Raw genomic sequence first — 144,179 nt, 5'->3', positions numbered from 1 at the left:
ACGTCGAAGACGAAGTACATGATAGGAAGAGGTTCAAGAGAAGACAATGTGAGCCACCCACCGCGAGTTTGCATTGGTGGTGACGAAATCGAGGTGGTAGAAGAATTTGTGTACTTGGGCTCACTGGTGACTGCCGAAAATGACACCAGCAGAGAAATTCGGAGACGCATAGTGGCTGGAAATCGTATGTACTTTGGACTCCGCAAGACGCTCCGATCGAATAGAGTTCGCCGCCGTACCAAACTGACAATCTACAAAACGCTAATTAGACCGGTAGTCCTCTACGGACACGAGACCTGGACGATGCTCGTGGAGGACCAACGCGCACTTGGAGTTTTCGAAAGGAAAGTGCTGCGTACCATCTATGGTGGGGTGCAGATGGCGGACGGTACGTGGAAGAGGCGAATGAACCACGAATTGCATCAGCTGTTGGGAGAACCATCCATCGTTCACACCGCGAAAATCGGACGACTGCGATGGGCCGGGCACGTAGCCAGAATGTCGGACAGTAACCCGGTGAAAATGGTTCTCGACAACGATCCGACGGGCACAAGAAGGCGAGGTGCGCAGCGGGCAAGGTGGATCGATCAGGTGGAAGATGACTTGCGGACCCTCCGTAGACTGCGTGGTTGGCGACGTGTAGCCATGGACCGAGCCGAATGGAGAAGACTCTTATATACCGCACAGGCCACTTCGGCCTTAGTCTGAATAAATAATAATAATTGTTTACACACGCAAGATCATCCATTTTTCTATGTGTTGAGTGTTCATTTACTGTTATTTTACGAAGGAGAACAAAAGAAAACCTACGATGATTGAAATGAATGATTCATCTCAGCCATGATTTTTTAGGAGCTGAGCTGGATGCGTTTCAACTCACGAGTGATTTGAATCGTCTATGAGTTTTGAGATTTTGAGTTTTTCCCAACACAGCTTGAAAAGAGGCTTCCGGGCCTCTTGAAAGGAGGCTTCCGGGCCTCTTGAAAGGAGGCTTCCGGGCCTCTTGAAAGGAGGCTTCCGGGCCTCTTGAAAGGAGGCTTCCGGGCCTCTTGAAAGGAGGCTTCCGGGTCTCTTGAAAGGAGGCTTCCGGGCTTCTTGAAAGGAGGCTTCCAGGCCTCTTGAAAGAAGGCTTCCGGGCCTCTTGAAAGGAGGCTTCCAGGCCTCTTGAAAGGAGGCTTCCGGGCCTCTTGAAAGGAGGCTTCCAGGCCTCTTTAAAGGAGGCTTCCGGGCCTCTTCAAAGGAGGCTTCCGGGCCTCTTGAAAGGAGGCTTCCGGGCCTCTTTAAAAAAGGAGGCTTCCGGGCCTCTTTAAAAAAGGAGGCTTCCGGGCCTCTCTAAAAAAGGAGGCTTCCGGGCCTCTTTAAAAAAGGAGGCTTCCGGGCCTCTCTAAAAAAGGAGGCTTCCGAGCCTCTCTAAAAAGGAGGATTTCTGGCCTCTTTATAAGAGGAGGCTTTCGGGCCTCTTAAAAAAGGAGGCTTTCGGGCCTCTTAAAAAAGGAGACTTCCGAACCTCACGAAAGGAGACTTGCGGGCATCAAAGCCTTCATGCCTCTCAAATGGTGGCTTCAGAACCTTGATCTTTTGTTCGCAGCCCTCCATACATTGCTGGTTGTGAAGGGCAGGATTCAATTGGCTTTAATTTACTGATCGTCATACATATTATGTACAAGACAAAGTTTGGAAATAAAAAAAATCCATTTGTCAAAACTTCATAAATAATTTTGAATAATAATTGTAATACACTCGCCATTACGCACTTTTGTTCGAGGGGCCAGCGAAGGTACCCCCAGGGGTACATGTACCCCAGGTTGAGAACCGCTGCTCTATTTCATTTTTTAATGGCTGAGAGGTTTTTCCATGTTTAGACAAGGGCTGCCCCAGTGTGCGACTGTTACACCCGGCTCTCCGCATGACACCTTCTGGCGCAATATTGAACTACAGGCACGAAAGTCCATCACCCCCGGCGCGATTCGAACGAACTGGAGTGTTCCGCCCTGGCGCGATTCGAATGAACCGGAGTGTTCGCCCGAAATCTTCATACAGTTTTGCACACCATCCATCGATTTCTTTGATCAGTCTGGTAACCTTCTCAGGTTCCTGTTCTCGTCCATAGTTTTCCGGAAGGAAAGCTGTTCTCATCCATAATCTTCTATAGTGTCGTATAGTGTGGTACCTCGAATTCACGGCTTTTTTGAAGAATTTGCCGTACAGTAAAGATCTGGTCCGTTGTCGAGCGGCCGTCAACGAAGCCGGCTTGATAACTTCCCACGAACTCATTCACTATTGCTGACAGACGACGGAAGACGATCTGGGATATCTTTGTAGGCGGATTAATGATGGTGATCGTTCGAAAGTTTGCACATTCCAGCTTCTTAACTTTTTTTGTAGATGGGGTACTACATGACTCCTTTCGTTCTCTCCTCCGATACTTGTTTAGTTAGTTCAGGCAAGTGGCCAACTTTTTCGGCTTCATCTTGATGAACTCTGCTCCGATACCATCCTACTTTATTGGTATTTAGCTGTTGGATGGCATCCTTAACTTCCCTCAAGGTGGGGGCTGGTTGGCTTCCATCGTCCACTGAACTGATGTAGTCATCTCCTCCGCTGTCTTGACTTTCACTACCTGCATTTACAGCGCCATTCAAGTGTTCTTCGTAGTGCTGTTTCAACCTTTTGATCACCACGCGTTCGTCCGTCAAATAGACCTGTGCGCCGCCGCACCATGCCGCCACCGCCGCCGCACCATGCCGCCACCGCCGCCGTATGATAAATTATCACGCCGCCAAGTATTTTTTAACCACGCCGATGGTTATTAAAGGGCTATTGAAGCAGTAGGGTTTCGTATATTTTTACAAAAGTCTTATCACACATTTGAGCCACGTTTATGTGACATTTATCTACTTCCAATTCACAAACTACTTCTTCTTCTTTTCTTCTTCTTTGGCATTACATGTCCCATCAGGGCATTGCCGCTTCGCAGCATAGTGGTCGTTAAGCTCTTCCACAATTATAATTGAAATTTCAGAAGAGTTCTCGAAGTAATTTATGAAAAGTTTTTGTATATGTGATATTACACGCAAACCAAAAATTGGTGCTAAAAATGCAAGGGTCCCGTTAATGCAAACTCTGCATACGATTAATGCCGAAATTGTAATAAACAAACTGATAAGAATTTGCATTGACTTTTCTTTATATAATTTTGACCACCACAATCAAACATATGTGTTTCCAGTTACTCTACACTGCCTTCAACGTGACACACATTACATCAACCAGTTATCAGAGAAGTAAATCAGATTCTACAAAATCCTTTTGAGTCCGTGTTATTGTCGTAGACTAAATAGCGGCAGTATCTCTCTAGTAATTGTATGAGTTTACCGATGCATACATAGTACTACAATGGAAGCGGTTCAATAGTGTTGTATATTGTAACCTGCTATCATTGCACCATCTTCACTTCGCTTGCACTCGCATCGCTCGAATCACGCGCATTCAAGCATTTTTTCACTGATCGTTTTCTGGAATTTTACTTGTCCTAATCGCAATTTAATCGGAACAGAAAAAAAGTTCGGTCTAATGGCATTCCTATGTGAATTTCTGGAGAAGCTTCTAGTGGAGTTCATGTTGGAGCATCTGAATGGTTTCCCGGAGCAATTTCTGGACGAAATTTCGGAGGAATTTCGGGATGAACTTTCGGACAAATTTTAAACAAACTTCCCGAGGAATTTTTGGAGGTACTTTCAGGGGAATCCATGACAAAAGGTCGAAAGGGTCAAAAGGTCGAAACAACAAAACGTCGAAAGGGACAAAAAGGTCATTAGAGTAGAGTGGGGCAACAGTACGCACTTAGTTTTCAATCGACCATGGGGACCTTATGAAACAAGCTTCTGCATATCAAATCAATGTCGACGATTCGTATACTCTTCCTTTATGTTACCCAGTGGAAAAAATAATGGATATAATTTAATTCGATTCAGCAGAACCCTTATTGCAAGACACATAAAAAACGCACTCTTGGGGTAAGGTGGGGTAAGAGTGCGCATTGGGTGGGGTAAGAGTACGCACTTTTCCAATCATGTGTTTTAAGTATTTATTAACACAAAAATGATCTAATAACATTTAATTTATGTTTACTGAAAGTATATTTTGGAATTTTTAAAGATTACGTAACTCTGAAAGAGGGAAGGGTCCTAGAAATGTGAACTTTCATGCGATGTGTTTTTTAAATACCAAAAAACTATGGAGGTAAAAATATATCAGATTTCGCGTGGCGTAAACAAAGGAATTTCCTTAAAGAAAGTCCACTAATTACGTAACGCAAAATTTTGCCATTTCATCATTTCACCCTCCCGCCTATTTTACAATTTTTGTATGAATCCTCTAAAAAATGCGTTGCGTAATTTATTGATGTGTATTTTAATGAAATGAAATAATCATTTGGATGAAATTGTGTTTTCAAAATATGTTTAGATGTAAAACAATACCTAATAAAATTTCATAATTTCGTTTCAGCGTTTTGTTCGCTGAGTCGCTTCTAACACCAAAAGGTTTCAGCTTATCCTTACTTAGAAGGAGAATTTAATTAATAATTTTCGATTTCTATCCCTTTTTTCATTGTTGTGGATCTTTTCGCTTCGGAAGTAGTCTTATTTCGGACGAAGACACGAGTTTGGCATCAGAACTTGAAGATTCATATGCGTACTCTTGCCCCATACGTTCCTGCGTACTTTTACCCCACAGCCCCAATATTTATACAGTTAATGGTTTTGACCTCTTGGAAAACCAACCCAATTGATGTTCTGCACCATAAAGTACTCTATACAATAGGTTATCGAAATGGTATAGTGTTCACCTGATTGAACGTAGGGTAAAACGACCTATTATGGAGGGGTTAAGCACCGTGTCAAAACAAAATTCTTTACAAAAATTCTTCAAAAATTACCTGTTGGTCGATTTCCACACTGTAGTAGTTGAATAGGATGCTCGTTAACTATAGTTTCGTAAATATTACGTCAATTGTGCTGAACTTATGTTGTTTTGTTTCTAACACCTTAAAATCAAACTACCGCAACAATAGGACGCAGTTGCCTATCGTTGCGATATTTGTTGAAGGTCAGTCCTATTGTTGCGGTATTGCATGTAATTCTTATGGAGAGCGATACCGCAACAATAGGACCTTAGCACTACCGCAATAATAGGCTCAAAGGATTCAAATTTTTAACGAAAAATGTTGATTTTTCATCATTTTGAACGGAATTTTGTCAAACAAAATCTGTTCTAGTTGTCAATCCGAAAAGTTTTAGCGTACCCACAATTGTTTTCAATGGTATTATATCCAGAATGGACTATTTTAATACTACCGCAACATTAGGGCATACGACAACGATAGGACGTTTTACCCTATATATGGTAATGGAATACTAGTTGCGGCAACACAATTATTTTTAGCGAAACGACCAAAAAATTATCTTACTTCATATCTCTCTTGTTGTTTATTCAAATCGTTCACAATTACACATGATAATAGTTGGCCAGAATACCTGTCAAACTGATGCAGTGCTGCTAGTTCATCTGTTTTTATAACTTCAAAAAATCTAAAACGTACTCTTACCCCACGCGCACTCTTGCCCCACTCTACTCTACGTAAAGGTTGATAATAAGCTAGGTACATTCCCCAGAAAATTGATAAAACAATGACAAATATTATCTCGTATCTTGCAAATACTAATTGCTTTTAAAAGTAACTACAAATTCTGGAAAGAGTTTCGAAGGCGAATTACTATGGAAAAATATTATCAGATGTTAAAGAATGAGCAATTTTCAAAGAAGGAGTAATTACTATGGAACAATATTTTTAATCATGGACTGAATCCATAGCAAAATGAAAATAATCGTATATGAACTGATTCGATGGGAAATAATGATTTATGCTTTTGCGTTACTCATCAAAATTATGAACATATAGATTGAATGTAGTTGAATAAAATTGGTATTGTGTTAGATCAATTCTATTCGTTCAAGTTTAGATGTGTTAGATCAATTCTATTCGTTCTGTTCCCTTCGATATTTTGTTCTTATCGACTTTTTGTCCCTTTCGAACTTTTGTCATTTTTGGCCATTTGTCCCTTCGACGTTTTGTCTTTCGACCTTTTGTCCCTTCTACCTTTTGTATTTCGACCTTTTGTCCCTAACCCTTCGGAGGAACTCCTGAAGAAACCTCCAGAGCAATTCGTGGAGAAACTTCCGAAGGGATTTCTGGAGGAATTCCCAGAGGAACTTTCGGATAAATTTTAGAGAAACTTCCAAATGAATTTGTGGATAAAATTTAAAAGGAATTTCTGGATAATCAAAATAAAATCGTTTGTATTTCAATAACCATGAACTCTCAATATGATACAGCTGTAACCAATAAAAACAAAATAAAAAGTTATGTGCCGATACTTCGACAGTGGTACCATTCCCAGAACAGACTAAAAAATTAATGAAATCATTTTGCCAAAGATATACCGTAAACCTTTGTGTTTTCCCTATGGTAGACGGTGCAGCTACCTGGAACTGAGATGAATTGTGAAATGGTTGTTTCGAAGAGGTATGCTCAATTGCAATATGTTTTCTACTGCAGAAGTAGCCGTTTCTAAAATTTAGTTTTGATTGAAATATTGGAAGTTTTGAGATACCATTCGGAACTGTCAATATTCGGGTGTGCTGAAATTCATAGAATTTAGTTAAACTAAATAAATTGAAGTCTAGCCATCAAACAGTTATCTGTTAATTAACCCTCAAAAGGCCGGGACGACAGTCAACTCCTTCAAAGTGCTCGTTCTCGGTAAATCGTTGACCAAATTTCATGACCCCTGACTTTTCTCAAAGGGGATTAGTAGCGTTTTCTTTTGACATAGGTGCCGCCCCGCTAGACCCCTCCCCGCGTTCATGAGTATCGAAAATGTCTGTGTTTTTTCCTTATTTTTTGCTATGATAGCCAAATTTCTTCAGTAATCAAGAGCAATAATGTTCTGGCGCCATAAAAAAAAGTAGATACATGAAATATATCAAGTAGAAGTGATTTTGAGCATTTCCAAGTTATCTGATTACTGTAATTACCGATATTGAAAGCCATATCCCTGATATAAGATTGATGGTCATATTTCTTAAAATCTGATCAGGAAATAAACCAGACAGGAGGGAAAAATATTACAAAAAACTGTAGACATATGTGTTATCAATTTTATGTATTGAAGATACTATTTTGGAACATTCCAGTTCATCCAAAATATCCGTGAGTTCAGGTCTTGAATTCTACCATAGAAGCGAAAGATAATGTGCACATAAAAATACTCAGAGTACATCCTACTCAGTTCAAAGATATCAAATAACTCATGGAAAATTTTTCTACGTGTCCCAGAATGTCATTCTAGAATGCGCGAAATGTTCTGAAGTTCAGCTCGTAAGACCTACGCTACAACGGCCTCGGAAATGTTTTCGGCAGCTATCAAAAACCTTCCCAACAGATCCTTGGATACCTGCCAAGAAACATTATATCAATCTTTCTGCATTTCAATACACTCAAAGCCATCCAAAACGTTCTTGAGTTCAGGTCGTCAGATCTACAATCAAGTAGAAGCGCAATGCTTGTTTCAAATCAAGCTCAGGTCATCCTGCCCAGTTCAAAGAAATCAAATGACTTATGGGAAATTTTGCTGCGTGCCTCATAATGACATTCTAGAATGCGCGAAATGTTCTGAAGTTCAGCTCGTAAGACCTACGCAACAACGGCCTCGGAAATGTTTTAGGCAGATATCGAAACCTTTCCCAACAGCTCCTACCAAGCAATGTTATACCGATCTTTTAGCACTTCAGTACACAGCAGGTCATCCAAAACGTTCTTGAGTTCAGGTCGTCAGATCTATAATCATGTAGAAGCGAAATGGTTGGTTCAAATCAAGCCTAAGTCATCCGGCACAGTTCAAAGAAATCAAATGACTTATTGGAAATTTTGCTGCGTGCCTCATAATGACATTCTAGAATGCGCGAAATGTTCTGAAGTTCTGCTCGTAAGACCTACGCTACAACGGCCTCGAAAATGTTTTAGGTAGCTATCAAACACCTTCCCAACAGATCCTTGGATACCTGCCAAGAAACGTTATACCGATCTTTCTGCATTTCAATACACTCAAAGCCATCTAAAACGCTCTTGAGTTCAGGTCGTTATACCTGCACACTCAGTTTTTATTTCTGCAGCTCGGAAAAATTCGCCGTGCGCCAGAAAAATAAAAAAACTCATATTCCGGCAAAAATGATGTTTGTTAGCTGATTTCTGGCAAATTATTTGCTGATTTTCAGCAATTTTGACAGATATCTCGGCAAAAAACATGTTTGCTGGGGCACGGCTGTGCGAATCTCTGTAAAAATTGACCATTTTGCTGAGATCCCTGTGAAAAATATTAAGTGTGTACATTACAACGGCCTCGAAAATGTTTTCGGCAGCTATCAAAACCTTTCCCAACAGATCCTTGGATACCTGCCAAGAAACGTTATACCGATCTTTCTGCACTTCAGTACAATGCAGGTCATCCAAAACGTTCTTGAGTTCAGGTCGTCAGATCTACAATCAAGTAGAAGCGCAATGCTTGTTTCAAATCAAGCTCAGGTCATCCTGCCCAGTTCAAAGAGATCAAATGAGTTATGGGAAATTTTGCTGCGTGCCCCAGAATGTCATTCTAGAATGCGCAAAATGTTCTGAAGTTCTGCTCGTAAGTCCTACGCAACAACGGCCTGGGAAATGTTTTCGGCAGCTATCAAAACCTTCCCAACAGCTTTCTGGATACCTGCCAAGAAACGTTATACCGATACTTCTGCATTTCAGAACACTGCAGGTCATCCAAAACGTTCTTGAGTTCAGGTCGTCAGATCTACAATCAAGTAAAAGCGCAATGCTTATTTCAACTCAAGCTCAGGTCATCCTGCCCAGTTCAAAGAAATCAAATGACTTATTGGAAATTTTGCTGCGTACCCCGTAATGTTATTCTAGAATGCGCAAAATGTTCTGAAGTTCAGCTCGTAAGACCTACGCTACAACGGCCTCGTAAATGTTTTCGGCAGCTATCAAAAACCTTCCCAACAGCTTTCTGGATACCTGCCAAGAAACGTTATACCGATACTTCTGCATTTCAGAACACTGCAGGTCATCCAAAACGTTCTTGAGTTCAGGTCGTCAGATCTACATTCAAGTAAAAGCGTAATGGTTGTTTCAAATCAAGCTCAAGTCATCCGGCACAGTTCAAAGAAATCAAATGACTTATTGGAAATTATGCTGCGTGCCTCATAATGACATTCTAGAATGCGCGAAATGTTCTGAAGTTCTGCTCGTAAGTCCTACGCAACAACGGCCTAGGAAATGTTTTCGGCAGCTATAAAACCTTCCCAACAGCTCCTTGCATACCTGCCAAGAAACGTTATACCGATCTTTCTGCATTTCAATATACTGGAGGCCATCCTAAACGTTCTTGAGTTCAGGTCATCAGATCTACAATCAAGTAGAAGCGCAATGCTTGTTTCAAATCAAGCTCAGGTCGTCTTGCTCAGTTTGAAGAAACCAAATGACTTATTGAAAATGTGCCTACCTGCTCCATAATTACATTCTAAAATGCGCGAAATGTTCTGAAGTTCAGCTCTTTAGACCTACGCAACAACGGCCTCCAAAATGTTTTCCACAGCTATCGAAACCCTTCGCAACAGATCGTTGGATACCTGCCAAGAAATGTTATACTGATCTTTCTGCATTTCAATACACTGAAGGCAATATAAAACGTTCTTGAGTTCAGATCGTCAGATCTACAATCAAATAAAAGTGCAATGCTTGTTTCCAATTCATCTCAGGTCGTCCTGCTCAGTTCAAAGAAATCAAATGAATTATTAGAAATTCTCCTGCGTACCATTCTGCTGCGTATCAAAACCAGGCATTGCAATTTATCCCATCATTCGATTTTCTGAGCAAAGATACTGATGATATGCTGGGATATCGATCTTAGTTATCTATCTGCTCAGTAAACAAAGTGCAATGTTCGCCATGGAGAAAAGTTTTTTCACTGTTTTTGTTGTAGCAACGCCCTCGCAACGTGAACAAACCCCGAACCGCACTGTCTATCAGGATCATCATCAAATGCTCAAATGATAATATCTTTTCAGAGTGCTCTTTGATTAGGGATAATATCTTTGCACAAGCAAAGATGACATCCTGTGCTCAGATGATATTGCAATGCCTGATCAAAACCATTCCCAACAGATCTTTGGATACCTGCCAAGAAATGTTATACCGATCTTTCTGCATTTCAATACACTCAAGGTCATCCAAAACGTTCTTGAGTCCAGGTCGTAAGATCTACAATCAAGTAGAGGCGCAATGCATGTTTCAAATCAAGCTCAGGTCGTCCTGCTCAGTTCAAAGAAATCAAATGAATTATTGGAAATTATTCTACCATTACCATTCTTCTGCATATAAAAGCCTTTCCCAACAGATCGTTGGATACCTGCCAAGAAATGTTATACCGATTTTTCTGCATTTCAATACACTGAAGACCATCAAAAACGTTCTTGAGTTCAGGTCGTTATGGAGCACGCAGAAACATTTCCAATAAGTCATTTGATTTCTTTAAACTGTGCAGGATGACCTGAGCTTGATTTGATGACCTGAACTCAAAAACGTTTTGGATGGCCTCCAGTATATTTAAATGCAAAAAGATCGGTATAACGTTTTATGGCAGGTATCCAAGGATCTGTTGGGAAAGGTTTTGATAGTTGCCGAAAACATTTTCGAGGCCGTTGTAGCGTAGGTCTTATGAGCTAAATTTCAGAACGTTTCAAGCATTCTAGAATGTCACTATGGGGCACGCAAACAATATTTCAATTAGTAATTTGATTTCTTTGAACTGTGCCGGATGAGCTTGATTTGAAACAACCATTGCACTTCTACTTGATTGTAGATCTGACGACCTGAACTCAAGAACGTTTTGGATGACCTGCAGTGTACTGAAGTGCAGAAAGATCGGTATAACATTTCTTGGCAGGTATTCCAGGATCCGTTGGGGAGGGTTTTAATAGCTGCCGCAAACATTTTCGAGACCGGTGTAGCGGAGGGCTTTCGAGCTGAACTTCAAAACATTTCGCGCATTCTAGAATGTCACTATGGGACACGCAGAAAAATTTTCCATGAGTTATTTGATATCTTTGAACTGAGTAGGATGTACTCTGAGTATTTTTATGTGCACATTATCTTTCGCTTCTATGGTAGAATTCAAGACCTGAACTCACGGATATTTTGGATGAACTGGAATGTTCCAAAATAGTATCTTCAATACATAAAATTGATTACACATATGTCTTCAGTTTTTTGTGATATTTTTCCCTTCTGTCTGGTTTATTTCGTGATCAGATTTTAAGACATATGACCATCAATCTTAGATCAGGGATATGGCTTTCAATATCGGTAATTACAGTAATCAGATAACTTGGAAACGTTCAAAATCACTTCTACTTGATATATTTCATGTATCTACTTTTTTTATGACGCCAGAACTTTATTGCACTTGATTACTGAAGAAATTTGGCCATCATAGCAAAAAATAAGGAAAAAACACAGACATTTTCGATACTCATGAACGCGGGGAGGGGTCTAGCGGGGCGGCACCTATGTCAAAAGAAAGCGCTACTAATCCCCTTTGAGAAAAGCTCGGGGTCATGAAATTCGGTCAAAGCTTTACTAAGAACGAGCACTTTGTAGGAGGTGACTGTCGTCCCGGCCTTTTAAGGGTTAATATGTTGAAATAACTACAAAGCAATTTCCCTTATGTTTTGTATTTGGGATGAAGTGCGAAAGCGCATCCGATCGTCCTTCCTCTAGCGTGCAGAACGATCGCACGATCATCGACATATTTTGTTCTGCTTTATGTGAGTGGTATAATTAAATTGCGTGTTAAAATAATGTGCGCCCGATCGTGTTTTTAAGGACGCAGATGTATCGCGCGACCATCGAAATATTTTTTTCTGCTTTGTGTGGTCGGTAATGTTAAGTATTTAGTGCCCATTCGATTGTGTATTTGTTCCATCTCGGTTATACTACACGCAACACCCGGCAAACCGTTTATCAAAATCAAACCTACAAGTGATTCCGGCTTCGAAGCGAGACAACAGCTGCTGTAACATCCAGTTTTCCTCTATAGTAATCAAAATATGTTCATATTACAGCTGAATAAGGAAGAGGAGGACGAAGAAAGAATCAAGGAAGAAGAAGGAAAAGGAAGAAGAAAGGAAGGAGGAAGGAAGAAGAAAGAAGCAAAATGGAAGAAGGGAAAAGGAAGGAGGAAGAAGGATGGAGGGAGGATGAAGAAGGAAGGAGGAAGAAAGAAGGAAGAAGGAAGAAAGAAGAAGGAAGAAGGAAGAAGGAAGAAGGAAGAAGGAAGAAGGAAGAAGGAAGAAGGAAGAAGGGAGAAGGAAGAAGGAAGAAGGATGAAGGAAGAAGGGAGAAGGCATTCGGGCAAATGGTCTGACACCGGTCGACCTAATAATATTTTTTGGTAATATCTAGGAAGGAAATGGTTCACCCGGTACATGCAGAAGGACATTTAAACGTAGCTGTAATATTCAATTGGTGGGGTTTTGGTCATCGTAAAATTTTATATTTTCGGTTTGTTGATTGTTATCACCGAAATAAAATCAACAAACCGAAAATATATACTGTAATGTGAAGTTTTGGAGCTGACGAGATCGTCATTCCGCCGAATGTTATTCTGCCGGCTCAGAGGATCCGTCCAGAAACCCTTAATCAGTTCCCTTTTATGTTGTAAGTGAGGAAAATATTCTATCTTTTCCTTCTCAAGAAGAAAGTCAAATTCCCGATCATCTACTTTATCGACGGACACCCGTCGCATGCAGCACAGGAAGTAGCAGATGTGTGTTTGGATCTTGGATTCGTTTCAGTAGCACTTTATCTGAACACGGCATAGATAACTCAACCAGCGGACGTTGCAATATTCAAGCCATTAAAAAGCGCGTGGAAATCAGCTGTCATTAATTCGCGAATGGATAATGGAGGAGACATATTGTCGTTGCAGCATTTTCCTTCTGTACATCAGAGAGTTAAGGAGTTAGGAATTAGACAGCCCAGTATCATCAATGGTTTTTACGTGTGTGGATTGTATCCCTTTGGTCCAAAAAACGTTGACTTCACAAAATGTATGGCACAGCCTGCAAATGACACTACTGTAGGTGAACTACCATGCGATACCACAAACTTAGGTTGAACAATAACGGTGCCAAATGATCAGTTGACAGCTATCAAGCTATCAAGTTTACGTGTTAATTCCGATCGGTACGATTGAGGAAGGTTTAGACGACATAGGTCGTCTATCAAGCATAAGAGCTTACCAAGGATTAACTAAATAAGAATAAATTGATTAATTATTTTATTTTAGAGCGTCTTAGGGGAAATGCTACAAGGTTAAAAGACTATTATTCTTCCATTTACTTTCACTATCCACTTTTATGTATCAACAAGCAGATACGTATTTCGTTTCCTACTTGGAAACTTCTTCAGTGTTTGTTATCGACTGAAGAAAAACATTGCTCATTAACTTTAAATATGGTATGTAGGTAGAACTGTAGGTAAAAATTAGGGCGACATTTGGACCGATTCGTCGTCGTCCCGTGGGTAGTAATCTAAACAGCCAGGTATATCCGTTTCCTTGATCTTTGTTAAGTAAGTTTATTTGTTTTTGTTTGTAAATTTCTAAGCTTTCCGCTACGTCAAGTTTCCAAGGATTTTGTATTTGTCTGAGAAGTGATATGTTGTCTTTGGTTAATTGATGATCTTCGTTAAATATATGTTCGGCTACTTTAGATTTGAAATGATAATGTATACCTTTTTCAGTGTCTTTGTTTGCTTTAGTTACTTCTGCCAAATGTTCTTTGAACCTCGTGTCTAGTGTTCGTTTTGTCTGTCCTATGTAGATTTTGTCACAGTGTGGGCATGATATTTTATAAACTCCAGATTTTCCTAATGCGTCAACGGGATCTTTTGTGCTTCCAAGTAGTGTCTTCAGTTGGTTGTTCCTGCTACTGAAAACTAATTCGATACCAATTTTTCTAAATTTAGAGCGTAATGGTCTGGTTATATTATGGTCAAAATTAACATAGACATATCTCCACCATCGCTCAGGATGTAGATGATATCTTCAGCATCATTAGGAAAGACGCACTTCCATCAATCCTAGAAGCCATTAATAGTGCACATAGGGATATCAAGTTCACTTGTGAACAAGAGAAAGACGGAAAATTGCCCTTTTTGGATGTTTTAATAGTTAGAGAATCAAACCAAATGAATTTTGAAATTTACAGAAAACCCACACACACACAAAGAGTTATACCCAACACTTCAAACCATTCACACCAACACAAAGCAGCCGCATTCCAACACATGATACATAGACTCGAGACTTTTCCACTTAGCGTCACAGGGAAACAGAAAGAATTAAATTACATTTTTGAAACAGCTAGACTGAACTGATACGCAACTAGAACTATTCAAGCTATTATAGACAAACATAGAAAAACCCAGTACAGAAAATCATTAACTACATTATCACCAATAACAAATGAATTACGACGAGTATCCGTTAATTTTGACCATAATATAACCAGACCATTACGCTCTAAATTTAGAAAAATTGGTATCGAATTAGTTTTCAGTAGCAGGAACAACCAACTGAAGACACTACTTGGAAGCACAAAAGATCCCGTTGACGCATTAGGAAAATCTGGAGTTTATAAAATATCATGCCCACACTGTGACAAAATCTACATAGGACAGACAAAACGAACACTAGACACGAGGTTCAAAGAACATTTGGCAGAAGTAACTAAAGCAAACAAAGACACTGAAAAAGGTATACATTATCATTTCAAATCTAAAGTAGCCGAACATATATTTAACGAAGATCATCAATTAACCAAAGACAACATATCACTTCTCAGACAAATACAAAATCCTTGGAAACTTGACGTAGCGGAAAGCTTAGAAATTTACAAACAAAAACAAATAAACTTACTTAACAAAGATCAAGGAAACGGATATACCTGGCTGTTTAGATTACTACCCACGGGACGACACACCATATTTAAAGTTAATGAGCAATGTTTTTCTTCAGTCGATAACAAACACTGAAGAAGTTTCCAAGTAGGAAACGAAATACGTATCTGCTTGTTGATACATAAAAAAGTTAATAGTGGAAGTAAATGGAAGAATAATAGTCTTTTAAGAATAAATTATTCATTCTCTGCACGAGAAACTGCTGGCATCACAACTGCCACTCTACATGTAGGTGGCATGAGTGAAACATATATTATTGTTTCTGATGGTCAGCCTGTGCCGAATCCTGAAGTATCCACTATTCAAGATTATTGGCGACGAAGTCAGTGAAAATGAGTTACGTGGGGTAGCAGCATCTGTACTGGCGAAAAGTAATATCATTCAGAGCAAAGATAAAAGGAGGGCCGATGGTATCGCCGAATTTCTACATAACTACACCAACATCAAACGAAGTAAGCAACATCGAAGTTATGCTCGGCAGTTTTCCCGATTCTGACGGCAGTAGAACGTCTAAACGAAATTCGTCGATTGGAGTTGGAAAAAGAAAATGCCTTGCAGGATAAGAAGGAGACAGCTGAGCAAAGAAAAAGAAATGAGGAGCTTGCTGAAGCAATGAAAGCAAAAAAGTCTGCAGAGATGGAGGAAATGAAGAAGTGGACATCGGAGCTCCGCGAACAGAAGCGTCTGGAAGGATTGCACAGAAAAAACGAAAGAGAACTTAACAGGAAACTTGAGCAGATGAAATCGGATGAAGTTAAGGAAGATAAATTCGAACTTCTACAAGCGCTGAAGCTTTCTGAGCATCAAATTTAAGTAGCGTACTGCCTTCTTCAGAATTCTTATTACATTACATCTTGTTATTCTATATAAACATGAATTGTTGATTGAAATGTTGCTTTTTGCCTTTCTCGTACAACAAGGTGTAACGAAAAGGCTATATATTCACTTCCAAGACGATTTTGTGATAGAAGGTCCGGAGACCCATAGTGTTATATACCAATCGACTCAGCTCGACGAATTGAGATGATGTCTGTCTGTTTGTATGTGTGTGCGTGTGTGTATGTATGTGAGCAAAATAAAACTCACTCATATTTTAGGCACCTATCTTGATCCGATTTGTTTGCAATCAGTTGCATTCGACGGGGAATCCTGTTCCATTGTTTCCTAAAAAAAATTCCAGATCGGACTACGGGATCGAAAGTTATGGCCAAAACACGATTTTTATACAAAAAACACACTAAGAAATTCTCACTCAATTTTTTTTAGTATATCTAATGTACGAGATAGGCTAGGCTAGGTGATAAATATTTAGTCGGTACGACCAGAGGTCGAACACGATGTTCCTGTAGATTGGACAAGTGATTTGATCATCATAGTTCAATACAATATACTTGCGAAAAGTTGAACGGGTTGAAGACTTGTAATTATATTATGTTCAACGTGTTCCACCTTTTTTTTTACTCAAACTATTTAAATAGAGGTTTTTAAAACGTAAGTGACTTGCTCAGTTTACAAAGAAATGACAATTTGATTCTCAATTTAATTTCATTGAATTGTACAATCCAGCCACAAACTAAAACAGATAGAAAATAAATCTTTTATAACCTGTTGTCAGTTGGATGGATACATGCCTTGAATTAGAAGGTTATTTGAATTTTGAATAGAATTTCAATGAATGCATGCATGAAAAATAAAGCAAATTTGAGCATAAGATTCTTGTGATGTAAGCAATCTAGAAAATTCTTGGAAGCGAAAGCGTGAAGGTTAAAGTTGGAGTAGTTACATTTGCTTCACAACAATAAACAAAAGTCCTGAGATAAAATGATAGTGTTATTTCGAAAATGAGCAACGCGTTCTCATTTGTAAAAGATAATAGCCTTACAGCGAGACACAGCCCAAACGACATGAGTAGTCTACTTGTACAATTTCAGCTTCATTTGCTTGCTTTAATTTCCCTTTCTCAGCAAAACACATTTCGTATTTCATAGATCCTTCGACACCGACGATGTTGGAGTCTAGTTCTCAGCCGATGCTGAGACTGGGAAGCATCCCCCGTGCGTCGCGTTTGGGGTGTGAGTGCATGGTAAAAGACCGTCGTGTATGTCCAGATGGAAAATCTCTTGTACCATATATTATCTGGCACGAGTAGACATTCACCGGGTTCGTAATTGCACGGTCTGAATTGGTGGAAGGGGAGCGTCAATGGTAGAAGCATGTAGCTCTGTTTCCTTTGGTGATACCACGCCGAACACGGCTCTCATACCCCAGCTCCGGTGAAAAGTGCGGCTCCTACTGGGTTTCTCCTGGTGTGGCTAAATCTCGCAACGAAAGGAAATGCTGTGTAGCGGCTGGCGGCGACGATCAGCATGGTACTGTAGGAAATTCCAAGCCACACCACCCACCCCTATTCAGCGTTTAGTGACACTGTTGTGTTTGAACTCATTCGCTCTGCATTGGTACGACCCCATCATGCCGTGCGTGGACGGTCCGACTAAAAGGGTGGTTTTAACATATAAACACATTTATATATCAAATTGTTATCGTACGCATATACTGCGAGCCACTGTTCACGTAATCGCACCGACCGCTGCCACAATAGGCAATACTTGAACATTTAAATTTAGAACTGTGTTTAACATTGATGGACCAGAATTTTTAAAGTAATGAAAAAACACCACGTATAGTATAGCTGTTCCCAATTTCATCTCACTGAACACAAATTCAGCTCATCACAAAAGAAAGAAATACAGCATTAATCTGATCACTTCAATTTGCTAACACTCAAGAACAAGAAGCAAAAGAAAATACTTAGTTTATGATGGGATGAATATAGGAGCTATGAGATAAAGTGCGGAAGCAGTAGTGACGCTATACTTCTTTTATAGCCCACTGTGCATGGCTAGAAGGTTTGAAAGGAGAGAATAAGATTTGCAATTTGAAAACTCAATTTTATCTTATATTCGGTTAGGGTTGTAAGGATGAGTTCTGTAATGTATTGTTAAAAGTTTTTACAACAATCTTGGTTTTCACGAACGATTCAATTGATTCGACCACGAAATTGATAGAAGCCTACCCGTCTACAAATAGCCCAATAATATCAAATCTTGATTATTATTAAGCAATTCTTGCATTTCAGAAGTGAAGCAGCCTAGGGCTGCAAGCCTCTTTTATAATGAATATATAAAAATTCGAGCAGCAAGCGAGATGGGCAGACCAGGTGCAAAACGACTTGGCGAGCGTGGGGCGTATTCGAGGATGAAGAGATGCGGCCTCGAACCATGTATTGTGGCGTCAAATTGTTGATTCAGTGTTATCTGTTTAGATGTAGACTAAATAAATAAATATAAAAATTTTTGCATTCCATTATGAATATGTACTGCATAAAGTAATTTAATGATAATTTTTATAATTGAGATGATGCATGCCTTTGAAATAACTACAACACAAAATTTCGTGATTCATAAGCAAAAGGTATTGAATCTCACAGCTGCCCTAATCAATATCTATCTGCACTATCAGCGCGTTCGCCCTCTAAATTCTAATCAGATAACCAATGTGGAATATTAACTTGACGGAATATAAAACATGGAAAAGGGTCATGCTAAACGAATCCTGTTTTACGTGTGCGCTCTTTCCACGTGCTCTCAAGCAATGAACAAGTAGAATAGCACTGGAAGTTTACACATGAGCATAGCCTGTCCGTGCACGGTGGGCCCGTTTTACAAGATCAACAACTATGTCTTGTACACGACGTCCACGAACGGCTTTACGTTATGTAGATATTAGATTTGAATTTTCATCGTTCCACATATTATTCTTCAGCAGCGTTGGTTTGCTGGCCTGGCCATCCAAACCGCCCAACCACCCACACCGACCAGCACCTACCCACATTACCCGCTCTTCTGGTTTCCGCTTTTAGCCTGCATCATCTTACTGCGAATCCTTGTGCGGTCTTATTTGCTGCGCTCGTGTTTTCTGATGATGGTCTTCGGTTAATGTGCGTCCGTGTTTGAGCTTGTATGCGTACTTACGTGGTGGTTTTAGGGGTTAGATGACTACGCTTTCCTTTTATTAAACATTTTCAAAGCATACATGTTTTATTACTTCATGCTTCGCTACCACCTACGCTGTGCACCCGCATTTTTCAGCCGGTTTTTCCACTACTGCTCCATAGTAATTGCCTGATGACCACACGATTACAGTTGAGAATTGTTTCAACATTGGAAATGGAGAAACGAAATTCGTAAAGTCTGTTTAATTTGTCTTCAACATTTTTGCTTGATGTAAATTTAGCTGAGTCAGTCACAATCCTAATATGAAAACGTCGACCATTTCCGAAGTAGTCGAAACTAAGAATAAAATTTTGAAGAATATTGCATATACAGATTTTAGGAAAGTTCATCATCTTCTGACCAATTCTAGTATTTGATATAATTACTTTTTTGTGTACCTTATGACACAGATATACCTTCATGGATAAAAGGTTTAATCTTTTACTATTGAAGGTATATCTGTCTTACATTCTTAAGAATTCATATAAATATGAAACAGTTATTCTTGTAGCACGCGCTTTCGTTAAGGACAATCACGACAGAGTGTAAAAATGGCTTCACAATAGCCATCCTAGCCCCTCGCTTTTTTGACGGCACAAACGTAATCAAATGAGCGTTATGCACAGACGAAGGACACTTCACCGATCGATGGAAGCGGCAAGTGATGTATTGGAATGCAAAACTCCAAACCACTATAAAAGTAATATATCTGCACCCAACCAGCGACTGTTAGATTATCTTACACTTCTGTACAGGAACCCACCAAAACCTGTAAAATAACTGGACATGTGCGAAATTGTTAGACTCTTATACAAAAACCCAGGTTAATCCACCTAGCGGTGATGATGCCTTTGTCGCTCATTATTAAATGAATCGAGAAAAGTACTTCAGAGAGGTCAAAATTGCACAAATAATGCAATAAATATTTAAAACCATCCCCGTGGCTAGGCATTAATATCGTAATCTAAACAGACTGTAATAATCATAATTGAATCATTTGTTTGAGAAACTGCATATATACATTTTACATGAACAAATTGGCACCGTATTTTTCGATTTCTTCGATACAGATCAATAGTTTTTGACAAAACTCGAAATTCCAGTGCGAAAACTGTAAGCAGTACTCTATAATTGCTCTTCAAAGGGCGTGCAGTTTCTCAATCAAACGGTTCAATTACTTTCATCTCTTTTAAGAAAACCAAGAATGTTTAAACGTATGTAGAAAGCATTTTTGACAAACTACATCCTATTTAAATTATTATTTGGGTCTGCTTTACCATCATCGGATAATAGTAAAAGAGTAGAAAATTGGATTACCTGATAACTTTTCCTCAAAACCACAAATGCTCATTATTGATGAAATTTATTCGTTTAACGATAATTCAAACTACAGACAAAATTAGCTCAAATCCTATTCACAATTGCGTATAAGAAGCTAGTGGTAGATAGAAGTGGATTTCGCTGGAAACTAACTTTGATTTTTTTCTGATTAAAGAAGAACTCGTCATCTTCTAACCCACACACTAATTTGTTGCTAGAAAGTCGACTATGAATCGCTCATACCGATGTATGTACAATACAATAATATTTAAAGGCTCCACGGAATTCGAATAGAACAAGAGTTATGACTAATATCAATAAAAAAAATCAAGATAAATAAACGCTCACTTTTATAAACATTGAAATTGCTCCGCCTCGCTTTAATGGAAGGTTTCAGTGTCAAAGGAGCGTGACTTGAGAAAACCTTCAATCTGTATTTGTATTGATATTCTATTGCGACTTCAATAGTTACGAATTCACATTTTCTAATATTCATGGAAACATACGTGACAGCAGAATAGAACTGCCATCGACAACGCGGCTTTGCCTACTCAGATCTCTATCTAATCGTGCTCAAAAAATGAGTTAGTTTATAATATTTAATATTCTGGCTGAAGCCTTGTATGGTCATTTACAATACAAAACAATGGGAGAGTTTCGTAAAATGCAACAAGGATAAATGCTCGTAAAATGAGAGAGTTTTTGGAACGGATTTTGCATATAAAAATAGTAGTTTGTGCAACAAGTTGCAAAAAGATGATTTTTTCAGCACGAGTTGTAGGTTGTTTTTTGCAATGATGAAAAGTGAGCTTTAATATGATAAAACTGTACCAAAACAACGAACATGATCATTCTTGCCAATAAATTATGTTGCTGTAGAGAACAATCAGATTCCATGTTATCGTGCCACATTCTATAGCTCGACAAACCATGAAGCGACTTGCCATTAGAAAATTTACTATTTCATTTATTCCGCGATGCAGAGAACACATTATTTGAACACTTACTCAAGCTATAACTCAAATGTAGTCATGTAACTTCTGTTCTGATGTTGGTTTTATAGAACCCAAATGATTGTTATAATGGTTTTTATGCCACTCATTTGAGTTGCATAATGGTCATTAAAGCACCCATTTCATTGGTATGGAAAAGTAGTTTTCGAAATCATAGTGAATGACACGCTCTTTGCCTGCTGTAGGCAGTACATCTCTACGGACCAGCATGGATTTTTTCCCAAGAGATCTGTTAGGGCACAGACCACAATTGCTAGAATTACCTTAAATGAATATTGTTAGTTGCATTTAAACACTCACTCTCAATTCTAGCTTTCGGCTTCACCAAAGCGGAGAAGAGTATTGCAAGACACAAAACACTACTGACTAGTTTCGGAGTCTAGGGTAAATTCAGTACGAATAAAGCCATCCACTGTGTACGTCGTATTCTATATCGCTTCAATAAAGAATCGAGTATAAACGGTCTAGTATACCACGTTTAGATCAAGTACGGCGCGTTTTCATTTCGGTGGTCAAACCGCATCTAAAAGACACAGTGAAGCAACAAGATCGTTCGCAACAAACTTGGCTGAGTTCACATCAACTTGTATTGAAGCTCTTGACGCTAGAAGGCAAGTGGATGCTGTATACTTAAATTTCAAGGCTGCTTTCGACCGAGTGGATCATCGAATTCTACTTACTAAACTTGAGAAGCTGGGCGTTTCCACTGCATGCGTTGATTGGTTCAGATCATACCTGACGGATAGAACATTGCGTGTGAAGGTCGGATCATCTCTTTCGGATCCTTTCGTTACTTTATCTGGAGTACCACAAGGCAGTAATCTTGGACCACTATTGTTCTCGATATTCGTCAACGACGTGACACAGGTGTTACCGCCTGGAGTAAGGGTTTTGTATGCTGATGATGCAAAGATCTACATTGTTGTTAATAGCCTTGATGACTGCTTTCAACTACAAATGCTTCTAACCTGTTTTTAGGAGTGGTGTATGCGAAACTGCCTGTCACTCAGTATCCACAAATGCCAAACAATAACGTTCAGCAGAAAACGAAAACCTATTATTTTCAATTACACGCTGTCTGGAATAGTTCTTGAGCGTGTGCAGCGTATCAGAGATTTGATGACACACTTACTTTCCGGTTCCATTACGATAACGTAATTTGAAAGGCAAACCGGCCACTGGGCTTTATAATGAAAATTGCCAAAGGATTTCGTGACCCATACTGCCTGCGATCGCTCTACTGTGCCCTTGTAAGGTCAATACTGAAGTTTGCTGTCATTGTCTGGTGCCCTTATCAGACCACTTGGATCTCGAGGATTAAATCTGTGCAAAAGAAGTTCGTGCGTTTTGCCTTGCGCAATCTTCCTTGGCGTGATGGTCAACATCTCACTCCTTATGAAAACCACTGTCGGCTACTTGGGCTGGATACTTTAGATGTTAGACGCCGTGTGGCACAGGCTATGTTCGTAGCGAAAATCCTCAATGGTGCTGTCGACTCTCCAGCAATGCTCAACAAGATAAATGTTTATGCTCCTATGCGCCCGCAGAGGGGAAGAAATTTCGTCTCGAAACAGTCGTTATGGTCAGCATGATCCGGTTCGATATACAGGGGATGACCAAAATAACTGGGATAGGCAAATTTTGGGCATAATTAGATGTGTTGTAACTATGTCAATTATTATCCGATTTGGACAATTCAGGGATGCCTGAACTAGAAATTTAATGTAGTTTCACCATATGTTCATGGAACCGACAGGAGGTTTGCGCAGGCCCAATAAGCCGCCTTTAAAAACAACTATTACGAACGATATAGAAGATAATACGACTCGATTCAATCGGCAACGACCTAGGCGACGAATAAAGGATCACGATTGGAAGCTTGGAACATGGAACTGCAAGTCGCTAGGCTTCGCAGGTTGCGACAGGATAATCTACGATGAATTACATCCCCGCAACTTTGATGTCGTAGCGCTGCAGGAAATCTGCTGGACAGGACAGAAAGTGTGGAAAAGCGGGCATCGAGCGGCTACCTTCTACCAAAGCTGTGGCACCACCAACGAGCTGGGAACCGGCTTCATAGTGCTGCGCAAGATGCGCCAACGCGTGATTGGCTGGCAGCCAATCAACGCAAGGATATGCAAGCTGAGGATAAAAGGCCGTTTCTTCAACTATAGCATCATCAACGTGCACTGCCCACACGAAGGGAGATCCGACGACGAGAAAGAAGCGTTCTATGCGCAGCTGGAGCAGACATACGATGGATGCCCACTGCGTGACGTCAAAATCGTCATCGGTGACATGAACGCTCAGGCAGGAAGGGAGGAAATGTATAGACCGGTCATCGGACCGGATAGTCTGCATACCGTATCGAACGACAACGGCCAACGATGCATAAACTTTGCAGCCTCCCGCGGAATGGTAGTCCGAAGCACTTTCTTCCCCCGCAAAAATATCCACAAGGCCACATGGAAATCACCTAATCAAGTAACAGAAAACCAAATCGACCACGTTCTAATCGACAGTAAATTCTTCTCCGACATCACGAACGTACGCACTTACCGCAGTGCGAATATTGAATTCGATCACTACCTCGTTGCAGTATGCCTGCGCTCAAAACTCTCGACGGTGATCAACACGCGTCGGAGTCGTCCGCCGCGGCTAAACATTGGGCGGTTACAAGACGGTAGGCTAGCCCAAGACTACGCGCAGCAGCTGGAAATGGCACTCCCAACGGAAGAGCAGCTAGGCGCAGCATCTCTTGAAGATGGCTGGAGAGATATTCGATCCGCCATTGGAAGCACCGTAACCGCTGCACTAGGCACGGTGGTTCCGGATCAGAGAATTGACTGGTATGACGGCGAATGTGAGCAGTTAGTTGAGGAGAAGAATGCAGCATGGGCGAGATTGCTGCAACACCGCACGAGGGCGAACGAGGCACGATATAAACGGGCGCGGAACAGATAAAACTCGATTTTCCGGAGGAAAAAGCGCCAGCAGGAAGATCGAGACCGTGAAGAGACGGAGGAACTGTACCGCGCTAATAACGCACGAAAGTTCTATGAGAAGTTGAACCGTTCACGTAAGGGCCACGTGCCACAACCCGATATGTGTAAGGACACTTTCTTAAGGAACCTTCTTACAAACGAGCGTGAGGTGATCCAAAGGTGGCGGCAGCACTACGAAGAGCACCTGAATGGCGATATGGCAGACAACGGTAGCAGTATGGTAATGAACCTAGGAGCACGCGCGCAGGACATGCAACTTCCGGCTCCATATCTCCAGGAAATCCAGGAGGAGATCGGCCGGCTGAAAACAGCAAAGCCCCTGGAGTTGACCAACTACCAGAAGAGCTGTTTAAACACGGTGGTGAGGCACTAGAGCGCTGCACTGGGTAATTACCAAGGTTTGGGAGGATGAGGTTCTGCCGCAGGAAGTCAATGGAAGGTGTCGTGTGTCCCATCTACAAAAAGGGCGATAAGCTGGATTGTAGCAACTACCGCGCAATCACATTGCTGAACGCCGCCTACAAAGTACTCTCCCAAATTTTATGCCGCCGACTAACACCAATTGCAAGAGAGTTCGTGGGGTAGTACCAGACGGTATTTATGGGTGAACGCTCTACCACAGACCAGGTGTTCGCCATACGTCAGGTATTGCAGAAATGCCGCGAATACAACGTGCCCACACATCATCTATTTATCGACTTCAAAGCCGCATATGGTACAATCGATCGGGACCAGCTATGGCAGCTAATGCACGAAAACGGATTTCCGGATAAACTGATACGGTTGATCAAGGCGACGATGGATCGGGTGATGTGCGTAGTACGAGTTTCAGGGGCATTCTCGAGTCCCTTCGAAACGCGTAGAGGGTTACGGCAAGGTGATGGTCTCTCGTGTCTGCTATTCAACATCGCTTTGGAGGGAGTAATACGAAGGGCAGGGATTGACACGAGTGGTACGATTTTCACGAAGTCCGTCCAGTTATTTGGTTTCGCCGACGACATTGATATCATGGCACGCAACTTTGTGAGGATGGAGGAAGCCTACATCAGACTGAAAAGCGAAGCTAAACGGATTGGATTAGTCATCAATACGTCGAAGACGAAGTACATGATAGGAAGAGGCTCAAGAGAGGTCAATGTAAGCCACCCACAACGAGTTTCTATCGGTGGTGACGAAATCGAGGTGGTTGAAGAATTCGTGTACTTGGGCTCACTGGTGACCGCCGATAACGATACCAGCAGAGAAATTCGGAGGCGCATAGTGGGTGGAAATCGTACGTACTTTGGACTCCGTAAGACGCTCCGATCGAATAGAGTTCGCCGCCGTACCAAACTGACTATCTACAAAACGCTTATAAGACCGGTAGTTCTCTACGGGCACGAGACCTGGACGATGCTCGTGGAGGACCAACGCGCACTGGGATTTTTTGAAAGGAAAGTGTTACGTACTATCTATGGTGTGGTGCAGATGGCGGATGGTACGTGAAGGAGGCGAATGAACCACGAGTTGCATCAGCTGTTGGGAGAACCATCCATCGTTCACACCGCGAAAATCGGAAGACTGCGGTGGGCGGGGCACGTAGCCAGAATGTCGAACAGTAATCCGGTGAAAATGGTTCTCGACAACGATCCGACGGGAACAAGAAGGCGAGGTGCACAGCGGGCAAGGTGGATCGATCAGGTGGAGGACGATTTGCGGACCCTCCGCAGACTGCGTGGTTGGCGAAGTGCAGCCATGGACCGAGCTGAATGGAGAAAACTTTTATGTGCAGCACAGGCCACTCCGGCCTGATCTGAGTCTGATAATAAATAAATAAATCATGGAACCGACCATGGTCATTGGATACCGGAGATATTCCGGGTTTTTTGAAGGTAGGTTCAGAACCGTAAATTTTGGTGGGTATTATGATAAGTTGTAGGTAAAAACAGAATAATATTAGTAATCACAAATAAAGTAGGGCTCTTTCTGATTGGAACCATATGTTGAAATTCAAAATCGGACCAGAATCAAGTGAGATATGGCCATTTGTTTAGAATCCGTGCCTTTCGGGAGTTTTAAAAGGGACCAGGCCACAAATTCATTTGAATCAAGCTTTTTGACCGATCTTCCATTACGATTACATTCCAGAAGTCTTCGGTCACGTCAAGAATGAAAAACTGACCAAAAAGACGGATTCTGAAGTCGCTATAGTGCCCCCGAGCAACCCGTAGAGGGGACATTTCAGTTTTGGCACCAAAACTAGCCATTCGACGGTTCGTTTTTCATGGTTTTCTATCAGGAAGCGAGGTATGAGTATAAAATGGACCATTGACGGCTTTGACGGAAGCGGCAAAAGCTTGTAGTGCTGCTTAAGCCCAGTCACCCATCCATCTATGTATCAGCCTGAAGAAACACATGCACATAGATTTCGACCTCGAAACACTAATCAGACACACTCCACTCCGAAGAAACTGTTTTTATAATTCGTATATCCTTCCATGGTGGAACGCCGAGCTTCGACACCGACTTGACATTCTTCGGAAAGTTCACCGACACTTTTTTGACATTGTTCTGATGAAAACAATTATTTCAAGAAAGTTTTGTTTTCTTGAGAAAGCTCGTCCATAACGCGAATAAATTCAATATCTCCGTTCGGTATCGGCGGATTGCGTTGAAATTTTGACAAAAATCGTAGAACTTTCTGGGGAATCATGCAAAGGTGGTTAAGTTCACTGCACGAAGCTGCAAGACCTCGTTTTACCCTAATACCCCTTATTTGATATGCTTTCCGGAAGACCTTGGCATTTTGGGTAATAGTTATAAAATAATAGAACGTGGGGTAAAATAAGCAATATTTTAGCTTCTTCTGTCGTGCGAGGGACAAAAATAACTCCACTCGACTCTCTGGAAAATTCTAGATCAGACTAGTAATGCGTAGTTATTTGTCAGCAATTTGAAGAATATGAGAGCATGGGGTAAAATCAGCAAGATCTCAAATCCAACATCGTGCAGTAGACGGAGCTCACATAACACGATTGTTGGCAAAATTTGAGGTCAAATATGCTGTCGAATGTTTGTAACTCCGAACTTGACGAATTGCATACCAAATAAGAGGCATTGGGGTAAAACAAGGTCTTGCAACCTCGTGCAGTGAACTTAACCACCTTTGCACGATTCCCCAGAAAGTTCTACGATTTGTGTCAAAATTTCAGCACAATCTGCTGATACCGAACCGAGACATTGAATTTATTCGCGTTATGGACATTTTTTTCCCATTGTGCAGTGGTGATGATGCCTTTCTTGATTCAATATGTTGAATTCGAATTAGTATTGTAAATGCAGTACCGTAATCCAAGGAACATTGATCATTTTTTTATTGTTTTGTAAATATTTCCTCCGTAAGAGAAATCATGGCTTTTTTAAATTTTTTATAACGAGAACTGCTGCATGTAGAACGTATAAGCGAAGACCACATTATCAAGTGGTCTTCGGCATTAGGCTATTGTTCTTGATTATTTGATAATTTTCAACTTGTTTTAAAAATCAGTTTTATGATTTCTTAGTTTGGGGTAGCTTTGTTTCAAACGTTTCGATCATTCATCTATTAAAAAATGTATTTTAAAAGCGTCTCTCTAAGCGAGTTGATGTAGATGAAACAATAAAAGAACTAACTAAACTAATATACGTCGTTTGGTCGAAAGGATAATTTGACCGAAAGGGTAATTTTGCCCAAAGGGTTATTATATCGAAAGGGTCGTTTGTCTGGAAGGGACATTTGACGGCAAGTGTCGTTTGGCGGCAAGGGTCGTTTGGCCGAAAGGGTCATTTGGCAGAATAGGTCATTTGAAAAGTGAGAAATTTTCCATTTTTCTCTTCTCACTGAAAAAAGTGAGAAGCGCGAAATGAGTTGTGAGACGTAGCACTTCTCACTCCTTATTTACCACTTCTCGCTGTAAAAAGAAAATGAGAATTGAGACATCTCTCTTCTTAATCCTAATTTCTCACTTTTCAAATCACTTATTCGGCCAAATGTCTTATTCGGCCAAATGACCCTTTCGACCTAATGACCGTTTCAGCCAAATGACCGTTTCGGTCAAACGACCCTTAGCCATGTGACCCTTTCGGCCAAATGACGCTTTAAGCCTAATGACCCTTTCGGCCAAATGACCCTTTAAGCCTAATGACTCTTTCGGCCAAATGACCCTTTCGGCTAAACGACCATATCGGCCAAACGACCAAATGACTGTTCGGCCAATTGGTATATTGGACCAAACAACTTTCGGCCAAATGGCTTTCGGCCGAATGGGGTTCGTCCAAACCACCCTTCCCCATTTTTTTTGTAATGACGTAAAACGGGCTTTTATATGATAAATCTGTACCAAAATTGTACAGTCCAATTCACTTTTCACAATTCACAGTCTTCTTCTTCTTCTTATTGGCATTACATCCCCACACTGGGACAGAGCCGCGTTGCAGCTTAGTGTTCATTAAGCACTTCTACAGTTATTAACTGCGAGGTTTCTAAGCCAGGTTACCATTTTTGCATTTGTATATCATGAGGCTAACACGATGATGCTTTTATGCCCAGGGAAGTCGAGACAATTTCCAATCCGAAAATTGCCTAGACCGGCACCGGGAATCGAACCCAGCCACCCTCAGCATGGTCTTGCTTTGTGGCCGCGCATCTTACCGCACGGCTAAGGAGGGCCCCTTCACATGGTCATTTTTGCCAATAAATCATGTTGCTGCTGAGAATAATCCGTTTCCATGTTATCGTGCCACATTGCATAGCTCAACAAACCATGAAGCGATAGATGAACTTGCTTTTGGAAAACTTTGATGCCATGTCCATCTAACTATTTCATTCATTAGCGACGCAGAGAATACACTATCTGAACACTTGCTCAAGCTAAATCAGCAAAATGTCGTCATGTAATGACTATTCTGATGTTGGTTTTTCATAATTGGATTACGATTGGATTACGAACCAAAATTGATGACATCTTCACGGCTGCTATGGTTTCGGAATACGATGTTTTGGTTCTCATTGAAACTTGGCTCGATGACCGAATACATTCCGCACAACTATTTGGTAATCAATTCAATGTATTTCGGAATGATCGCAATCCTTTAAATAGTACGAAGACACGTAGAGGTGGCATTTTAATTGCAGTATCGAAGCGGCTAGATTGTTGCTTGGACACCGCTGTTATTAGCACATCAGTTGAGCAACTTTGGGTGAGGATTACAGTATCCAATCGTAGGATTAGTATCGGTGCAATGTATCTTCTCCAGATCGTAAACATGACACGGTATACATCGACAATCACATCAATTCGATCGGTGCAGTATTTTCCCGATTGAACAATAACGACTTGGCCCTCCTGTATGGTGACTATAATCAAGCTGGACTGGTTTGGAATGTCGCTAATAACGAGCTTCCATCGATTGACTATTTGCGATCCCATATGCCGATACAATGTTGTACTCTGTTCGACGGCTTCGATCTACATCGTCTGGCGCAAATCAATGCGGTGTTGAACCGAAACTCCCGACTACTCGACTTAGTTTTGGTGAACGATGTTGCACTTCCTAACTGTAGAGTATCCGAAGCTCCTGAGCCTTTAATAAGACTTGATGCTGATCACCCGGCTTTGGAAACACTGTTTGATATTTCCATCCCTATTCAGTTCGTAAACATAGAAGATCCTGTGGCGTTTGATTTTAATAGGGTGGATCTCGTTTCTATGAAGCACGCACTTACGCAGATCGACTGGCGACTTGTTGATACGTTTGAAAGCATTGACGATGCGGTTGAATTCTTCACCCTTACTCTAAGTCGACCTGCCCCTAAGCCTGCATGGGGCAATGCGCGGCTTCGCTATTTAAAACGTTTAAGAGCTAAATCACTTCGGAAATACAGCCAATCCAGGAATGTTTTCACCAAGCGATCCTTCGTTCTAGCAAGCAATAATTATCGTATCTACAACCGTTACCTATACAAACGTTACACCAGGCGTATGCAGCTAAAACTCCGTCGTCATCCTAAGTCATTCTGGTCATTCGTGAAGTCAAAAAAGAATGAGGGAGGCCTTCCTGCTGATATTTATCTGGGAAACAGACGCGCTCGATCTGTCGTTGACAAATGTAACCTTTTGGCGGATCGCTTCCAGCAAGTTTTCAACGACACTAGTGCCTCAATTTCTCAAGTGGAGGCGGCACTCATTGATACACCCAACGATGTAGTCAATTTCAACAGCTTCGTTGTAAGCCTGGATATGGTTGAATTGGCTATCAATAAGCTAAAATATTCCAACACTGGAGGCCCTGATGGTATCCCACCGTGTATTCTGAAGAAATGTTCTGCCGAGTTAATCTTGCCGCTGTCTAAGCTCTTCAACCTCTCCCTGCGTCAAAGTACATTTCCTGAGCGCTGGAAATTTTCTTTCATGTTCCCTGTGTTCAAAAAGGCGACAAGCAAGACGCGGAAAACTACAGAGGGATCACATCTCTGTGTGCATGCGCAAAAATTTTCGAAATAATTGTGAATGACGCACTGTTTGCTGCCTGTAAATCGTATATATCACCTGATCAGCATGGATTCTACCCTAAAAGGTCGATCTCAACTAATCTCGTTTCATTTGTATCGTTGTTCCTGCGTAATATGGAGCTAGGAGCCCAAGTGGATACAGTTTATACAGATATGAAAGCTGCTTTCGATCGAGTTGATCACGATATATTGCTTGCGAAACTGATAAAGCTAGGCGTCTCTCCAGATTTAGTACATTGGTTCGGCTCGTATCTGAAAAACCGCAAACTTTGTGTAAACATTGGATCGACACAATCCGAACATTTCACATGCTGTTCGGGAGTACCACAGGGTAGCAATTTAGGGCCGTTGTTGTTCTCAATTTTCTTGAACGACGTTGGATTCGTCCTTCCTTCTGGATGCAGGGTATTCTATGCCGACGATGTCAAGATATTTGCTGTTATCCGACACCATGCCGATTGCCTGCAGCTACAGCAGTTCATCAACGATTTCAGCGAATGGTGCAGTAGAAACTTCCTTACGCTGAGTTTCCAAAAATGCAACTTGATTAGTTACCACCGAAAGCAAAACCCAATTCATTTCGATTACACAATTAACGATTTAACACTGCAGCGTGTTGATACAGCACGGGATCTTGGTATTATGCTAGATTCAGCTCTTACATTCAAAACGCATTATTCGGATGTTGTTACTAGAGCTAATAGACAATTGGGATTCATCTTTAAGATCGCCGATGAATTTCGGGATTCTTTTTGCCTGAAAGCACTGTATTGCTCACTAGTTCGATCGATTATCGAATTTGGATCAGTTATTTGGTGCCCGTATCAGAGAGTTTGGATATCTAGACTGGAAGCCGTGCAAAAGAAGTTTGTTCGCTACGCCCTACGTCATCTTCCTTGGAACGACGCTGTTTACCTGCCGCCCTATGAACACCGATGTCAGCTACTGGGATTAGACACTCTGGAGCATAAAAGATCGAGAAGCTGTTTTTGTCGCGAAAATTCTTGTAGGTGAAATCGATTCTCCTTAAATGCTTGCTGCTCTTCAAATGTATGCACCAGAACGATCACTACGAACCAGAAACATCCTTTACCTTCCACAACGTGTTGCAAATTATGGACTGCACGATTCTGTTCGGTACATGTCATTACGCTTCAATGAGTACTACAGTGCCTTCGACTTCAACTCCACGCCCAACGCCTTCCGACTACGGCTGGTGCGTATGTTACGCAACGGAATCAGTACTGGACGATGAATCTAAAGATGCATTTATTTTAACACTAAGACCATTCTTATTTTTATTTTGTATTTGTAGTTTTAATCTGTTATGTATATGTCGAACCAGCTTTTGTAATGTTTGTTAAAAGATATGGGGTTTTTATGCCTCTTTCAGTACAGCACATCGCTATCTCAAATAGGCTTTTCCCTATCCCTATTTCATTAAGACATTTTTTGTCAGATGAAATAAAATAAAATAAAATAAAATAAAATAAAATAAAATAATTGCACCCAAAGGAGTGCTCTAATGAATTTTATGCAACTCATTTCATTGGTATGGAAAAGTAGGCCATTTTGTCACTCAAAGATGTACTGTGAACCAGGTACATATTATGATTTACGCAAATTAGAATAAGAGCTAAATAATAGTCCTAACTAACTTGGTATGAATCTTAATCTTAATATTGAAATCTTACATTTATTTATCTAAAAATTAAAGCAGTCGGTCTCTGTTCATATATATTTCAATGTTATTCTCCTCAAAACATCGGTTTACATCTGAAATTGAATGTGTATTGGCCTCTACCAAAATGTTAGCAGATAGCTTTCCAAAAAAAATTCTCGATATAATAGATAAATAATATCATATCAAGAAAATTGAGTCGTTCGAACCTTTTTGTTCTTTGTTACTTTTTACCTTTCTACATAATTGCAAACCGTTAGGAGAAATATGCCAAATCAATATACTTAATTATGTATTGATCCACATTCCTTACATTTTGTACTTGCTGAAAACAAGATGTCTTAGCTCACTTTTGAAAGTATCTGTTCGAAGAAGAGCAATCAGTAGATTCACCAAAAATCCAAACTAATTCTAATACGTTTGATCACGCCACACTTAACACAGCTACAAAATAATGGAAAGTGAGATATAAAAAGCATTCGACTGTACAAAACAGCATCGAATGGAAATTTGATGCGAAACATAATTACAACCCACCTTCATCCCTCTAAATTAGACCAGTAGAGTGAGCATTTTTTGTTGCGGGGTAGAAGAAGAACGGCGAAAATAAAAAAAAATAGATCGATAGCAATGGCCGAAAGCCATTCAAATGAAGTGAAAGTAAATCACCAGACGACACAGCTGAATTGATTGAGAAAAGGGTTGAAATTCAAATGGATTTTATATGTTTTTCGATTTTCTTTTAATTCTACTGTGGAAAGTTCCCTTGTTTCGAAGAAGAAGAAAAAGTAATTGTTGGTAGGAATTCCGCCCGATGAATTCGATAGTTGCATACAATGTGATGAATCTAATGGGATAGGTACTGTGATGTAAACTTATCCTTAGCGACGTAACAGTCAAAAGTTGGGGTCAAGAAATAACGTAATGGTATGGCAGAAAGGCGACTGCGATAAGTGTGATGGTTCATACACCATTCCCAGATGCTTGATGCAAAAAATGTGACATAGGCGAAACGGCATCAGTTTTGGCGTTACGTAAATAGGCCGTTGCAAATATTATTTAAAAAGTAGAGCTAGTGCTCCTACAGAGGTGAAGGGGGAGGAAAAACTATATATCAAGGGCCCCATATGCCTGTCACTGGCGAACAAAGCTCGTGTACTCTGCATCAAAGCTTGGAACCAGTGTTAGGGCGCAATCGTTAATGCGATCATTTTTATATTCGGTTAGTTACTGGAAATAAATTCTTTTTCGAGTCCCTGTAATCAAGCAGGTACTTCAAGCATACCACATCGTTATATTGCTGCATTAGGTCATTAATGATTTTTTCAAAATTATTCTGAAGATCCGAGGCAGAGAGATATATTTCTTCTAAAACTGTTTGTATGGACCTTAATGGGTCTTGACAAATTTATTATATTTGTAAGTTCAATTTAGCTTTATTTATCTACATACCTACCTCAGTTTATTTATTTTTCTTCTGCTAGACTGCTCAGATTCGTTGGTAAAAATTAATGTGATAATTACTAATTGATAATTAGTAATTGTATTGTTGATATCTCTTTCAAAAGTCTAACAAAATTATTTAACTAATTTTTAATCGATATAATCATTTCGATTTGTTATCAATGACCTGCAAATAACTGTGAATCGAATTTCAAAGCGAAATCATTCGTACTCATTCCCAAATTTAATATCCTTTAGCCGTATCGTTTCACATGTGCAAATCTTATTTCCCGCCAGTAGAGGTAACAACCATACGCGTACCAATATAGTGACAGGCATTTGCGTACCGCCTTGGCTGCTCCGGATATTTAGTTAGCATCTTTTCATCACTCCCCATAACCTGTCGGAAATTCCATCAATATCCTGGTTCGTGTGGAAAGTGAAACGAATGGATCCTCTGATCAAATTCTCTTATATTGATTATTTCCCTAAATGGGTAAGTTAAGATGGGTTGAACTGGATGAAATGTGTTTGAAATAGAAACCTCGAGTTCTTGTATTACATTATATATTTCTTGTATATCAACGAGAGATCATTAAGTGTTTTATTACATACTAGTTTATTTGTGGACCCAGTAACGCCCGCGCCAAGTGTTTTTTTGTTTTTCAATGAACGGTTCATGTGTTATTCAACGTCTGTTGTCTGTGATTTTTTTCATCAAATGCTGTGTCTGGTTGTCACTGGTTTTGTTTTCTGCATCTGATAGTAAAAAAGAATTTAAGTGTCAAATTTTTTTTTGTGAGAATTTCCCCGCGTGCTGCGTCTGGTTGGCTAGTCACCGGACAGACAAACAGGGCTATTATACATATATAGTAGTATAGTATATAACCAGAGTCGTAGTTTGATTATCCAGCGCCCTTCTATTGAACGAAATAAGCAAAATTTATGTTTGGAAACCAGGAAATTCACTAAAGTCGGTAGAGATCAGTGTTGGGAAGCACTTAAAATCTCAAAACCAGGGAATCAATACTCGTGTAACGTCTAACAATATAGGTACCCTTTGTCGTCAACAGAGTTTGTTACTGGGGGCAGCAGGGACTTTGTCCAAGGGCTTGACGACCCCTCCCTATGGCCACTGCGAGTTAGACCGGGACCATCGTCCCTAACCCCTAATCCCAAGGCGTCAAGCGACCCGTGCCGAGGGGATGCATGGCCAGGGGGGGTGAAATAATAAGCTAGGCCTTTAACGGAGCCTGTGGGGTACCTGGGCACCCTCCAAAGTAATTGTCCCTTACCGCGTCATGCTGGGCTCTGGCGTGGTGGACCTCTTTTCCCGAGCAACTCGTGGGACCAAAATAGAAAACCAAGTCAATTCTTCAATTAGTGGTAGTAGTGTAGGCGACAACCCCTTCGCAAGAGGTGGGTTGTTCAGGTCTCCGCCTAGGAGGCCAGAGGCAATAGTCGGCAGCTCAGTGCGCAGCGCCAGCGTGGGTCACTCAACCTTCCTCTCGGCTAGAAAAACGCCGGTAGGGGTTATTGACGGCCCATGGCTTGTGAAGGCGATGAACCGCAAACGCGATGGGCTTTCGGCCTTCGAGGTGGCGACGGAACAGCTGGACGCCATCATCGACTTTGCGTCATCGAAGCATAATATCAGCAAGGACCTCAAGAGGAGCTTGCAGAAACTTCGAAAGTCGATGCTGGACGCCAAGCTGGAGAGGGCCGTCGGGACGGCCAAGTGTAAACCCGTGAAATCGGTGGAGTCGAGGTCTACCCAGACTGAGGCCCAAGGATTCGCGGACTCGGGCAAGGTCGAATCGACCGAAGGCGTGCCAGCGAAGACGGTGGTGCCAAAGTCTACCCAGACTGAGGCTCAAGTATTTGCGGGTACATCGGGGGTGACTGCTCCAACGGAGCAGACACAAAAACGGGGGAGACAGTCTCCAGGGGATGAGCTCCCTGAGGGCCGCTCCAAAACGCGGAGGGTTACTACCCCGAACAAGGGTAGTGGGGCTGGGAAGCTGAACCCCGGTCAGGTACCTCCAAAACCGGGGGAGGAAGGACCTGGAAAGGTCCGTCCACTCAGGAAAGACGGTGATAAGGGGTTACGGCAGGCTGAAAGTTCTCAGCCGCACCAGACCAGGGAAAAAGAGGGGGGTGACGCCTCCTGGACCCTGGTCAAGAACAAGAGGAAACCGAAGACGTCAAGGGCCGAAAAGAAGGCCCAGGCGAATGAGGGTAGCAAGAAGTCTAGGGTAGGCGCCAATCGCTCCAGGCAGGGGCGATGCCCTAGTCATCACGGCGGACGAGGCTAAGTACTCGGATGTTTTGAAGGCGATGAGGAGTGACGTCAAGCTCGGTGAACTCGGCGCCGACGTACGTCGAATAAGACGTACCCGGATGGGCGAGATGATACTCGAGCTGAAGCGGGGCGTCTCGCAAAAGGGCGCCGCCTACAAGAAGTTGGCGGAGGAGGTCCTAGGCGAGACGGTCAAGGTGAGGGCACTCACGACGGAGGTGAATCTAAGGGTTAAAGACCTGGACGAGATCACTGAAGTCGAAGAGCTCGTCATGGCACTGCGGCGACTGTGTGAAGTGGAGACGACCACCGCAGCCGTTCGGCTACGGAAAGGTCCGGCAGGGACGCAGGTAGCATTGGTTCGGCTATCTGCAGCGGACGCCTCCAAGGTAGTCAAGTTAGGGAGCGTCAAGGTGGGATGGTCGGTATGCCCTGTGCGCATATATGAGCAACCCGAAGTTTGCTTCAAGTGCCTGGAACCGGGGCACAAGCAATGGGACTGCAAAGGCCCTGACAGAAGCAATCTCTGCCGACGCTGCGGATTGGAGGGACATAAGGCACAATGCTGCACGAACCCTCCCAATTGTTTGATTTGTTCCAGCAAAGCTGTGAACAGCAAGCACCCCATGGGGGGTTCGATGTGCCCGGCGTTTAAGCGTGCTGCAAAATCAAAGTGCAGGTAACGCAGCTGTCTTGCTCGGCCTCGCCCGAGTGTTTGGTGTGCGCAGGTTTAGAGGAAACGGCGGAACACGTGTTGTTCGTGTGCTCACGTTTTCGCGCAATGCGTGACCACATGTTTGCCACATGTGGTCTGGACACTACCCCGGACAACCTAGTTCGGAGGATGTGTAGTTTGCTGTAGTCGGATGAAGTTGGCTGGAACGCCGTTCTATCGGCTATCGCCCAAATCGTCTCGGAGCTACACAGAAGATGGCGCGTGGACTCAAGGATGGCTAGTTCAGGCGCAAATAAGAGGTGGTCCAAGGGATCGGAGTCGGCTTCATGGGTCATACCGGTGGTCATGCTCTGTGGTCGAACTCGATCCTTTTATCGAACAAGTGGCCGCGCGAAGAACAACATGGTATCGTCGCTTTCGCGGCGTCGGTCAACCGGGCGGGTTCCGAGCCCGAGGACGGAAAGGGGTCCTCGTCAAGGCTGGGGCAGGCGTAGGCCTCGCGTTGGCAAGTCCCTCTGTGTGCTGGCGAATAGGCCCTATCGCAGAAAGGTCAATTTGGGGTGCACGCGGCATCATCATTCTTGATACCAGTCGTGCAGAGGGAAGCAGGCGCGAAGTCGACCCTTCCCACCTTCCGAGGACATAGGGCGTGGTAAGGCCACCTGGAAAGCCGGCAACGCGCTGGCACGATACCATGGTGTTCTTCTAGAAAAGCGAGTTACGATGTTCGGTGCTGCAGGGACACGCAGCTAACCTCGAGGGTGCGTTGTGCACTGCCCCCCCTTTGAAGCATTACTTTCTGGTTGTACCGAAGGGACTATGGGCTTGGCGGCAATGGAAACGGTTTAGCGGGTCGGGAATGTGTCCCTGCCTCCCTCGGTGATCCCTAACCCCGCACTTCCTGGTCAACCCAGGATGTCTGTTGAGCAGATTCCCCCTCCATTGTTTAGGAAGAAAAAAAAAAGAGTTTGTTACTGACAAAAGCTAACAGGCATTTCCTCGGGAGGGGGTTTAGTCGGTATTACCAGTACGGCCGAGTCCGACACTCCAGTACACTTCCGTGTGGTAGTTTGGCAACTACAATGCACGTGTGCTGGGTTAGTGTGTAAATGCATTCTCCCTTGTAAAAAAGGCATTTCCTCGTCTTGCCATATTTTCGACATAATATGGTGCAGAACTTCATAAAGCTGCTCACTGCCATGTTTGAGAAGTTCAGCCGGGAGCTGGTCCTTCCTCGCAGCCTTATTGTTTTTCAGCTCCTTAACAGTTTTCTCAACCTCATCTAGTGTAGGCGACTTCACAGCTTGGCCATCTTCGCTAATATTTATTCTGCTCACCGATGTACCGTCACTTCCACTATTCAACAAAGTCTCGAAGTGTTGCTTGCACCTGGCAGCCACTTCGGTTTTATCTTTAAGCAAATTCCCTTTTTGGTCGTTGCACATGACGGGAGATAGCGCTGTCTTTCTCTGCCATTGACAGACTCATAGAACCTCCGCATATCGTTCTGCTCCATTTTTTTCCTGCGCCTCGCTAACCACTTGTTCTTCATATTCTTTCTTCTTCCTGCGGTGGATTCGTTTTCCGTCTGCTCTTGCTTCATTGTACCGATCTTTATTCGATCGGGTACCCGACACCAACATTCGGCTTCTGGCAACATTCTTCTCGTCTGTCACTCTCTGACACTCCACATCGAACCAACCCGTCCTGGGTCGCCCCTGTGCAATGCCTACCACTTCTCGTGCTGTTGTGCTCACCGCTCCATGGATCGACTACCATAGATCGTTGATGTTGTCGCTAATGTTGATTGCACTTATCCGTTCGTCGAGCTTCTGGCGGTACTAATTTGATACTCCTTCCGTCGACAATCGCTGGAAATTGTAAGGCATTGTTTGCTGTGATCTTTCGTTCGACACAGATGACAACCGCAATCGAATTTTACTGTCAATGAGGTAGTGATCAGGGTCAATGTTCGGACCTCTGAATGTCCGCACATCGATGACATCCGAGAAATGGCGCCCATCCACCAGAACATGGTCTATATGGTTGCAAGTTTCACCATTTGGGTGTCTCCAGGTGTGGTTTCGGATATTCTTTCGTGCAAAGTACCTACTGATGGCCATCCATCTGGCAGCAGCGAAATTTACTAGCCGTAGGCCGTTATCATTGGTAGCGCAGTGAAAGCTCTTCCTACCAATTATGGGACGGAAAAAGTCCTCTCTACCGACCTAAGCGTTAGCGTCTAGGACAGTGGTGCTCAGCACTTTGGGCATGTTTTCCCTCAATTTGCTTGTCACACAGTAAAAATTAACTTTGACCATACAAATTAGCACTTAGTCGAAAGCTATCAAATATATCTATCTGCAGAGGGTAATAAAACTGATTTTGGTACGAAACGATCAAAGCAAAACAAAAGTGCGGCCCGCGGGCCGCAGTGTAATTTTACTTTGATCAAGTCGTACGGAGTGATTTCAACACCAATATTCGTTTTAATACCTTCAGCTGATAGATATACTTGAAAGCTTTCGCCCAAGTACTAACTTTATAGAAGAAGAATTTTTTTCATTGTGTGACAAGCAAATCAGTGGGGAAAACGCCCAAAATGCTGAGCACCACTGGTCTAGGATAACAATTTTCACATCGTGCTTTGGGCACTCTTCATAGGCTTTATCAAGACATTCATAAAACGTGTCCTTCACGTCGTAGGATTTATCGTTTGTCGGTGCGTAAACGTTGATTAGGCTGTAATTGAAGAATTTGCCCCGTATCCTCAACGCACAGATTCGTTCGCTAATGGGTTTCCACCACATCACTCGCTTCATCTGCTTGCCCATCACTACGAAACCAACTCCATGCTCTGCTTTTCCGCCGCCGCTGTGATAGATGAATGCAGTGTTGGTCGTGAGGTCCACGGCTCGGAATTCACGTTCTCCGGATCTAGGCCATCGGACTTCTTGAATAGCGGCCACGTTCACTCCAACCTCTGCAGTTCACGAGCCAGAAGGCTCACGTTGTTTGAGCCGCACCTCCTGGTAAACAGAGGCTCAAGCGTATCTTCTCACTCTAGCTAATGTCAGAAGGACAACAGTGCCCAGGCTGCACTACCAGCAAATAATCATATCCCACTTGATTCTGGTCCGATTTCAAATTTCAACATATGGTTCCGATCAGAAAGAGCCCTATCCCAGTTATTTTGGACATCTGTGTAGGGGAAAAGGGTTTTTAATGGGCACCCTTTTATATTTTGCCCATAACGAAGCTAGGCAAACAACCTAACTACTAGCGATAAAATTAGCTTGAATTCGTCAATTTGAAAAAAATTGTACTTCGGTTGAGGGCAGCTTTGACAGTCTAGCTAAACATGGAGAAAAATACATAAAACCGCCCAGATTTAAAGAATAGGAATAATTTATTTGTTTTACCCGAATTACCCGCCAAATGTTGAACGGCTAATTTTTTTCGCCTATTGTTAAACGCACTTGCATTTCGTATGGGCGTTTAACAATAGGCGAACAAATGAGCTGTTCAACATTTGGCGATTTCCCCTACTAGGTAAAAGACGAATCCAAGTAAAAATAAGAAAAAGAAACACGATGATGTTAGCTTCGGCAGATCCCACAACACAGCATAGGAAGATAGTTTTGAAATGCTGATAATAAATTGTAAACAAATTGTAATTAAAATCTGATTGATGTACGATACGGAAAAAGTTCTGAACTCATCTATGCATATTGTTTGCATATTTTCCAAAATATGCAAACAATGTTTTGCATATTTTCCAAAAATGTGTCCTTCATATTACATTTATCATCAATCAGATTTTCATTTCATTTTGTCGGCAGCATGCGATCATTACTGTTAACCACATTGCTTACTAATTCAGCAGTATAATATGCAACCAGGTCCTCATATCCAAAGTATAGTTTTGCAGTCTTACTTACTGTACAGGAAAGGCAAGAAGCAATACATGAGAAAGGCTCAACAGAACCAAGGAGACATGAATCGTACCTTCGGAGGATCTTCCGAGTAAAACATCTTGTCACAGCACAATAAGTAACCACCGAGGTAACAAAAAAAATTTGAGCACGGATAAATTTGCTCGACCAGCGCTAACAAGTAGTAAATTTGATTTCGGTCATCGACGGTGTAATCAAATAAAACACGAGGGAACCTTTTTGGTCAACCCCGCTGACTCCATCACATCCTGCACATGGGAGCTCGACCCCGTCTGTCTGTGGGGCAAGGCCGGGCCTTTTCCTTTCTCTGTTCTTTATGGGAACTAAACCTACCTTCATCACACTTCGTAATCAGCCACTTTGAGGTGTTGGATGCGTAAGGACCTTTTCATTGAGGAAAAGAAACGGTGAAATCTCCGGTTAAATTTAATTTAACCTTTAATGAACCTAACCATAAGTGAGTAAATTAGTCGAGAACTTTCGCAGCAGTTTTTTTTTTGCCCTCTCGAATGCTGAATAGACCAATCAGCGATTTGAACAAATAGAGGGAATAGCGGATCTGGAAAATGGCTGAGCAATTTTTAACACTGTTTATTGCCTGGGAAAAACTTTCTAAGAATATCAGATCTTCTTGAGCTAAAATAGTAGAATTGAAATGGCGTCTTGCAGTGTTTCTCAAATGCAATCTAAAATCCACTGTTTGATATGATTCTTAAAATGTAAAACATTTTATACTTATCTAACCATATCGACGAGTTGAGCAAAACTCCAGCATTGATTGCGTGCATGCAACATTCTCCCGTTTTCTAAAGCTACACATCTTTCAATCAGATGTACTCAGCATCAAATTCCATTGGGATTATTTTTTGGTTTAGCATTGTTTTTTAGTTTGGTAATCGGCTCATGCTGTCACAATTTATCTTGACATATAAATAAATCTGTATTCTAACTAAACATTCGATAATTGGAATCGCTTTTCAACTGCGCGGCGTTGATTTTGTCCAAATAGAGTTTTTTTGTGTAGAATCGGGTCGTATATTTGAACAGTACGTATACTGCTGCAAAAACCTATTCGTGATGGACTTGAGCTCAGTTCTTGTATTAAAAACTCTTAAATTAATTATGAATTAACAATAAACGCCACAGGGTCAATTTTAATTTTATCCAACTTTTCTCTCTTCCTTCCATTCCATAAGTCCACAATTCTGTAATGTATATTCATGAAGCGAACAAGTCGGAGTGCAAGATGAAAAAGCACCACTTTGCATTTTTTCCCGTGACTTCCATCTTGAGCAAAGTGAAAATTAATAACATACCCACGCTTCCACTTTCATCCTGTAAACAAAACTAGAGATGTAAATTAGCTTAAAAATTAGTCCATCCCTCTGCTGGCCAACGAAAGCCATTCTTCACATCAGGCAAGTACCTTTCCTCCCCGTACCATCCATCCATACGGTCAACCGCTCTGGTCTTTGGGGTGGGCTGGCTGAGAGTTTGAGCCGTTTCCATCAGGCACCTCTTTCCGCTTGACGTCTCATAAATACAGAATGAGGTGAGGCGTATGCAGAAATTGAAACAAAAAGTCCTTAAACATCAAGCCAATGTAAACAGAAATGTGCTTTCCGTAGGTATCCGTAAATAATGGATAAAGCACTTTTTAATGCAAGAGTAATTAACGGCAAACATTTCACAAGGACGCGCGGAAACCGGCAGAGTCAGCTTTTATCCCCGTGCAAGGAATCACCTTCTTGAGAACTTGGGTGATGTAATTATTGTACTCATTGAATATAATATTACCAATTTAATTTTTAAAAAAATCCCTCTAATAAAAATTGGAAAAATACTCCAAACCGTTGTGGGGAACACTGATCAAATCATTTTCGATAAATTAAAAAAACATTCGTATTGTGTAAGCATGTACCAGCATGTACTAGTCAAATATTGTGTACGAGGCTATTGTACTACTGTCTATAGTTCTCAAACGAAGCTAGAGAGCAAAACAACAAGAAGTCTTCTAACAAGGCAAGCCAGTGCACTATTGGCTAATGTCATGTTTTTTAAGTAAACTAATATAAAGGTTCCCCCAAAAACACGCGATGCGACGATTCTGTCGCCGTTGGTATGGAAGTGTAAACATTGGTATGGAAGTGTAAACATTGGTTGGTATGGAAGTGAGAACATTGCCTGCTGCAGCGACCCAACGATAGAATCGCGGCGATGAACTCGCTTAGGTCTGGGGGAGCCTTAACTCGGCAACGGAAAAAGATGCAGACGATATTCTTAAAGAAAAACGCGCATCTAGAAAAACCTTAAAAGTGACATTCGTGAATAATCAAAAATGAAATGAGCAGATCAAAAATATCGGTTTTTGCGGGACACACTAGTTTTAGTAAGAGAAATTGTTTGTTTGTATAACAAAGCTGTTTTAAATAAGCTGCACTACAAACATCCCGCGAATTTTTTTTTCAATATTTAATAAGATGGGCCACTCTTTTTTTCGATAACTCTATAACAAGGGCCCAAGTATCCGGAACCACTTTGTAAAACTTTTTTTTTTCTTAAAAGTATAGTTTTGACAGAAAAATACATCTGTTCTCGTACATCTTGCAATAGGGTGATAATAATGAAACGAATAAAAAGTGTTAAATCTGAAGTTTTTTTCGAATGTCACCTTCTGAAGACCTTTGGGGATTTTCAAGACGCGTATTTTTCAATAATAATATCATTTGTTTCTTTTACCGTTGCCGAGATATATATTTACTTGAAAAAATATGGCATTAGCCAAACTTGTAAAACTCAAGATAAAAAAATAAAATATCTATACTTTTTTGAAATAATAAAGAATCTGTTTTGCTCTTCCAAATGCTGGGTAAACATATTTTCTTTGGTTTGCCCCAATCGGAGATACCAACTTTTGAAAAATAAGTTGATGTTGATGAACGCCTTCAAATCTTTAGAGTTTCGTTCACTTTGCTCTTTCCTTTTGGTCGCTTCCTGTTCACGGACTCCTTGGGGAGGACCTTTAAATTCTCTCCCTCGCATACTTTTTAAAATAAAAATTATTCAAATTTAAGTCCAAATATCACAAAAAGTGCTATAAACTTCATTTAACTGTCTAAGCATTGCAGACACGGAATCTTTGTAGCGTTCTTCATAGTGTCCTTGTACATGCTTTCAAACACCACCATTTCTCGCAAGTCCCTTTCCTTATTCATTAACTTTCTCAGATCGGGTTTCACCATTTTGATCTCTACCACACTGCTGACATTTCACAAACAGAGCCCACAAAATGATAGGTTCCGGAGTATTAAAGCTCGCCAACAACATTAAGGTAAACTCTACTAAGCGAACGAATTCAACTCTCAAACGCAAAAATCCAACAATAGATCTTTCATCGATTCGGCAATTTTAGCGAATGCAAATGGTCAGTGTAAGAATAAGATTTTGCGTTCTTTTAGCTTGTAGTGAGCATACACATATAGGAAATGGGCTTGCTACAATCGAGCCTGGATCAGCTCTGTCTTTACTACTAGAGCATTTGGACAATCTGGATCCCTTGTGAAGATCCGAAAGTTTTAAGAAATCTTGTAAGGTTGTGGCAGTGAGACTTCAATTATAGTGTAATTTTAAGTTGGTTTGTTCGCGGAATGAAACTCGTGTAAACGGATTGGCACTTGTCAGACTCCAGACTGAATCCAGACTCAACGATACCTACTTATTTACAAATGTTCCTTCCTGTGATATTTGTGGAGACACACGGTCTCTAAATAGCAAAAATGTCTATTAATATTCCTTCCTATTCCTAACTGACGGTAAGGACGTGGCCGGTGCCGTTATTGATCGTTGTATTTATTGGTTTACTGAAACTTGCACAATGATAATGATTTACTAATCCCAGTCAGCCGTTCAGTTTAAGCTAATTTTATTTTTATTTATTATCAGACTAAGGCCGGAGTGGCCTGTGCTGCACATAAAGTCTTCTCCATTCAGCTCGGTCCATGGCTGCACTTCGCCAACCACGCAGTCTGCGGAGGGTCCGCAAATCGTCCTCCACCTGATCGATCCACCTTGCCCGCTGTGCACCTCGCCTTCTTGTTCCCGTAGGATCATTGTCGAGAACCATTTTCACCGGATTACTGTCCGACATTCTGGCTACGTGCCCAGCCCACCGCAGTCTTCCGATTTTCGCGGTGTGAACGATGGATGGTTCTCCGAACAGCTGATGCAACTCGTGCTTCATTCGCCTTCTCCACGTACCGTCTGCCATCTGCACCCCACCATAGATGGTACGCAAAACTTTCCTTTCGAAAACTCCCAGTACGCGTAGGTCCTCCACGAGCATCGTCCAGGTCTCGTGTCCGTAGAGAACTACCGGCCTTATAAGCGTTTTGTAGATAGTCAGTTTGGTACTGCGACGAACTCTATTCGATCGGAGCGTCTTGCGGAGTCCAAAGTAAGTACGATTTCCAGCCACTATGCGTCTCCGAATTTCTCTGCTGGTATCGTTATCGGCGGTCACCAGTGAGCCCAAGTATACGAATTCTTCAACCCCCTCGATTTCGTCACCACCGATAGAAACTCGTAGTGGGTGGCTTACATTGACCTCTCTTGAGCCTCTTCCTATCATGTACTTCGTCTTCGACGTGTTGATGACTAGTCCAATCCGATTAGCTTCGCTTTTCAGTCTGATGTAGGCTTCCTCCATCCTCTCAAAGTTACGTGCCATGATATCAATGTCGTCGGCGAAACCAAATAACTGGACGGACTTCGTGAAAATCGTACCACTCGTGTCAATCCCTGCCCTTCGTATTACTCCCTCCAAAGCGATGTTGAATAGCAGACACGAAAGACCATCACCTTGCCGCAACCCTCTACGCGTTTCGAAGGGACTCGAGAATGCCCCTGAAACTCGTACTACGCACATCACCCGATCCATCGTCGCCTTGATCAACCGTATCAGTTTATCCGGAAATCCGTTTTCGTGCATTAGCTGCCATAGCTGGTCCCGATCGATTGTATCATATGCGGCTTTGAAGTCGATAAATAGATGATGTGTGGGCACGTTGTATTCGCGGCATTTCTGCAATACCTGACGTATGGCGAACACCTGGTCTGTGGTAGAGCGTTCACCCATAAATCCCGCCTGGTACTGCCCACGAACTCTCTTGCAATTGGTGTTAGTCGGCGGCATTAAATTTGGGAGAGTACCTTGTAGGCGACGTTCAGCAATGTGATTGCGCGGTAGTTGCTACAATCCAGCTTATCGCCCTTTTTGTAGATGGGACACACGACACCTTCCATCCACTCCTGCGGCAGAACCTCATCCTCCCAAACCTTGGTAATGACCCAGTGCAGCGCTCTAGCCAGTGCTTCACCACCGTGTTTAAACAGCTCTCCTGGTAGTTAGTCAACTCCAGGGGCTTGTTGTTTTTCAGCCGGCCGATCTCCTCGTGGATTTCCTGGAGATTCGGAGCCGGAAGTCGCATGTCCTGCGCGCGTGCTCCTAGGTTCATTACCATACCGCCACCGTTGTCTGCCATATCGCCATTCAGGTGCTCTTCGTAGTGCTGCCGCCACCTTTGGATCACCTCACGCTCGTTTGTAAGAAGGTTCCCGTTTATGTCCTTACACATATCGGGCTGTGGCACGTGGCCCTTACGTGAACGGTTCAACTTCTCATAGAACTTTCGTGCGTTATTGGCGCGGTACAGTTCCTCCGTCTCTTCACGGTCTCGATCTTCCTGCTGGCGCTTTTTCCTCCGGAAAATCGAGTTTGTATCGTGCATCGTTCGCCCTCGTGCGGTGTTGCAGCAATCTCGCCCATGCTGCATTCTTCTCCTCAACTAACTGCTCACATTCGCCGTCATACCAGTCGTTTATCTGATCCGGAGCCACCGTGCCTAGTGCGGAGGTTGCGGTGCTTCCAATGGCGGATCGAATATCTCTCCAGCCATCTTCAAGAGATGCTGCGCCTAGCTGTTCTTCCGTTGGGAGTGCCGCTCCCAGCTGCTGCGCGTAGTCTTGGGATTGTCTACCGTCTTGCAGCCGCCCAATGTTTAGCCGCGGCGAACGACTCCGACGCGTGTTGATCACCTTCGAGAGTTTTGAGCGCAGACATACTGCAACGAGGTAGTGGTCGGATTCAATATTCGCACTGCGGTAAGTGCGTACGTTCGTGATGTCGGAGAAGAATTTACCGTCGATTAGAACGTGGTCGATTTGGTTTTCCGTTACTTGATTAGGTGATTTCCAGGTGGCCTTGTGGATATTCTTGTGGGGGAAGAAAGTGCTTCGGACTACCATTCCGCGGGAGGCTGCAAAGTTTATGCATCGTTGGCCATTGTCGTTCGATACGGTATGCAGACTATCCGGTCCGATGACCGGTCTATACATTTCCTCAATTCCTACCTGAGCGTTCATGTCACCGATGACGATTTTGACGTCCCGCAGTGGGCATCCATCGTATGTCTGCTCCAGCTGCGCATAGAACGCTTCTTTCTCGTCGTCGGATCTCCCTTCGTGTGGGCAGTGCACGTTGATGATGCTATAGTTGAAGAAACGGCCTTTTATCCTCAGCTTGCACATCCTTGCGTTGATTGGCTGCCACCCAATCACGCGTTGGCGCATCTTTCCCAGCACTATGAAGCCGGTTCCCAGCTCGTTGGTGGTGCCACAGCTTTGGTAGAAGGTAGCCGCTCGATGCCCGCTTTTCCACACTTTCTGTCCTGTCCAGCAGATTTCCTGCAGCGCTACGACATCGAAATTGCGGGGATGTAGTTCATCGTAGATTATCCTGTCGCAACCTGCGAAGCCTAGCGACTTGCAGTTCCATGTTACAAGCTTCCAATCGTGATCCTTTATTCGTCGCCTAGGTCGTTGCCGATTGTATCGAGTCGTATTATCTTCTATGTCGTTCGTAATAGTTGTTTTTAAAGGCGGCTTATTGGGCCTGCGCAAACCTCCTGTCTTGTCGGAGGGCCGTCGTGTCAGGGCTGTTTAGCATCCCACTTAACACCAGGACTTGGGCTTGTGCACTTTGAGCGGCACACGGTCGCTTTGGCGGAGCCTACTTGCGGATACATGCAGCTTTTTATAGAGGTTTAACAGGGCCCACTGTCAAACCCCACCACATCCTAGGCAGGCGCCACAACTCGCAGATGGCTTGGGGAGGGATCGCCCTTGGACATAGTCCCTGCTGCCCCCGAGCTAATTTTAGCAAACATTTTAAAAATAAAAGCTATATCAAATATATCGAGATCTACTCTCATTATCCATTGAATGAACGTTGACGATCGTAAATGGGACATAAGAAAACAAAATTATTTACAAAAATACTTCGACATATTTTTACTGGGTGATCCCAAACTTATAAGTTCATCATATATGACCTTTTGGAGTGTATTTAACCTTCTGTGACTAGCTTCAAATTTTAAAACACGAGAGCTCGCATGTTGTAGAAAGTACAGTGATCCGAAACCCAATTAAAATTATATCAACGTGTTTTTATTTTGGACATTTAAAAACTCACATGGAGGGCATTTTTTAGGTCCAATGAAGTAAACACCGGTGAAAATAGCCAATTTCATTGGCGTAACTAAGGAAAAGTTCTACGGAGGGCTAACTTTTTTAAATTTTCCTATTTTACAGTCAAAACACAGGAAAGCTACTATTTTCACTTTGTTTGCTTATCAGGCAGCTTTTTCAATACATCTCTAGACGATTTCAATATTATAAATGATGTTTATTGACGTTCAGCAAACAAAATCTAGAAATATTGTTGGATTCCCGAATAGAACAAAGTAATAAAATCTGTTGCGTTCTAGAAATCCTTCCGAAAGAACTCCAAGCTTTCTCTCAATTAACGGTCAGCTATATCTCCTTGAAATATCAGTGTTTGCATCTCAAGTCCAACGTGTTTACTAGCAATTCATAATTTTCAAAAAATAATGGCAAAATCCCAAGAACGCTTTCTCAGACAAATATACAGAAATAAAGTGCTTTAGAGTCATACGATAGGTTGTATTTGGCTATCATATTCCCGAAAGTATTCCTTTGATAAACCTTTTAAAAATACCGCAGACAAAAAGCCGTAAAACTAGAGAAAATAACGTCGACCATGACTTCAACGATCAATTTGAATTTGATTATTGCGCGGTTCACAACTAGAGTCGTAATCCTTCGAGTTTGACATTTCACTCGGGCGCCATGCTCGCCAGATGGAGGAGTTGAACGATGGATTTATTTTAGAAAAATGTTCAGGCTGGTACGTCTTTTTGTCTGTGAAAATACTATTTATCTTTTAGAAAGCAATTTAAGCCCGGTTTAGTAAAAATTAAAAACGACACTCTGCTGGAAAAACTTAAAAAGCTTAAAGGATTCGCTTGCTCACTTGCTGATAAAATTTAATTAAAACTTAGGGTTTGAATTTTTCGGTTACCTAAACATTCTGTGTCTCTGTGAATATAAAATATTTTTTCCAAAATTTGATATTGTCTCAATATTAAGACCATATAAGCAGTTAAGTATTTTACTTGAATTTTCTTCTTCATCTCATAATGTCAGGAGTTGTGTTTGTTCTGTTACATTGTAACTCCTATTATTTATTCAGTCAGTATGCATTTATTGTTCCCACTCCAACTTCCTAGCGCTGAAAATCAAAGAAACTTAAAATCCGTAACAATTGCTCTAAAATAGAAAACTATTAAAAAAGGTTTCAAAAAGAAATCTTCTATGTACTACTTACGCAAAGTAGCAAAAAATTCTAAGGGGGCTAATTTAAGTTCGTTTGGTGCTGCTAGTGTATATGAAATGGTCGGTTTAGTTAGATAACTCGGTATAGAAGAGAGTTTCTCTCTTGAGCTTGAGCTTGAGCTTGATTGACTGCTCGTAGTTGCTACTCCATTATGACCAGATCAGCTGTTCTTGCACAGGGAACCAACAGATGTTTGCTTGGGACTAGCACACATCTTCAATGTACAAGTACTGGTGATCTCATTTGTTAGGTCATACTGGCGCCTGCCACGTCAGAATGCAAGTCAATGTAGGGAAGGGGGAGGAAATGATGATGCAATCACTCGCCCACTGCAAGCCGAATATACCTCTGCACTTGCCACGAGTTCATGCGGAATTTGTTGGAATTTGTGGGTTAGGTTGGAGAGGCAGGGGTCCGTCTTGGTTAACGAGCTGCCAATGTGATAGATAGGAGAAGGTAACTGATGGAATTTCTAATTGGATGTAGGAAACGAGCTCTATAGTTCATTTCCAATTCTAGCAGATTACTGTTAGAATACTCAAGTTGAAGGTATAGGAATAGTAATGGAAACGGTATGGAAGTCCATTTCCAGTTCTAGCGATTGCTAGAACATAAGAAATAAAGAGAAAGATAAAAAGTAGGAGAATGGAACGGACCTGGGATTGAACCCATGACCTCCTGCGTATGAAGCAGAAGCAGTAGCCATATGACTACCAAGCCCGCCTCGAAACAAGAGAGATCACGCACAGAACTGATTAATTTTATTACCGGCCGCGCAATGCAGAACACAATAATTCGGCCGACCGCGCGATCGTTCTGCTGTCCGAAACAAGAGAGATCACGCACAGAACTGATTAATTTTATTACCGGCCGCGCAATGCAGAACACAATAATTCGGCCGACCGCGCGATCGTTCTGCTGTCCGAAACAAGAGAGATCACGCACTGAACTGATTAATTTTATTACCGGCCGCGCAATGCAGAACACAATACTTCGGCCGACCGCGCGATCGTTCTGCTGTCCGAAACATGAGAGATCACGCACAGAAGTGATTAATTTTATTACCGGCCGCGCAATGCAGAACACAATAATTCGGCCGACCGCGCGATCGTTCTGCTGTCCGAAACATGAGAGATCACGCACTGAACTGATTAATTTTATTACCGGCCGCGCAATGCAGAACACATTAATTCGGCCGACCGCGCGATCGTTCTGCTGTCCGAAACATGAGAGATCACGCACAGAACTGATTAATTTTATTACCGGCCGCGCAATGCAGAACACAATAATTCGGCCGACCGCGCGATCGTTCTGCTGTCCGAAACATGAGAGATCACGCACAGAACTCTATAGAAGAGAGTTTCTCTCTACTACAAACCATTTTATCGTTTTTGTTTTTCTCGTATATTTAGTAAACGTAAAGGCTATATGATTACTGCAGATCCGAACTTCTGATAGAAGGCTCGAAGACCCACAGTGTCATGTACCAATCGACTCAGCTCGACGAATTGGGGTGATGACTTTTCGTGTGTATTTTGTTTAGAGAGATGAAGACAAATCTGCATACCGACACCTGAAATTATCACTCAGGGAGTGGGGTTGGCGCGGAAGGCAGACGGCCAGACCACCGGACCACCTCTTCTAATGCCCTCAGAAATTGTTTGTATGTATGTATGTGTGTGTATGTGTACAAAACTTTGTAAACACACTTTTTGGAACTTAGCATGGGCCGATATGCTCGCAACATCAAAAAGAAATCATGTTCCATTGTTTGCTATTGAAAATTTAGTAAATCTGACTGAAGTTATGGCCAAAATGCTATTTTCATACAAAAAACATACTGAAAAGATTTTGTTCAAATTTGTTGGTATATCTAACGCAAGAGAAAGGCATCAGTTAGGTGGTACAGGTAGATGGGTAAGAGCCGTAACTTGACTTCTATGTCCTTTTTTGATATGATTTAGCAAAACGAAAATGCACTGCTCTGGGACGAACCATAACAAATTGGCAATTTTTATGGGCGTTCTGGATTTTTTGGAAGACCGTCGGGTGGTCATTGGTGGTCATAGCGCAGTAAAAATAGTGAATTGACTTACAGAAATAATCGAGAAAAAATACTGTAAGACTCTAATTTTGTGGCCCCGGAACCGTTCAGTTCCTGAAGGCGTAAACCCCTAGCTGCTGGTCTAGCCACGGCAGCCGTCTGGGGTGGGCGCAGAAGGCCTCTTTTGTTCCGGGTCTTAGGGTCACTAGTGTGGGGAGGTTTTCGGGAGCGTGAAGGCCTAACTGCGATTTTTTTTAAATTTTAACAAAGACTTTTATTCAAACGGCGAATAACACTTACTGGTGGATGAATAGCTGGCTTTCAAAAGCAGGAGGCCGTCAGCTGTACGATTAGGTAGCCGGCGGGTGGCTAGGTGGCGAGGTGGGCGACGGGTTGCAGAACGGCGATGAACGATTTGGTAGACGGGTCGCGTTGCGGAATGCGGCCGCCGGGAAGCTGTTCAGTGATGCGGCCAACGGATGATCGAGGTGGCCGTCGAGCAGTTGAACGATGCGGGAGCCAACGGATGGCTAAGTGGCGATGCGGCTAGCGGGCGATAAAGCCGCCACCGGGCGATGATGTGGCCAACACTTTGCCAGACAGTGATGCAGCCAACGGGGTGGTAAAGCGGCAACCGGTTCTTGGTCGACACTATGGCCAACTGGTCGTCGGACGATGATGCAGCCGACGGGTGCCTTGGCGGGAACGTAGCTGACGGGTTCTTAGCGGTGGTGCAGGTGGCGGGTGGCTTGACGGTGGCCTAGCGGGCCACGAGTCCTAAACTGCTGGTGGGAGGCCGGGCGAGGATCTAGCCGACGTGTGTTTGAATGATGCGGTCGTACCAGCAATGGCGGCCGGCAGCCGACAGGAGTGTTAATGTGGCCGAACAGGGAAAATGTAACCGGGGTAGCGTTCCGGTTTACCCACTAAGGGTGGCCGGATAGAAAAAACGCTGGTGTGGAAATTCCCAACCAGATAGCTGCGATGACGTGGCAGTCAAATGACCCGGTTGTTAGCGTCGTTGGTGGAAAGGCTCGCCGAAAATCACTTTAAAAAATACAAGCACTACTTTCAACCATCAAACCACAAGACAGACTCCTCACCAATCGCCCTGGGTTTTCTTGTCTCTCTCCTGGCTTGGGTACTCATTCTTCACAAGCGCGCGTTTGGTCTTTCCTCCTATCCTTCAATCACACGGGTGGAGGTTGCTCACTCGCCTGGTTTGCGTTTCGATCACCCACCCCATAAATTTAAATTCACCGTTTGAAAAATCAAAAGAACTTCACGCTTTAGTTATTTAAGTGTGATAATTAAATGTTACCGCTGGTAACAATACACTGCTCACTTTGGACGAACTTAACAAAAATACCATTTTTACAGATATTCCAAAAGGCCTGATGGAACGCTGGTGGCCACCTGAGGTCATAGCCTAGCAAGAATTGTAAATTAACTCCTAGATGACGGCCAAGAAAAAAAAATCGTGCTGCTGTAGGACGAACTTAGCAAAAAGATCATTTATTCAGATGTTCCGGAAGGCCGTTTGGTGGCCACCTGCGGTCATTGATAAGTGAAAGCTATAAATAACCTTCCAGATCATTGTAGGAAGTGAAAACCGTGCAAAAAATAATTTAATAATGAAGGAGACGAACACTTTTTTCCCTGTACACCCTGAGCTCTTTATTTGGTTATACTTAACCGAGCCTTCTATCGAATCACTTTTTATGTCTTCTAAATTGATAAAAAAAAACTAATTTTGTGAGGAATACATGCAAAATGGTCATTTGACTGAAAAGATATCTCGTTTCTACTCGATGTGTTGTATTTTTACAACATTTGGAGTCCATGAAAGTTTACTACCTTTTTTATCCATCAAATTGTCTATCTATCTATTTTTCCATAACTCTATCTATCAATGCAAAATTTATTTACAGTATAGTGGTGTAATCGGTTTTTGCATCTAACATTTGAACAAACAAATCTACTCTTCAATTCCAATCAAGGTCAGGTACACAGCTAGAACTATAACTATATTAATATAAACTGATACCAACACAGATTCAAACTGCCGGTCGGAGCCATCATTTCCCACACCTGTTTTCAAAGTGCCAAATATGTTTGATCACAGCATCATTCATGGTCAGCAGCGGCTTTCACCACCGAACGGACTTCATTCCACTAAAAGCGTTTTCAATTACATAAAAGTCTTGGCCGTTACCAGATACTGACCGAAAATGAAGTGGTTGTGTTTTTCTCTTGCTCCGCATTCCAACTTGGCTTGCCGAAGAATTTTCCGCAACGTCTCACGGTTTCAGCTCTCCTTGCGGTCCTTCGGCATAACTCATTCCAGCTGAGATGAAAAAAGACGCACTGCATCTAAGTGGTTGCAAATGGAGCTCCTATTTCACGCTGGTGGTTCATTCAGTTGGCCCCAGATGCGCGATGGAACTTTCGAGTGAAATACTATTCCATAAAACTTTACGATTATCCTGCCATCTCCGATAATCGCTTTCAGCGCACGTTGATCGTAAACAAAATTAATTATTTACTTCAATATCATAGCGCTGTTTATTCCATTTTTTGCTGTGACAAGAATTATTACTGACCTATATTAGGCTAATTAGTATGCAATGGCGAATGACAGTGATATTTTATTAAGTCATATCTGATCATATCCAAAGTTCAGTGAGATGTGGTTTTCAATTTCCTGTCGCAATTCTAGGAAAGCGGTATCGCATGTTCACTACTGCTTTTATACTGCTTTTAATTATCATTACCACTAAATTGGTTGTACTATTTTCTCCCCAACTATAACATTAAATGGAAGCTTTTTCTCATAGAATATTAAGAGTAACTCAGTATCAGGTGATGTCACATGTAGTTAAAATATCTCATTTAAATTGAACTATTATAGTTGACTAAGCTGCTAGTGCTATTCCAGAAATTGAAATTGAATGTTAACTGTAGGTTAACAATTTAAGGGCCTGTCAATATGCTACGTGGATACTCTCCTACATCAACTTGGAAAATTGCCATGGTCATTCCCCACCCTTAAACGGTCCACGTGGTATATGGACAGTTTTTTATTTTTGTGATTTACCACATCAAGTGCAATATTCAATGGATTGCATAGAATGTTTACAATTGATAAATCTGGAACGCTGATAGTACGAAGTCGACTGACGTTGAAGAACACTTAATAAGCAGTAGACTATCCGAATTGCTTCAACTGCTCGGAATTTCGAAGCGCATTTACTCAAGCTTATGTACAAAATTTATCAGAAAAATAATGTGGCTAAATTGCAATAAAATCGTCATAATGCGTAAATGAGTTTCGTAGGGTTTTATTGATGAGGATACTTAAAATTGATACATTAGTCAAACGTAGCTGACACTTTTACAGTGGACAGGTGAAACTGAAAATGTATATAAAAATAGCCTTCGAAAGCTTTGCAAATGGAAAATAAATGTACGTCCACTTAGGACCATTTTATCGGAATCATTAATCAATTTATTGAAAAATGCCTTCTCCAGTAGGTTTTAAAATATGAATCCGGAATATTTTATAAATTGATATAAATTGAATTCAGGGATAATAAATTACTTGACCAAAAGTTTCCGCCATAACTCGATAGCAGCAAGTCCTTTTCGGTCGGTAATGACGCTGGGGACGATGACGACGGGGGTAGTGCATGTAGTTTTCTTCCAAAACACATCTTCTTTGGACCGGTCCAGTTCGGTCCGGCCAGAAGAAAGTACCATCTCACGTTTGCAGCGCCAAGGCTGAGCTTGTTATGTATTCCGGCTTTCTACTGTTGGTCGCGGGACTGGACGTTCTAAAAGGAGAAACGAGTGAAAATCGAATGTGCGGATGGCAGACTACTTCTTGGAATGGGAAGTCACGCTGGACTAGAGAGTATGGGAGGGTGGAAAAGTGCGAAAGTGAAAGGGGAGTAAAATTCGAAACGATTTCAGTCAGTCTGTGCCAGGGAAGGGGTTACGACGAGTTAGTCGGATCACGGCAAGAACGAGCCGACGGGGTAAAACTCCCTCGACAAGCGTCATTCCAAGGCTAAAGCCAAGGAGCACATCGTGCAACGACTGTTCGAACATTCTGTGGCAACACAGCATACGTAAGTTGTTCAGTTGATTTTAGAATTCTGATGGACCTAATGGAATGAGATGTTAAAATACATATAAAAAATAACATCAGTAAAAGCATTTTATATATTTTTAAGCATAGAATGTTTTAGAAAAAAAAAACCAACGGGCGAAAGTGTTTTGTTTGTATAAAATAAGAGATGCTGTACGCGTTTGGCTGGTTCAACACGCAAAAGGGGGTGAATCAGGTTGAAGGTGGCAAGCAGCGGCCGAGTGGCTGTGTGTTTGTAGCTCAAGGAAAAAACCTAAAAAAAAAGCGGGAAAACACCGGACAGTGCGAGTGAACGGAATGGAAAACGAGGAAAAGACCACGGTGGTATATAAAATATACAAAGCATAAAATAAAATTCGGAAATCTTGTAGGTGATGGACTTAAGACGAACGCAAAAGGGGAGAGATTTAAATTAGGTCCGCGTATTGCACTGGACAAAGTTCAGGGACGGACTGAAATTTCTCAGGTTGTTTATAAATTGTGCGATATTCCATTGGTATTACTATAATTGTGTCAATTTATACTATTGCTAATTATAATAATTATACATACTTTGGTTTTTTACTCACCCGTTACATGAATAGATACCTTTTCATGGTCACTTGCGGAGCTGTTCTACGGTACGATGGGGCAAGTGACCAACAAATTGAATATTTTCCTCAAAATTTGAGTATGTGCGCCACAATTGTTTTTAGAGCAGCGGTTTCCAACCTTTTCGGGCTCGCGACCCCCTTTTCGATTAGTCCAGTGGCCAACGGCACCCCGAATTTGTCATGCTGAAATCAAAAACATACATATATCCTGAATTAATTTTATTTCAATACCCTTTATCACTCTGGTATATTATTCTTCAGCAGTAATTCAGTCAGTACGATATTTGTAGGTATTTGCATTTATATAAACAGCTTCGATATATGAGACTGCGCGTGTGATGGAGTGGATCTAAAATCGTCTTCAATGTTTAATCCAGTGTCTCTCAACCGGTGGGCCGCGAGACCATACCAAGGGAGCTGTGAAACCATTGCAAAGAATGCACCCTTTTGTGGTTTAACTATCATGAACATGTTTTTGCCTTTCTCGTACAACAAAGTTGTACCGAAAGGCTATCATTTCACTCCAAATTCAAACTTTTGATAGAAGTCCCGGAGACCCATAGTGTTATATACCATTCGACTCAGCTCGATGAGCTGAACAAATGTCTGTCTGTCCGTGTGTGCGTGTGTGTGTGTGTGTATGTGTGTGCGTGTGTGTGTGCACAAAATGCCATAAAAAACACTAGCCAAATTTTCACATAGAAACTCTTAACCGATTTTCTTGCAACAAGTTGCATCCGACAGAGACTAAAACGCTGTTGATCACTATTGAATTTCATAATAATTGCAAATTGCAAAAAATAGATAATATTAAAATAGTGATGAGACATAGTCACGTAGAACAATTATGTGTTATGAAAAATGCATTGCATCTATGAATATTTTTAAAGTTTATCCGTGGCTTGCTCCCATTAAGAGTTTCATCGTACTATAAAGATGCTCGTGTAGCACGCATTTAGGCGTAAGTATGCTCTTCGTTCAGTTTCATTGTACCATGAAATTGTCCGAAAGTCAAAATTCGAACATAGGAAATTCGAGAAACTTTTGGCAGCGCCATCTGTCGTCTACTAGTGTAAATTTTCTATCATAACATTAGACGGTGTAACTGTTTTGCCTTTCTTGTACATCATCGAGGTGTAAGCGTAAAGGCTACATTTATTACCTTTTAACGCGAGAAAGGCGCCATCACCGCTAGGTTGATTAGTCTGGGTTTTGATATAATAATATTATTTTATGTGTATTTACAAATATCAATTTATTAGTTTTACTCAAAATCTGGAGTTTTTTTATAAGTGTTTTTTTAAATCCAACCAAAAGCTACTACATCAGCGCTACAAACATTTTTTTTAGATCTGGCTAAAATAGTAGGGAAAATTGGTAAAGTTTGTACTGACCCTGGTTTGGTTTATTGGACTATAGGCAGTAATGCTAATGCAACATCAAGGTACTGTAACCTTCTTAGTCTGATACTGCACCATCAATGCTTGGGTTAAAAACAGGATTTAAGAGAAGAATAAAAAAATCGTTTCAATTATATTTGTTGAACGGGTACTCGCTGTGCCTTTTTCATTATTTTCCCTTTAAAAAGAAACAATTCCCTTGATGAAACGCGTAAATAAAAAAAAACTTGTGAAAATTTAGGACTAAGTATCCGATCAATAAAGATAAGAATAGTGAAATATATCACTCCCGTTTGTTCTAAGACCTCTGCAAAGAAATATGTACATGCAGATCACAAAGTCCTTTCTACTCCGCCGTACGGTTATCAAAAGGCAATGTTCTTCACCGCTTTTCTAATGGTTGGAATTTGTTTTTTTTAAGTTAGGGAATGATGGTAGAAATGTATCGTTTACCTATCAGACATGTTTGACCAGCTATAAGCGATGAAGTTATATTTACATGAAATGCAAACCAATCTGATTCAATTGAGAGACAGTTTGAGAGCCTTCGTGGTGATGCTAAAAAACTGTCAACACAAAGTTAATGTCGGGAATATTACAATGTTTTATACGCTATACAGTTTGGTTGAGGAAGAATTACAATACACGCGGATAGGGGAGAACAGTGCAGAACGCACCCATAACGATGCAAAATGGCCTCAATCATATAATCTTTTGTAGGACATTTATTAACGAATATTGCTATAACAATGCAATATTAATTATTCATTATTAAGCTACAATGGAAAAATTTAGTAAAATCTTTTCATTTTCACTTATACATTTAACGATTCCCCAGTCTTTCACTTTGCTCGTAAGATTGTTGTTCAATCCATTAAGACAAAACAAACAACCATGGGTTCACCATTGTTTAACATGTAATTGAGTCATCTTACACCACCATTCGGGCGTTTTGTCCCAGACAAATTTTTAAAACTTATTTTAAATCCATTGTACAGTAACTGTCCTATTTTGGACCCCTAGAGGAAGTGCATCCCAATATATGCTTATATCTTTTGAAATACAGGTTCGATATGGGCGGAAATGACACCATTTCAAAGATGAAAGTCTTATTTATGAAATAGAAATTCGAAATGAGCTTCAGTTATTGATAAATCAGTGAAATTTGCCATTTTCTGAAATGAACATATTCTTCGTTTTGGACAGTGCAACATATTTTGGACCCCCAAATGTACACATTTTGGACACCCCCAATTTAAACTCTTCAAAGTCGAATTTCTGATTTACCCTGGTCAATTGAGTTGAAGTCAAGTCTTATCTTTCGACTGGCATGCATCAATGAGAAGATTCCTGCGTTTTAAATTCACAATTTCGACAAAAACTTATTGTGTTCGTTCTGAGATTTTCAGTGATGTTACTTTTAAACGTAACGCATTGTAACGCTCGCCTTCTTGAACAAACTAATTTTCTCGAAATTTCATCCAAATATTGCTTTTTCACACGGGAAACCAGTGAAATAGATACTGAACAATGTTAATTTTCTGAAGCCAATGGGGGAATTAGCAGCGGCATTGTTTTAAGTTTAGAAATGAGAAAAATGTTGCCAGGAGGGTCCAAAATGTGTAGGGGTCCAAATCAAGTTGGTTACCCTATCCATTGTACTTGCCACACAAGATACATACTCAACATACTCATAAAGCTTTCAATTAATTACTGAGGAAATGCTAATATAATACTAAGTAGAAAAGCAGACCAAGTTCCAGTTGGAATGTAGAGCCATTGAAGAAAAAGAAGAAGAAGAAGAAATTCAGATAGAGATTACAGCAAAATAGTGAATTTGAGCGCAAACAAAAATCTGGGTGTTAGAGGGTTAAGTAAACTCTAAAGAATATCGTCTGTTAAAATATAAGGCATAACTCGTAAGAAGAGCCTATGATTAATAGGAATCTATGACAAAAGGTCGAAGGACAAAAGGTCAAAAGACTAAAGGTCGAATGAACAAAAGGTCGAAATTAGAACATTTATTAAAATTGAAAAGTCATAGTCTTGAGAACAGTACAAATCAAAACTATTATTTAGGTATCGTCATCGGGGGTGACAATTGGCCAAATATGGGTGAAATTGGACCATGTTTTCAACTGCTTAGAATGTCTCTACTTAATGTATCTAAGGATAAGCATAATATAAGATATCTTTTGAGGTGATTTAGATATCTGACCCACGAACTGTTTGTGAGAACGGTGGGCCGAACTTGATATTTCTTCCAAACTACTACTGTGTATATTAGAGTGATTCAAATTTTGACTTTTTTGCTCCCCTATGCTTAAACGATGGCATTTGCCATTTTAATAATCGTCCTAAATTTTTAGCTAATTTGGATGTAATTTGACTGAGCACAAGCAGTTTGAAGCTTGTATGAAAATTACTATGAAAACAGTAACTTATGTGAAAACCCGTTCCCCATCATTGCCCATTAAACTCTAAAAATGTATGAATACGTTAGCAACATAGGAAATTTAACAAGCGAAAATATCGTCGTTGTTGCTAAACGATTTGATGCTGGCAACAAAAGTTATTAGGGAAATACTAAATTGTGGGAAATTCAATTTAACACGTAAAAGAATAACATCAATATCAATAATGAGCCTTTCTGTTTTCTTTATAATTTTGCTCACAAAAGTCAGATTGCTTCGCAACAACAACTGGCTTTCGGCTTAGGATCTATTCTATTATGGCGATGCGTTAAATATATTTAAATAGATTCCGGGCTGCTTCACGAAACGATCTTTTACATAAGTGGCAATTCTCATAGTAATTTTCATATAACCTTCAAACGGCACGTGCACAACCTAATTACATCCAAATCAGCTAAAAATTTGGGAGGACTATTAAACTAGCAAAAACAATCGTTTAAGCACAGGGGAGCGAAAAAGTCAAAATTTGAATCACTCTAGTGTATATGCATATACACAACCATGAGATAGAAAAATCGGAGAGAAAAATAAGAATAAGCCGTGCAAGTAACAAAGCTGAATCTTAATCACTGTGCACCTGCCCAGCAGCTGTTATGTCTCGGAGTCGAGGACGATGTCGCCCTCCTGTCCGACCCGCACAACGCCCCTGTCGATAACGGCAATTGGGTGGCGGACGGGTCTAGGATGGCGGCTATTTGCACGACGGGACGGTAACCGATCGAAGAGGTGGTGCACTCCTCTGCTGAGGGTGTCGCGATAGCTAAGATCAATGGTGTGTTCTATTGTAGCTGCTATGCCCCACCAAGGTGGCCATTAGAACAGTTCAATCAGATGATAGATAGGCTATCATCTGACCTAGTGGGTAATAAGTCGGTCGGCATTGCAGGAGATTTTAACGCGTGGGCAGTGGAGTGGGGTAGCCGATGCACCAATCGAAGGGGTCAAGCGATACTAGAGGCGCTAGCAAAGCTCGACGCAGTGCTAGTCAATGATGGTTCCGCTAGCACGTTCAGGAGGAACGGGGACGAGTCAGTCCTGGTCTGGTACCAGACTTGGACTGGAGGGTGGACGAGAGTTACACCCGATCATCTAGCAATTCGCTTTAAGATCAACTATGGCGTGCAACATCCGAGGTCCGGGGATCCTGTCAGGTCCGGGGGTGTAGAACCGATCACTTCTACAGCGAAGTTTTTACCGCGGCCCTGGGACTGGAAGCCAACACTGAAGGTCTAAGCGGGGATGCGATGGTAGCTGTCCTATCACGCGCGTGTGACGCCACCATGCCGAGGAAAGCCCTGCCGAGAAATGGCAGACGGCCGGTATACTGGTGGAGTCCCGAGATTGCGGCCCTTCGATCAACCTGCCTCAAGGCTAGACGAAGGATGCAACGTTCCCGCATTAAAGATGAAAGAGCGGACCGCCGTGAAGTGTTTCAAGCTGCGAAACTGGCCTTTAACAAGGCCATTAAGAGCAGTAAAGGAGCGTGTTTCGACAACCTATGCGAAGGAGCCAACGCGAATCCGTGGGGTGAAGCCTACAGGATAGTGATGGCCAATACCAAAGGGAGCTCTTCACCCCCTGAACGGTCCCCGAATAGGTTGATGAGGATTATCGAGGTACTATTCCCGTCTCGAGCCACAAGTCCCTGACCCCCTGCACCACAAGGCAATATAGGTGCAGCCGAAATGATGGCTCCGGTGACGAACGAAGGTCGAACGAAGGACAAATCCCTGGTAACGAACAAGAGCTCCAGGGCCTGATGGAGTTTAGATTCTCCGAAAGATGGAAAAGACAAAAATGGTGTTGTTGCTGAAGGCCGGGAAGCCGCCGGGCGACCCATCGGCGCATAGACCAATCTGCCTTATAGGCTCACCCATGTAGGACATTTGTTCAATATATGAATATTCAAATCAATAAATGTGCTCAACCACAGCATAATAGGCTAAGGTTTGAGCCTTATACCCTATATGCTCTCATTATGTTTTTAGACTTTGCTCGGGAACTTATTCGATCAAACTACCATTTTGGCCAAATGATCAGTTAGGGTAAACGCTTTGGCTAAATGAAATTTTCAGCCAAACCGTTTCCGGTTTAATAACCGTTTCGTCCGAACGTTTATTTCGGGTCGATGACTTTCTGATTAACACGTAATTCGATCAAATGGCTTTCCACCGAAAGATTTTGTCAAATGACCCTTCCTTCTATTTAATAATTTCCCGTGGAATTTTAAAAAAAATCTCATGGGCAATAAAAACTCCGTAAAAAATTTTACGTTACTGACGATTTTCGGACCGGCGCACACCTCTAACAACACTGTTTTCTTAAGCAAAGTGCCTCAAAGTTAAATAAGGAACAACTTTCAAGAAAATCGTACAATGCTAAAATTAGAAATATAGAAGTTTTAAATTTTTTCCCGAAATGTGCTGGGACGTACTGCAGCAACACACTTCAAAAACAAGCTGGGAAAATGAGCTTTGACTTTGTTAAAGGCACTTTGTTCCTGAAATATCATCTTCAAGGTGAACATATTTTTTCCTCCAAATTTTCCGGAGTGGCCCATCGTGCAGGGGCTGCTGCATGCACTGTAAATTGGTTAAAGAACTGGCCACGAAATAAAAAAGGAGAAATCTCTGGGAAATGTAATAAGCTAGATTTTGCTTTGGAAGCATGTTTCAAAACTTGGTGTCGTATAAAGCTTGATCCACTTAGTATTTGGCCGCACGAAATTAGACATTTCTTTGCCGAAAAAGTACAAAAAAGGTGGTTTGGGTTTTATTATACAGGGAATTTAGTAAACTTTGAAGGAAAAAATATCGAAAAATTATTCATTGGCATTTCGGATGAATTCTCGGACTTTTCTCTCAATACCACTCGTTATTTTTTGCACAGTAGAATGGTCAACTTGATCTGCCATTTTTTTACACCACCTATCCATATAAGATGGTTTTCTGATTGTTTTGCACCATTTCTTAAGTTTCTTTCTGATAATTGTCTAATATTTTTCGTTGGGATGAAAATTTGGGCATTTTGGTGGCTTGATAGTTTTTTCAATACCGTCAATATTATTCGGTTCATACCATTCCATTACATCCCGTCTGTAATGGCAGCTTGTTGAGTCAAGCCAAAGCAACACCGGACAGTCGTGTGATTGAATGGATAGCAAAAATCGCTTCTGAAGATACTTCTCCTTGTATATTTGCCCATTTATAGTCGTTCTAGTGATGAATATTTTAGTTTTCTTTCCACAACTGCAGATGCTTTGACACACCATCAATTTGTGGGCAGTCTTGCCTGCATAGACATACCCTTCCGTTTGGCAAGGTAAAACTTGTGTTCCGGGAATTGAAAATCCATTTTAATATTAATGTCATCGCCCATCAAAATACATCAATTGCATTTCGTCAGAACTTGCTCGACCAGCATTCTTGCGTGATGTTTGGCAACCAGGTTCTGTTTCAGGGTCCTGTTGGGATGCTTACTGACACCATACGACTTGAAACCTTCGCGCCGACAGATTATTTGAGCTGTGGTGTAAGGCGCAGTGAACCTTTTCGCTAAATCACGAAGGAAATCCCAGAACTGTTCCGAACTGATCTACAGACTTTCTTTTGTAGTTTCTGGTCGTATGTTCCATTTCTACGGTTGTTTTGTTCTACGCGATCCAGCAATAGTGTTTCCCGATAACGTTTGACAGTTTTTACAGTCAATTTCAGTCATTTTAGATACTTTGAAATCATTCCTCCTAACCACGTTGGATTTCCAACGTTAGTGTGCAAAATTTGTTCCCATCTCTTGCGTTCCATTTTCGATAACTTTTGAACGTGAGCATCAATACTGAACTTTCACCATAAATTAAACAAATCTTCCGCAACGATGTGATGTATTTTACTTTTCGGTACGACCACCAGTGACCCCGCAGTAATTGGAAAGAAACGGCCAAATACTAAGTGGATCAAGCTTTATTTTGTCTCCTTCGTGTGTTCAGAAATACAAATTTTTAAATTTCGTTCTACCTTTTGCCCATTCGACCTTTTGTCCCTTCGACCTAATGTCCCGTCGACCTTTCGTCAATTCGCCCTTTTGTCAATTCAACCTTTTGGTCTTCATCTTTTTGTCTTTCGACATTCTGTCCCAAAGCCGATTGATAGAATGAATCCTTTTTTGTCTGTCGACCTTTTGTCTCATCGATCTTTCGTCCTATCGATCCTCTGACCTAGCTATTTTTTAAAACTTCTTTTCTTTCAACCTTTTGACATTTTTTCGACCTTCTTTTCCTTCGACCTCTTGTCTTTTCGACTTTTTGTCCTTTCGAATTGTGTCCTTTGACATTTTGTCCTTCGACCTCTTTCCTTAGACCTTCATTTTCCTCGACCTTTTGTCTTTTCAACCTTTTATTTTTTCAACCTTTTGTCCTATCTACTTTTTGTACTTTCGACCTTCTGTCCTTTGGAGCTACTGTTCTTTAGACTTTTTGTCGAACTAATGTTGTGCATTTGCACAAATCGAATTCCAAACATAGAAAATAATCATCATAATAACGGCCATAAAATCTGTCGTAAATGTCAATTAAAAAATCCTATAGCCTTTACACTTAGTATACGAAAAAGGCAAAAATAATATTTTTCCCGAAAACAACGTTGTTTGATATGACCAGTCATAAAAGAAAGGATCACATACACCTATACCAGATGAATACTTTTAACTGATGCTCGGAAAATTGTTCCATTCAAGGATTTAGTATTCGGAGAATAATCGTTCAATCATTCTTTGGTGCATTTGATACCTAACGTCCTTGTGCCCAATTACGTCTATTGTCCATTAAGTCTAACGTCCATTATGCCTATCATGCCTAACGTACTTTTGCCCTCCGTAATTGGAGAACTATTAAAGGCATTTATACGGAGTACATCACTCGAATAAGTTTATCATCGTTGCAGCTAACGAAAAACGTCTTTCACGATATTCCCTACTTTTTTAAGCTATTTCAGGCCTTCGAGGCTCTTAAAAACATTCTGGGGTTCTATAGCCAAGTATTAAATGTTATACTTTTGAACTGATAAATATTCTAATAGGTCCGAACATACGATACGGAGGCCCTCCGTAGCCGTGCGGTAAAACGCGCGACTACAAAGCAAGACCATGCTGAGGGTGGCTGGGTTCGATTCCCGGTGCCGGTTTAGGCAATTTACGGATTGAAAATTGTCTCGACTTCCCTGGGCATAAACGTATCATCGTGTTAGCCTCATTATATACGAATGCAAAAATGGTTACTTGGCTTAGAAATTTCACAGTTAATAACATAGTGTAGGGATGTAATGCCAATAAGAAGAAGATACGATACGAAAACATTCATTTTTTTTCAAGCTACTTTTTTCCGATTAATAGATCTATAAAATCAATCAAGATATGAATGAATGACATCCCATACCCAAGTAGACGAAAATAGTTTAATTATATCAAATGTTGATTAGATAGCAAAATGAGATATAGACATGGTTGATATAAGAGATAAACGATCAGACGATAATATCAATATTTTGCACTAAGATACCATGAAGGGATTAAGTTATGCTATTTGTTCAATATCATGTACCATTAGTTTGTTCTTATTCATAGCATAACTTAATATTTAAATAATATTTCGGTCCAATTTTATGATATTGTTGCCTGTTCTTTTATCTTTTATTTCAATCAAGTACTTATCATGTTTTGTTATTTTTTTCAAGGCTTCTGCCCGGGTACACATGGGAGTTGGTTTCTTATGGAGTATAAGTGCTCAGTCTACCTGCTGCTAGTATTGTTGAATAATTGATGATCTAAAATAAATGTCTCGACTTCCTAGAAATCAAGTTTACCTGATCCAAATATGCTGATTGAGTTTGATAGAGTACATATGTAGCAAAAGGTCGATACAATTCTGATAATAATAATTGGTCATATTTTCTACTTGTCATAAGACGAGTTTATACCTTCCCTAGCTGAGATGCATTGTGAATGTAATCTCAACAAGCTTGAATCAACATTTCTACGGAGCAAATTAAAATTCAAACCATTAAAATCATCAACATGCTTCCGTCGAGTTCGTCTCTGTGCGCACACGAAAATTTCCATCTCGTTGGTCCGGCGGTCGAGCTCATATATTTGACCGAGACTGCTCCGGCTGGTCTTCGTACCAACTGCGAAGGCGAGGAACGTGTGACGATAACGGAACCTGGCCGGTCGTCGGTGAGTGCGCTGGCTGGGCTGTGTGGAGTAGTTTTGATCTTCCCCCAGAGCCTTACACCGAAAGGGGTTGTAGGATGGGAAATGATGTGACGCGGACAAGTGGGATGATGTTGGGTGGCGAGGGTGAGAAGATGCTGCGTAGCGAAGTTTTCAGTTTGAGCTGAATATCAAAGTAAAAGTGAAAGCAAAAAGAGGGTCAGCTCAGCAGCTTGAGATATCGACCGAAATTGAATGTTCCAGTATATGTATTTTACATATATAACAAACCCTTGCTTTTTTACTTTACTTTTTACTTTAGAGAGCAAACTAGAGTGTCCGATATAAAATTATGTAGAATACATAAAAGAAAATTTGCTGTGCGTACACACGCACACCGAGGACCTAGAGAGAATGGACCACGGGCTCTAGAGTCCGTTTTTCCTAACAAGAAGGGTATGAGTGGGAAGATATTTTCCGGACGCTTTTCAATTCAGTATTCCTTGTGCTCTCCGGGACACGTCTGTTCAAACAGCCTTTAGAGCTGGCGACCAGAGCAATGTGCGAAAGAGTGTTATGCTCTACACACGTTGGGCTTCACTCTTTCGCTTGTCTTATGTAATGTATGTATTTTGTATTTTAGAGTCCTTGTCCATGTCGTACGTGTGCGGAGAGCTGATGTTGATGCTGTCGATTCTTGGGCTATTGCTGCGACCGACGGCCAAAGGCGAGCGACGTGCCTAGCAATGAGACGAGGACGACGTGGGTGGACATAAGAGCAAAGCGAAGTACAAGAAAGACCGTTTTCACATAAATTTATAATATATGTATATTTGCATTATTTAAAGCATACTTATGCGCATACGTAAAAAATAGCCTTTGAGAGGCTTATATTTTTGATTACACATTTATCACAACGATGCGTGGCCGTCGCTTGAGTAAAGATAAAATTTTATTGGAAGTCTAGAGTAGGTACTCTACTACCAGCTGGAGGCCGGTTTGTTTTAATCAATTCTGACTATGATAGCATGAAGTAGAAATGATACAATATCGATACATGCATCGTGATTTATTCCACCAAAATTCATGTCTGATAAATTACGAATGCGATTCGGCTAATAAAAGTAAAATTCTAATCTCCAGAACAATAATAAAATTATAATTAATACATGATTAAGGCGTCACTAGCGCTAAAGGGAACTGATGACTGAGTTTTCGAACAAATAATGAAAATAATTCATCGGCCAACGAAACTAAATTCATTACACATAAAGTGGAAAGAACCATTTAGGCAGCCCTTCCTATTCCCGCTTGAAACGTTTATAGCTCGGATGCATTATAAACGAATTACTAGTTTTCCATACATTCAGTGCCGTAACGCTTGTTTTGTCAGGTTGGCCCAGCCAAGGGCACCAGCCTTTAGAATATGCCAGAAACAAAAACTCCACATCAACTTTCTTAAAATAGTAATCAAATCTGGATTGGTTCAAAACTATATTTTGTAGTTGATCCTCATCCTTCCGACGACTCCGACCATAGACACTTCAAAGTTGGATTTTAATGACCCAACTCTTATGTCCAGATTTATCTTCAAACTACCGACAGATCCTTTCCAGAGTTTGATTTTTCTCGATCCAAATAGGTTCAATGTCAATTTCTACTACGAACAAACTCAGTTCAGAACTGGGTATTGCTAAATCTGATTAGTAATTCCGACCATTGACTAACTAACTTCAGAGTTGAATTTTATTTACCCAACCAAGTATGGTGATTCTTCATACCATCGACCTAGCTAAACTAGCTTTGGATTTTTCTTGATCTTAGCGATTCCGGCCAACAACCATCTACTCCAAAATAAGGTTTTTCAAGATTCGACTAAGTCTGATATCGATTTTTATTGACCGAGCCAGGTCTAGTAGTGGTTCCAGACCTCAGCCAATTTTTATTGATTTAATTGATCCGAATAGCTCTGATATCCATGTAGATCACCAATCGACATAATTGAGAGCTGAATTTTTATTGATCCAACTTTATCTAGTAATGCATGTGTTCAAGAAAAAGGCTTCCGAGCCTCTTGAAAGAAGGCTTCCGAGCCTCTTGAAAGGAGGCTTCCGAGCCTCTTGAAAGGAGGCTTCCGAGCCTCTTGAAAGGAGGTTTTCGAGCCTTTTGAAAGGAGGCTTCCGAGCCTCTTGAAAGGAGGCTTCCGAGCCTCTTGAAAGGAGGCTTCCGAGCCTCTTGAAAGGAGGCTTCCGAGCCTCTTGAAAGGAGGCTTCCGAGCCTCTTGAAAGGAGGCTTCCGAGCCTCTTGAAAGGAGGCTTCCAGGCCTCTTGAAAGGAGGCTTCTGAGCCTCTTGAAAGGAGGCTTGAGCCTCTTGAAAGGAGGCTTCCTGAGCCTCTTGAAAGGAGGCTTCTGAGCCTCTTGAAAGGAGGCTTCCAGGCCTCTTGAAAGGAGGCTGAGGCCTCTTGAAAGGAGGCTTCCAGGCCTCTTGAAATAAGGCTTCTGAGCCTCTTGAAAGGAGGCTTCCGAGCCTCTTGAAAGGAGGCTTCCGAGCCTCTTGAAAGGAGGCTTCCGAGCCTCTTGAAAGGAGGCTTCCGAGCCTCTTGAAAGGAGGCTTCCGAGCCTCTTGAAATGAAGCTTCCGAGCCTCTTGAAAGGAGGCTTCCGAGCCTCTTGAAATGAAGCTTCCGAGCCTCTTGAAAGGAGGCTTCCGAGCCTCTCGGAAGAAGGCTTCCGAGCCTCTTGGAAGGAGGCTTTCGAGCCTCTTGGAAGGAGGCTTTCGAGCCTCTTGGAAGGAGGCCTCCGAGCCTCTTGGATGGAGGCCTCCGAGCCTCTTGGATGGAGGCTTCCGAGTTGATGATCATCTTTAAAACACTGAGGAATTGGCAGCATTTATCCCAATGAGTGGAACAACCGGAAATGACCTGAGGGGTTGAGATATGTATGAAGGAGCTTGGACACTCATTTAAAAACTTAAGTAGCCTTATGTACAACTGATGGAGCCGGCATAGGCAATAACGGGAAAGAACGCTGGCATCGTGACACAGGTAAAACAATTACAGTGAAATGGTTATAATTCCCCGCACATTTCATTATTCACTTAGAAAATCCATATGCGAAAACGATCAATTTTCTTCAAATAGGTACTGACGTTCCTCATTAAGCCAATAAACTTTACCAGATTTGCTGCATTATTGCTTTTCGTTGACTAAGCCGTTGTACCGGAATTTAAAGATTTTATTCTCTTCGAAACGAAATCGCACGATTTGATAAAGAAAAACCAATGCCCAAACTGAAAGATCATGAATGGGGAAGTGGCTTAGCTGGTTTGGTAGATATTTTCAAACATCTCAATGACATAAAGCTGTAAGGCATAAATCAGCATGTCGAACTTTGATTATCCGACATTAGCTTTTGTAACGAAATTGGCACGAAACATTTTGGTTGCGGTTGGTTTTTTTCCTGTTCGGATGTGCCACTGCGAGCAGTTATTAGATCTATTGTTGCATTACCCGTGTCTTTAGTGTATAAGTGCATGTCGAATTTCTCCATTACTAGGGGAAACTGGACACACATGATCCCCACTTTTTATTTCGGATGTTTCTCGATGTAAAATGTTCAAATTTATACAATTTAAGATGGACTTGATGAACAATTTTATTAGTTATTCAAAAACATCATTGGATGAAATTTCTTTTCCATGAAAGTTATAAAAAAAACGATTTTTCTGAAAGATAGAAAAATTGGTATTTTCAAAACTTGCGGGAGACTTGACCCCCATATCGGGGGAAATTGATCCCATTATGGGCTTAACATATTTAGGCTCTTTCAAGACTGATAAAAGACCAAATTGGTTTGTTTTCAAATCCTAACAACTATTTATAGTTTAACGTAGGGGAAACTGGACACACGTGATCCCGGGGACACATGATCCCCCCCTGTTTTCTCGAAACCTAATAAATTTTTTATACCACTGATTTGTGTAAAAAGATCCGTTAAACAAATAATTGAATCTGAGTTACATTTGATGTTAGTTCCTTTATGTATATGGGTTTTAGAAAGGTTTTAATATTTTAGCGTTCTCAATTCTTTTTTTCTGCAAAGGTAGAAAGTTTAATAACTTCGAATATATTCAACCAAAACGTGTCAAATTTTTACTGGACGCAGTTTTATTATTGCAGAATTGAATAAGCTTATTAAATTGATTATTGCTCATTTCAAATTGAGTGGATAAATAAACCAAGATAAATACTCAACATGGACACACTTGATCCCCCACAGTATGGACTCACTTGATCCCGATATTGCCTACATTAAGGCGTTTGTTGTATTCCATTGCATTTGTATATTATTGTATTACATGCAACTTATTGATCTGTTATGATTCGTTTCCGTTATAAAAAGTTAAAATAGATTTATTTAGGTACTTCCTACAATTTTATTATTCAAGCACACGCGTATTTTGAATTTGCCAATAGCCTTATCTCATTACATAGAACAAAGTTTAGTTAAACATGCTTAACTTTGATTAGTTTTATTAAATGCGAGTAAATTAAATAGCATAATATTCAATCTAAAATTAACTGAAGTTTTGAAAACACTTAAGAAATAACCGAGTGTAAAATCAGTACTGTTAGATCTACTGATCAATAGTACTTTCTTTTATAAATGGGTTAAGTTTATTTAGAAATACTATTTTCATCGTATTTTATCGCAAGTCTTCCTGTTTGTCTTCCTTTAAAACGTTTTAACAATAGGTTAATCCTATCGCTATTCAGTATTTTAAAAGAAATCGCATTCATGTATTAATAATATACACGTAAATACAACGCTTCAAGCATGAGTGACAGTACCACATTGATTTATGGAATCACCAGCCTGGTAGGATCACGATCGTGGTATTGGTAGTAGGCTGGCGACCGCGATGCATCAAAGACATTTTTGGTTTATTCCGAAATAGGCACACTGGGATATGTTTTTAATTAATTTTTAAAATTATAAACAGTATAATAAGATTTAAAAACAAAAAAGATATATTTAATATTTATGTATCGTTCAACCAGTTTTGGTATCAAAATTGTATCAGCCACACAGAGAGATTCTCTTGGAAACATCATTGTTGTCGTAATACGACCCCTGCCTTTCAGTGGCGTGGATTGATTGCATAAATAATCATCAGCATGTCAACTATGTTGGAAATTGTCACTGTTACTCTATTGGAGAACCAAAATACTTGCCTTACTTAACACCAACAATATTTTTAATTTTTGCCATACTGTTAAACTATAGGTATTGAGAGGTAATGCAGTATCGGTTTCGATGCAGTTCTTGTTTTATTTTTTCAAACACAATGACAAGGTCCCGGTATTTAGACCCTTCACAGAGAGCAATCCCATTGAAGGCAATGCTAAAAATCCGGGACTTAGTTCTGTATGTATGTATGTATGTATGTATGTATGTAGTTAGCCACCATCCTGGCTGGAGTCTTGCTCACTAAAAATCCGGGATTTAGTTCTATCTACAAAACCATTTCTAGCTAAAGAATTTGTTTAGTAATAAGAATTTCCGTGTGTTTCTCACTACCATTGTTAACAGTTCATGAAGAGTTAGAATGCATTAAAACCCCTAACTCGATTTTTCCAGCGATCAGTTCAGCCTAGGATGGGCACCCAGGTTTTCAAACTAATTGCTAGAAAGTTGCTTCCACTGCACACAGTTTAGCCTCAAACGGTGGAATAGACTGGCCCAGATTACTATGGGGAGAAAAAAATGTTGTCGAATTCCAAGGGGCATTCCCCCCAGAATTGTGTCTTTGGGTGAGAAAATCAATCTCTGAAAATTTCAGCTCAATCGCTTGTTGCATAAGCTGGCGCATTTGATTTGAAGTTTGTATGGGGATTTCAGCCAAAATGTATAGGAAAATACACCTCCGTCACTCATTCGATCTGGAAATTGGTTCTGATTGCTCGATTGACCTCAGAATTGCAAAAACGGCAGTTGGTATGCTACAGAACAATTTCACAGAACATTGCATGATGATTAAATGAACTTTTATATGATTTTCGGCTGATTTATTAGGAGCTGATTTGTGTATTTTTGGGTTTTTTGATCGAATCGCATCAGCCGAAACCTAGAAAGAATCGAAATTCTAGCTCCTTTTGAGGGTAAACTGCACTTTTTTTGCAATTAGTTGAAAAACCTTCGGTGCCCATCCTAGGCTGAACTGATTGCTGGAAAAATCAAGTTAGGTTAAATAGATACTAACCCTTCACTGAACAAATTCTTTTGCTAGAAATGGTTTTGTAGACAGAACTAAATCTCGGGTTTGTAGCTTTACTGGTGATATTCTAGAAACAAAATAGTGGCTAGGGCTCCAACACATGACCAAATCACAGTATTACTGTTTTGTTCTGTCAAGAAAGGATTGATTTCCTATTGATAAGGAGCGCGCCTTGTGATGATTCCTCTTGGATTTGATATTAACTGTATACATTTAGGGGCATAGTGGGGAAGAGTTTTGATTGGGTAATGGAAAGTGGTTGCAGCACTAATGGTTGCATTGCAGCATATATGTGACATAGCTTGACGTCTGTGCCTTATGGACATCTTTTTTTTGTTATATATAAAAATGGACTGTGCGCCGCATAACTAAGAAACGGCTGGAAAGATTTTCTTCATTCCTTCAGCAAATTTGTCCATCAAAATCTTCGATAGGTTTACTGAATATTTTCTCACTTAAAAATCCGACTACAACTGAAAAAAAAACAATATGAAAAATAAAATTAGAATTTGTATGGGAATTTATTTATTTATCATCAGACTAAGGCCGGAGTGGCCTGTGCTGCACATAAAAGACTTCTCCATTCAGCTCGGTCCATGGCTGCACTTCGCCAACCACGCAGTCTGCGGAGGGTCCGCAAGTCGTCCTCCACCTGATCGATCCACCTTGCCCGCTGTGCACCTCGCCTTCGTGTTCCCGTCGGATCGTTGTCGAGAACCATTTTCACCGGATTACTGTCCGACATTCTGGCTACGTGCCCGGCCCACCGCAGTCTTCCGATTTTCGCGGTGTGAACGATGGATGGTTCTCCCAACAGCTGATGCAACTCGTGGTTCATTCGCCTCCGAGTTGTTCGTAATAGTTGTTTTTATAGGCGGCTTATTGGGCCTGCGCAAACCTCCTGTCTCGTCGGAGGGCCGTCGTGTCAGGGCTGTTTAGCGTCCCAGCTAACACCAGGACTTGGACTTGTGCGCTTTGAGCGGCACACGGTCGCTTTGGCGGAGCCTACTTGCGGATATATGCAGCTTTTTATAGAGGTTTAACAGGGCCCACTGTCAAACCCCACCACATCCTTGGCAGGCGCCACAACTCGCAGATGGCCTGGGGAGGGATCGTCAAGCCCTTGGACATAGTCCCTGCTGCCCCCTGTATGGGAATTGTGAATGCGCATTTTCGCCTTCTGTGTAGGACAACATCTGCCGAGTCATCTAGTTCATGATAATAATAACACTTACACCAGATCTATGATTTATCTAAATACTAAGGATCACAAATTTAATTTCATTTTTGGTTGCAGAAGACGTCTCACTTCTCACTTCTCATTTATCACTTCTCACTGTGAAAAGTGAGTAGTACGAAGTGGTTAGTGAGACGTCTCACTAATTACCCTTTGGGCCTAATGACCTTTTCGGCCAAATGGCCCTTTCGTCTAAATGACCCGTTCGGCCGAATGACCCGTTCCGCCCAAATGACCCTTTCGGCCAGATGGGTTTCGGCCTAATGGTTTGCTCGGCCTAGTGGCATTCGGACAAATGGCTTTCGGCCGAATGGGTTACGGCTAAACGACCCTTCCCTCTTCGGGTGTGCACTGGGTGGTGCGAAAAAAATCGAATTAGTTGTCAAACTGTAGTCAAAATTTTCTATCGTGTCCGAGCCAAACATTGAAAATTGTGGTTATGTTCGTTTCAGATCTTATATTGAGTAGTATTATTATTATTATTGAAAAAAAAAAAACAAAAATAAACGTAGTTTGAGTTTGTACCTAAAACGCGATGCGGGAAAGAAAAATGAGAAAAAAAATGAGATTTTTCACAACTGACCAATTCTTGGTGGATTGAAGTTTGGGACCCCTTTTGTAGCGTACACACTCTCAAACACATTGGACCAACATTGACTCCGCCCCCAAGAAAATCTTTGGTCAATGCTTATTTGATCGTGTGTGAAGTTGTTCGAGCAACCATCTGACAGTTGGCGGCTTGGTTGGAAAAAATCAAAGCGGTTTGATTTTGGTTTGACCTATCGGGGCGGAGTCAAAGTTCCCCAAACATGTTTGTAGGGAGTCGTACTAACCTCCATATATTTTTTGATTGTTGGTGTTCAAGTAGGCGCGTCAGTCATTCGTGTGTGATATTGATGGTCGAATAAATTGAGTGTTCGTGTTGCGGTTCGTAGAAAAAAAAAAGAGAAGGCGGCTTTGCAATCCAAAATAAAAGTTTGTTTGGAATCCTGCAGATGTTTAATCTAGACCAGAGCGCCGATTGAAAAATTACCGGCGGCGGCGTGATAGATTATTTTCAACCAGCGGCGGCGGCCCGGCGGGGTCACGCCGTTGGTAATTGACGGTGGCGGCGTGGATCGGCGTAAACTGATTTCAAGTGTCAAAAATGTTCCTCCAGGAATTCCTCCAGAAAATTCTGATAGTCTATAAATTCCTACCAAAAATCCAACCAGGTATTTTCTAAGATATTCCTCCAAGAAGCTCCCTATAAAATCGTTCTTAAGCTTTATTAAGGAAAAAAGGCTTGTAAAATATATATGCAGCGGCGGCGGCGTGAGGAAATCATTAGCATCGGCCTGCGGCTACAAATGTTCTTTGCAGTTCCTTCACAAGCATTAGTTTCCCGTCCATCAAGCCCACCATGTAATGTTTGTTTATTACCAGACTAAGGCCGGTGTGGCCTGTGCAATATGTACATAAAAGTCTTCTCCATTCAGCTCGGTCCATGGCTGCACTTCGCCAACTACCCAGTCTGCGGAGGGTCCGCAAATCGTCCTCCACCTGATCGATCCACCTTGCCCGCTGTGCACCTCGCCTTCTTGTTTCCGTCGGATCGTTGTCGAGAACCATTTTCACCGGATTACTGTCCGACATTCTGGCTACGTGCCCGGCCCACCGTAGTCTTTCGATTTTCGCGGTGTGAACGATGAATGGTTCTCCCAACACCTGATGCAACTCGTGGTTAATTCGCCTCCACTTACCGTCCATAGATGATACGCAGATCTCTCCTTTCGAAAACTTCCAGTGCGCGTTGGTCCTCCACGAGCATTGACCAGGTCTCGTGTCGGTAGAGAACTACCGGTCTAATAAGCGTTTTGTAGATAGTCAGTTTGGTCGGCGGCGAACTGTATTCGATCGAAGCGTTTTGTGGAGTCCAAACTACGTACGATTTCCTGCCATGATGCGTCTCCGAATTTCTCTGCTGGTATTGTTATCGGCGGTCATCAGTGAGCCCAAGTACACGAATTCTTCGACCACCTCGATTTCGTCACCACCGATAGAAACTCGTGGAGGTGGCTTACATTGACCTCTCTTGAGCCTCTTTCTATTATGTACTTCGTCTTCGACGTGTTGATGACTAGTCCAATCCGTTTAGCTTCGATTTTCAGTCTGATGTAGGCTTCCTCCATCCTCTCAAAGTTATGTGCCATGATGTCAATGTCGTCGGCAAAACCGAATAACTGGACGGACTTCTTGAAAATCGTACCACCTGTCGCAACCTGCGAAGCCTAGCGACTTCTATGTTCCAAGCTTCCAATCGTGATCCTATATTCGTCGCCTAGGTCGTTGCCGATTGTATCGAGTCGTATTATCTTCTATGTCGTTGTTTTTAAAGGCGGCTCATTGGGCCTGCGCAAATATCCTGTCTCGTCGGAGGTCCGTCGTCTCAGGGCTGTTTAGCGTCCCACCTAACACCAGGACTTGGGATTGTGCGCTTTGAGCGGCACACGGTCGCTTTGGCGGAGCCTACTTGCGGATACATGCAGCTTTTTATAGAGGTTTAACAGGGCCCACTGTCAAACCCCACCACATCCTAGGCAGGCGCCACAACTCGCAGATGGCCTGGGGAGGGATCGTCAAGCCTTTGGACATAGTCCCTGCTGCCCAAATCACCACCATGTAATGTATCCATCTCATATCAGGGAGACAAACTGTCTCACCAATATGAATAGTGAATACCGAAATGAGCGGCTTGAGCGTGAGCATAAAAAGTAGAATGTTCACCCATTTCGTTTACTTGCTCTCCGTTGTCGTATGAGAGAAGGGATGCTTTTGCTTCCCACAACACACACCAGAATAGGTAGTTTAACTAGGACAGTATTTTAATGTAGAGTTATTGATAAGTTATATGTAAGAAAACTATGTATGTATCATTTGGAAACTATGTATTTCTGTTGATATTAAAAGATGAGGAGGTTTTGCGCCCATTTGAGAAAGACCACAAGAGCAGTTCTACTCAAATGGGCTTTTCCCTGCTCCAAATAAAGAATAAAGAATAAAGAATAAAGAATAAAGATGCCAGAATGGAAGAATAACGCCGACTTCGGCATATTCGGTGTTCTCTCGTACTTTCCTAGATATTAAAAAGGGCAGCTTCATCCCGAATCAGGCTAGTCTGTTCCCAGCCTCATATGGGAATAGTAGTGCGCGTCAGAAAAGTAAAATCAATTGAAAAATTGACCCAGTTTAGTGAAGAAGATTTCTCTAGTAGTGCTGTTCGGAAAGTTAGTGGTCGAAAAGTTAAAAGGAAAGTGTTAGTTGACAAAATAACAATAGTACGTGAAAGATTAAAGCTATTATAGTACGAGTGATAGGAGATTCAGACAGATAGACGTTGGGCCTTCCTTCACCGTGCAAGCGGCCATTTTGTTAGCCCGGTGGCCAAAGGCCGGCCGACCAATTCGCCATCACTGTGAGCCACACGTGCGGCGAGCTCGTGGCCATTCATCTACTTCAGTGTCACTGGATAGCAAAAATTGAATCCGTCAAGCCACACCGCAAGCATCTTCGTCTTCTGTCAATCCAAGGAACGGTTCGATTACCTCGTCCCAGAAGCCGTCCGAAGCCATACTCCGACATCTAACGGCTATCATCGAGTCGCTACCAACGGCAAGCAACCATTGGAGGCCAAGAAACGAACCGCACATCCCGTCTACGGTGAGAGCAGCCTACAAAGATTCCGAAGGCGAACCAGTAAGCATTCCGTGGCCCTCGCTGCACCACGGCGTGCCGAAGCCTCAACACTACTGTTTGGTAGTCGACCCTTACCTTCCTTCGATCAGTGGAGCAAATTTGGCTGCCGACTCCAACACTGATGGGACTGTTTGGGTGCTGTTGATTACGGGGAAGGCGAAGTGGGGGAAGCATCCAGCTGACTTGCCAGCGAACACATTGGGTCAAATAGTTCCCGTCTCAGAGTCCTTCAGAGACCATTCAATTCCTTGGGTTTTCTTCCCGTCAAACACAGCACAAAACCGTTTACCGAAACACAATCTTGATTACAAGAAACTACATTTATTTGCACTAAAACACGAATCTTCAAACTACATTTATTGGACTACTTTTACGACTAATCTAACACATAACGAAAAAAAAGGGGGGTTTGTAATCGGTGATATACCGTCGGCGATTCGGTTGGAACTGAGCTCGCTGCTCATCCTCGAGTCATCAGCTGACCTGCGGTCAGCTCATCGGAGCCGTGTAGAGTCTCTCGTAGACTTGCATCGGCTACCTGGATGCGGTGGTTTCGACCAGTTTCCTTCTCTCGTGTAACTCTCTCGGCATCGTAGGCTTCGACGGTGCAGAATACATATCAGTCCACAGCAGCAGACATCCTATCCAATATTTTCGCGGTACGATCGCGGAGCCAACTAGGTAGTCGTGGTTTGTTTTGGTCATCTATCTCTTCATCTGCAATCGTTCAGGTCCTGCGTTCAGATAGATAGCGATCATCACAGCAGCAATAAGCAAGCCACAGTTATAATCGTCTAGGGGATAGTGGTCCAGCATCGTACATCCTCACCCACCCAGAAATAGTTAGGTTTCTGTAAAGAAAAAAAGGGAGCCTCTTCGACGGGATAGGAATTGGGGAGGACATTGGATATGGTTACAACGGAGCAGCCTCAATACTATCGTCGCGGTCTAATTCACGGTTCACAGGAATTGGCAGAATGCAAATCTTCTCCACCGGACGCTTGAGTTCCCCGGTGGCGGTCTTCACAGTCACGACTCTGGTTACATTATCTTCTCCGGGGTGCAAAGCAATAACTCTTCCCATTTTCCAGTGAATTGGAGGTGCATTATCATCTTTAATTATGACGAGTATTCCTGGTTGCATCGGAATAGCTGGCTTCCAACGTTTGGTGCGGGCTTGCAACTGGACCAAGTATTCACGTTTCCATCGGTTCCAGAAATGTTGCAGTTTTTGTTGCATCAGCTGGAATTGATTCAAACGGTTCGACGGAATATCTTGCAGATTAACTTCTGGAATGGAGTGCAACGACGAGCCCACCAGGAAATGTGCCGGAGTTAAAGGCTGTAAATCATCAGGATCGTCGGACATTGGAACCAATGGACGGGAATTTAGACAGGCTTCGACCTGTGCTAGCAGTGTGCAATAATCTTCCGATGAGACAACGTTTTCTCCTATCACCTTCAGTAAATGATTTTTGGCTGATTTAACTGCGGCCTCCCAGAGGCCTCCAAAATGTGGCGCACTCGGCGGGATGAAATGCCACTGTATTCCATTTTCTGCTAGCTCAGCGGTGACTCGGTTGTGATGTAGGTTGTCCTTTAGCATACGCATAAGTTCGGAAAGTTGATTCCTAGCGCCGACAAAGTTTGTGCCATTATCGGAATAAATGTCGGACGGCTTTCCTCGACGTGCAATAAATCGTCTCATGGCTTGTAGGAAACGTTCCGTGGAAAGATCAGAGACAAGCTCTAAATGTACCGCCTTGGTACAGAGGCAAATAAACACAGCTACGTAAGCCTTCACTGCAGTGCGCCTAGGAGCTGGACGAATGTAGACGGGTCCAAAATAGTCTACGCCGGTTTTAGTGAATGGACGGGAAACAGTAACGCGTGAGGATGGCAGTTCGCCCATAAATTGCTGAACTGTGGACGGTTTAGTACGGTAGCATCGCAAACATTGATGTACTACCTGTCTCGCTACGTTTCTCCCTCCAAGAGGCCAGAATTGTTGCCGAACTACTCCCAAGAGTAATTGTGGGCCAGCGTGCAAAAGCGTTTTGTGGAAATGCTCCATTACCATTCGGGTTAATCGATGCCTGGCTGGTATCACTACTGGGTGTTTAGCATCTTCCAGTTCTTCGGAATATTTGAGCCTTCCTCCAACTCTAATCATTCCTTCTTTACAGATATAGGGGTGAAACCATCTCAGCGGCGACTTTCTCGACACGGAATCTCCTTTCTCCAGCGCCTTCAATTCTTCTGCAAAAGCTTCTCGTTGGACACATCGGATTATAGCCTGTTCAGCTGCCTTCATTTCTGCACACTTCAAGAAACCGTTTTCAGATCGCTGTTCTCTTGGAACTCGTAAAAGCTTAATCAACCGCAACCAGTATGCAGTTCGACGGATGAGGTCTGAGTACGATCCAAACTTGCTGAGGTACATGGCATTGAAATCCGCCACGGGTAACACGGCACACGCAACGACAGTTCGTCGTCTTTCTTCTTCTCCTACTCCAGTATCTTCTGTGGTTTCACCAGGCCACATTTCTGAAGCCTTCTGCAGCCAACTCGGGCCATTCCACCAGAGTTCGTTTTGAATAATGTCTTCGGGTGACAGTCCTCGAGATATGAGGTCGGCAGGATTGTTTATTCCGGATACGTGTCTCCAATTCCATCCATCTGTTATGGATTGGATCTTCGCCACACGGTTGGCAACAAAGGTTGTCCATGTCGTGGGTGGCGCAGCAATCCATCGTAGCACACATGTTGAATCTGTCCAAAAGTATGATGGAACCGACAGCCTGGTAGAGGTTTGAACCTTCTCATATAATTGGGATAGAAGAAGCGCGCCGCAAAGTTCAAGCCGTGGGATCGACTGACTTCGTAGTGGAGCCACCTTGGATCTGGAGGATAATAGTCGAACCAATATTTTTCCATTCGCGTCTTGACTTCGAAGGTAGATACAGCCACCGTACGCCTTCTCAGAAGCGTCTGAGAAACAATGCAGCTCCACCAAAACTGCATTTGGAATAACAGCACAGCGATCGACACGAATGTTGTTAAGGAGTGGCAGTTTTTCCTGAAAGTTTCGCCAGATCTCACCCACCCTCGAAGGAACTGGTTCGTCCCAGTCCAAGCGATCACCATTCGGGCCTTGCAGTGTCCACAGTTGCTGCATTATGATCTTTGCGGCCACCGTCGTGGCACCAATAAGACCGAGGGGGTCAAAGAGTGTGGCGATGAGCGATAGGATAAGACGCTTTGTATGTGGAAAGACCGAATCTAGCGGGGGGATCTGGAACTGGAATCGAAGGGTGTCGGTAGCAGGCATCCACGTTAAGCCCAACGTTTTCACGTATGGATCCGGATCTAAATCAACGCCAGAGCTGTCCTGAATAGCCAAATTCTCTGTTGGAATGCCTTTCAAAACTGTGGGATTATTGCAGGACCACTTTCTTAGTTTGAAACCTCCGCTTTCCATGATTTCCGTCAGTTGAGTTCTGAGGGAAATAGCCGTGCTTACGTCGTTCGTACCAGTGATGACATCATCCATATAGACGTCTTCGAGAATTGCTCGTGCTGCGAGCGGAAAATGAGATTCTTCATCAGTAGCCAACTGCTGAAGCGTGCGAGTTGCTAGGAAGGGAGCTGGTTTTGTCCCATAAGTCACTGTGTTCAGTTCATAGACCGTAACTTCATCCTGGGGTGTGAATCGGTAGAGTATCGACTGCAAAGGTCGATCCGTTGGCGTAGTTAGGATTTGTCGGAACATTTTCTCTACGTCCGATACGAGGAGAATCTGTTTCGTCCGACTCCGTAGGATAATAGATCTCAAGTCTTCCTGTACAACTGGTCCCACCAGAAGTGCATCATTCAACGAAACTCCGGTTGACGTCTTGCACGAAGCATCGAAGACCACTCTGACCTTGGTGGTGGTACTGGCCTCCTTGACCACCGGATGGTGGGGTAGATAACACCTTTTGACTGGCTCCTCGGTATCATCTTCGACTTTCCGCATGTGTCCTAACTTCAAGTATTCGTCCATAAATGTGACGTACTGGTTACGCAAATTGGCATCCCTTGCCAGCCTGCGTTCGGTTCCGAGAAGACGTCGGAATGCGATGTCTCGTGACTCGCCCAATTTGGAAAGCACGTCTTCGTTTTTGGGTAGAGGAACAGTGTACCGACCATCTGCACCTCTTCGGACTCCTTTCTGGAACAAATCTTCACACATTTTTTCCTCCGGAGAATGGGAGTTTGGGAATTCCACCTCTTCGCATGACCAGAACCGCTCAATTAGTTTTTCGAGCTTGGATGTGGCTGAGAAATGGCAGCCTATTTGAAGGGATTTGGTAGAAGATGAGCCACCACAAACCACCCAACCGAATACGGATTCAGTAAGGCTTGGTAGCTCTGTTCCGATCGAAATTCTTCGTCCGGTCTCGAAGAACTCGAAGAAAGCCTCGATGCCCAGGACAATATCGACTTCCTTGGATTGGAAAAACGACGGATCCGCCAGTTGAATACCGTCTGGTATAGTCCACCCTTCCGTGCTAATTGTAGTTGTGGGTAGATCTACAGTGACCTTGGGTAACACAAGGAACTCCATCTCCCGCGAGAAATCCGAGACTCGCGAGCGCACCACCATTTGGATTGTTTGCTTGACCTTGGCTGTTCCTTGTCCTATTCCGCGAATTGAAACGTCGACCTTGTTCCTGGAGACTTTCATCCTTTGGGCTAATCGTTCCGACACAAAATTGCTCTCCGAGCCTGAATCCAAGAGCACCCGTGCGCTGAATCTTGCACCGATGTCGTCCTCGACGACGATTACCGCTGTCGCAAGCAAAATTCTCGACGAAACCTTCTGGGTAACGTTGCATGTCGAAACGTCCGTGGCCGCCATGTTGGCCACATGGGTGGTATTGGAAGTTTGGGAATCCTTGGAATTAGAAGGACGACTGCTTCCAGCAACCGCTACATCCGTTGCAGCATTTTCCTTCTCCGATTTGAAGCAGATTTGGGTGTGTTGCCGCTTCTTGCAAATCCGACAGGAAAACTTGGATTGGCAATCTTTCGCTTGATGACCAGATCGGAAGCAATTTCGGCAAAGTCCATTGGATTTCAGCAGTGTATCTCTGTCCGCCACGGAAAGTTGTAGGAATGCGGAACATTGGTGTAGAAGGTGGTTGTCCTTACAAGCCACACATCTTCCTCCGGTGGATTGCACCGAATTGTAGCTGGTCTTCACTGCTGTCGCTCTGGGTTTAGGTGGAAGCGTATGTTGGCTTAGAGCCTTGGGTTCCGCCTGCCTTGGCGGGAGAGAATCGAGTACCTGGATTCGCTTGCGAAGAAACTCGGTGATGTCTTCTAATGCATCTTGCTCCTTGGAAGCCGCAAACTCCTCCCAAGCACGTCGAGTGTATGGATCCAGCCGGATAACGAGGAGATTTACCAGTAGAAGGTTTTTGTAATCCGCTGGCTGTATGATTTGATCGAGAGTTTGGACGATTCGATCAAATCCTTCCACAAGAGTTCGCAGCTCGGTCACCGATTCCCTGGAGAGTGTTGGAAGCTTGAACAAGGCTTGGACTTGCTTCTTCTTCAGCAACTTGTTATTGTTGTACCGCTTGCACAGAATATCCCAAGCAATCTGGTAATTCGCCCTGGTTATTTTCAAAGAGTCGACCAGACCCTTCGGCTCACCCTGAAGACACCCTTTCAGGTAATGGAACTTCTCTACCTCTGGCAAGTCAGTTCTCCAATGGATCAACGAAGTGAACAAGTCCCGGAAGCTTAACCACTCATCAATTTCACCGTTGAACATTTGGAGGTTTATCTGCGGCAAACGAATATGGTCTGGGTGACCCTGTATCGCTGGATCACGAACGGATTGCTCCAAATTAGCCGGTTCATGGAGTTCCTTCGCCTTGTCCTTAAGCAGAGACTTCCCTTCGTAGTAAAGCTCGCTGATTTTCTTTCGCAGTTTGTCGAAATACTTCTCCTCATCTTCAAAATCTTCGTGTGACTTTAGTTCAACTAAAGCCTCACTAAATTTCTCCCACAAATCATCAATTATTTCTAAGCGAACTTCAACTTGTGACGAAGTTGTCTTATCGCTGAACCCTTCGATGAATTTTCCAATGTCGTCGAAGGAAGCCGTTATTTCCTCCAGCTGTAGTTTCTGCTGCTTCAGGGATGAAGCTTTCCTGGTAGTCGGTGCCATGGTGAGACGTCGATCGATTGGTAGAAGAGAAGATGGTGTAGTATGCCGCGTGTAGTCTTGCTTCGGCGGACATATACTGTCCTATATTACTGACCTGGCAAAACAGGTAACTGTTCTGGTTATCCAACACTCAATCGTAAGGCCCAACGACGTCTCATCCAAATCGGTTTAATAACGGCTCAAGTTGCAATTTAGTTCGAAAGAAGAGGAGAAGTTTTGGTGTAATATCCAAATAAACCTTGGCTTCGGCCGGGCATATACTGTTGCAACCTACCTGGAGGAACAACAGCGGCACCAAACCCGTTATCCGAAAATCCAGACCAAAAGCGAGAAAATTTCAGTGATCGTTTCCACGTACTCAGTTCCAAATTTGTTATTTGTGGCGGTATGAAGAGGAAATGTGTGTATGTAATATCCGTAGAAATAGCTTCGGTAGGACATATACCGTAGAACTAACCTGGAGGACTAACAACTCCGCAAAACCATGTCCGAAAGTCGAGAATGCAATTTGGGTTGATAATCGGCGGACTTGCTCTAACGAGCAGATCAATTATCAGGGCTTGCGTGGCAGTAAATGAAGAGGATGCACAGAATTTCAAATCAAAATAGTGTATTATCTGTACGCCTAGCCTCGGCAGTACACATACTAAAAGTTCACTCACCCAGAAGGGAGTAGGATGACTCTCCCTCTTCCACTACTGTCCGCAGCACCCGTCCAATGCTCAATTCGGCCTGGCGATGGAAATTCGTTCCAGTTGGTCCACCGATTATCCACACGAAAGTTCCTGGCTGGCTTGAATCCACGATTCCGTAGTCCTCACTGACGGTTGTCGTTCTCGATCGTCCAGGCAAAAAATCCAGAGACATTCATCGAAGAGTTGGCATTAGTAATATGCAAGTTTATGCTTCGGCTAGACATATACCGAACTAAAGAGTATTTACCTGGAAAAACGGGTACTCCGACCTGTTCGGTGGTCCAACGCCAGCAGAAGGGTCCTACGAGAACGTCCAGCTAACTCCAGTGCAGTCGATTAATCGGTCAAATGCTCCACCAGTATCCAAACGAATTGACTGCAAAATGGTTCCAGATTTTGGCAGCAAAATGGTTCCAAGTTTGATGTTTTCAAAGATGTTTTTGGCGCACTAGTCACAAAGGATGCGAATGTCTCCTTTATCTTCGTGAATATCCTTCCACAACAAAACCTTCCTTCAATGGCGATTCCTTTATGTAGCTCCTTGTTCTGATGGCGGGTAATTAATTGTGCTCCGGTTTGATGGAGATTCCTCACGGGCGCGATGGCGATATTCCCGCGCTGCTTGTCCAAGCAACGATGGCGATATCCCTTCCTACTGGTTCCCGGATCCGGTTCGTTGGGACCAAAATGTTTGGTAGTCGACCCTTACCTTCCTTCGATCAGTGGAGCAAATTTGGCTGCCGACTCCAACACTGATGGGACTGTTTGGGTGCTGTTGATTACGGGGAAGGCGAAGTGGGGGAAGCATCCAGCTGACTTGCCAGCGAACACATTGGGTCAAATAGTTCCCGTCTCAGAGTCCTTCAGAGACCATTCAATTCCTTGGGTTTTCTTCCCGTCAAACACAGCACAAAACCGTTTACCGAAACACAATCTTGATTACAAGAAACTACATTTATTTGCACTAAAACACGAATCTTCAAACTACATTTATTGGACTACTTTTACGACTAATCTAACACATAACGAAAAAAAGGGGTTTGTAATCGGTGATATACCGTCGGCGATTCGGTTGGAACTGAGCTCGCTGCTCATCCTCGAGTCATCAGCTGACCTGCGGTCAGCTCATCGGAGCCGTGTAGAGTCTCTCGTAGACTTGCATCGGCTACCTGGATGCGGTGGTTTCGACCAGTTTCCTTCTCTCGTGTAGCTCTCTCGGCATCGTAGGCTTCGACGGTGCAGAATACATATCAGTCCACAGCAGCAGACATCCTATCCAATATTTTCGCGGTACGATCGCGGAGCCAACTAGGTAGTCGTGGTTTGTTTTGGTCATCTATCTCTTCATCTGCAATCGTTCAGGTCCTGCGTTCAGATAGATAGCGATCATCACAGCAGCAATAAGCAAGCCACAGTTATAATCGTCTAGGGGATAGTGGTCCAGCATCGTACAACTACAACGAACCAGACCGGAAAGCAGTCCGGCGATCGGAAAGTCGGACCCCTGAATGTCAACTGCTACCTACCACCAACCGTCCAGTAATCATCAAACGAGACTCGACGCACCAGGAGACCAGAAAGTGATTTGTACCCCTATGTTGTCGTGACGTCACAGTAGATAAAGCCAATAAATAGCATGTAAAACCGAAATCATTGTAGGTAGCATTACTTCAGAACAAGCATTCCCTGAGGTTTCTTTAGTTGCACTCGTTTCTCCGGACTCGTCGTTAAGCCTCGCCCGAAGAGGTCAGGTATAGTTTTCTGATTCGGTAAGCTATATACATATATATAGCAATCCAAAAGTAATTGGTCAGTTTTGAAAAATCTCATTTTGGAAGGGGTCCGGGAAAAAAAGGAAATTTTCACAACTGACTAATCCCTTCTGGACATCTCCAGGACTACAAACAAACTTTCGTTTTGGATTGCAAAGCTGCGTTCCATTTTATCAATCCAAAATCAAAGTTAGTATGGAGTACTGGGAATGGTCAATCTGGAAGAACATGATCGTTATCGAAAATATTTAATTAATTACTTCACTAGCTTGTGCTTCAAGATGCAATAAAAATTAACTAAAGTTTGCGGTCCCTAATGAGCCAAGTAAGAGCATGTACGAGACATTGAAGATGGCCTCTCTGTTCTGGTCGATATACGTATCTTACTCATCTTATGACAAGTGATTCAATATTGAATAAGAACCAAATATTCAACGGCCTGCTTTAACAGCTCAAAATAGCTGCGCAGCCTATGATAGCGTGCATACTGTGAGTAACTGACCTAGAACATCCTTTTCTGGAATATTTATATCGTAAATCATATCTTTTGAACAGTATAGCCATGATGGGATGCTAACGGTTTACCAAGAAGTAGATGACTGCCAACGATATGAGCAATCCTGAACAATTCGGAGTGCCTGCAGCATTTGCGCAGGGCAAAACTGAATTGTAAATAATTCCCCGTGAATTCTGTGAGCCTGTATGGATATAAACAGTTCCATATCAGGTGTAGTTTACCTGGAAGACTAAACGATCTAAATTCCAGGATAATTTGGAGAACCTATAACATCTGTAGGAATACTTACTGTAGCATGCCTGTTCACATTTCTGAGACTGTTTAAGGCTTAAAAAATACTGACGAAACATGAATGCATTGCCGGGTTGATAACACCCGTAAGTTGGGCAATTATTGATCAACCAACAATGTTTGATATTCCTTTTGGTTTGAACATCCCTAATTTTCCATACAAACTTGCGTCTTGGATTTAGAAGTTGCGTTCTATTTTTAAATGCTTTCACTAGGAGCCACTAGAGACCCTAAAACTCAGTTAATTTTTGGTTTTATCTTGAAGCGCGATCATAGATCTAGTATCTATAATATATAATTTGGGATAAATATGAAGCCAGTGCATTTCTTTGGTCCTGAAAATTCAACCTGATGTGTGCCAAATACAACTTATAAAAGCCCTAAAAATTCTAATATTATGTCCAACTCTTGTCCGGCTTAAAGCAAAATCAATATTTTATTTCAGAACCGTCGTAACAACGGAGTAGTGTTTGTAGTTTAAATTTGTATTAGTATGGTATTTATATATGCGCTGGACACTACATCAGTCCCCACACCACACATCGTCGTCATCGTTGTCGTCGTCAGAAAATCCATACACAAGCCAAAAGCTACCAAATTGCACCCCATGCCAGCCTTTGCGCCCAGCAGCTTGACCACATATATTCAAATCATCTCCCCCGATTTTCTTATCGTCCGCATTTTCACCATTCAACAAGCCTCACTAGAAGTAGACCTCTCGTTCCACCATCGTTCAACCACCCGTCGATGGTAAGAAGAGCAGGAGTTTACAAATATTTCTTTATGGAGCCCTCATGGACAAAGGATTATTCGTCAGTTCAAACCAATTATCACCAAGAATCAAATCTTATACCTTGTAACCTTTTCAAAGAATAAGCTTTTTTTCGAGAAGAAAAAAATAATTGATTCGATCCAATCATTTTGTAATTGTATAATAATAGTTTTCAAAAATGCTTTTAAATTGAATTTTTGTTTTATGTTCCAGTATTTAATAAGAAAAAAAATAGAAATTTTACTTAAAAATTACTGAATTAGGTTAGGTATGAAAATATTATTTTCGAATGCGTTGGCCGACCATTGTTTTAAATTCTAAACACATGTGATTCATGTAAATTCCCACTGTTTCGTATGAGCCTATATAGCGTCTCAGGTTATAGCTACAAGAGAAAAAAAAGTCATTTTCTTTAAGTTAAATACAAAATTTTAGAAACGAAACATAAGAGTAAGAGAAACGTAAGTCGTATTACTTATTAAATCAAATATCAAGAGTGAATGAGTGTAAATAACTCCAATCGATCTAACAGCGTAAGTAGAGTGAACAACGTGAAGTTGACCTGACTATCAAATTATAGACTTTCACAAGTTTGTCAAAACGTGATAAACCACTGTCCTAACAGAATCAACATCGGAAGCGCAAAACTTCCAACAGCATCAACAATAGCAACGATCTCAAACAGCATTAGCATTCCACTAGAAGAGTAGAGGGAAGAAAAAGGAAACGTCACCCCCTACGAGAAAAGTTTTGCATATATTATAGAATATAAAGCGGATTTTCCATACACAGCAATCGGGTTCTCTTTCTCCCGCGGCACAACTTGACTCTCAATTTTCATGTGTGGTCAGTTGCGTACCATGCGTGCCATATACATACTGGTGCGTATATCATCTTTCGCAGAGCCATACGCATACACTTATTTCCACGGCTATTATCGAATATTCTCTTTCAGACGTCCAAGCCAGCCGCCACCTTGCAGCATGCTTTCTTGCTGTACTCACCCCACCCAACCGTTTGGCGTTCAAGTGCGCCAGCTTAGGACGAAAACTCGTCTGAATGAACCAGCCAACATCCGACAAAGCGAAATTTGATATTGAATTTTGGTGCCCTGGGTAGGCTAGGCTGCCACTAGATAATGTAATTTTTGGCCAACAGAAGCAAATAGCACAGCATGTTCGCTTTCCCATGATTTCACATTCCGGAATCGGTGTGATGTGGGATTAAACAAACTTTGTATAATAGCGTCTCTATGCATTTATGAGCTCCGATGAAGTATGAATCTAAACTCTCTTAACTGTTGTAGTTTCGAAAATAATTTCCTATTTATTTTAGAATCGAGATTTCACATTCACTAAATATTTAATAACACGATCAGTCTAAGTTTTATCAAACATTATTGTTTTTGTATAGCAAGCTTGTAGGCGGGCTTTAATTAATGACACCAAAGTGTTTTTGTTACATTACACTTTGCAAAACTCCACTTTTCTATTACATGTAACCTTGTTTTTATTCCGCTACACGCAGCTAAACTCAGTACGGGAAAACATTTTTTTTGTGTTAAGTATCTTGACTGACTGAATATCTGACAGCAGTAGAGCACATATGACGTTGGCCAAATCATGCATCCGAAAGATATTCAATTTGCAAAAGTGGAGGTTGGTACTCGGATTCTGATGGCTTTTTCGCAAAAGTGACCTTTAAGTAGTCCAGTTGTGGAGGGGTTATCAAGACTATCTAGAGAGTAGGATGTTAAGGGTTCAAATCCCTACAAGACACGTGGATTCTTTTTCGCATATTTTCTATCAATTTGTCTATTCGGATTATGTGCTGTGCATTTAGTGCAAAAAAGGAATCGCAAACTTCAGACCAAACGTATCATTATATCTACACTCTTAAAAATATTGAATTTTACATGCAATCTAATTATCAAAACACCTTAATATTTGGTGATGTAATCATTAACCAGACTCAATTTTACATGACTTTTGATGTATTTTGAAAAATTGATATCCTCATTTCGTACCACACGACTGGCAACTTATTTGTACGTCAATGTAAACAAATATATGTCATAAACCTAAATCTAAGCGTGCGATGCTGTATAAATAGATCCCTGATTGAACTTTATGTTCTGCTTGATGTAATTTTACATGTTATTTGACATTGATGGTGCCTTCATGTAAGCATGAAAAAATCTGCCATGAGTTTAATTTCAAACGCAGCCGGTTCAAGACGTCGCGTCGCGGTTCGTTTTCCAAAAAGGTAAATAAATGGCGATAAAGTGCATTTGTGAAGCAGTGTACGACAATTGCACCGCTTATCTTAAACACATTCGCGTTCACCGGCATTTAAAAATATTCAGATGCGTGTTTGATTGTGCAGTGAACTTTAAATCCTTTGTTGCTTATCGAAAGCACATTAGGCAACGCCATTTTGTTCAACAAGGAGAGAACCAATTTCATTGCTCCATGATCGGTTGCGATTTTGGAACGACAGTGTTCAAATTGTTATGCAAACATGCTACAGAGCATATCACTGCCGGAGAACCGATTTTCTGCCCTTTGAATTGCCGTACCCGTAAACCCTTCGCAACATCTAATAGTTTCAGAATACATAACATGTATTTTCATCGGGTGGCATCGGCGAAGAAAACAGTTAAATCCGTCGAGATTGAGGAACCTTGCGCTGAATCCTCGTACCCACTGCAAGGCGTGTCGGTGGAAATGGTTCAAGATAATCCTAGTAGAGAAAAATCTTTGTGCGATATGAGAAAGGCTATTGAGAAGTTGTTTGGCAATTTGTTCTTGAAGTTAATTACACAAAATCATGTGACTGAAACTGTGGTGCAAGAAATTGTGAATGCCTTGGAAGAGGTTACTGTTGCTCAAAGCAAGTTTTGGGAAATAAAATGTGCTTCAATTGCTGATGAGCTCAATCTAGAAATTAATGCTAAGCGTGAGGTGATTCGGTTGATCAAAACTGAAAATATCCTTGATCGAATTTTCGGTTGTGGTGGAGTATTCCGAACAACTCACATGAGAAAAAATATTTCAGAGAAGTTTTTCATACATACCACCTGAAGAAATATCCTTGCAACGCGATAATGATCACAATAAATGTACGTATCATTATATACCAATTTTGGACACTTTGAAAACGATGCTGAATGACAAGCAAATCTACAAAGCACTATTTCGCGAAAAGTAGCAGTTCCGGGGTATTTAACCGATTATACTGACGGAATGAAATTCAAAGACAGTGAATTTTTTCAAAGAAAACTATTAATATATTTCTATATCAAGATGCTCTTGAAGTAGTGGCAAATGGCTTAGGCAATGCAGTAGGCCGCCACAAGATACTTTGTGTTTATAATGCTTTGGGAAATCTTGATCCTCATCAACATTGTCTAACAGACAATGTTCAGTTGATTCTTGTGTAAAACAAAAGATTTTTCATACTTTGGCACGAATACAGTTTTCCGACGATTGGTAGAGGACATTAAAGAACTTGAAGAAACCGGAATTGTGGTAAAAGGAGGGGAATTGAAGAAAGGGTTTTCGGATCCGTATTCACCACCATGGGTGACAACTTGGGTGCACACCAGCTCGCGGGCCTAACAGAAAATTTCTCGAGAAGTTCATTTTCTGCAGAACTTGTTATGTAGAGCATAGTTCTTTTGAGGAAGATTTTTCAATGAGGGCAGATTTGAGAACTCCTGCGTCGAACGAGCAGGATGTGGCTGTCGTCACGGGTCAACCTTCAAAAACTCCATACAGAGGTGTTAAAACCGGTTGTGTTTTGAACGAGCTGAAATTTTTCCATATTTTCGACAGTGGAGCTGCTCCGTGCATTGCCCACGATCTATTCGAAGGCTGGGTTAATCATGATTTATTTCTCATCTTCCAAAAATTGGTTAAAGATAAAATCGTATCGGCAAATTATCTACAAGCTAAAATCAATTTGATCTGCTCACAACTGAAATTGAAAACAAAGATATCGTTCGATTTCACAAGAAAGTCAAAAAACATTAAAGGTAGAGCATGCGACATTTGGCATTTAGTTCAAGTTTTACCCTTTGTTTTCATAAGCATACCAATTAATACAAACAACCATTTGATGACGATGATGCTTTTAATCAAAGAGATTACCGACATAATTACAGCTCCAGTCGTTTCAAATGATCAAGTGAATTTATTGATATCACTTATTCATGAATATTTGTGCATAAGGTCGGAACAGTTTGATGTTCCATTGCGACCAAAGCATCACTTCACAGTGCATTACCCTAGATACATTAAGTTGCTTGGGCCGTTAATGAGTTACTGTACACTATTTTGCGAACGAAAGCATAGTTTTTTCAAACGAGCTTTACGCAGTACTCTCAATTTCAAAAACGTAACTAAATATTGTGCAGAGCAGCACCAGTTTTACCAGGATTTACTAGCTACACGCAATATTCGGTTCGAGAATGAATTTCTGGTAGAAAAATACATCGAAAACTGTTCTGACCTTCCAGAACAATGGAAAATAGTTTTGTATAATTTTAAACTATTGGACGAAGGAAATGTTTTCGCCGAAGAAGCATCATTCCGGGGTTATTCGTATAAAAAGATTCCTATGTATTTCTACATCACGACGGATTCGGTGAATGCTTCTACATATTACGCATTGAGTTACTAATATATAATCCCACAGAAAATCGAATTATTTTCCTGGGCGACAAAAGAAAGGTACGTAATATACAAGAGAAAGGCGTGTTGTTAATTGATACAGAAAGTTTGGCGACAGAGGTATACGATATTGTAGAGCTCATCGATAGAACACCAATAATTTCATTTATCGATTCGAACAACGAGTATTTGTTCATAAAACACGCGATACCACTCATCAACTAGTACGGCATGAAAAAAAGTAAAACCAGTAACCAATAAAACAACAACTCATGAAAATGGATGGAATAATTGGATTCAAAATTTGTGACTCATCACGAATGCATCGATTTATAATTCCCACTACGACAAGTATCCACAGTTTACTGGAAGAAGGTAAATAATTTAGCATTAATGTTACTATGCAATATAATATCACTTTTTCCTTTTTACCAAGGATCAAACATTCTAAGGAAGCCAATAAGCCGGATTGTAACAGAAACTGATGGATGCCAAATAACTACAGACCTTGCCTTGAAGTTCTTCAAGGACAATGTGCTAATGCTGCTAGCACCCGACGAATCATGGAGCCAATTACAATACGAGACCTCAAACGATAATCGAGCTTCGAACGGTATGTAACATTGTGCAAGAAAATTTGCTTTGTGATAATCATCGATTGAATCACTAAAAAACAAGAATGAATTTTTACCTACCCATGTACAATTCCTATTATTCCAAATTTCAATTACTTCTGCCGTTGCGTCAGACAGTTTGGTGGGATATATTCAAAATTGATCGTAGATTTGATCTGTTAAAAGATATAATTGATTGTGAGATAGAGCACTTTAAAAGAAAATCGTTCTTACCTTACAGATTTTTGACTTTTGTCGTATTATTAATAACTTTTTACTAATAAATTATTGTTTGCTGCAACACTGTTCAAATCTTGTTTTGACTATTGACTTATGTGTGATTCATACAAGGTGCGGCGTTCGTTCAGTTGTAGTAAAATTTAATAATATAAACGATGTAAACATGATATCAATACCAAATTTTCAAAACGACTTATCTGCGAAGCAAGTATTATAGATAGTAAATAGAATCTATAGATGAGCGAAAGCATGGCTGAGTCGATTTTTTTGCCCGTGCACACGCGCATATGACGTCACAGCCCTTAACGTTTCCATTGAAATCGTGACGTCATGCTCGTTTGGAGACACGTTTGACAGTTCGTTTGGAGACAGTGGATTTATCTTCGCTCATCTATATATTCCACTATCTATATTGTAGACCAAGAAGAAAAAAAAACACCACTCAAATAGTTTTTTATAACAGGTAATCGGTTTTTCATGTGACACTGCTGAGACTGAGCATATGTTTACAACCACTGAACAGATAGTTCAAATCCTGCACTGCCAATTTCAAAGAAGGCCATAGCTTAACATTTAGTTTGAGAATTTCATTGCTTCAGATTTTTGTTAGTAGGTACTTGTATTATAGGTACTTGTATCTCAGATACATATTAGGTGATGAAATTTTTATAATTTGAGTAGGAAATGTTTTGAATATGACGTTCTGTTTCAGCTGGATAAAGATACGTCACTTTGATAATTTATGCTGTAGCCACTTTCGTCAAAAAAGAACACTGTGCCAGTAAAGTACGTTTTAATGGGTAAAAAGGTACCCATGAACATTTTAATCCAATGAAGAGGGGAGATTAAAGTACTTGCAAAATTAAATAATGTTATCCAGCTTTCCACGTTCGGTAATGGCGGCTTGTCGGTGTGCAAAAATCAATCGATCACTGTACTTTTTGACACTAGCTGGAGGAAAACTCACTGGCGAAAAGGCCTTTTTTCCCTTCCCCTCACCCAGGAACGCCAGTGGGCTTTCCTCCAGCTAGTGTCAAACAGTACAGTGACCGATTGATTTTTACACACCGACAAGCCGCCATTACCGAGCGTGGAAAGCTGGATTAGTCCAGCTTCGTTAGGAGGTAGATGCGCTGAGACGAATACAAAATAAGAAAAAAGACAACCGAAAGTCCCATGGCTCAGCACACGGAGATCATTTTAAAATGCTTATTATAAATTCTAGCAAAAATGTCATTGAAATCTGATTGATGCGTACATAATGCTTTGAAGCAATGAATTCACTATGGTAGCTATAGAAGAATCCAAGTAAAAATAAGAAGACACACGACGGTGTTAACTTTGACAGATCCAGCACAGCATAGGAAGATAATTTTGAAATGCTTGTAATAAATTCTAAACAAAATGTAATTAAAATCTGATTGATGAATGATACGGAAAAAGTTCCGAACTGTTTTTAGAAAAAGTACAAAAATTTGAGATAAGCTTCCAAATATGTAATTTATGTGTCCAAACCGTACTTTTTCCGTATCGTACATTAATTAGATTTTAATTACAAATTGTCTAGAATCTATTATAAGCATATTAAAATTATCTTCCTGTGATGTGCTGTAGGATCTGTCAAAGTTAACACCTTCGTGGGTCTCCTTCTTATTTTTACTTGGATTCGTCTATTCAGACTACGATCATTCATACACGCAAAAAAATGTTGCTGTGGATAAATACTACTACTTATTTTAAGTTATTATAAGAATATGTACCTGCGATTTTCAGCAGATAACAACACCGTTTGATTTTACTATACGCGCAGTTAAAATCAACTGTGATCCTGGCGGAATGTTGTTACATGAGCTGAACCAGTAGTGAATTTACCTGAATCCGTTGTTAATTTGACTGAAATTTTGTAAAAACTACTGTTTTGTAGACTACGCTCTGTTTTTAAAACTACCTTGAAATTTCAGAAAATTGTACCATGGTTTAAAAGAAGTTTACTGTTTCAGTTCATGTGACAACATTCCGCAACGGCAGTTGATTTTTACTGCGCGCATAGTAAAATCCTGAGAGAGAGAAGACAGCTCGCTTTATTTACGTTCATCCTAATGTCACCGCGATCCAGTCACCGCGAACCGAAAAAGTAAACACTGCGATGCAACTTCAAATGGTCGTAACCAAAATTATTTATTTAGCGCTTTATGTTCGCAACTTTTCTTATATCTGCTACAGTGAATTGAACCCGTAATTATTCATGTGAATGATCCCGTATTATGAGAAATCGGGTTTGTTGTACGTTATGAAGTTTTAACCATTAAAATCAGCTAATTCGAACAAGTTTTTATTGGAGTGAAAAATGTTACTTCCGACGTTATGAAATGTTACTTTGATTTGTTGAGTTTCCTCGGTTTCCACACAAATAAAGAAGAAGAAAAGATAGTAAATAAACGATCTGTCAGTGAGCTGGCTTCTCTCTCTCAGTAAAATCAAACGGGTTTGTTATCTGCTGAAAATCGTCAGTGCATGTTCTTAAAATAACCCTCGGAATGGTAGTTTCGACTGCAATTTTTTTTTTTTGCGTGATTAGTGGAAACATATAATAATTGAACGGATTTACTCTATCTCTTTCCCACCTGAAGAAAATTAGAAAATTTCTTTCAGTGCAGTGCAGTGGAGAATGCCCTTCTTTCATTAATGGCCCGTTTACATATTCGCTAGTTCTAGCGGACAATGCACTATCCCACAATACTAGCGCGATATTAGCACAATGTAAACAGGAATTGTCCTCGCTAATAAGTGTTTACATTATGCTAATATCGCGCAAGTATTGTCGGACAGTGCATTATCTGCTAGAACTAGCGAATATGTAAATGGGCTATAAATGGCGTTGGATTGCGTAGGGGAGCACAAATTAGCTCCCAGCGACGTGAGAAGCTCTGACCCGTTTACATATAAGCTAGTTCTAGCGGACAATGCACTAGCCGACAATACTAGCGCGATATTAGCACAATGTAAACAAGAATTGTCATCGGCTAATTGTGTTTACATTATGCTAATTTCGCGCTAGTATTGTCGGATAGTGCATTGTCTGCTAGAACTAGCGAATATGTAAACGGCCCATAATAAGCGTTTACATTGTGCTAATATTGCGCTAGTATTGTCGGATAGTGCATTGTCCGCTAGAACTAGTGAATATGTAAACTGGCCATTATTGGACATTAGCGGACAATGCACTATTCGACAATACTAGCGTGATATTAGCATAATGTAAGCACTATTAGCAGATGACAATTTCTGTTTACATTATGCTAATATCGCGCTAGTATTGTCGAATAGTGCATTGTCCGCTAGAACTAGCTCATATATGGCCCGTTTACATATTCGCTAGTTCTAGCGGACAATACACTATCCGACAATACAGCGCGGTATTAGCATAATGTAAACAGGAATTGTTATCAGCTAATTGTGTTTACATTATGCTAATTTCGCGCTAGTATTGTCGGATAGTACATTGTCCGCTAAAACTAGCTCATATGTAAACAACCCAATATACAGGCCTTGGGCCTTTTCATGTGACACTGCCGAGGCTGCACTTGTTTACAACCGCTGAACAGGCCCGCAATTCCGAGGCTGTCAGTTTCATAGAAGAACTGTCAATTGACGATTAAACCAGCTGACTTTAAACGTCTCGTGAAAAGGCCTATTACAAAAGCAGTTTCGCCTTTTTGAAATGTTGGTGCCTTAGTTTTTTTACCGTGTATGTTGTCAAAATGTTTCGTTGAATTGAAGCACGTCACGACTATAGACACTATAGGTTCCATAGACGAGCTGAGGCGAAGGCGAGTGTAGCCAAACGAACTGTCAGTTAGTGTAGCCAAACGAGCATGACGTCACAATTGCAATCCAAGCAACGGAGCGTGTGACGTCAAATTCACGTGGTACACTGTGAAAAAGAGGAAAAACACACTTAATCGAAGTGACCCAACCGTTCCTGCGCTCGTCTATGGAACCTATAGTGTCTATAGTCACGACGGTGGGTGGTCACGTAAACAAGAATCACTAGTTTGTGTTGTGTCGGTTGTGATCGAAAGGAACGAATTTTTCGCAAGCTTGACACCCGAAATATTCTCTATCACTCCAGAAAAATAGACTAAACGCCTATCAAACGAAGCGTTGAACATAATTTTGGTGGAAGCGTATGGAAGTCGGGAATTATCTTCATTTCAATTGTTTTTGTGGCATTTGATAGAACGGATAAAGCCCCCCTTCGGTTATTTGGATGCATTCTAATGTATACAATAAATAGGGTACGTAACCAAAATAATTAACCAGAATGAACGATGACTAAAATGTAAATTTTGTCTATTTTGGGATGTGTTATACGTGATAATCATAAATTCCGTGATATAATCCGTCACAGTTTAATAACATGGTGAACTATACTAAACTTGATGAATTTTCGAACTCGACGCGAATTATATATAAACTGATCAGCTCATGCATACTAATTTACTTATAATAATACTGAAAAGATATCTCTAAGCACGTATGAGGCCATCAATCCAGCTCGAAGGCATTTCTTCTCCCAAATAATTTCAATCACTTGGTAGATTTTTCGATCGCCGGTCACTCCCAACTTTGAGAAGCTCGATGGGTTTTCGAGCTTCCCAGCTCTCGAAAAATCTTGTTCACTTTGTCTAGCGTTGGTGTCTCCAGTGATTGTCCATCGTCCTGATTCTGATTGTGTCTTTTCTGACCGATTGGCCGTTTTCAATAACTCCCTCTACCCTCATGACTGGCGCTGGTGCGCTCTTCTTGCGTATGTCGTTTTGAAGATCCCACGCGTGTCGTTTCTGGCAAAGCTTTCCTCTACCTCCGAAAGTACCTACTCCGTTGCTTACGCCGTTCGAGTTTTCTCTCAGCTGCACTTAGTTTTTTCCTTTCTTGTATAAAGTATACGTAAAGGCTATATGTTCGCTCCAAAACAAACTTTTCATAGAAGGCCCGGAGACCTTTTGTTAGTTTTTGTAGAAGGCCCGGAGAAATTTTGTTTTTTTCTTTCTCTTATTCTTTTTATAGAGGGCCCGGAGGTGCCCATAGTGTTATACACCGATCAACTCAATTCGAAGAAATTGAGGTGATGTCTGTGTAATGGCAGTCTCGCCCAATTTTTGGGCATTCATCTTTAACTGATTTGTTTTCTAATAAAAATGACATTGTTTTCTAATAAAAACTGGCCTGATCGGACTATGGGATCGAAAGTAATGACAAAAATAATTTGTCTTACGTCAAAAAAGTCTTGCCCATTTTAAAGCACTCGCCCTCACCTGAATTTTTTTTGCAACACGTTGCATTCAACGAGAAATTGTATTTCATTTTATTGGATCGATAGGATCTGGCCAAAATTACGTTATATTGTATTCGCTGAGTTGACAGATGAAATCTTAACCCAACAAACGAAAGTTTTTTTACTAGATGGGCTACGATAGTTTAGTCCATCGAGCTATAGTTGACTGTATTGGAATAATGCCACTTTACTCAGAATATTGATGAGTTCTACTTCTTCTTCTACTTCTTCTAATTTGTATTACATATCCTCTGTGACATTGTCGTCTCGCAGCTGAATGTTGATTCCGCACCTCGCAGTTATTAACTGCGAGGTTTCTAAGCCAAATTACCATTTTTACATTCGTATGTCATGAGGCTAACACGATGATACTTTTATGACCAGGAAAGTCAAGAAAATGTCCAACCTGAAAATTTCCTAGACCGGACCGGGAATGGAACCCAGCCACCTTCAGCATGGTCTTGCTTTGTAGCCCCGCATTTTACCGCATGGCTTTGGAAGGCCCTTGTTGAATTCTACTATTAACATTGATTTACCATTAATTGCATATTATTCGGCAACTCGGCCGTACGAAAACCATTTTTTGTTAAATATCTTGGCTGTGCATATGCACAGCACATGTTTCGAAATGGACAAATTGATATGAAATTTGCGAAAAATTGATATGAAAGCCAAGATATTTAACAAAAAAATTGATGTATCACACCACATATTCCTACACTCTAAGAATTCGGTGAGCACAGCTCAACAGATTATGTCGAAACTGTCTAGAACAACAGCAATTGCAGCAGTAGGCTACTGTGTACACCAAGCTCGCTCTAGTAGTGGTAGAGTGAGGTGAGCTGCAAGGGTTCTTGCATAGTCAGTTAGATAGTGCCGGTGCTGTGGTGGCTCACGTGGTGGTCGCTACTGCCGGGCCGTCTTAGGGGCCCCACACACGCTCCGACGTGTTGTACAACTTTGACTCGGCCCCCAAGTGTGTGCGACCAATTCAGTTTGTACAACCGTCTGACGAACAGTTGGTACAACCAAAACTCCAACAAACGTAATTGGCCCTGACGAAAGCGAGAAAACAAAATGGGGGCCGGCTGATGCTTTTTTATTTCACGTCAATTTTAAAATGCTTATTAAAGCGTTAAAACACATTTTAGCCTAAAATTGTTCACTTTTTTGGGTTAGAAATTTTATTTACTTTCATATAGGTAACACGAAAGTTGAATTATTTTGAGTAAAAAAACATGTGTAGATAAGTAGCCTAACATGTAGTTTTTCAAAATTCTAATCCTACGTATTTAAAAGTTTCCAACATATCACTGTTAATAACTTTTAAAAAGCATTTTAAAATATACTTCCTATATAGAGATGAGTGACGTTTATCGCTCGCACACTGATGTGCAATTCGGCATGTGTAAATACATGTTTGTTTTCCTTCTGCTCATAACCTCAAAATTGATCGAGTCATCACAATGGTTGCGAAGAGTCAAAAAATATATGGAAATATACTCATTTTTACCCAAACTTTGCTGAGTAGCATCATCTAGGAGTGTTTGTTTTCCTTTTATCGCCACTCACACATTCGGACGTGAGAATCTCAATACTTCACCATGTTGAAAACCAGTGATTTCACGCACACGTCCATCACCGCTAGATGGCAACAGCGCGGCTGCGTCAAAGCGAATATTTCGTCATTTTCTTTGTGTATATGCTGATGTGTTGGCAATCATGGTGCTTTTTCACGAATACTGAATTGGATGAATTGAATTGGATTGGAGTGCTATTAGGTTGGATTTGAATTGATTGAAAGTTTGTTTGTGGATTGAATTGAATTTTATTGGAACGTGAATTGCGTATTATTGGAATTTTAGTGATGATGGATTGGAATGCGATTGAAATTTATTTAGAGTTGGAATTGAATTTGGTTGTGAATGGATTGGAAGTGGATTTGAATTGTATTGGAATCGGATTTTCACAGTCCATACAGGAATTCCTACAGATGCTCCACCCGGAATTTATCCGGAAGTTCCTCCTGAAATTCATCCGGAAGTTCTTCCAGAAGTTTCTCTCAGAATTGCTCCCGAAATTCCTCGGGAAGTTTCTCCCGCAGTTCCTCCGGAAGTTCATTCTGGAATTCCTTCAGAAGTTCCTCCCGGAATTTGTCCGGAAGTTCCTTCCGAAAGTTCTTCCCGGAATTCCTCCAGAAGCTCCTCCCTGAATTCTTCCATAAGTTCCTCCCAGAATTCCTCCGGAAGCTCATCCCGGAATTCCTTCGGAAGTTCCTCCGGAAAATAGAATTGGATTGTTCCAAGTTCAAGTTCCTCCCGAAATTCCTCCGGAAGTTCCTCTAGCAATTCCTCCGGAAGTTCTTCCAGGTATACCTTCACCTTTTGGGACTCCACCAGTAGTTTTTCCCGGATTTTTTCTGGAATTCCTTCAGAAGTTCCATTTGGAATTCCTCCATGAGTTCTTCCCGTAATTCCTTCCGGAATTACTCCAGAAATTCTTGCCAGAATTATTCAGGAAGTTCTTCCCAGAAGTTCCTCCAAGAATTGCTGCGGAAGCTCCACCCGAATTCAACCGGAGGCAAGCCAGAGCAGAGTGTCCACCTTTCTTCAATAGTCAGCTCGCTTCCAAACACATTCATAATCCAGGGTGTCGACTACCTGGAAAAACCTGGAAAGTCAGGGAAAGTCAGGGAATTTCATTTTGGACCTGGAATGTCAGGGAAAGTCAGGGAATTTTGAGTGAGGTCAGGGAAAAAAATCATCAAACCCAATATTGAAAATGTATAGGGATTTTTTTTTAATCCGGGCATACTAAACTAACGACACATAGGGCGGAGAAAAAACAATACTCCGAGGCAGTTACAGTCGACAACCACCTCCACTATCAAGCTATAAGGCTTTTTTTTTGCGTGGCCGTTGGTAGTCTCTAGACTCATCGAGTTTGTTTCTATTAATCTCTAAGCAATAACAGACGTTCCAAAATCACGTTGCTCAAATGGTCACTGTTGAGATCTGATCAAAAAAGTTTTTTTTAAGTTCCCTTCAACCTTGTAGATTATTTAGTTTGATTAGTAAATTGCTTACTAGACTTACAACTCTAATGAAAAACGTAATACCGTGGACCCCCGGTTGACCGTTTTTAATCAGAACACTTTTTAATTTGAACCCCGTTCGTTTGAACACCATTCAAATTAAAAATGGTTCAAACGTCATTTAACACGTGGAATCGAGAAAAGAAAAATGGAACATCGTGAAACGGAACGCAGAATCAAAACAAATCAGCAAACAGAGCAGCCAGAAACCGGTTTTCCGATGAAAATAGAGTAACCAGAAATTCAAATTAAAAATGAACCCCTTTAATTTGAATGAGGTACCGTTCAAATTATCAGGGGTGCACGGTATATCACGTTACTTTTTGATGAAAATGCTACGCCCAAAAACCTGAATCAAATGGCTGAAATAGGCCATAGTTCAGAACCGTTCAACAAACAATCATCAAACATGTTCAACCTACAACCAACAACTAGATATTTGGAAGCTTGTTAGAAGAAAACGCATCGGCACCATCTCCAAACAAGATTCTGTAGATAATGTTTTAAAAACATTTCGTGATCTTCCATTTGATGATGGGCTTATAAAGGTTGATCCTTACGTCCTTAGGTGGTCAAAGTAATGGTCATGTAGAGATAATGATAGTGGAAAGCATCATATGGTTTACCTCATGTACGTAGGTGGCGATGGTCTCAATTAAACGTTACTCGATACTCCATAATCATGCTCGGACGCAAGAGGAGGATAATGCTGTTGTCAATGGTAATGTTTCAGTTTTACATTCGCTGCTTTTAATTTTTATAAAACAATTTTATCATGAAATATTCTGTCTGGTTGATCTTTGAGAATATTGTCCAGAAATTACTAAAACATAAAAAATATTTAAAATGATTTAAAAAAGCTGTCTCGAAAGTTTTTATCCTGGAGCGATGGATGTTCAGTAGCTCCGCTGCAAAAACTTGGTGGATTGTATGGTATTCACTCAAATTTGAACTGAATGTCTCAGTGAAGGGATTCATATAAATAATATGCAAAGGAATCTTCAAACATATTTCGAAGAGTTCTTCTATTAGATGTTCATATTCAAGTTTCATTGCTTGTTGCAGTTGTCTGACATCTAGTTGACAGTCGTTGAACTTTCTATAAATAAAACAATGCTGAAACTCCAAGACCATTTTTGAAAAACGACAAAAAATCGATAAAATAAATTAAGTTGTGTAGCTCCCCTTAGCAATTGAGACGAGTTATGCCATTTCTTCACAAACACGACCTAATTCTTTTTTTTTGATATTTTTCCATGGGACCATTGCTTTATTTAAACTGAAGGCCACAATCGAAAAAAATTAAACGACCTGAGTGTATTCAGACCAAATTATTTAAAGAATTGCAGCAATTAGAATGTTTTGCTGGGCTCGCACTGTAAGTGATGCATAGATTTATGTGAGCTTGTAGGGATTGGATTCTTGATTATCTGGAAGATTGCAAGCAGTTCATTCGAACTATTTTTAGAAGTCCATAAATTCCACAGAGAGTGAATAAGAATTCCGTAAGTATACTTGAATGCCAATGGAGGTTTCTTGATGTTCACGAAAATCCCTAATCCGCAAGAAAATTTTAATGGCATTAGAAGGATTTCTAGAAGCTTCCACGATTGTTTGGAAAGAGTTCAAAAGTCGTGTCAAAAGATACAAGATTTCACACAGATTTCCAGAAAAGTAATGAAAACTTTATCGATTTGAAGAAGTCCGTCAGAAGTCTTGGATGTCTATTGCGACTTCAAAGATTCCGTAAGAATTCCCAATGGTGGATGAAGGCACCAGAAAACTTATAATTATAACATTATAAGTTTTCTGGTGCCTTCATCCACCATTGGGAATTTTAAATTTTAAATGATGTAATTTTAAAAATGATGTAAATTTTGAAATTTTTTCAGGAGTACTTAGGCTTAAAGTAGCTCAGGAACTCAAATGGACTTTAAGGATTCACTCATGCATAGATTTTCAAACGCTTCTAGGAATTAAAAAACAACATTTTTCATACCTGGAATTTTTCGAGGAATGGTCTGGAAAGTCAGGGAAAGTCAGGGAATTTTATTCTCAAATTTGAGTCGACACCCTGTAATCGGCTCTGCACTGTCAATATTCGGTTGAATATTGGTCATTGAGTATTTATACACATTCTACAAATTGTTAAATTATCTCTAGTCTGAGTATGTCATTATATGTTTTGAATAATCATGCGATGTTCGTCAAAAATCGGACCGGAGTAGGTTCATGAAGATGAATATTTTATGCTCTGAGGCAGAGTAAACGCGACATGCAATGCGACGCGACGCGATAGTGCAATTTGACAGGTCATTGATAATGATTGTTCTTCTTTTAATCGAGTCGCGTCGCGTCGCATTGCTCGTCGCGTATACTCTGTCAGGAAACGAGTTAGCAGCGAGTAGCAGTCGTAGTCAATTCTCTAGCGTGTTCACGCAGGAATCATTGAACGATCAGCAACTCGCCGAAGCAACCTGTAATGTTCCAGTCCATCCTCCTGTTGGAGAACACCCAATCATCGACGAAGAAACAATTGTTAACGCTTGCTCCACCTTGAAGGCTTCACATAATTCTGGTCCTGATGGTATACCTGCCACGGTGTTGAAAAAATGCGCCACCACTTTGTCTCTGCCCCTATCACAAATTTTTAATCTTTCGCTTCAATCTGGAAATTTTCCAAACCACTGGAAGAAATCATTTGTTTTTCCGGTGTTCAAAAAAGGAAACAAACGCGAAGTCAGCAATTATTGCGGTATTGCGGTAAGATCCGCGATTACAAAGCAAGACCATGCTGAGGGTGGCTGGGTTCGATTCCCGGTGCCGGTCTAGGCAATTTTCGGATTGGAAATTGTCTCGACTACCCTGGGCATTAAAGTATCATCGTGTTAGCCTCATGATATACGAATGCAAAAATGGTAACCTGGCTTAGAAACCTCGCAGTTAATAACTGTGGAAGTGCTTAATGAACACTAAGCTGCGAGGCGGCTCTGTCCCAGTTTGGGGATGTAATGCCAAGAAGAAGAAGAAGGCCTGAATAAGAGAAACGCGGATAGAAACTATGACTCTGCCAACACTGCTTTCAGTCTTCTTCATCAAAGAACAACGCATGAAAAGGATGAAATTGTTTATGTAGATAAAGTCTCACAATACTCTATTTTATGTGTGCACATCACATAACAATAGAATCCAATGAACAATGGAATTTCATTTCATATTCTATAAATGACTTGCATATATTATTGCATACTAATGTAAAATACATTCAATTTTGTTTACTTAGAAATGGCATAAAATCGAATTTGGCCGTTTTCAGTATTTGAGCAAAATTTTGGCTGCTTGACAGGTCTCCTGCTCGATTGGCTGCTGTTTTTTGACGGTTCGATTGGCGGCACATACCTATCCGCGTTTCTCTTATTCAGCGGCCTCTAAACATGAGCATAATTCAGAATCAGTGTTAGCAGATCCTTTTTGCGCAACTTTACCTATATTACTTTTCAAAATTTGCTTAAGTCTGCAAATATGATACGCACCATATAAATAAAAAAAATCATTTGTATGAAAAAAATCTTACATGAGGGAAGGGGGGTTGAAAAATCCAGAAAAAATGCTTACGTAATAAGTGCACGACCCCTAAGTCGTTTCGAAAATTCAGTATTGATGACTGGTTTGGCCTATTTATGAGTATATGTTATTTCCTATCAAAGGTTAGAGAGAGAGAGGTGCAAAAACGTATCTAGAATTAAGAAAAATGACTTTTTCATCAGTCTCTCTAAAATCAATATATTATTTATTATCTGTATTTATTAAATTTCAGCTGACGATCATGACATGGACAGTATGAACAACGTAAATGCAGAAACACCAAACATTGTCGCCATGGTATCTGGTTTTCCAGAGCAAGTGGTTGACAATGGCCATACTGCCGGGAATCCTTCTCTGGCACTACACGGACAAAATCTCAGCAGCATTATGTCAGATGGCAACCGCCCGTCATCGCTTCAAGACGTGGTCCCAGTTCAACTGCCAAGAATCGTCACCGTCGTATCTGGTGCGCCGGAACAAACGGTTGATTCTTGTTATACCGCCTCTGATCCTTCTCTAGTATTACGAACACAAAATCTCAGCACAATTATTCCCGACGGCAACCGACCATCACAGCTCCAGACTGTCACTTCCTTTAAAATGCCAAAAATCGTCGCCGTCGTATCTAGTGCGCCGGAGCAAACACTCAATCGTAGCGTAACCGCTGTTCCGTCTTCTCTGGGACCTAATAATAATACTGCTATGTACAACGACAACCGACTATCTATTTCATCGAACTCTGGTTCTGGTCATACATCCGTTGATCCATTCATGGTGCTACGCCAATCAAATCTCGTCGCCTTTTTGCCGGACAGTAACCAAGCATCTACGTCATCACTCCCGTATATCAACCCATTGGAAACTTTACTTAACAGTAAAGTGGAGCAAGATGAGACCGTTATTGTCGAAGAAATACAAGATTGCGATTCGGCGGTTGTAATGAAGCAAGGATCAATAATGGAAGAATTGATTGAAGGCATTTCCGATGAAGAGAACATATCACCAAACACATCAGTGAAAAGATCGGTAGCAGAGGAAGATGTAAAACTCACCAAAAGCGAAAAACGTCACGCATCGACAGAGATGAAATTTCGTACTTTCAGTGTGAATTGGACGAAAATCGGTGACAATATTATTGGGCAGTTGAATCGTTTGCAAGAGTTTCGAGACCAAAATCCCGACAAAAGTATTCCTCGCGGTGTTCAGTTCCCCAAATCTGATATGACCACTTTGACGAATAATATCGTCGATCAAATGCGTTGCATTGATACCGAAATATCAGCGTGTACGATGGAATCAGTTGCACGGCAAGTTCACTCGAAATACTCGGGTCTAAATTTCATAGACGATGATGGATGCATTAATCATAATAGTCATGTTGCATTGAAGCATAAACTTATCAACCGAAATTCTTACTTGAACCGTTTCAAGGATCCGGATGCGAAGCTTTCAGTCGCCGAGGTTCGTAGGAATAAAATGTGAAAGCCGGCACACTCAAAGAGTATTGGACGGCGGTTTCTAAAGACTGTTCCAAGGACATCGTAGGGAAACTTGTCAGAAACGATCCGAAAGTATTGAACGATGAGTTTCTCTCAGTCTCTCAGTCATACGTGCGATTTCGGTTGGATGAACCAAAGAACCTTAAGGATATTGTTACTGGTCTTCCCATTCTTCGCCGACGACAACTTATAAGCTACCATTTCGAGAAAGCAACAGGCGTGCCTATGGACACATTCGAGAAGCTATTTGTGGGTAAACGAACGAAAATTGTTGACTTTTTGAAAAGTCGACCAAAAATCGGACTGGATCATACACCTTCGGACTACGACATCATTGCGTCATTGTGCTCTTTGCTCGGGGAAAATGTCAACGAACTCATCATTCAGAAAGAAGTAAGTCTCTTGCATAATGTGATACTACCAACCACTATAGTATTTTTGTATTTTAGCTTGGAACAAAGGCATCAGAAATAACAACAGACTGTGTCGGGCCGGTGCTTGTTTGTGTCGGTATGTAACGGATCATGTTACTTGTGGTTATGACGAATATTAGCTGCCATAAATATAATCATAAATGGAATATGAATAAAATTAATGCTTTAATGCCCATTTTCAGCAATACACACATGTTTAAATAGCATGTAGCATGGAAAAAGTTTTAACAAATGTAATTGACCTTCCCTTTGTTTTTTAAATTTTAAGTCAACATATCTAAACAAAATCTTTGCTATTAACTTTTTACAATTTGAAAACAAAATTATAAAAGTATTGCAATTTAGACTGGGCTTTTGTTGGTCAGAAATTAGGTAAATGTTATGGCAAAATGTATACATATTTAATTTTTTTTTATAATTTGTGACATATACTGATGGCCGTGTGGTTAGCGACGTCAATCGTCTAGACGCATGAGCTATGGAGTGTGGGTTCGAATCCCGCCCCGGTAAGGAGGAAACTTTTCGTGATCGAAAAATTCTCCACCGGTCCACTGGGTGATATGTGTGTCCAGTCCGTTGTCTAGGTGTTGAGTGTTCAGTCTGTATGACCTCTGGTCGAAGACGGTGTTGTCTTTTTTGTTCCCAAAACTTACTCAAGAATCCATAAGCCTCCTTTGCCTCTGGTGTTACTTAATGTGAAGAAACTCAACCACTTAACACTTTTGTCTTTTTCTTTCAAGATCTTGGCAATAATGGCCACGTATTCTACGTATTTGCGGAACAAGTTCGCCTCACCGGGGTCGAACGACGTCATCACCGCGGTTGGTGAGTTGTTGGCGGTGCATTACATTTATAATTTGATGTATATGAAATGCACCTCCAAGTTTTTGGAGTTGGTGCAATCCTACTTCTTCAAAATTATTCCGATAACAGGATCTAAGTCCAAGGCAACTAGAAAAAGCAAACAACAGCGTCTGGTTCAGAGCGTCATTGAAGCGATTTCGAACCATGTGCCGGCCGCATCATAGATGGTTAGTTAAGCTTCTCATACGTTAGACGTAAAATGAATTCTAACATTTTCCGAACTTGAGAGATTACTATTAGTTACAGCAGAGATTATTATTTAACACGTTTCATTATAATACACGTCAATTAGTAAAACAACCACAACTGTTTTTTAAAATATAAACGATAGCAAAACCGATACATATAATAGTTTTAGTTTTTAATTATTATCCAATATATCCGAAACCCCTGAGGGTGGCTGGGTTCGATTCCCGGATTGGAAATTGTCTCGACTTCCCTGGGCATAAAAGTATCATCGTGTTAGCCTCATGATATACGAATGCAAAAATGGTAACTTGGCTTAGAAACCTCGCAGTTAATAACTGTGGAAGTGCTTAGTGAACACTAAGCTGCGAGGCGGCAATGTCCCAGTGGGGAATGTAATGCCAATGAAGAAGAAGAAGATATCCGAAACCCAATGTAGTTCACAACATTATTCGCTCAGACATAGTGAAATATCCATTGATCTAAGAATTTCAAATACAAAAAAAAATGATTTGTAAAAAGCGGATCGAACATTAATGCATGTATGTATCAACAATTTGACCTGCTTCTACGAGTATCCAAAAGATTTGAAAAATATATATTTGAATCTCGATTAACTGTCCCCGACTTGCAAAACATGTTTGTGTGAATAAACTAGGAATATGAAACTGGAACGAATCTGCAATAAAGGCAATGTTTGTTAGTATTTGTTATTGATACGATTCACGAGCAAATATATTTAAAAAAATGCTTTCTAACGAATAAAGGACGAATTCTATTTTTAGGCTGCATAGTGCAACATAACATAGAAATCTTGATTTATTTCTTTTTTCGATTGTACTTCGACCTAAATTTGTATATCAGCCGCTCACTGATTATCGTGGAGAGCTTCACATGAGGTACAATTTGATTGCTGAATATAATTTGGCATTGTGAATACTGGTATGGTAAGTATGGTTAAATCATTTGCAGTAGAAAGTTGCAGCAATGGTCATTTAAAATTACATCAACGATGACTTTAATTTGGGAAGTAATTTTAAGTTGCATAACATCTTTTTAAGTCATCGAACGTAAATTCTGATTTAGAATTTCAATGTCATGTAATTTTAAGAAGTGACGTAAAATTATGTCCAACGGATCGCTCCTTTTATGTGCATCCAACATCACTTAGATTTACATGATTTTTTCGAAGTGTGTAATCAAAGTAGCTCTAACCTGTGGAAATGCTTTTCTGGTTGGTATTTCAATGTTCATTATTTTTTTCAATACAAATGTGTGTGAATGGATGGTAAAATTATTACGTTCTGTTCAGCTTGTTTTTGCCTATGACATTGAAACGTGATATTTAAAAGATAGAGCAAACATTCTTTTACTTAAAAATTAGTGAACGAACCAACTGGGTATATGTTACGCAGATCTTTCTGTCCATGGGTTTAGTTATTGTATCAGAAATTTTAAAAAATACATCTTTCTTGACGCATTTCATTTGCTGAACGCATTAGATAATAGAGTAGCTATTTCACCATTCAACTAACCTTACTTTCATTGCATTCGATGGAAAAATATGCTTTTTCTTCGTAATGCGTCATATTTTCGCCATGTTGTCTAATTTGGAAATGGTAAACTTCGATTTACTCCGCTTTTGAATTCGACGAAGTATAGTTATATAACAGTCAACAGCCACACACAATTTTAGGGCCCCAGATCCGATTCCACCGCGTGTACATGGCCTTCCACGAAATCGCCGGCCTCTATCCGGTTTCCTGTTGAATATTGTTTTCGCAATTCTATCTTCCAACATTCACAATAAATGACCAGCCTACTGAAGTATTTTATACGATTCACAATATTTTCTCCATTGTACACTTGATACAACACGATACACGAGTAGAAGAAAATATCTCAATAATATCAAGTGTTGATAAGATAGCAAAATGAGATATGGACATGATTGATATAAGAGATAAAAGATCAGACGACAATATCAATATTTTGCACTAAAATATCACGAGGAGATCAAGTTATGCTATTTGTAATAAGTGATCAATATCATGTGTCATTGATTTGTTCTTATCCATAGCATATCTTGATATTTAAATGATATTTCGATGCAAATTTTTGACTCTCTTTATCTCTTATATCAATCAAGTCCATATCATGTTTTGTTATTCTGTTCATGGCTTCTGCCCGGGCATTGATGCGTCTGCGCCACACACAATTTTGTGTGCCAATAGTACCACTAAGAACTTTTCACTCGAAAACCCTGAAAGCTCTTTGGTCCACCTTGGAACGTCCACGCTTCATGTACGTAAAAGGCTCCTGGTAGAATCAGAGTTTTAAACAGAACAAATTTCATTTCCGTCTGTAAAGTGCAATATTGAGCAATTATTGCTAAAGTGCACCCTGCTTCAATTCATATAAGGTCACAAACGAAGTTGTCACTACGTCTGCAAGCCGATTATTTGATTTCGAATCATCAAGCCTTTCACGTATCAGCTTACTCAGTTTCGCTGAAAAACCATGTTCAGACATTATCTTCCACAGCACATTTCTTTTCACTGAATCATACGCTGCGATGGTGAGTTGTACTCCCGAAATTTATCAAGCATCATCCTAAAAGGCATCAGGCTAAAAATCTGATCGGCCGTCCTGAAAACCTGCCTGGTATTCGCCGACCAAGGACTGCTCAAACGGTTTCAGGCTGTTAAACAGAATACGCTGAGTTTAGAAGGATGATCATTCTGTTTTTGGCACACTCTAGTATGTGTCTTGCGGAGGGTCCGTAAATCGTCCTCCACCTGATCGATCCACCTTGCCCGCTGTGCACCTCGCCTTCTTGTTCCCGTCGGATTGTTGTCGAGAACCATTTTCACCGGAATACTGTCCGACATTCTGGCTACGTGCTCGGCCCACCGCAGTCTTCCGATTTTCGCGGTGTGAACGATGGATGGTTCTCCCAACAGCTGATGCAACTCGTGGTTCATTCGCCTCCTCCACGTACCGTCCGCCATCTACACCCCACCATAGATGGTACGCAACACTTTCCTTTCGAAAACTACCGGTCTAATAAGCGTTTTGTATATAGTCAGTTTGGTACGGCGGCGAACTCTATTCGATCGGAGCGTCTTGCGGAGTACGTACGATTTCCAGCCACTATGCGTCTTCGAATTTCTCTGCTGGTATCGTCATCGGCGGTCACCAGTGAGCCCAAGTACACGAATTCTTCAACCACTTCGATTTCTTCACCACCGATAGAAACTCGTGGTGGTGGCTCACATTGACCTCTCTTGAGCCTCTTCCTATCATGTACTTCGTCTTCGACGTGTTGATGACTAGTCCAATCCGTTTTGCTGCGCTTTTCCGTCTGATGTAGGCTTCCTTCATCCTCTCAAAGTTACGTGCCATGATATCAATGTCGTCGGCGAAACCAAATAACTGGACGTACTTCGTGAAAATCATACCACACGTGTCAATCCCTGCCCTTCGTATTACTCCCTCCAAAGTGATGTTGAATAGCAGACACGAAAGACCATCACCTTGCCGTAACCCTCTACGCGTTTCGAAGGGACTCGAGAATGCCCCTGAAACTCGAACTACGCACATCACCCGATCCATCGTCGCCTTGATCAACCGTATCAGTTTATCCGGAAATCCGTTTTCGTGCATTAGCTGCCATAGCTGGTCCCGATCGATTGTATCATATGCGGCTTTGAAGTCGATAAATAGATGATGTGTGGGCACGTTGTATTCGCGGCATTTCTGCAATACCTGACGTATGGCGAACACCTGGTCTGTGGTAGAGCGTTCACCTATAAATCCCGCCTGGTACTGCCCCACGAACTCTCTTGTAATTGGTGTTAGTCGGCGGCATAACATTTGGGAGAGTACCTTGTAGGCGGCGTTCAGCAATGTGATTGCGCGGTAGTTGCTACAATCCAGCCTATTTGTAGATGGGACACACGACACCTTCCATCCACTCCTGCGGCAGAACCTCATCCTCCCAAACCTTGGTAAACACCCAGTGCAGCGCTCTAGCCAGTGCCTCTCCACCGTGTTTAAATAGCTCTCCTGGTAGTTGGTCAACCCCAGGGGCTTTGTTGTTCTTTAGTCGTCCAATTTCCTCTGGGATTTCCTGGAGATTCGGAGCCGGAAGTCGCATGTCCTGCGCGCGTGCTCCTAGGTTCATTACCATACCGCCACCGTTGTCTGCCATATCGCCATTCAGGTGCTCTTCGTAGTGCTGCTGCCACCTTTGGATCACCTCACGCTTGTTTGTAAGAAGGTTCCCGTTTATGTCCTTACACATATCGGGCTGTGGAACGTGGCCCTTACGTGAACGGTTCAACTTCTCATAGAACTTTCGTGCGTTATTAACGCAGTACCGTTCCTCCGTCTCTTCACGGTCTCGATCTTCCTGCTGGCGCTTTTTCCTCCGGAAAATCGAGTTTTGTCTGTTCCGCACCCGTTTGTATCGTGCCTCGTTGGCCCTCGTGCGGTGTTGCAGCAATCTCGCCCATGCTGCATTCTTCTCCTCAACTAACTGCTCACATTCGCCGTCATACCAGTCGTTCCTCTGATCCAGATCCACCGTGCCTAGTGCAGCGGTTGCGGTACTTCCAATGGCGGATCGAATATCTCTCCAGCCATCTTCAAGAGATGCCCAGCTGCTCTTCCGTTGGGAGTGCCAGTTCCAGCTGCTGCGCGTAGTCTTGGACATGGTGACTAGTGAAGTCTTATGCCATGCGTCTCTGACAGTCGCGTAAATCCCCAGCATATCGTTTATATCCATTTTCTCCTGCGCTTCAGCTATAACACTCTCTTCGTGCTGCCTTTTCTTTCGGCAAAACATACTTTTGCATATAAACGAAAAAGACGGATCCATAAAAAACTGGAAAATGATCCATAAATAACATCTCAATGTTCCTTAAAAATGCTACCATAAATCCATAAAATAGTTAATGAGATTCCATAAAGAATAATTTTTCGATCCATAACTAAGCTAAAATTTAGCAATTAATTGGGAAATATGTTCCATTAACATGCTCAAGAAAAACAATACAATTCTTGCTATTTTCCCATGAAAATATGACAAATGATCCATAAATCTGGAAAATGGAAAATGATCCATAGAAAACTATATTTTGATCCATAAAACTTCAAATTTACGCATTTTAAATCGTGATGATGATCCATAATTTCAGTAATATGATCCATAATTTTAGTCATATGATCCATAATTCTGGCCATTTGATCCATAACTTTGTTCAAATGATCCATAGTTTTGGTGATATGATCCATAAATTTTGATAAATGATCCATAGATTTTATAAAATGTGTGGATCAATTAATATAGTTTCATTGGCCTTCTTTCCAAGCATTATGTATCACATTATCAAAATTATGGATCATATGCCCAAAATTATGGATCATCATCATTGAAATTTTATGGATCAATATATAGTTTTTATGGATCATTTTTCAAAGTTTTATGGATCATAAAAATATTCTTTATGGAATCTCTCGAACTATTTTATGGATTTATGGTAGCGTTTTATGGAACATTCAGATGTTATTTATGGATCATTTTTCATTCTTTTATGGATCGTTTTTCCACATTGAACGGTGCAAAGTAAGGGCTGCCTTTTCTTTCTGCTGTGGATTCGTTTCTCTTCTGCCCATACTACACTGCTACACTTTACCTAACGGGATACATACGGTCATAAATTAACTCGAGTTAGTGATAAGTCAATTGTTGATAAAATGACAGATAGGTCAATGTAAGCTGAATATATGAGCAAAAAAAACAATTTTTAAATTCATTTTTAGAAGAAGAACTGTAACTTTTTTCCACGGGATAGGCATTGCACCTATGTAGTAATCGGACTAATTGAAGATAATGATTAATTGCCATTAGAGGTTACGTTTGCAGAAAAGCCATCTGAATCCGAGTACCAACCGCCATTGCACTTCTTGCAAAAATCTTTCGGATGCTAGATTTGTGCAATCGTTACATGTGCTTTACTGTTGTGTAACCATAGTCAAGCGAGCGTAGGGTAAGACGGTATGATGCACCCCACCTGGCTAAAACGCCCCTGTTTGATTTTTAGAAAACTATAACTAATAAGGGGAGAAACAGTTGGTACCTTTAAATATTTGTGAATCCATCATATTATGTCAATGTGGAAGTATTTTTGTATTACATAATAAAAACAACAGCAAAATACAAAAAGTTACAGTTTGATCAACATTCTGGAGCGGCGCTCCAGTGTAGACAGGAACCGCAGGACAATATGCCCTTACCCAGTGGTCACAAGCGCGGCGGGCCCAGCAGCAGTTGCTTCCAAATTATATGAAAACTATCGAAATATAATTCAAACCGGCTTTAATGGACTTATATTGGTTTTTTAATGTCAAGTACATAGAGGTAGGTTGTTACGAGATAGATAACATACTAATGAAGGGCTATGAAACGTCTTTGGTTACGGTGGGGCGTTTTGCCCAGGCATTTATTGAAATACATTTTTCACGACTTATCAAGAAGTTTTGTTACTGTTGTGTTGTCCGTAATATTTTTAGTAGTCATTACTCACAGGCAATGCATTTGCGACTTTTTGGACTACCAAATAACACAAAGTTTGCATAAATTGCGTTGAAAAGTAAAAAGTTATCATTGGTATTGGCTTATGGAAGGCCTATTATGCCGTCTTACCCTATATTGTTTATTATCACACACTGAAATCCTCCAATAACTTGCAGTACAGTGTGTGAATAATATGCACAGCCAAAACTAACAAATCTCGCTTAACTTTTCAAAAGGACCTAAGTAACATTTTTTTCATGAATTAATTTGAATAATGCAATCAATAGCATTCATGTTGTTCTGTCGATTGCGCTATTCAAATTAATTCATGAAAAAAATGTTACTTAGGTCCTTTTGAAAAGTTAAGCGAGAAATGATTGTTCTACGGCGAACCTACTGAATAGTATGCAATTAATTTGTAGGGAGGGTGTTCCAATTTTCACCTTAGTTAAGAACAACTATTTTTTAAAATATAAATAAAAGACATATGAGTGGTGCTGATATGTCATGCGAAAGGTTTCCCTTCCTACTCCTTAGAACAAGTGTGAAACCCGCATTAAAATTCGTGATAGTACCCAAAATTGCTTAATCCATAATAGGAACCCATGTACCAGTTGCGGCACTATTCTTAATTTTGATTTCTATTATGGCAAGTATCATTGTTTACTTAAGGGATTGACCATAATGGAGCCACTAGTGCGACAACTGGTGCAAAGGGCGTCAAAAAATTAAACAAAATCTCTTTTTACAATTATGGTTTGTTTGATTTGGAGGAGCTTAAAGGTGTTATCGTGTCATATGAATATGGTTCACTGATCAGAAAACGTTTTGTGTTGATGTGATGTGCGACTTGGTGTATAATCCACTAGTGCGACGACTGTTACTATAGCCACGACTGAAACATCTAGCATAGTTATAATAAATTTATTTGATTAATTATATCATTTAAAATAATTCAATTCTTGAGGGGGGTCCCGTAGCGTAGTTGGCTACACGTTCGCCTTATAAGCGAATGGTCATGGGTTCGATTCCCAGCCCCTCCACAAAAACCCTTGTCAGTCGCCGGAAGCGCAGTTCGTACGGTGGCGTTTTGGGAGACGCGCCTAACTGCCACGGCTGCCTGATGACGACTGACAAAACTGTTCTTCTCGGAGGCATTCCTCCAACGTACCTCGATAAATGGCAACCGGACAAAGCAACGATCATTGGATACACCATACGGGACAAATGGACACAATGGACTCACGATGCGATGAACTGGCAAACGACAACAATAACGAATTAGGGATATCTAAAAATAGATTCTGTGTGGATTCTGTGCAGCAGAATACCACAGTAGATCACGGCACAGTAGCGGTTAAGAACACAGAGTGCCTACCAAATAAATATATGAATAAAAAAAAAATATTTCTTGTATGACCCTTGGATCACCTTGAACGGATCATTGCTTTACTGGGGCATCCAGACATTGTATCAATAATTGAAATTGAATGGGGGTTCCCGTAGCGTAGTTGGGTACATGTTCGCCTTATAAGCGAATGGTCATGGGTTCGATTCCCGGCCCCTCCACCAAACCCTCGTCAATCGCCGGATCTGCAGCCCATACGGTGGCGTTTTGGGGTTCGCGCCTTACCATCATGGCTGCCCGATGTCGACTGACCACTTGTTCTTCTCGGAGGCATTCCTCCATCGTTTACCCGGAATCAATGGCAACCGAACAATGCAACGATCATTGGATACTCAACATGGACAAACGGACACAATGGACTCACGACAAGATGAACTGGCAACGACAACAATAACGAATAATGGATATCTAAAAATAGATTCTGTGTGGATTCTGTACAGCAGAATACCATAGTAGATCACGGCACAGTAGCGATTAAGAACACAGAATGCCCACCAAATGAATAAATGAATAAAAAAATTGAAATTGAATTGTAATTTCATTATTTATTGTAACTGACCTGTATGCCTGTACCGATACACACTAAAAAAAGATTCAGACTAAATTACGACAATATATTAATTACAATAAATAAATTACGACAATATTGAAAAAGTCGTTAACTTAATTTTTGTTTAATTAGAAGCTCATCAAAGTGCGGTAGTAATCGTCGTCTATCAGGCAATTTTACAGATTGAATCAAGGCATCTAGTGGTATTGGTGATTTTCTCGTGTATTATAAAAAATAGCATTTTAGTTATAACTTGGGAGCCCATAGTCCGATTTGGTCAATTTTCAATAGGAAACGATGGGACAGTGTTCCTCGTTGAATGCAACCTGTTGCAAGTATCAAATTATGAGAAAGCAATTGAATCAAAGTGCAAGAAAAGTGAACTAGACTTTTTACGATATTTTGGTATTGAAAAAAGGTATTTTGACCATTACTTCTAATCTTCCCCGTCGAATGCAACCTGTTGCGAGTAGATCGGTTGAAGTGCAAAAATGTGAGATAGATTATTTTCGCACACACACGCAGACATCACCTCAATTCGTCGAACTTAGTGGATTAATATAAAACACTATGGGTCTCCGGGCCTTCTATAAAAAGTTTGTTTTTGGAGCGAACATAAAGCTATGTATACTTGGTAATGTACGAGAAAAGCAAAAATGGTGAAATAAATTGATTTTAAGGGTAAGTATCATGGATATCTAGGTGTAAATACGTTGTTAGTGCTAACACGGACAATAAATAGGTCTAACTGTTGAGTTCGAAAAACAAGAATGCAAGAATGGGAATCATATAGAATAACCTTAACGTGTTATAGATAAATGAAAACATTTCACTAGCTGAAAGATTATTTTCTTATCAAAATACTATTTTATATACGTGTAGATCAGTATCATGCCCATACCGTAGCTCCGACAAAATTCCTTCAATTTTATATTGCAGGAATACAGATTCCGTTCTCCTCTCTGCACATTTCTAAATCACCACATGTTGGTTTTAACTGATATTTTTTCTAAGATATCTGCAGCCAAACACTTGAAGTGATTTTCGCTTATTCACTTCGCTATACGTGAGGAAGCCTAGATCTATGCAGCAGCAGGAGTGTGGAGGATTTTAACAGTCATTATGCCATTCCTCCCATTCCACGCGTATCGCTGTCTGTGCCAATGCGTTGAAACAGCCTGTTCCCAGGATGCTGCTGCTTTTGGTATATGTTGCCAAGCTGTAACAAAAACTCGACCGAAAGGAATCCTTTTTCTATTTAGGTTCTTCTTTTACGTTCTGTCCTCACATCGCAGCATCGTCCTGATTCCGAATAGAACTGCAAGGATGCTACGTTGTCAATTTTGCCCATTTCCACATTTCCAGCATCATAATAGTTTTAGATAAGCTGGTGTATTGGTGTTGCCCTAGTGAAGCAAACCTATGAAACTTTAGGAAAGGACCTTGAAATAGAGTCGCTATTTTGCAGACTGTGTGTATGTGTTACCGAAAACGATGAAGAAATCGTTCCATCAAACTATAACATATGATCTTTTTGCAGCTTGTCCCGTTTCGAGGCCATCTCGGAAGATTGACTGCACATGTAATAACAGTCAGCAGAGTTTGAATGATATGGCAAAGCATAAATTTGACTAGCTTATAATTAATGTCATTATGTTTCCTATGAACGCTTGCAGTCTATTTTATAGCGAAACCCACGAGGCAACAGTTCGGAGAGGAGCGGCGCGAAATCGCAACGAAAATTAGAACAATATAAAAAAGCAAACACGATATCAAAAGATCACCGACGAGCACATATATCTTCGCCCAAAAATCTTTCAGCTTGGGATGAAGGAAACAAAAAATAAACGAGACGACGAAATAGAGAAATGTGCCCTGCGAACATATCCGAAAGTTTTCAAACGAAATTCGTGTTAGAGCTCAAGCCGGACAGCGTTGAAAAAATATTAATTTACGTCGACATTAAATTATGAAACAAATTATTATGATCATAAATTTTTATGGATCCATTCCGAGCTCCTAGAGAAGAACGGACAGGAGATTTAGGGGCGCTGCTGTCAAAGGCCGCGAGGTGACCATAAGGCACGGGTTGAGGTGAAGCTGATCATGGAGGTATCGTCGAGAAATACTTCTAAACCAGGAGCATGATCGTAAACTTGGGACATGAATATTTGCAATCTTTGATTTCAGATGGGACAAGTCAAATTCGCTCAACATTTTGGGAAAAGAAAACACAGGGAGATGATCATGATCTATCTATAAGTGCAGTAGTTGTTTGTCGATTTGCTTTCGAATATGGTACATAGCCTAATAATGAATGCCTTTATTGTGTCCATATTTGTTTCTTATTGATTGCGTACCTTTATGTTTGTATAAAATAAATTTGTTACCCCTTTTTTTGTACTATAGTTTTACTTGATGTTATATTGATTAAGACTAGTACACGATGATCGTCATCTTGCGTGGTTCCACCAATTATCGATCATCGGCATCATTGCTTGTTCACGAATTTGTCCAACAAGGACTGTCGCGCTTCGGGACTCGGATGAGCCCGATCGTAATTGTTTACGAATTTGCGCATTGCGCCGATGCGATCCTCCATTGACAGCATCGACGACTTAACCATACCCCGGATGTTCTCGCTTTTGATAAAGCACACCTCAAAGGGCACAAAACCACCGACTTGGTCGGTCTGCACTTCGTCTCCCGTGAAGCGTTTGTACGTACGACTGCTGCGTACAACACGCTGAATAGCCGGTTTCAACACGGCGAACTTACCGTCACGATACTGATAATAAATCTTCTCGTGACGGCGGAGTTCGGCGGTAGCAAAGAACGCTATATTGTCATAGACGTAGACGTCAGTGACAAATGTACTCGCCACAGACAGAGCCCGCTCGCGCTGGATAGCGACCAACTCCTTCACGCTACCTCTGATGACGCCCAACAGTCGGTTGAAAAAATCCTTCAAACTTTCCATTTTTAAAATTTCCCTTTCTCTTAAATTCCACGAAATCAACAATTTTATAAATATGATGCTTAGGCAAACTTGTCAGATATAAATTTAATTAAGAACTCATGTTTCTTGTCTAAATAATGACAGTATTCTGAATTCCGATACTCTATCGTATCCGAAAATGATTCCGTAAATAATTATAAACAAGAAAGCGGCATGTATGTTCGTTCTATAATAGGTAACCAAGAAAGCCATAAGTAACAGTTCAAAATCGACATAACGTGTGTCCACATATTCAATTATTCATCCAATCGCTCAATCTCGATACCAACGATATCAAACAACACCGATAGTATCTTACGAATACATTTTTCGAGGAAACCAACCACTTCATCGACAAGCTGCATGATCCACAAGACAACACTTTTGAGGGACTTTTGCAACCACCCGTCTGACGATTTTGGTTTATCCTCGGCGAATCTGGTGATATTGACGCATTATCATCACAGGTGTAAGCTCCATTCCGATATCCGCGATTGGATGGACACATATAGGTCGGTGGAAACTCGACCCAAACATACGGATATTGTGGAGTTCAATTTCAATAGCCTCTTAAAAGTTGGAGTCATATACTTAATGTCATAACATTGAATCGGATCGAATGATTTGTCTACCTTAGCAAAAGGTAGATAACTCGAACTCAATTCGTATCTGATGGACGTAATCGACTTCCTTAACCAAGGATGTTATCGATCATTTGGTAATCGGCAATCGATTATTTAGTATTTTGTCAATAACTCATTCCGGAGGCTAAATTTCAATATGTGTTTATGGTGGACTTCTAGTTCAAAGGTTTATCTACAACTCTGCCTCACAATTCGTTGTATGAATTTCACTAATAATGGAGCTATGTATAGCTCCAGTAGCAGTAACATATACTAAATGATTGGAATTTTGTTATCATTCATTATAAGTTACTGCTACTATCGCTATACTTCCGTAATCTGGAAAAGTGACGTAACAACCATTTTACAACATGCATGTTTTCCATTTTTCTGTTAAAGAGATGAGTAGTACTCGTTAACACCATTTTTGGAAAATGGCGTATACGTCACTTGTTCAGATTACGGCAGTATAGCTCCGTTAGGCAGAGTTGTAGACAAACCAAATGATCGATTACATCCTTGTTTAACAAAAACGTAGACAAAACCGGTAAATGGTCACCATGTGCACACACCTCCATAGCGCTGTTAACGTGAAAGGAGTGCGGTGTTTCATGACGGGTAACCAACTGCAATAGAATAGTCTTAGGTAATATGATGGAATACAAAAACTTTTTTATTTTATTTTTTATTTATTTATCTTCATCTTCAGTATTAACTGTACAGAATGTGTTTTTTTAAATTTGGTTTAAAAATTTGCCCTAATCTAGTTTTGATCGTTCTGCTACAATTAAAATAAATCGAATCAATCGATGTCGTTGAGGAGGTTTGAGGTTCAAGCGAGTGATTTTGCCCAAACATTGTGGAGTGACGGACACACTGGAAGAGCTGACGTTGGCGGGAGTGACGGGCTGGAACATAAAAGATAAGTTGCTGTAAGAGCGCAGGGCAGTCCACGTGGTTGTATATAATGTCAAATGCAAAAACTCTCTGTAAATCTCCACGTCGTTGTCGAAGGGTTTCGAATCAGTCGAATCAGTTGGCATCGCACTTCGTCAAAGGACCTCAAAGGATTATTCCACGGCAATCGCAGCAATACAGGCTTTTCAGGGAGTAAACGTTATCAAAATCTGCTGCGTTCCGGCGCATGAAGCCTAATACGGAGAAAGCCTTGGCAGTAGTCGTTGCAATATGCCCATTAAAATTCTGCTTGCGGTGAAACGTAACTCCCAGGTCTTTTATGGAGCTCACACTTTTCAGTTCGTTTCCGCATGCCGAGTAACGAAAGTTTATCTGCGTTATGCATCTGGTAAAACTTATTGAGTTGCATTTCGACGCATTTATCATCTCCATACCATTTAAGCAACACCAGTTGGCTATGACATCTAGATCTTGTTGCAGCGCAAGACAATCGGTCAATGTTTGAATAATTCGAAATATTTTCAAATCGTCGGCGTACATGAAGCGATGAGATCGAAGTTTACAGCATAAGTCGTTCACGAAGATGATAAAAATCAGCGGCCCTAGGTGGCTGCCTTGTGGGACTCCGGATGGTGTAGGATATGTATTGGATGAGATAGTGCCTTATTTAACCAAGGATGATCTACCAATCAGGTAAGAACGCAGCCAAGCGACAATTCAGCCAGGAAATCCCAAACGTTCTAATTTCTTTAAAATTAATCCGTGAGGAACTTTATCGAAAGCTTTCGAAAAGTCGATGTAAATTCTGTCAACTTGACACCTCTTCTTTAGGTTAGAATTCAGTATGCTAGATGCTACTGTAGGTCATCAGGTTTGTTACAGTTGAGCGGTTTCGTACAAAGCCATGTTGGTACTCAGAGATAACAGGTTTCGCAGCCACATACATAGGGGAGACTGGGGAGACTTGATCCCCTTTTCTGATTTCCGATGTATCACAACCAAAAATAAATAAACATACGCGATTTCCACACAGACTCTCTAAGAAATTAGTATTTACATTTACTGATGTATGACAGTCCTTAAATTTTTGATTGTTATTGATACACAATCGATTTTTTGTAGTGCTGTCAAAAATTGACTTTTAAAATATTCGGGGGAAATTGATCCCTCTCCAAGATCTTGCTTTGACAAAATTAGAAAGGTGCCCTGAGATTTTTTAAATAGTTTTCCTTCAAAATACGAGGAATTTTTTAACTGCTGTGCATATACATGAACGATTTTTGTTATTGAATTCAACAGCAATTTAAAAATTTTATGAAAATTATGATATTTACGCAATAAATATTTTTTCCTGCCAACCCTTCATCAAACCAGTTAATTCTACATAAAAACAGGAGCCTGAAAACAAATTCATATTTTTAAAAAAAAATTCGCCTAATTTGTGTATGGGTGACTAATGGGGGATCCCCATTCATTTCATTTCATTTATTTAGTCCACATCTAAACAGATAACACTAAATCAACAATTTGACGCCACAATACACGGTTCGATGCCGCATCTCTCCATCCTCGAATACGCCCCACGCTCGCCAAGCCGTTTTGCACCTGGTCTGCCCATCTCACTCGTTGCGCTGCACGCCGTCTCGTACCTGCCGGATCGGAAGCGAACACCATCTTTGCAGGGGTGCTGTCCGGCATTCTTGCAACATGTCCTGCCCATCATACCCTTCCGGCTTTAGCTACCTTCTGGATACTGGGTTCGCTGTAGAGCCGGGCGAGCTCGTGGTTCATTCTTCGCCGCCACACACCGTCTTCTTGCACACCGCCAAAGATGGTCCTAAGGTCCTAAGGTCTTATTAGCGTCTTGTACATGACACATTTGGTGCGGTGGCGAATCTTTTTTGACCGCAGTTTCTTCTGGAGCCCGTAGTAGGCAGATGATGCGCCTTCGTATTTCATTGTTAGTAAGGATCCGAGGTAGACGAATTCCTCGACCACCTCGAAGGTATCCCCGTCTATCGTAACACTGCTTCCCAGACGGGCCCTGTCGCGCTCGGTTCCGCCCACAAGCATGTACTTTGTCTTTGACGCATTCACCACCAGTCCAACTTTTGTTGCTTCACGTTTCAGGCGGGTGTACAGTTCTGCCACCTTTGCAAATGTTCGGCCGACAATGTCCATGTAATCCGCGAAACAAATAAATTGACTGGATCTGTTAAAAATCGTACCCTGGCTGTACCCCAGCGCAATGTTGAACAACAGGCACGAAAGTCCATCACCTTGGCTTAGTCCCCGGCGCGATTCGAACGAACTGGAGTGTTCGCCCGAAATCTTCACACAGTTTTGCACACCATCCACCGTTGCTTTGATCAGTCTGGTAAGCTTCCCAGAGAATCTGTTCTCGTCCATAATTTTCCATAGCTCTACGCGGTCTATACTGTCGTATGCCGCTTTGAAATTAACGAAAAGATGGTGCGTTGGGACCTGGTATTCACGGCATCTTTGAAGGATTTGCCGTACAGTAAAGATCTGGTCCGTTGTCGAGCGGCCGTCAACGAAGCCAGCTTGATAACTTCCCACAAACTCATTCACTAATGGTGACAGACGACGGAAGATGTATTACTTTGTAGGCGGCATTAAGGATGGTGATTGCTCGAAAGTTCTCACACTCCAGCTTGTCGCCTTTCTTGTAGATGGGGCATATAACCCCTTCCTTCCACTCGAACTCCTCCGGTAGCTGTTCAGTTTACCAGATTCTGACTATCAGTTTGTGCAGGCAAATGGCTAGCTTTTCCGGGCCCATCTTGATGAGCTCAGCTCCGATACCATCCTTACCAGCTGCTTTATTGGTCTTTAACTGTTGGATGGCATCCTTAACTTCTCTCAAGTTGGGGGCTGGTTGGCTTCCATCGTCCGCTGAACTGACGTAGTCATCTCCTCCGCTGCCTTGACTTTCACAGCCTGTACTCTCAGCGCCATTCAAATGTTCCTCGTAGTGCTGCTTCCACATTTCGATCACCACACGTTCGTCCGTCAAGATGCTCCCATCCTTATCCCGGCACATTTCGGCTCGCGGCACGAAGCCTTTGCGGGATGAATTGAGCTTCTGGTAGAACTTGCGTGTTTCTTGAGAACAGCACAGCTGTTCCATCTCCTCGCACTCCGCTTCTTCCAGGCGGCGTTTCTTCTCCTGAAAAAGGCGGGTCTGCTGTCTCCGGTTCCGTCTATAACGTTCCACGTTCTGTCGGGTACCTTGCTGCAGCGCGACCACCCGCGCTGGGTCCTTCTCCTCCAGAATCTGTCTGCACACTTCGTCGAACCAATCGTTCCGACGACTTCGTCCCACATACCCGACGTTGTTCTTCCCTGCGTCGTTAATGACTGCTTTAACTGTATTCCAGCAGTCATCAAGAGGCGCCCCATCGAGCTCACCCTCTTCCGGCAACGCTGCCTCCAGATACTGCGCGTATGCAGTGGCGACATCAGGTTGCTTCAGTCGCTCTAGGTCGTACCGCGGCGGTCGTCGGTACCGAACATTGTTGATGACGGATAGTTTTTGGCGCAGTTTCACCATCACCAGATAGTGGTCAGAGTCGATGTTAGCGCCACGATATGTCCTGATGTCGAAAATGTCGGAGAAGTGCCGTTCATCAATCAGAAGTGTCCCCATATTGAGGCAATAACTTCAAATCCAAATATCCTAAAATTTTGATGAAATGATGACATTTTCATCAGTACAGATCATAAAGCATATTTAAGGCTTTGTGTTGTGAAAAAAACGAAAGCATTTGGTGATTGATAGGAAAAGTTGTTCAAATTTTGCTTGGCCAATAAAAAAATCTCAAAGGTCTCGAAGGTCAAAACATACAAACTGCCCTGCAAAATAAAAAAGGTTTTACAATGATATGGAAATGCTAATATCATCTTCCAAACTTAGACGTACATGTTCATGATAGAATTAGAGGCGAAAGTATAGAATTGATAGTTCCGTTAGGATACGGCAGGCATGAAGAATGTTTTTATAGTCGATTTGAAAGCGAGGCGGAGGACAATATTTGTGATGGCACATATCGCACGACCTTCCTTGTGCCATCACAAATATTGTCCTCCGCTCGCTTTCAAATAGACTTCTATAAAAGCATTCTTCATGCTTGCCGTATCCTAACGGAACTATCAATTCTATACTTTCGCCTCTAATTCTATCGTGACCATGTACGTCTAAGTTTGGAAGATGATATTAGCATTTTCCATATCATTGTAAATCGTTTAACTTCACGTAGAAGTAATACACTCAAATCATTAATTAGTTAAAAAAGGCTGTCAATCAAAAAAAATAACTCACCACATAAAGGGCATTTGTCTAGAGGATCTATACTAAAAATACGCTAGAACAAAACTACTTTAGTTCTCGAAAAAACAGGGGGTGATCAAGTCTCCCCGGGGATCAAGTCTCCCCACCTTCCCCTACGTTCATGAATCAGCAGTTCAAGTGTTTTGGCCAGACAACTATGAATCGAGATTTGACGATAGTTCTCAACATTATGAATTGGAGTGACTGCTGATATTTTCCACTCATCTGGGAAGACTCCTAGCGCAAGCGACATGTTGAACAAAGTGCAAACTTGCAATCTTAATACGTCAGCACATCGTTGAATGAAAACAGGAGGTAGTCAATCTGAATCTGGACCTTTCGATGGATCGGCAGCTCCTAATGTTTTTGAAACTTCAGCTACGGAGAATGTGGGGCGCGGAAAGTTCATGTTGTATGATGGAAGAGAGTTAAGAAGGTCTGTCGAATCTGGAAGAGGATTCGTATTGTACACCGACTTGAAAAAACTTGCGAATAGCAGATTCAGCGATATCATTTGATGTAACATCAGCAAAACTCACAGTGGATAACATCGTATGCGATTTTTTCCTGGTTTTGATAAAGCGCCAGAAAGCTGACGGCTTCATTTTGTACACGATGAACATACTCACGAAAGGTAGACGACACAAGTTTTCGTACTCCGATTCAACGGTTTGCAGAAGAGCTCTGTTTGTCGCAGTTCGGTTACGGAAAAAACTGTGACGCGTTTTACGAAGTATGCTACGTCGATGCTGTAGTTCATCGTGCCACCAGAGTTGCTTGTACGTCCTCCGAGGTAAAGATCTACGAAGAGGAACATACCTGCTTATCGTGTCGAAGAATGATGTAATAGCTCTAAATAATGATGTCACATTAGCTTGGCTATCTTCATCGGCGCCTTATGCGATATGATCCGCAATTTTTCCTTTCATCACTACTGTTAATCTCCTCCGAAAATTGCTCCATAAATCGCTGATTTTTTTTCTTGATCTATATGGAAACGTACGTTCTGAGCTGTACTTTTATGCCCTTGTCACGACAAGCTTGATAAATTGCATCGCCTAACTTCCTTCCGTACTTGCGCTGCAAAGTGACTCTCGGTTCACTCTGTGTACCTTCATAATGTATAACGGTCGCGTTTGGACCTATTCTTGACAGCTAACCAATCGGAACATCTCGCATGCATTGGTGACGTTTTCCGATGACCTTCTTGGTGGTCATTGGGGACCTGGAAATGGTCCTACTTTAGCTAGGAAGAGAAACCTGGTGCACTCTCTAACCTGGTGTCGAATGACTCCAAAAACGACCATCACATCGGTATCGATATCGCAGTCAGAGCCACGGTCAGAGCTACGAACTCTTAAACACATCTGACGGCGTTGAGCGTTTCCCTGCAGTTAGATCATTAGGGTCAGTTATTTACCAATTTCCCACAAATAAGAAATGTTATGACCTTACCTCACAATAATGTTGTAGGGTAAAAGTTCCGATAGTCGTGGGTGTTCCTATAGTTGCGGTAGTGTTGTTTTTACACAATCTACGTATTTAACGCAGCAACCCATATAGTCAATTTGTTGACCTGTCATTATACGAAATACAGGAAAACAGGTTAAAAATTGCATCAAAATTGGTAAAGTATCACTAAAATACCTTTTCCTTTTCTCTGCTTTACACCAATAGTTGCGGTAGTGTTCCTAAAGTTGCGAATCCCATATGAAAACAATGGGATTCGCAACTATAGGAACACGAATTAAAAAATACCGCAACTATTGGAACACTGCACCAATAATTGGAGGAACCATTTTAGGTAACAATGATGGATGCTGCTGCAATTACGACCCCTTTCGGATCAAATATAATTAATAAACTTCCATGTGCACCCTTGAGGTAAGTGAAATGAAGTATAGGCTTGGTGTGAACCAATAAATAGTGGTGGAACGTGCTTAGTTCCTCCACTATTGGGTCTTTTACCCTAAATCGTAAATGAAAAGCATCCTGAAAAGCATCATAATCAAAGACTGATTTATCAGCGGGGGCAGGGGCAGGAAACAACAGTTTAGCAGCTTCTCATTTGTGGCTTCTATACTCCGCCCGCTGCCGCATCCGTTGGATCTGCAGGATTTGAACATCGGAAATTACAATTTAGAATCATGAATCGAAACAACAAGCGAATCGCTTCCGAATTCTATCTCAGCATTTTTAGACCAACTTCTTACCTGTATCTGATGATGAAAGGTTATCCAGAACCGCGGTACTGCATTAATTGCATTAATTATTTGCATATTTGCTGAGTTGTAAAAATGTGGTCGGCCGGGATGCAAAAAAAACAAAACAATGACGTTTTCCAGTGGATGAACACATGAAATGACATTCATTCATAAGAAATCACATTGGGATTCATAAGGCCAATGTATGGAATTAATACTAACCATTATAAATTTCATAGAAGCCTTATAAAACGAATATGAAATGAACTTTTAGCCACTTTTAGCGTTTTATAAGGCATAACTGAGGAATTTCTATATTTTATTTATGCCAGTGTACGGCACCAAGAGAGAAAGCATAGATATAATAATCAAGATGTTGTGGTCAGAGCAAATTAGTATTTATTTTATGGTTCCATGTACTAATATTTCGGTACCCAGTAAAATAAAGCAACGCTTCAACAAAAATTTGAATTGTTCTAATTGTCTACTGTTGTCAAGGTTATCATCCTGACTGTTTATTTATTATTTTCCTATGGTTTGCGGCTGTTCTACGATAATTTTAATTTCCTTCAACATTAATATTTTTATTTTTTTTAGATCAACGCTTAAAACTGTGGAATGTATTCCAATGTCTAAAAGGTTGAGGAATTGAATCGATAGGTGATTGGCCAAGCCTTCGGGGATTTTCTTCCGGGCGGAAATCGAGAAAAGCGTTCTCCAACATTTGTAAGGGGCAGTTTGGTTTCTCAACGTCAACTACTTAAACACCACTTTCAAAAAGGAAGGTTGCAGATGCACAATCCGTCTCCGGCCAGAGACTCTTGCATAAAGGCGAGTGTTAGGCTTGATACTCTGGAACACTCAGCATCTTCAATCTAAAAGAAACCCTGAAAGAATTCGAAACCAAACAACACCATGCAGAACTTTCTATCGTTTGCGTTGAATTCTACCCAAAGTAGGATAAGGGAGCGATGGTGCTGACCTACACGTGCCATGTCGCTTAGCAGACTATGTTTGGCCCGAAGGGAGCAGCGAGTTTGCGTTGTGAGCGACGGTGGCAATCTACCTGTCGGATCGCGACGATGCCTTGCCGCCGATGGATTGGCTCAATATAGACTGCGTGCTGGTGAGCCTCAGGTTCAATCGGGACGTCGTTGATGGCCTGACGGGCCGTAACGATGGTAGCGGTGGAATTCACGTTCGTGTGGATCGGACGATGGCAATTCTCCTGATTCTCGCACTATCGAAAGATGGGAGGCAGCCACTGGCTCGTCGCCGGAGCGGCACACTCTTCGAGTCGGTTCCGGGGGTGGTTTCGTAAGGCGAGAACAACGCAACGGATTTTCCCACCCAATCGTGCTCCTAAAAGATGGTTTACCATAGGTGACGGTATTTTCAAGAATAATACCCAATCAACTCGGGTTTGTTACCTGCTTGACGTGAACAATTAGCCATCAGGTTAACTTGCTACCAAAGACATGATGTTATCTGGTTTATCATAGATCAAGATTTGGTTTAATCGGAAGGATTTGGAATTCACCGACACAGGGCGATCTAGTAGCATAACGATCAAGATCAACTTATAACAATAGTGGCCTATTGTTTAAAATCACGTGGCAGTTATCTTCGAGGTTAGACAATAAATCACAGCTTCGACCTGGGAATCCCACAGAGCCACGCATTTGCACACTTAAACCACCTTAAACTCTACTCGAGTATTTAGCAGCTCTTAAGCTAGGCCTAATCCTCATTCTAGTTGGAAAATAGTTAACCCTCTCCCGCCCATGTTGTCTGTAGAGCACCATCAAATGTTGCATCTTCTAACCTTCATCGAATTGTTTCAACAACAAAAAGCAGTATTTGGAACATCTTTATGATTCCATTTGACTGTAAATATAATCAATTTTAAGTACAAATAGTTAAATTATTGAAAACAGTCAAATAAGTACTGATTTGAAATCGAAAACTTGTTTTTTCGTTTTTCACTAATTTTAGCTATTCGCTGGCGGCTAATTCGGTTTTGTATTGAATTGATAATATTGATGTAACAGATCGGTCGACAAACACCTGAGATATGGACATTTCTATGAAATCCGTGAAACCGGTTCTGAACATAAGGCCATTGTAAAATATTTTTCAATTATACCAATATGGGTATCAAACTTCACGATTCTCAAAGGCCATAATACACCCAGTTTTTTTACGCGATTAGAATTCATTAATTTCTCGGTTAACTTGAACTTTCACAGCTTTTAAAATACCCCCTGAATTTTTTATGATTTTTTTTGTGATTTTTTTTGTGGGGTTAACTTATTGGTTCATTGACGCTAAAGGTCTTAAACGACTAAAACCAAACCGTGTAAAAAAAAACAGATTAATCCACCTAGCATTGGTGGTGCCTTTCTCGCATTTAGTTAAGACACCAACATTATATGGGCTTACATGGTTCGATGTACCATTTTCTTCATTACTTTTAAACGCAATGACCGATCGTTTTCAAATTCAAAAGTGATCAAAAAGACTTTTCCCCATGTCGAATAAAACTTGTTGCGAGAAAATCGGTTAAGGATTACTACGCGAAAAGTTGTCTAATGTTTTTAAGCTTTTGTGCACACATACATACATTTGGGAGTTATCCTCGACTCCCAACTCACGTACAAGCTGCACATCTCATATGTCGTGGACAAGGCTTCCAGAGCGTTAGGATTTATCTTTCGCACTACAAAGGACTTCTCCGATATTTATTGTCTGAAGTCCTTGTACTCCTCGCTGGTACGTTCTATATTGGAATACGGCTCCGCAGTTTGGAACCCGAACTATAACAACGGTTCCGACAGAATCGAATCGGTGCAACGCCGATTTTTACGTTTCGCACTACGTAAACTTCCATGGAGGGATCCCGCCTTCCAAGCTATGAATCGCGATGTCAGTTGATAAATTTGGAACCGCTTCGACACCGTAGGGAGACAACTCGAGCTCTTCTGATTGCTGACATCTTGCAAGGCCGAATTGACTGTAGCTCTATCCTGAATCAAATTAGCATCAACGTCCGTCCCAGAGCACTACGAATCAGCGCAATGCTAAGAATGCATTTCAGCCGAACTAACTACAACATGCATGGTGCTATCAGCGGGCTGCAGAGAAACTTCAATCGTGTCTCAGCTTTGTTTGACTTCAACATTCCTCGACAGACGCTGCGCCGCCGTTTCTACCAGTTCTTTTCTGCACAGTAGACTACGTAAAGACTGATATGTTTTTGTAAAATGTTTTACTTTTAGTTTTGTTTTATATTCGCCCAAATATTTTTTTATCGCACCATCATTGGGACAAATTAGTCTGTTGATGTAGCAACAATAAATATACGTTTATACACACGGACAGACATACATGTGCTCAGTTCGTCAAGCAGAGTCGATTGGTATATAACACTATGGGTCTCAGAGGCTTCTATAAAAAGTTCGTTATCGGAGTGAAATGATAGCCTTTCGGTACAACTTCGTTGTACGAGAAAGGCAAAAACCTGGGAGTAATGCAAATATAGTTGGTATAGGGATGAATGGTCTTAATACACCCATGAGTATGAATAGTTAAAATTGTATACACTGCATTTCGGTGCGAATGTTTCCATTAACAATTGTTTGAGAGGTGGTGGCGGCAGTCATATCTTAAAAATATGATAAGAAAAGTCATATAAATTTCTCGAAAATCTTTTTCTAAATTTTCTTAGTAAATAAGAGAAGCATTTCCCAAAGGTATGGAAATGCTTCTCTTATTTACTGAACTTTTTCTCTACAGTTCCACGGAAAATTTATCTAAATTTATTTGAAGCTTCGCAAATTTTGTTTTATAATTTAACCGAATATTTTTTTTTTTAATTTAAAGAAACACGCTTTTGCATTTCCACGGAATATTCATTTGAATTTCCTAGTGAAACGTTTTTCATCTTTCACAAAAAAATCTCTCGAGTTCGCACCAAAATAGGTTCCAAATTTTCAAGGAAATTTTGTAGGCATTCCCAAGGGCATTTTTAATTATAAATCTTTATTAGAGAGACTTGCAGCACTCGGCTGGCTCATCTCTGGAACACCAATGAAATTTATTAAAATTCCAATGGCAGTGAATTGAAGTATCAAAAGAATGAAGATACGTTTCGGAGGTCGATTCCTACCATCTCCAAAAAAAAAAATCTTCCGAACATGTAAAAAAAAACTCCTTTGATTTTCCACAAAATTTTCTTTGAAATATCAGGAATTTTTGTTTTGAATTTCGGAAGAATTTGTTATGGAAATTCACAAGAATTCAATGTGGGTGGATAGAAGAACAGCGAGGACAGATTTTTCGTTTGTATAACTATATTTGTTTCGGGATTTCGGGAAGAAACTATCGTTACATAGAAATTAGTATTTTTTGGAATTTCCCTTCGAACTTCAGAAAAAAAAATTCTTCGATGATTCAGTAGTGTTTTCTTTAGAATTGCATTACATATACATAAAGTTTCTGATTCGACGGATGTGTTGCAGTACATGTGTTAGAAGCTCCCAATCCCGTGGTCGAAGTATGTCGAAGGTTTTTTGATGAAGGAGTAGTTGCACAAGCATATTTTCTTTATTTTCTTATCTTGAATTTCGATGTAGCTTTTAGAAACGCATGGGCTCTCAGGATGGAGTTCCCGCTGAAGAAGAGTGAAACTGTTGTTCAAAGGTTGCCAAATAGTTCTGAGCGATTGGCTGCGCGATCGATTGACGTTTTATGTGCCTTCAAAGCAATTCGAAATACCTCAATTTGTGTTGGAATATCTTGCGGAAAAGTCTATCACGGAGCAGACCAGAAGAGTTTATTCTGTTGAGTGACGGCTACTCCAACCTAAGAGAATGGGAAGTTTTTCAATGCCGGTGTTGCCACAAGAGAATGCAACTGGGCTAGTAGTATGTAATGTTAAAATGATCGCTGCAGGTCTACATTGTCTACGGTCTACATCTTGAATGTCATCGTCGTGACGAAGCACATTATGAAATATCGCGAGAAAGTCGTAATTACTAGAACATTTATGTTATTATTGGAAAATTATTGCAACTGTGAATCTGAAATTGTAATCTGAAAGGTAGTGAATTATTAGCTAAGCAAGGTGCAAATCTTTAGATGTAGAATCAATTATTACATTTATGTCACGTCCACAGTTCCTTACTAAGCATATTCAAAGTTGATTCTGGAACCATAGAACTATGTATAAAGGTCACTGAAATGTAAGTTCAACCGATATAATCTAGGTACACTGTCTCATACCCTTTGTATCATTTTAGTTTTGAAGCGTTTAATAAACTGCTGTCAGATTTCAGAAACTTTTTCTTGTGCGGAATCTACAGCTGGTAAAGACGCTTTATCCCGCAAAAAAGGTTGGCACATTTTGAGCGGACTTTGTTGGTTGTCTAGGGTTTTGCAGCTTGGAAAAACTCGTGTGTCATTGTCGATTCCAACTACACCAGATTCTCCCTGGAATGAGACTAGTTTAATGCTAATATAATGTTAATCGTTAGGCAAACCCGTATCGCCGGCGATTCGTGCAAAAACGTTGTACTCTGATTATCCATGCTGATGTAAGTAGCTCAACAATCGCATTCCATGATCGGTCAAAACCTCCAGTTGGCGTTTTTTTTATTAGCTTTATTAAGGAGACTTGCAGCCCCAGGCTGGCTCGCCTCCGAAACCAGTTGGCGTCTTTTCAAAGATCTATGAATTCCGGTGTGTGAATCGGATCTTCGGAATTGTCAACCGTAATCGTTTATACGACGGGAAATTTCTCAGAGAGCCCGGGAAACTGCCCACTACACACCGCTTCTGCATCGGTATATGCCTCCACCGGCTATTAATTTTGTAGTTTGTTTTAGTTTGGAAAGACAATCAACGAAAATGTTGCTATGACAGCAGTACTAAAAAAAATCTGAAGGGGGCATTTATAGATTACGTACTGAAGCGACGCTTCCATGTCTGGGTACCGAAGACCGTTCAGAGCATGCGAAACTGGAACCACGAAAAAATCACCAGTTTCATATTGATTGTTGGAGAAAGTGCATTATTTTGATTTGTTATTTGTTTATTGTTGATTGCGTACCTTTATGTTTGTATAAAATAAATTTGTTACACAGAAAAATAAAATTGAAAAAGCAACTTGTGTTTCAATCCACCAGGCAGCCAACAAATAGCCTCCATGGAGACATAAGTCCATCAATAATTCTTTTATTATTATTATTCTTTTTGTGTCTAGCTGGCGGTCGTGTCCTGACGTTCTTTCAACCGAAGATTCTGGCCATCTTACCAGCATTCTTCACCCGGAAAAAAAAACATCAGCTTAACTCAGTTCGAGTGCGTACAGAAGTTTGAAAAATTTAGAGATTCTGTACAATTTTCGTTAATATTTAAAACTCCAGACATTCTGAAGAATAACGAAAGTTGAGTTGATTCGTCAGACTTTGCATAACGCAAAAATCTTAGTACATATTCTGATGCATTTGAATAATCACACCCAAAAAAACAAATCTGACAATTATTGTATGAAATCTTGGCATATACCATTTTGTAAGCTTTTTATACATATCTCGGGTACTTATTCAAAAGGACGTATGTGATTTTGTAAACAAAGATTCAAACGTCGATTTGTCCAATCTGATGACACTCTCAGGCAATCCAACACCACCAACAGGTAGCCGAAGGCTTCCGCTACCTGTCTGTATTGATGGTTTGCGTGGGAGTGCTATCAGATTGGACAAATCGACGTTTGAATCTTTGTTTACAAAATCACATACGTCCTTTTGAATAAGTACCCGAGATATATTGTATTAAAACAATACAAAACTGTGAGATTTAAATACAACAATTGTAATAAAATTTTCCAAAAATGTATATATATATATGCCAAATTATTAAACAGTTTCTATAAGGTTCTTATGCAGAACTGTATTAAAATCTGCCATTCGATGGTTGTGTGTAGAAAATGTGGGAATGTGAGGATTTGTATAATTTGTATTTTTATTTATATCTGAGGAATCAGAAATAGGGTGACTGCTTCTGGACTTCATCTCATAGCTTCGATATTCATCCCACGAAAAACAAAGCAATGAAAAGGAATTGGATTTGTCTATTATTTTTCTGATTTTTTTCAGGAGTGAGCACGCATGTTAGCAAAAAGAAGCGACGAAATTGGTGCCGTATTTCTTTGTTTCGCGGTGAGATGAATATATGTTCAGTGAGATGGAAGACGGAACAGTTCCCCTATATGAAGGAATCCTGAAAGGTTTAGATCATGACAAAGAATCAAAAAGTTCTAAGCCAGGATTTCAGTAAATACTTAAAGAAAATTTCACCGCCTTCAACCAATGATTGATCAGACTAAAGACTTACATAAGAAATTAGACAGCTGCACCCAACTCGCGGTTGTCAGATTTTCCAACAATTCTGTATAAGAATCTACCAAAACCTGTATAAGGGGGGGGGGCATATGCGAAATTGCTACATTCTTATACAAATCTTATATGTATAGGGGAACGGTTCGCCACTTCATCTCATAGCTCCTATTTCCATCCCATCAAAAACAAAGCAATGGAAAGGAATTTGGTTTGTTTATTATTTTTGTGATTTTTTCAGCAGTGAGCACGCATGTTGACAAAAAGAAGCGGCGAATTTGGTGCCGTATTTCTTTGTTTAACGATGAGATGGATATATGTACAGTGAGATGGAGATCGGAACATTTCCCCTATATATATATATATATATATATATATATATATATATATATATATATATATATAACTCAATGTTTGTATGTTTGTATGTGACCGAGTTCAACCAAATTTGGAACACACATTATTTTTCTTAAGGAGACTACGAGACGACGATAGGGGGGTTAAGCATGCTTTTTGGAAAAGGATGAAGGTGGGGTAGGAGGGGTATTACTTAGTTATCGATCAACTCAGTGTAACTTCTGAACCCCTTGGCTGATTTCAACCAAATTGGGAATACAAATTCTTTATCTTTAGGAGACGACGATAGGAGGGTTAGGGATGCTCTTTGGAAAAGGGAGAGGGTGTAGGGGGGAGGGGTATTGATTAGTTATTGATCAACTCAGTGTAAGTTCTGAACCCCTTGGCCGATTTCAACCAAATTTGGTACACACAGTTTTTATCTTAAGGAGACGATAAGAGGATTAAGCATGCTTTTTGAAAAGGGGGAGGATATGGGAGGAGGGGTATTGCCAAGTTATCGATCAACTCAGTGTAACTTCTGAACCCCTTGGCCGATTTCAACTAAATTTGGAACACAAATTCTTTATCTTTAGGAGACGACGATAGGAGGGTTAAGGATGCTCTTTGGAAAAGGTGGAGGGTGTTGGGGGGAGGGGTATTACTTAGTTATCGATCAACTCAGTGTAACTTCTGAACCCCTTGGCTGATTTCAACCAAATTGGGAATACAAATTCTTTATCTTTAGGAGACGACGATAGGAGGGTTAGGGATGCTCTTTGGAAAAGGGAGAGGGTGTAGGGGGGAGGGGTATTGATTAGTTATTGATCAACTCAGTGTAAGTTCTGAAACCCTTGGCCGATTTCAACCAAATTTAGTACACACAGTTTTTATCTTAAGGAGACGATAAGAGGATTAAGCATGTTTTTGAAAAGGGGGAGGATTTGGGAGGAGGGGTATTGCTAAGTTATCGATCAACTCAGTGTAACTTCTGAACCCCTTGGCCGATTTCAACCAAATTTGGAACACAAATTCTTTATCTTTAGGAGACGACGATAGGAGGGTTAAGGATGCTCTTTGGAAAAGGTGGAGAGTGTTGGGGGGAGGGGTATTACTTAGTTATCGATCAACTCAGTGTAACTTCTGAACCCCTTGGCTGATTTCAACCAAATTGGGAATACAAATTCTTTATCTTTAGGAGACGACGATAGGAGGGTTAGGGATGCTCTTTGGAAAAGGGAGAGGGTGTAGGAGGGAGGCGTATTATTTAGTAATCGATCAACTTTGTAAGTCTTGAACCCCATGACCGATTTGAACCAAATTTGTATCAAATATTGTCTGTCCTAGGCACGGCAAATGCTGGGTAAAGCGTACCATTGGTACTTCGCGTACCTGAAGGAATAAAATAGACCCCATCTCGCGGTCCTTAGCCTCTTACCCAGCAACTCCTATCCCTACCTCCCCGCGGTGCTGGCCGGGATACGAGCAACCTTTGGGAAGATCAGGTGGGAACTATGGTCATATAAACTGACAGGGAAGAGGGGGTTTGGTCTTCTTCGGAGGTGCAAATCTGATCAAGCGTCTGTTCTCCATGTTAGGAGCGGCTCACAACAGCGTCTGTTCTCCATGTTAGGGGCGGCTGATCATCGTCCGAGTGCCAGCGAGGGACTCTAAGTGAAACTGTGCACCATGGTCCACCGGAAATAAGGAGGAATGGTCCTCCGGAAATTTAGGGGGTTTGGTGTCAGGCCCTGCAAGCCAGCCTTTAAAAAAAACATAAGCAACGAACAATCAACAAGAGAGTACGGACCGGAACCATCGGCGAAGACCACTGCGACGAAAAGGGACTAGCGATTGGAAACTCGGTTCGTGGAACTGCAAATCTCTCAACTTCATCGGGAGCACACGCATACTCGCCGATGTGCTCAAGGACCGTGGATTCGGCATCGTAGCGCTGCAGGAGGTTTGTTGGAAGGGATCAATGGTGCGAACGTTTAGAGGTAATCATACCATCTACCAGAGCTGCGGCAACACACACGAGCTGGGAACAGCTTTCATAGTGATGAGCGACATGCAAAGGCGCGTGATCGGGTGGTGGCCGATCAACGAGAGAATGTGCAGGTTGAGGATCAAAGGCCGGTTCTTCAACTTCAGCATAATCAACGTCCATAGCCCACACTCCGGAAGCACTGATGATGATAAGGACGCATTCTACGCGCAGCTGGAACGTGAGTACGACAGCTGCCCAAGCCACGACGTCAAAATCATCATAGGAGATTTGAACGCTCAGGTTGGCCAAGAGGAGGAGTTTAGACCGACTATTGGAAAGTTCAGCGCTCACCGGCTGACGAACGAAAACGGCCTACGACTAATTGATTTCGCCGCCTCCAAGAATATGGCCATTCGCAGCACCTACTTCCAACACAGCCTCCCGTATCGGTACACCTGGAGATCGCCACTGCAGACAGAATCACAAATCGACCACGTTCTGATTGATGGACGGCACTTCTCCGACATTATCGACGTCAGGACTTATCGTGGCGCTAACATCGACTCTGACCACTATCTGGTGATGGTTAAACTGCGCCCAAAACTATCCGTCATCAACAATGTTCGGTACCGACGACCGCCGCGGTACGACCTAGAGCGACTGAAGCAACCTGATGTCGCCACTGCATACGCGCAGCATCTCGAGGCAGCGTTGCCGGAAGAGGGTGAGCTCGATGGGGCCCCTCTTGAGGACTGCTGGAATACAGTCAAAGCAGCCATTAACGACGCAGCGGAGAACAACGTCGGGTATATGGGTCGAAGTCGACGGAACGATTGGTTCGACGAAGAGTGCAGACAGATTCTGGAGGAGAAGGACGCAGCGCGGGCGGTCGCGCTGCAGCAAGGTACCCGGCAGAACGTGGAACGTTATAGACGGAAGCGGAGACAGCAGACCCGCCTTCTTCAGGAGAAGAAACGCCGCCTGGAAGAAGCCGAGTGCGAGGAGATGGAACAGCTGTGCCGTTCTCAAGATACACGCAAGTTCTATCAGAAGCTCAACGCATCCCGCAAAGGCTTCGTGCCGCGAGCCGAAATGTGCCGGGATAAGGATGGGAGCATCTTGACGGACGAACGTGTGGTGATCGAAAGGTGGAAGCAGCACTACGAGGAACATCTGAATGGCGCTGAGAGTACAGGCAATGAAAGTCAAGGCAGCGGAGGAGATGACTACGTCAGTTCAGCGGACGATGGAAGCCAACCAGCCCCACCTTGAGGGAAGTTAAGGATGCCATTCAACAGCTAAAGACCAATAAAGCAGCTGGTAAGGATGGTATCGGAGCTGAGCTCATCAAGATGGGCCCGGAAAAGCTGGCCACTTGCCTGCACAAACTGATAGTCAGAATCTGGGAAAACGAACAGCTACCGGAGGAGTGGAAGGAAGGGGTTATATGTCCCATCTACAAGAAAGGTGACAAACTGGAGTGTGAGAACTTTCGAGCGATCACCATCCTTAATGCCGCCTACAAAGTGATATCCCAGATCATCTTCCGTCGTCTGTCACCATTAGTGAACGAGTTCGTGGGAAGTTATCAAGCCGGCTTCGTTGACGGCCGCTCGACAACGGACCAGATCTTTACTGTACGGCAAATCCTTCAAAAATGCCGTGAATACCAGGTCCCAACGCACCATCTGTTCGTTGATTTCAAGGCGGCATACGACAGTATAGACCGCGTAGAGCTATGGAAAATTATGGACGAGAACAGCTTCCTGGAAAGCTTACCAGACTGATCAAAGCAACGGTGGATGGTGTGCAAAACTGTGTGAAGATCTCGGGCGAACACTCCAGTTCGTTCGAATCGCGCCGGGGACTAAGACAAGGTGATGGACTTTCGTGCCTGTTGTTCAACATTGCGCTAGAAGGTGTCATGCGGAGAGCCGGGTGTAACAGCCGGGGAACGATTTTCAACAGATCCAGTCAATTTATTTGCTTCGCGGATGACATGGACATTGTCGGCCGAACATTTGCAAAGGTGGCAGAACTGTACACCCGCCTGAAACGTGAAGCAACAAAAGTTGGACTGGTGGTGAATGCGTCAAAGACAAAGTACATGCTTGTGGGTGGAACCGAGCGCGACAGGGTCCGCCTGGGAAGCAGTGTTACGATAGACGGGGATACCTTCGAGGTGGTCGAGGAATTCGTCTACCTCGGATCCTTGCTAACGGCTGACAACAACGTTAGTCGTGAAATACGAAGGCGCATCATCTGTGGAAGTCGGGCCTACTACGGGCTCCAGAAGAAACTGCGGTCGATAAAGATTCGCCACCGCACCAAATGTGTCATGTACAAGACGTTAATAAGACCGGTAGTCCTCTACGGACATGAAACATGGACAATGCTCGAGGAGGACTTGCAAGCACTCGGAGTATTCGAGAGACGGGTGCTTAGGACCATCTTTGGCGGTGTACAAGAAGACGGTGTGTGGCGGCGAAGAATGAACCATGAGCTCGCCCAGCTCTACGGCGAACCCAGTATCCAGAAGGTAGCTAAAGCCGGAAGGGTACGATGGGCAGGGCATGTTTGCAAGAATGCCGGACAGCAACCCTGCAAAGATGGTGTTCGCTTCCGATCCGGCAGGTACGAGACGACGTGGAGCGCAGCGAGCGAGATGGGCAGACCAGGTGCAGAACGACTTGGCGAGCGTGGGGCGTATTCGAGGATGGAGAGATGCGGCCTCGAACCGTGTATTGTGGCGTCAAATTGTTGATTCAGTGTTATCTGTATAGATGTAGACTAAATAAATGAAATGAATTGTCTGTCCTAAGGAAGCGATTTTTGTGGATGTGGGTAGATCACTTTAAAAGGGGGAGGGTGGGAGAGAGGGGTATTGTTTAGTTTATCGATGTCCACCAAATTTGGAACCCATATTCTCTGTCTAAGAAAGACTATATCAGACTGGGTAGGAGTGTCATAGCAGAATGAAAGGGATTGTATATTTATTAAACGATCAGTTTAGTATACCTTTTATCCCATGGGTCAATTCAAACAAAATTTGTAAACACGTAATCTCTTCATCCAAAGGAAACTATTATAGAGAGGCTGGGAGGGACTTTTGGATTGCGGGAGGTTATTGGAGTTGGGTATTGTTTAGAAAACGACTTAATTTAAAATCCCTCTTATTTAGTACATCCGCGGTTCTTTGACATTGTACAATGCTCCGAAAACAAATTGCCCGAATTCCTTAAAAATAGTAAATCGTCGACAATAAAATTTTCACGGTAATAACATTCCCCCAAAAATGACTTTAACGAAAATGATATTTTCCGAAAATGATATTACGGAGAAAAAGAAAAATTTGGATAGCTTCGCGGAAATAACGCGCTGAAGGAAATCCCCGCATAGAACAAATCACACATAGTGTGCGTTGAATGGAGTTCAAAAATAACAACAAGTCAGCTGCCGTGAAGTTCAATGATTTTGTACGTCAGACATGAAAATATTGAACAATAATCAGTACATAGACGAGGAGGCAGCTAACCCGAAACGCATTGGACTTTTTTTGAGGTGCCAATGTACGCTGGAGTTGATGTACGATATACTTGGGGGATACCCCACTTCGTATCGGTTGGTTTTACAGGCGGCTTATTGGGCCTGCCACTTCTCGCCGAGGGGCTCTCGAGTCAGGTCCCACCCAACAACGCCAAGATTCGGGCTAGCATACTTTAAGCGGCACTAGGTCGTTTTAGTAGAGCCTAGTTGTGGATACATGTAGGTTTTTAAAAAAATTAAAGAGAGCTCATTTTCAAACCCAATCTCATCCTAAACAATCCCAATAACTTGCAGTGACCAGAGGACGGTTTGTCAAAGCCCTTGGCCATAGCTCCTGCTGCCCCGAAAACTCGTAAACTTTAAATATAACTGATTTTTTTTATGTTCGGCAAGGCATCGTTTTTTGTGCAGTAAAATATTTTTTTCATTTCGCGTTGAACGATTCAGTATGAAACGTCATAAATATAAAAATAAACATAACATTGCAAATTTCACAAATGCTGCCTTTGATCATTTTCCAGGGAAATATTCATTGGTAGCGCTTTGAATTATCATGGATTCCAAATTTTTCTTGCAATGCGTAATACTTCCCGATACACATATCCCAGAATATGATATTTCCCTGAAAATGACATATCCCTGAATGAAGCAGGCCATTTACTTAACACTATTTGGCCTAAGGTTATTCAACATGAAGGATATTTGGGATAATAAGAAACAGCATCAGAAAAACAATAATAATTGTTACCCTTCACCGTAATAATGGTTTGTCCAGTGAAAAGCAATGATTAATGTGTTTCCTTCTGAATGTGATTGCTTCTTTAAAAGTAGGCATTTGCTCGGAATAAAGCAATGATGGATGTGATCCCTTCTTTAAAAATATGCGTTTGACCGGAATAAGACATCAGTGGATGTTTTTCCTTCTTTAGAACTAGATGTTTGCCCGGAATAAGGTTTTTCAAATCCACGATCCCTTCAGTCAATGTTTCCAAAATCCTTCGGTTAATCAAATGATAAAATATCAATAAGTCAACACAATTACCCTGTTGACCAATTGGTGTTATCATTTTCCGATTGTAAAAGAAAACTGCGAACCAAACTGGCAATTCCGAGCAAGGCCGGGTACATAAAACTAGTATGTATTATATAAAAATCTAACAACTTTATAAGCTAACAATTTTGCATATGCCCAGTACTTATACAGGTTTTGGTAGATTCTTATACTGCCGCTAACCGCAAGTCGAGCACATCTGTATATGGAGGCCCTTATACGGATGTGCTCGACTTACGGATAGCGGCAGTATACAGAATTGTTATGAAATCTGACAACCGCCGGTTGGGTGTAACAATACCCATTAGACCAGTGATGAATGTTTCACCTAACGAAGAAATTTCACAACATATAACACAATATGTACGCTCAGAAGATCTGCGCTGCTAACCGCACGGCCTGAAAATGAAACATTTTTTACCTCAAAATTATTTAGAAATCTAAAGACTTAGGGTAATTCATTTCTGAAAACTTTGGGATGTTGTGTAGGATCAAAGTAACACTTGACTATGTAACTAAATGAGAGCGCGCAAATATCCTATTGATTCAATGATGTACATCAGACCCCAGTAATGGCCCCTACAATGATAAAATAAACGCTTTGTCTAGACTTCTAAAGATGTTCCGCTGAATAAACATCTATGGATTCCATCACCAAAGAAATCAAATTAGAAAGAATTTCAATGCTGTGGAGCTGAATAAAGAATGAGAAAAATCTGCTCCAGTAGGTATTCTACATGACAATTGAAAAGGCAATGAAACCTGTCATTTTAATAATCGCATTAAATCTGACCTACACATCCCTTCGTGTGAAACGGGTGGCCGTGTTGACCATTCTAGTTTTCCCCAAGCTATCCTCCTAGGGACAGCTGCATAATAAAAAAAACGTAAAGCCAGAAGACATCATACTGCAAGCGTCAATGGAAAGCGCCACGCAACTAATTAATGCGTTAGTGTTGGTTGTATAGTTCGGAGCGGTCCAGTGGTTGCAGTTCCCATTGTCCTTTCTGATCTCTGATGGAATCTTTCCTTATTCATTCTCAACACGCAACCCATCCCCACCCCCACACAGTGGACAGTTGTTGGCTCTAAAACAACAACTGGCTCTCTCACTGCAGCTCTGAATGATCATCGGGCCGAATCGCTACAGCATAAGGATGTGTGAGCATAGCGAAAGCATTCCATCGGGCGAAACACCAGTTGTCTCCTTTCAACATTGTTGAAACCGCTCCGAATGCATGGCAAGATTGAGCAGCAGAACTGCATTCCGAGAGACGCGCCAAAAGGTTTCCACCAACGACGTAGAAGTGCTCTCGACCAACAAACAAGGCGCGCAAAATATTGTACCCGCACGGACCACGTGGTCGAGAGTGTTTCCTGAGCGTAGTATCGACTGGAGAGAGAATCACTACGAATAACATCATACCATCAGACGAGTTTTATGCTTTGTTATGCTTT

At 41.3% G+C, this 144,179-nt stretch overlaps 1 protein-coding gene and 1 long non-coding RNA gene across 2 annotated transcripts; one reads left to right on the top strand and one right to left on the bottom strand.

The window, feature by feature from the left end:
• Window positions 1-55,499: 55,499 nt before the first annotated feature.
• Window positions 55,500-93,688, bottom strand: LOC134219808 (uncharacterized). The gene is made up of 3 exons (XR_009981666.1): window positions 93,611-93,688; window positions 56,626-56,832; window positions 55,500-55,739 (listed from the first exon to the last, which is right to left on the bottom strand). It is a non-coding gene; the product is annotated as an uncharacterized LOC134219808 (long non-coding RNA).
• A 9,127-nt stretch (window positions 93,689-102,815) lies between these two features.
• On the top strand, window positions 102,816-108,958 carry LOC134220823 (uncharacterized). The gene is given in 6 exon segments (XM_062699921.1): window positions 102,816-102,922; window positions 106,019-107,257; window positions 107,260-107,678; window positions 107,735-107,795; window positions 108,460-108,514; window positions 108,516-108,958. Coding segments are annotated over 6 exon segments (2,082 nt in total). The 5' UTR covers window positions 102,816-102,846; the 3' UTR covers window positions 108,748-108,958.
• Window positions 108,959-144,179: the final 35,221 nt, after the last annotated feature.

The sequence above is a fragment of the Armigeres subalbatus genome, chromosome 3 (genome assembly GCF_024139115.2).
Source record: "Armigeres subalbatus isolate Guangzhou_Male chromosome 3, GZ_Asu_2, whole genome shotgun sequence".
In the NCBI taxonomy this organism is placed as follows: domain Eukaryota; kingdom Metazoa; phylum Arthropoda; class Insecta; order Diptera; family Culicidae; genus Armigeres; species Armigeres subalbatus.
The sequence above is the reverse complement of the archived record's forward strand: the minus strand, read 5'-3'. Positions and strand labels throughout refer to the sequence as shown.